At 50.7% G+C, this 134788-nt stretch overlaps 5 protein-coding genes, 1 long non-coding RNA gene, 3 other non-coding genes and 1 pseudogene across 15 annotated transcripts; 4 read left to right on the forward strand and 6 right to left on the reverse strand.

Moving 5' to 3' along the window:
* Window positions 1-5545: 5545 nt before the first annotated feature.
* DUOX2 (dual oxidase 2) lies at window positions 5546-24460 on the reverse strand. Its single transcript, XM_055436894.2, has 33 exons — window positions 24384-24460; window positions 24030-24119; window positions 23628-23792; window positions 22843-23030; window positions 22486-22687; window positions 22215-22381; window positions 21791-21851; window positions 21561-21657; window positions 21035-21125; window positions 20656-20758; window positions 20046-20209; window positions 19350-19525; window positions 19011-19129; window positions 18514-18651; window positions 18180-18293; window positions 17789-17991; window positions 17306-17491; window positions 16008-16233; window positions 15835-15928; window positions 13801-13988; window positions 13219-13288; window positions 12701-12784; window positions 11996-12174; window positions 11625-11855; window positions 11344-11443; window positions 10615-10664; window positions 10201-10328; window positions 9811-9964; window positions 8332-8564; window positions 7963-8121; window positions 7663-7818; window positions 7425-7553; window positions 5546-7139 (listed from the first exon to the last, which is right to left on the reverse strand). The coding sequence occupies exons 1-33, from the start codon at window positions 24451-24453 to the stop codon at window positions 7017-7019; spliced, it is 4638 nt and encodes a 1545-aa protein (XP_055292869.2). The 5' UTR covers window positions 24454-24460; the 3' UTR covers window positions 5546-7016.
* Window positions 24461-25329: 869 nt separating this feature from the next.
* DUOXA2 (dual oxidase maturation factor 2) lies at window positions 25330-28795 on the forward strand. Its single transcript, XM_055436896.2, has 6 exons — window positions 25330-25476; window positions 26559-26616; window positions 26894-27028; window positions 27274-27487; window positions 27850-28064; window positions 28452-28795. Exons 1-6 carry the CDS (start codon window positions 25330-25332, stop codon window positions 28643-28645), a joined length of 963 nt encoding a protein of 320 aa, XP_055292871.1. The 3' UTR covers window positions 28646-28795.
* Window positions 28796-29149: 354 nt separating this feature from the next.
* On the reverse strand, window positions 29150-40268 carry DUOXA1 (dual oxidase maturation factor 1). Of its 4 annotated transcripts, XM_055435944.2 has the most exons (9): window positions 40129-40268; window positions 39697-39813; window positions 38874-39096; window positions 33309-33483; window positions 32929-32986; window positions 31831-31965; window positions 31368-31581; window positions 30881-31098; window positions 29150-30209 (listed from the first exon to the last, which is right to left on the reverse strand). In XM_055435944.2, exons 3-9 carry the CDS (start codon window positions 38981-38983, stop codon window positions 29968-29970), a joined length of 1152 nt encoding a protein of 383 aa, XP_055291919.2. In that variant the 5' UTR covers window positions 38984-39096; window positions 39697-39813; window positions 40129-40268; the 3' UTR covers window positions 29150-29967. The 4 variants fall into 4 exon arrangements, with proteins under 4 accessions (XP_055291919.2, XP_055291918.2, XP_055291920.2 ...); XM_055435943.2 differs by lacking the exon at window positions 40129-40268 and having other exon boundaries at window positions 39697-39908; XM_055435945.2 differs by lacking the exon at window positions 40129-40268 and having other exon boundaries at window positions 30881-31123; window positions 39697-39908.
* On the forward strand, window positions 40055-74941 carry DUOX1 (dual oxidase 1). Its single transcript, XM_055435939.2, has 34 exons — window positions 40055-40728; window positions 42473-42581; window positions 44652-44735; window positions 44931-45095; window positions 45844-46031; window positions 46187-46388; window positions 46493-46659; window positions 47023-47083; window positions 47205-47301; window positions 48927-49017; window positions 49974-50076; window positions 50332-50504; window positions 52055-52230; window positions 52441-52559; window positions 54553-54690; window positions 55363-55476; window positions 56802-57001; window positions 57663-57848; window positions 60063-60288; window positions 60561-60654; window positions 60921-61096; window positions 63213-63282; window positions 63495-63626; window positions 64164-64342; window positions 64576-64806; window positions 65354-65453; window positions 65730-65779; window positions 67224-67351; window positions 71279-71432; window positions 71833-72065; window positions 72306-72464; window positions 73775-73930; window positions 74076-74204; window positions 74765-74941. The coding sequence occupies exons 2-34, from the start codon at window positions 42524-42526 to the stop codon at window positions 74885-74887; spliced, it is 4662 nt and encodes a 1553-aa protein (XP_055291914.2). The 5' UTR covers window positions 40055-40728; window positions 42473-42523; the 3' UTR covers window positions 74888-74941.
* A 1624-nt stretch (window positions 74942-76565) lies between these two features.
* On the reverse strand, window positions 76566-97496 carry SHF (Src homology 2 domain containing F). Of its 4 annotated transcripts, XR_016038186.1 has the most exons (8): window positions 96704-97496; window positions 87569-87710; window positions 85084-85290; window positions 83674-83808; window positions 82253-82422; window positions 81989-82108; window positions 78777-78820; window positions 77232-77326 (listed from the first exon to the last, which is right to left on the reverse strand). XR_016038186.1 is itself a non-coding variant. In XM_055435940.2 (7 exons), the coding sequence occupies exons 1-7, from the start codon at window positions 97205-97207 to the stop codon at window positions 77140-77142; spliced, it is 1467 nt and encodes a 488-aa protein (XP_055291915.2). In that variant the 5' UTR covers window positions 97208-97261; the 3' UTR covers window positions 76566-77139. The 4 variants fall into 4 exon arrangements, 3 of the variants coding, with proteins under 3 accessions (XP_055291915.2, XP_088695709.1, XP_055291917.2); XM_055435940.2 differs by lacking the exon at window positions 78777-78820 and having other exon boundaries at window positions 76566-77326; window positions 82251-82422; window positions 96704-97261; XM_088839583.1 differs by lacking the exons at window positions 78777-78820; window positions 96704-97496 and adding an exon at window positions 89560-90146 and having other exon boundaries at window positions 76568-77326; window positions 82251-82422.
* LOC129562624 (uncharacterized) lies at window positions 91963-96217 on the forward strand. Its single transcript, XR_008687234.2, has 3 exons — window positions 91963-92262; window positions 95328-95471; window positions 95914-96217. It is a non-coding gene; the product is annotated as an uncharacterized LOC129562624 (long non-coding RNA).
* Window positions 97497-104803: 7307 nt separating the features above from the next.
* On the reverse strand, window positions 104804-104875 carry TRNAH-GUG (transfer RNA histidin (anticodon GUG)). Its single transcript has one exon. It is a non-coding gene; the product is annotated as a tRNA-His (tRNA).
* A 1484-nt stretch (window positions 104876-106359) lies between these two features.
* Window positions 106360-106431, reverse strand: TRNAH-GUG (transfer RNA histidin (anticodon GUG)). Its single transcript has one exon. It is a non-coding gene; the product is annotated as a tRNA-His (tRNA).
* Window positions 106432-107058: 627 nt separating this feature from the next.
* Window positions 107059-107130, forward strand: TRNAH-GUG (transfer RNA histidin (anticodon GUG)). The gene has a single exon. It is a non-coding gene; the product is annotated as a tRNA-His (tRNA).
* A 9308-nt stretch (window positions 107131-116438) lies between these two features.
* On the reverse strand, window positions 116439-117073 carry LOC129562684 (large ribosomal subunit protein uL6 pseudogene; annotated as a pseudogene).
* Between the last annotated feature and the right edge of the window lie 17715 nt (window positions 117074-134788).

The raw sequence follows: 134788 nt of genomic DNA on the forward strand, positions 1-134788 counted from the left end.
ATTCTTTACCACTGAGCTACCAGGGAAGCCCCTGATTGTTTCTTGATCGCCTTCTCTTTCTATACCATTAGATGCACCAAGATGGAAAAGAGCAGAAATTCTGAGATTTCATGGGACCTGGGTTCAAATCCTCATTTTACTTGTTCCTTCTTGGATGTTTGTGGGCAATTAATTACTCTCTGAGCCTCAGGTGCCTTCTCTGTAAAATGAGAGCAACAATACCTTCTCCAAAGAGTTAATGTGAAGATTAAATGAGGTAATTTGTATAAATGTGTTATAGAGTCTAGAACACACACCTTTAAATGTTTGTTTCCTTCTCCTGGCCAATTGAACATTGGATGGAAGGTCAAAGAAGGGCTTCTATTTCCTAATACAGGGTTTCTATTCAGTTAGGATAATGAGCACAGAGGGAAATGGTAAACTTTTAGGTCTGGAAGCAGTCTTAGCCTACTCCCTTCGTTTTCTCGATGAGGAAATTGAAGCCCAGAGGACTCTGGTGATTTCCCTAAGGTCACACAATGATTTTAGTAGTAGGGCTGGAAACAGAACCCAGGTGCCGACCTAACATCCAGTGCACTTGGGGCAACTTCTACAACTTTATAATTTTATTGCCAGCCTCTCATTCTCAGAAAAGGGAGTGTCTCTATATTACAGTTTATCTGAAATCTCTGCAGGAGGAAGATAATTCCTGAGAAGATGGCTGGAGAGATTCCCAGTCCTTTACAACTTCCTGGAGACTGGGCAGGGAGGTTAGCTCTCCTTGTCATATTCCAGGAAATACCAGGATGGAGTGACTTCCACATGATCTGAGGGCCTGATGTCCCTAGAGGGTAGGGCAGGCCTCCTCCTCCCCCTTCCTAGAGAGATGGGAAGGGGAGAGAGCAGTCAGCACGGGACAGACCTGGACTCAGAACAAGTCACTTGGACTTCCCTGGTGGCCTAATGGTTAGGAACCTGCACAGGTTTGATCTTGATCCCTGGTCCAGGAAGATCCCACATGCCACAGGGCAACTAAACCTATGGGCCATAACTACTGAACCTGAGCTCTAGAGCCCGTGCTCTGCAACAAGAGAAACCAGGAAAACAAGAAGCCCATGCGCTGCAACTAGAGAGTAACCCCAGCTTGAGGCAATTAAAGAAAGCCCACATGCAGCAAGGAAAACCCACAGCCAAAAATAAATAAGTAAACAAATTTTTTTAAAAAAAGGACAAGTCACTTCGCATCACTCAAGCCCCAAATACTCCAAACTCCTCAGAATATGGAGCTCTGATTCCTAGAGCTTCAACCTCTCTTAACAATAACAGTGACAACAACAATAATATTACTAAGTGCCAGGCACAGTTAAAGGCTATCATACATTATCTTTGCCTGAACACTTTCAACCTGCTTTTGAGAGGCAAAATAAAGTGGTAGTTAAGGGCCTGGTGTCTGGTTAAAACTCCCTGGGCTCAAATCCAGATCTCTCACTTACATACAGGGCAATACAGGTAAAAGTCAAGTGAATTAATATGTATAAAGCATTCACCATAGCACTGGGCACACAGCAAGCTCTGTGTGCTTTAATTGTTAAAATCTTATAGTCACCTCAGGGGCCTTTCCTTAATCATCTTATCTAAAGGGCTCCCTTTAATGATTCACTTTCAGATTATTGTTATATTATTTTTGAATCTCTTTATCATGATCTAGGATTGTCTTCCTTTTCTTTCTTTCCTTGTTTCTTGTCCATTTGCTCCCATTAACAGAGAAGTTCCATGGGAGCTGAATCTTACCTGGGACCTAATAAAAGCTCAGCACATATATGTTGAATTGAATTGAATTTTATCACTGGATTTTCCCCCTTTTATGAAGAGGCAAAATGCACTGAGGGTTCCTTTGTTTGCTCAGGGTCACCCAGCTGGTGACCCTGTTTGACTCAAAATCCCTCACTCTTAACGACTATGCTAAATTGGCTCCTCTTACTAAAAAATTCTTGGGGCTTCCCAGGTGGTGCTAGTGGTAAAGAATCTGCCTACTAATGCAGGAGACATAAGAGACATGGGTTCAATCCCTAGGTTGGGAAGATTCCCTGGAGGAGGGCATGACAACTCACTCCAGTATTCTTGCCTAGAGAATCCCATGGACAGAGGAGCCTGACAGGTTACAGCCCATACAGTTGCAGAGAGCTGGACACGACTGAAGCGACTTACCACTCACGCAGGCACTCAAAAATGCTTGTGAGTAAGTGGATGGGAACTGGATGGGAAGGTTGCCACATCTTATCAACTTTCTCCCCTCTCAAATGGTGCTGGGTCTGGAAATTTGGGGGGAAAGGCAAAGAGCTAGCCTTCATCTCTTTCTCAAGCTCAGCCTCAGCACCTCCCTACATCTTCATGTACCCCTTTCCCACCTGACCCTGAAGCCCTTTCACCCAGTCTCATCCTCATCCTCATCCTCTCCATCCCAGCCCCACTTCCCTCCAATCCCACCCTATTCCTTCTCTACCCTTGTTCCATTCTCAACCCCATTCCCATGCCCAAGGCAGGACTTGGGCTGGGCTCTGTCCTAGGACCTGAGACCTATATCTGTGACCTGAGGTAGAAAAGATTTGCTTTCTTTCTCGGAGTTGATATAAGATATAAACATGTCTGTTAAATTTTCATGAGTCACCCCTCCCTAGTCCTCTTTCTCTGGATGTTTTGGTGGCCTCCTATGTTTACATATTTTCCAGTGTCTAACCTCTCCCCTACACTCATGATCTCATTTGTGCCGTCCATGTTCTCATTATCTCAATCCAAAGGCACATTGCCTGCTTGCTGCCTGATCCTGCCTTTCAATTTATTTCCCAAGACTTGGCCTCAAAGTTCAAGGAAGGGTGGGGCCAGTTGAAGTTCTGGTGAATAACCACACTGAAAACACTTCTATCCTCTCCAGAGTCCTTGACTTCTATCACGCAACACATGACTTTTTGGAAATTGGGCAAGGTTAGACAGTAGCCAGATCATATGAATACATGCTTCAGTCTGACATCTGGAACTTGGCTAGGGTGTGGTGTCAGGACTAATGCCAGGCAGGCTGGATGTCACCTGAGGCTACCTAAGATCTTGGTGGCACAGATGTCCCTCTGTCCAGCTGGACAGGCAGTTGCCATTGTCTCAATCCTGGGCAAGAGTGATCACGGAGTCTTCAGGAGACCTTCAGTCAGACCTGAGCATGAGGGAGGATAAGGCTGAGTAGAGATTATGGACAATCATGACAGCCATGTCAACAACATATGCTAGCCTCACAAGGATAGGTGCAGTTAGGATGAGACAGATAGATATTTTGTTTTTGTTTTTTTTTGTAATTAATTTATTTTTTATTGGAGGCAAATTATTTTACAATATTATATTGGTTGGTTTTGCCATACATTGATATGAATTTGCCCCGGGTTTACATAAGTTCCCCCTCCTGAACCCCCCTCCCACCTCCCTCCTCCCTTTATCCTCCCTCTGGGTCATCCCCGCATGCCAGCCCTGAGCATCCTATAACATGCATTGACCCTGAACTAGTGATTCGTTTCACATATGACAACATACGTGTTTCAATGCCATTCTCCCAAATCATCCCACCCTCACCCTCTCCCATAGAGTCCCAAAGACTGTTCTATACATCTGTGTCTCTTTTGCTGTCTCGTATACAGGGTTATCATTTGCATCTTTCTAAATTCCATATATATGTGTTAGTATACTGTATTGGTGTTTTTCTTTCTGGCTTACTTCACTCTGTATAATAGGCTCCAGTTTCATCCACCTCATTAGAACTGATTCAAATGTATTCTTTTTAATGGCTGAATAATACTCCATTGTGTATATGTACCAAAGCTTTCTTATCCAATCGTCTGCAGATGGACATCTAGGTTGCTTCCATGTCCTGGCTATTATAAACAGTGCTGCAGTGAACATTGGAGTACACGTGTCTCTTTCAATTCTGGTTTCCTCGGTGTGTATGCCCAGGAGTGCGATTGCTGGATCATATGGCAGTTCTATTTCCAATTTTTTGAGGAATCTCCACACTGTTCTCCATAGTGGCTGTACTAGTTTGCATTCCCACCAACAGTGTAAGAGGGTTCCTTTCTCTCCACATCCTCTCCAGCATTTATTGCATGTAGACTTTTGGATAGCAGCCATTCTGACTGGTGTGAAATGGTATCTCATTGTGGTTTTGATTTGCATCTCTCTGATTATGAGGGATGTTGAGCATTTTTTCATGTGTTTGTTAGCCAGAGACAGATAGATATTTTGAATGGTCTTTAGAAAGGAATAAGGAAGGCACCAATGGTCCACATTTGGGAATACAGCTAAGGCTGAGACTTAAGAGGCTGGAGTTTGGAATTAATGACTGGTTGTCTACCCGGCGAGGGGCAGGAGGGCTGGAGGCCTATAGGTCTGATGCTGTTAGGAGATAGGTAGGTTAATAATCATCATCCACTGCAATTGTACAATATATTCTCATACATTTCCTCATCTGTATGATTTTCTGGGCCAGTATCACTATCTGTCTTCCTAATATCCACACAGACATTTTAATACATGAGTGAACAGGCTCAGAGAAGTTATGGGATTTTCTTCTGTAGCTACTTATAGGCAGAGTCAGCAGTAGTGTCCAGGTCTCTTGGCCCCTGATCTGGTGCCCTTCCAGTTCACTCAGAGATTTCTTCAGTACAGAGGGTAGGGGGCTCAAGGCATTTGACCTGTCAGAAGAGGTAGAATAGAACCAACGGGGAGAGAAGCCTGGTACGGGAATGTGGAGATGGCCTGAAACTCTCCCTGCCACAGGTCCCACTGGCTGGATGACTCTCAGTTCAGTTCAGTCACTCAGTCGTGTCCGACTCTTTGTGACCCCATGAGTCACAGCATGCCAGGCCTCCCTGTCCATCACCAACTCCCGGAGTTCACTCAAACTCATGTCCATCGAGTTGGTGATGCCATCCAGCCATCTCATTCTCTGTTGTCCCCTTCTCCTCCTGCCCCGAATCCCTCCCAGCATCAGAGTCTTTTCCAGTGAGTCAACTCTTCACATGAGGTGGCCAAAGTATTGGAGTTTCAGCTTTAGCATCAGTCCTTCCAATGAACACCCAGAACTGATCTCCTTTAGAATGGACTGGTTGGATCTCCTTGCAGCCCAAGACTCAAGAGTCTTCTCCAACACCACAGTTCAAAAGCATCAATTTTTCGGCACTCAGCTTTCTTCACAGTCCAACTCTCACATCCATACATGACCACTGGAAAAACCATAGCCTTGACTAGACGGACCTTGGTTGGCAAAGTAATGTCTCTGCTTTTTAATATGCTATCTAGGTTGGTCATAACTTTCCTTCCAAGGAGTAAGCGTCTTTTAATTTCATGGCTGCGATCAGCATCCGCAGTGATTTTATGACCCAGCAATTCCATTCCGAGATACATATCCTCTTGGGAATGAATGCATTATGTACACCAAACAATAAGTCATAAGGAAGTTCATAGTAGTTTTATTCATAATTATCAGAAACTAGAAACAATCTAAATGTCTATCGACAAAAGACTCCATAAACAAACTGTGGTTCATCTCTATGATGGAGCTTGACACAGTGTGAAAAAATGAACTACTGATATACACAGTAACATGGGTGACTAACAGAGACGTTGTGTTGAGTGAAAGACGCCAGTTTCAGAAGAATACATTCAATGTGAACAAACGAATCTGGGGTGATAAAATAATTCACATCAGTGGCTGCTACTAAGGGTTGGGGACTGACAGGGGTACAAGGGAAGTTTCTGGGGTGATGCAAATGTCCTAGATCTTTATCTGGATAGTAGTAGTAACATGTGTTGTACCTGGTAGCTTTAAGATTTGTGCACTTTACTATATGTAAATTATACTAGATTTTTTTTTTAATTAAAGCTTTGCTTTTGAGGAAGGAGCCATTTGAAGAAGGAAAAGGAAGGGTCAAGAGTATGGAGGGGATGTCTCAGGTTGGGTCCTGTGGAAGGTGACTGACTGTCCTGATTTGCCTGGAACTGAGGGGTTTCCTCGGAGAAGGCAATGGCACCCCACTCCAGTACTCTTGCCTGGAAAATCCCATGGACAGAGGAGCCTGGTAGGCTGCAGTCCATGGGGTTGCGAAGAGTCAGACATGACTGAGCGCCTTCACTTTCACTTTTCACTTTCATGCGTTGGAGAAGGAAATGGCAACCCAATCCAGTGTTCTTGCCTGGAGAATCCCAGGGACGGGGGGTGCCTGTTGGGGATGGACATGACTGAAGCGACTTAGCAGCAGCAGCAGTAGCAGAGGGGTTTCCTAGGACAAGAGACTTGCAGTGCTAAGACTGGGAGAGTCCTGGGCAAACTGGGACAGCTGGTCATCCAACTCCTGTGAAGGTGGGGAGCCAAGAATGGACTCTGGATGATGAGCAGAGAGGCTGGGCTCCCATGGTACCGGAGCTGAGGGGCTGCTCCAGCAGGGAGAGATGGGTCTGCCAAGAGGTGAGGGCAGCGGGTGGCACTGGTGGTTCCTCAGCGTTCCTGAGCCCCTAGGAGCAGGAAGGGCTTTGGGGTAGAGCTGGAGGGCAAAGCCCTCAGAGACTGAACTGAGACAGTTGGGCTGCCAGGTTTAACACTGCAGCTTCTGAGCTGGGCTCTGAGGAGATTTTCCCTCGAGCCCTCTCTTCACACCAGGTACCCCGACCCATCCTCCCTCAAATGCCTAGGCCAAGAAAACACCAACACTGGACACTGATTTTGTGGAAGGGAAAAAGACCTGGGGATCTAGCAGAGAAAAATGCGGCTGTCTCTTCCCCTCAGGTATCACAAGGCGGAGACTGTCCGCTCCCCACTTTATCTGCCACAGCCTGCTGTGGTGTGAGTTGCAAGTGTCTCTGCTAACTTCTCAGAGCCTGGGATAGATCGGGCGATAAGGGAGAGGCCCTTCCAGCTCTCTGGCTGAGGCCTGAGGTGAATTCTGACAGAAACTGTTGGCAGGGCTGCTCCATGGAGGGACCGGGAACCAGGGAAGGTGGGCTCAGAAGTTCTCATAATGATGCACGAAGTGGGCCTGGTCCTGCTGGTTGATGAGCTGACAAGCCTTCTCTACATTCTTGGTCATTCCTGGAGGGCCGCAGCTGAACACCCCGATCTTCCGCACCTATCAAGTATTGGGGAGGAGGGGGCAGCGGTTGCAGAGGAGAGGCCTGTGGCCTTGAGATACTCGCTCCCCAGGAGTTGCTTCCCAAGCCTGACTGGAGTGACCAGGGCATTGACCCCAGGCGCTGAGGAGGAGGAACCTTGAACTGGGGAGGCAGGGGTGGGGTTTAAAGCCCTCCTCCAACCCTGGACCCCATCCTGAGGTCCTCTGCTCAGGACACAGCTGCAGACTCTTCAAGGGCCAGGAAGTCCTGGCAGGGGAGGGATGGTTGGGGGTGGGACTGACCTTTGGGTGGACCTCCTGCAGAGAACTGAAGAAGCGTTCAAAGGGGGGACGGCCAAAGTGGGTGATGGAGCGCAAGCCCGTGAACAGACTCCGGTTCAGCACCTTCTGGAAGTGCCGTTCACAGATGTACTGGGGGAGGAAGCAGAGGAGGAAGGTCACGGCCAGCGCCTTGGCCATCCTGCCTTGCCCTGCCCACCCACACACCCACAGAGTCACCCCCTGGCTGGCCCTGACTCACCAGCATGGTGGTCCTGAGGTCGAACTTCTCAGCCAGCTGGGTGATATAGATATGCACAGACACCAGGTCCTGGTGGTCATTCTCCTCCACCTCCCGGATGATGTCAGCCAGCCACTCAAACTGCCGCTGGGTCCGCGTCACCCAGATGAAGTAGATCTGGGGACACATGACTAGGGCTCTGACTCAGCTCAGCTCAAGGAGCCACGGGCTTTTTAATCATGCTGCTTTGCTGTGATGTGGGGACACAATCAGGCTGTCTGTCCCTATTTCTTTGAAGAATGGAAGAGAATAAACACTCACCTTTTTACAGAGCATTTGGCTCCCCAAGGATGACTTGAAGACCAGGTCTTTGAGGATGGAGGCAAAGGGGGTGACCCCAATGCCCCCTCCCACTAGCACTGACACCTCAAACTTATGCCACTCCTGATGGCCCTCTCCAAATGGCCCATCGAGGTACAGCTGCCAACGGAAGAGGAAGATGAGACGAGCCTGGCCCTTCCCCAGCTCTGAGGTTAGATATAGGGACAGGGAGAACCAGTTTCTTTGAGGCACCCCAGCCCTCTCCCAGTCTGGCTTTGGGGTAGCTGAAGCATCTTATCCTGGGGTCGGGAAGGGTGGGGACCTTCTGTCAATGCTAGAACCCCCAAAAGTGGTCTCAATGATGGGCACCTTTGGATATTTGTCACAGCTGTCACCCGTCGGAAGTGAGTAGGTCTCCCTGAGGCGGGTGGTCCACGGCCCCGCTACCCGGATGTGCAGGCTAAGCGTCTCCTCGTGGGGCGCTGACGTGAGCGTGAAGGGGTGGTACTCGTTGGTCCCCAGAGCCAGGCAGGCGATCCGCACCCACTGTCCTGACTTGTACTCAAAGCCTTGGGGCCGCTGGAACTCCAGGTGGGTCACTCCTGAGGGTCGTGGGCAGGGAGGGGCAGGGTTCAGAGGGCTTGTTCCTGGTACCTGAGAACCAGCAGGTGCCCTGTCCTCCCGACACACCTCAGGCACAGGGAGCAGTCACGTGATCTGAGCTAGTAGGGCTTCTGGGTTGGGGGTTGGAGGACCCTTTTCTCTGTTTCCTGGGTAATTCAAGAGCTGGGCTTCTCTGCTCCCCTGTTCCAGCCCCTCCCCTTTTCTGCTTCCTCCCACTAAGGGCCCAGGCTGACGCCACTGTCCTGGATACCACTGTACTACTCAGGGGACCTCAGGCTCCCCAAGTACCGCCTCAGTGTTTACCAAATTTCCACCGTGTGAACGTTACCTTTGTGGTGGGACTTACGTGCTCACCCTCCCACATTATCATTTATCTGATGTTTTTCTTTAAATTGACTTATTTTTTCAACTCAGTTTACCTTGAGAAGAACAATTACGTCACTGAGGCAGGTGGAAAAACCAGTGTCACGTGCTCTATCTAGCTCTAGAGGCCAAGCTCTTAACCACCACCCTACATGTCTAAGTGTTATGTGCTCTAAATAGAAAGTACCATATTTTATCACGTTTTAGCTGGATCCTGTTTGTTGCCTGACAAACTGAGGATCAAGCCTGACAGCTGAGCCTCAGGCTTGTTCTTTCTTTGTGGAAAAAGGAGATTCGCAAGTACTGGAGGGTGCAAAAGGCATGCGAAGACCATGCTGAGATTTTGCTCTTAAGTAATCTTGATTGATATAAAGTTGAATGCGGTTAACTTTCTTACTGTGTGAGTTCTGAGGGTCGGCGAGCCCCACAACCCTTAAATATCTTCCACCACCCTCTATGGTGATGTGAATCCCCACTCTGGCCAGCACTGACTCTCAACAGACTCTCGTGGTCTGGGCCATTTGACTGTCTCTGAAGAGGGGTTTTTCCGAGTGAAGAAATGGGAGAGGGATGTTCGGTTCCCTTCCCTGTTCCCAGGCCACACAAGTAGTGGTCTTTCGCATCCTTAAACCCCTCTGAATGCCTTTCAGCTGGCTCTTCTCATAGTCACCTCTCATTGTGTGCAAATCCTGGAAACTAAGTGCAGACCTTCTGGGGGCTGTAGTTCCATCAGGAAAGCCTTAGGGCTCCCCAGAGGGTCTCAGAAACAACAATGGGGTGAGGAGGCCTGGGGAGCTGTCTCCCCACATCCCATGAGTTGACTTCCTGTGCTCCCCACCCTAGGTAAGGCCAGCTTGGTACCTGAAGGCAGCAGCTGCGCCTTCACCACGCTGATCTCCACCTTCTTCCGGCTCAGGCTCACCAGCTTGTCCCCCAAGTAGATAAGTGCTGGGACCAGGAAGTAGATGTGGAAACGGGGCAGCTGGATCAGAGCGAAGCTGCCGTGGATGATGAGCTGGAGACATGGCCAGTTAGTATAGCTCCGGCCCAGCCGGCCAGCCCCCTTTCTGTGCCCACCTTACCCAGACGAATCCTGCCTGGGCCCTGGGCCTGGGCTGAGTGCGTGAGGCTGGCACAGCTCCACAGACTGTGGCCTCAGTCTAAGCTCTTGAGTCCAATTCAGCCTGCTCCCCCCACATCATGATGTCGCCTCCACCCTGTGGCCGAGCCCTGCCCAGAGGAGCCCCTCACCAGCACGTAAAGCAGGATGTAGAGGTGGTGGGTCAACCAGAAGCCCCGGAAGCTGCGGCGCCGGAAGTGGTGGGAAGCGAAGACGTACATGATGGCAAGAACCAGGAGCAGGAGCACCCCTGTCATACCTGGGGACAGCGGGGACGGCGTCAGACAGTCCTGGTCTCAGGGCCTCAACCTGGGCTGAGAGTAGCAGAGAGCATGCCCCCATTCTGCCCTCCTTCCTTGGCCTCCTTCATTCCTCCCTGGCTCCCAGAACAGCTTGACCAAAGAAACTGGAACTAAGGCTTGTCCTGGAGCCTTCAAAGGGAAACTGTCAACACTGCAGACAAGTGCATATTCATGGGAAGATGAGGACAACATCAGAAGTTCTCAGACAGAGCCCCCAGACTCCACATACCATCTACTTTTTACCTGGGACTGTCTGGAAGAACCACCAGTAGAACTTCTGGGGAAGCTTGGACCTGTAGGGCAAAGACAACCAGAACCTCAGGCTGGGGCAGGAAGAGCTCCACCTTGATGGCCTTGAATACAGAGGTTCCTGGGCTTCTACCCAGACGACCTGGGATCCCTCCAAAGAACATGGACCCCAGCCTCCTGTGTTCTACTCTCTGATCTCAAAGCAGTTCTTCTTCCTGTGTAATCTTGAATTCTCTTACTGAAGTTAACCTTTGCTTTCTTGAGTGCCTGGTTCATATTCTGTAAGCTCCATGAGGGCAGGGAGCTTACCTCTATGCTCTATCACTATGCTCAAACAATGCCAGGCACAGAGTCAGTGCTCAAGAAATACTTGTTGAACGACTGCATGTATCTTGGCATTCTTACTCTCTGGCTCCGGGATGGACACATAGACATATTCTATAAATGTTTGCCCAGTGAATGGATGGCAGGCTGAGAAAGCAAGCTGTGTGTCAGGGACACATGGGAAAGAGTATCCAATTTCATCTCCCAAAGTCCTTTCCTGGCCAGTCATGGCCAGCTTCCTTCCTGAGGGCAAGGAAGTCATCTCTCGGCTTCCTCAGGATGCTAACTTCTCACTCTTACTCAGTGAAAGAGTGGAGAGTCTAGGGCCATCTACCACTTTTCTGTTGTACCCTTAGGCCTGTCCCAGAATTCCCAAGGGGGGCCCTCCCCAGAACTGACCCATCATTCACAAAGACGCTGGGAAAGATGCAGGCCAGCAGACTGAGGGGGCTGACTGAGAAGATGTAGACATTCACCACATGGCCAGCGCTGTGCAAAACTGAAAGAGACAGATCCCGTTAGAGATGCCTCCCAGGGCCAACCCTAACTCCAGCCCGGAGGAGACAGGAGGCACCGGGAGGAGAGAAGGAAGTACAAGTAGCTCCAGTCTCCCCACTGTCTCCGCCACAGCTAGACGCAGGGGCCTGCAGCCATGGCAAGTATGCCCAGGTGCCACATACTGGCCAGGACCACGGCGGCCATGGCGATCCAGCGATGGAAGTCCACGGCGGCGTCGAAGGGCACGTAGCGGTTGAGGAAGGTCTCTCGCAGGAAGGTGATGAGGTTGCGGCACATGGTGAGCAGGATGTAAGAGAACATGAAGGAGACGCTGGCCGCCGTGCCCCGCGACAGGATGATGCCCACAAAGGTGGTCTGTGCAATGCCCGAGGGTGGTGAGGCAAAGGCGTAGTCTGGGGGTAGAGTTGGGGTGGATCAGCACAGCACAGAGGCCCGAGTCAGGACACCTGGGCCTCCCAGGCCAGATGCTGAGGTTCGGGGAAAACAACCAGAAGGCTCTCACACCTCCCCTCCTGCAACTTGAAACTCTTACAGTAAGCGCGCTCCACAAACAGTCCAGCACAGATGGCTGAGAAGACAGCCACGCACACGATGTGCCGCCGGTAGTTCTCCACAAAGCGCTTGTACTGCTGCAGCTTCTGAGCCAGGAAGCCCCTCTGCATCTTCTCCTGCAGCGCCTCCGTGTACAGCCGGGGAGGGGGCACCCCTGCCCTGCAGCAATGGGAGGCACGTGGCCTGAGGTCAGGGCATCCTGGCCTCCTCTCAGTGCCACCCTATGAAGGAGAACTGGTGCTCTGGCAGCGGTCAGGATGGGCCGCAATAGATGCAAGAAAAAGCTTCTTCCCATTCTCCCAAGCCGTTACCACTCATCTTGACTTGCTCTGTCCACCCACTCTTCCATCTCCCCACTACTCCATCTCCACTTTCTCCTATCTGTCCTGTCCATCACTCTTCCTGCTCCCTGCCCAGGCTTCACTGCTGCGCCCAAAGCAGGCAGGAGCCAGGGGACCCCTCCCTGCCATCTTGGTATTGCATAGAGTGCCAGGCCCCAGGCCTGAAGAGTAGGGTGCAGAAGTTGGAAGAGGTTGAAGAGTCATTCGACTCAACAGCCTGCCAGCCAGGTCGGGGACATGTGGAATGAGTCTTAGGACAGTCTCTTGTGGGTGGAGGTGGGCAGGCCAAGACTCCGAGACTCCTCCCCGTGTCTTCGTGGATCAAGGTTCTGGAAAACACTCACTTTTTGCCAAACCTCTTCTTCAGTCCAGGGCCTCCCAGCTCCGGGACTTTCGAGGCAGGGAGCTCCACTCCATGAGGGCAACAGCTGAGGAAAGAAAAATGGGGCTCATGCTCCCCTTGTCTTTGCAGGCAGAAGAAGAACTGCCACATCAGAGTTGGGGGTGGGCTGGGAGGGGGTAGATCCTGGGATTCATTTCTGTCCACAGAACCTGCCCATAAAACTGATCAGAGAGGAGTCTGGCAGAAGGCAGGACCGAAGGAATGGATATGGTCAGGTCATCTGTTCTGTGTGATGATTGTGTCCTGGAGGGGCAGAGAGAGAGCCAGGCTCCTGAACAGTAGTGGGTATGTGGATATGTGTGTGATGCACCAGAATACAGACTTGGAACAACCGTGCGTTAAGAGCTACTTTCAGAGCGCAAATGTCTGGCCCAGGGGCTGATCTCACCAGCCCTACTTGCTTCATTTCTCTGCAGGGGACCCAGTCAGGACACCTCCCCACGCCCCATTCCCACTCACCGTTCCTCAGAAGTCCGAGTGATGAATGACACTCGAGAGCTGATGTTTGGTTTAAAAATGTCTCCAACACCTGGAGAGGAGAATAAGAAGCTGGATAGGTGTCCCCAAGAGTGTGGGGAGGTGACCGTCCTAGGATGGCTGCAGGGCAGTGACTTGGTCACATCCCCATATCCTCTCCAGCCTTGCTCCCCTCACTGCCCACACGGAGCACCCACACAGGGTGGCCGCTGCTAGACAATGTGGCAACTTCGTGCAATTAGGAAAACGGTCCTCCTCCAGATGGATGCAGCCCTGCAGATCCTTTGTATACAGAAAACGGGGGCTCATCCTCTGGCCAGACTCACCCCAGATCAATGTGCGTGGCTGGTATGCAGCATGTAGGCTAGATTTCTGCCTGCCCTGACCCCTCCGTGGGCACCTTTGTGTACAAATTGCACAACTGTAGGTGACACCCTTGATTACACATGCCTGGCTCTGTACTAGGCACCAAAGACTAAGAGAGAAGTAAGATCTGAGTGCTATGCACCAGGAACTCACATTTCGAAGATGTGCCCATCCCTGACACCTTCCAAACTCACACACCTCCTCCTCCACCTCTGACGCAGAGCTGCGTTCGGCGGAGCTCGCTGTCGTGATCCCGCAGCATGAAGTGGAAGTCCTCCCATGTCAGCTCCTGCTTGTCCTGGAAGCCTGACTCCCGGAACATGGACTCCACCACCTCGGCCAGCTGGGCCTTGGTCAGGCAGTTGTTGGAGATCTCAATGAAGGACCTGGGTCGGGGCGTGAGGGGGACCCAAGAAGAAAGCAGCCTGTCACCCAACCAGGTCAGGTTTAGGCAGGCAGGTGCTGGGTGGGGCAGGCCCCAGACTATCTAGTGTGGTTACCAGTGACCCAGGAAGTGGCACCAAGAAGGTGTTCATCCAGCCTGCTTCTGACGCTAAGCTGGGTGGGGTGGCCACAGCCCGAAAGGCAGAACAAAACTGAAAGTGACCTTGACCAGTTAGAGAAAGCAGCCCTCAAACAGGGGGCATCTACAGCTGGGTTAAATGTCCACCGAGTGTAGGGATGTGTCCAGGTGTGCCACGGCCCACTCAAGTGGCAGGCTCTCTCGTATTGATACCTCCCACACCCCCGCTGGGCACCCCATTCATGGTCGAGTGGGGGCACAGACAGTCGGGAGTTGAGGGAGGAGATGTAGCCACAGTGGCTTCTGCTTCCCTGGGCCAACACCCCGGGGCGCAGGCAGAAGTGTCTCTACACCCAATGTGACAGCACCTACAGTGGCCATACTTTTTTCTTAGGTGTGCTTTGGGATAAAAGCAAACACACACACACACATTTGTGTTGAGTCCAACAGGAAAAAAGCTTTGCCTGCATGGCACAGCAAACAACTGCCATCACATTTTTAAAAATACATCATCCCACTTGCTCAGGGTGAGACTGAGCCAGAGCCACACTGAGTATATGATGAGGAGGTGGGAGCTTAGCCCCCAGGGGCAGAAACCCTCTCCCAGAGGGTCCTGCAGCAGCACACCCAGTGAGGGACAACTGCAATCTGCTTCACTCTAGCCCTTTCAGAAGCCCACTTCCAGTTGTTGTATCTGTCCTGCAAAAGAGGTGTCAGTGAAGGGGATCACGGAAAGCAATGAGTAAGGTTTGCAGGGATAGAAGAGTTAAAAGGATCTGAGCTGTTTTGTGCATTCTGTTTATTCATTTGCTCATTTGTCTCATCTGATTCAGTTGCCTATGCATCAAATGCCTGCTATGTGCCAATTACAGTGCAAAGGAGGTGGATGAGATATGAACCCTGTCCTTGTAGAGCTGCAGGAAGCTGTGTTACTGGAGCACTGTCTTCAGGAATAAGAAGTCTGAGAGCCCAAAACTGGTCTTTATTGGCACACCACAACCAGAAATGGTTTAAGAAGCAGGAAGAGAGAAGGGTTGAAATATAGAACAACATTCCGTTTTTCTCCTCCTGCCTGTCCTGGTGATTAACATCGGCAGTGACCAAGGGCATCTGTCCTCCAGGATTCATGATCTTACTGTGTAAAGCACAGCCTTAGAAGAGTCAGTCAAGACCTGACTTCCCTGGTGGTCCAGTGCCAGTGCAGGGGACACGGGTTCAATCCCTGGTCCAGGAATGCCCCACATGACTTGGGGCAACTAAAGCCGGTGAGCCACAACTACTCTAGAGCCTGCACTCCACAACAAGAGTGCAGCCCCTGCTCGCCACAACCAGAGAAAGCCCACATAGCAATGAAACCCAGCGCAACCAAAATAAGAAAAAATTTTAAAAAGAAGAAGAGTTAGCAAAGACCTGACAGCATCCAAAAGAGGTTGGTTGGCTTTGTTACTGGTCATCTTGATATTGCTTGTGTTTTTTCACTTGGGAGAATTTCCTGGCTAGTGTTGACTGAAGAAACAGACCCTTCTGGAGGCAGGGACCTGGCCAGATAGACTTTGAAGCTGAATGCTCTGGGCATCTAGGATGCAATATCTAGGCCACCTCTCAATGCAGATGGCCACATAACCTCCTCACCTACCCTCCTCTGACCTGACCTGTTTTCCTGTTTAAAACACCAAGACTTCTCAGGACTGGAGGGGCCCACCCTATACCTCATCATGGTGAAGAACTCGTCCTTGGAGAGGAAGCCATTGCCATCAAGGTCATACATGGTGAACATCAGGCGGGACTTCTCCTCCGGGGAGCCTGGGAAGAGACAGGGGGATCCCTGTCACCTCTCTGCTGAAAGACACCTGGTGCCTTGGATGGTCCACCATCCCCTCACCTTTCATGAAGACCACCAGGACGTCCAGGAACTCGCGGAAGGACAGGTACCCATTGCCATCCTTGTCAGCCAGAGAAAACATGGACTCCACAAACATGTCCTGGGGCTTCAGGCCCAGGGACTCAGCAAATTCAGCCCGGCTCAGCTCACACATCAAGGCCTCCCGCACCTTTTGCGATGAGTCCAGGAGTAGGGTCCCTGCATCCACCTTGTTGATGTCTAGCACCTGTACTTGGACAGCAGCAGAGGGAGGGAGAGGAAGAGTTGAGGCCTGGGCTGGAAGCAGTTCAGTGACCCTTCTCATCTCCCAAAGTCTGGATCAGGTGAACCCTGGTGGTTGTTCGTGGTCATTAGACAAACTTCTGACTTGGGCTTCTGCTCTCCTGCAGAGGGGAGACTGTAGCAGGGGATGGGGTGGGAACAAGGAGGGACAGTGTTTGGGAATGCAAAGTGAAAGAGCCTACACCAGTGACAGAAACTGCAGCAGACATGAACAGATAGGCAGAAAGGGGCTAAAGATATGCTCTTTTGTCAGTTCAGACAGGGTTGCCATGTGCCTGATTTTAAAAGTCACGTAACTTGTTATTGTTGTTTAGTGGCTAAGTCATGTCTAACTCTTTTGCGACCCCATGGACTGTAGCCCACCAGGCTCCTCTGTCCTTGGGATTTCCCAGGCAAGAATACTGGAGTGGGTTGTCATTTCCTTCTCCAGTGGATTTTCCTGATCCAGGGACTGAACCTGCATCTCCTGCATTGGCAGGTAGATTCTTTACCTTTGAGCCACCAAGGAAGCCCATATATGTTACTTCCATGCATTAACTGCAATCATGTACCAAGCACTTGGGCTAAATGCATTGTACATAGAACAGTGTTTATCAAACTTTAGAGTGAATCAGAATCCTTTGGAGGGCTTGTGGGTCCCAGCTTCAGAGTTCCTGATTTCCTAGGTCTAGGGGAAGGGCCTGAGGACTTGAATTTCTAACGAATTCCCAGATGAGGCTGTTATTGCTGGTCCAGGGATCACACTTTGAAGACCACAAACGTAGACTATCTCCCTGCATCCTCATAACCCAAGGGGATGGATCCTATTTTAATCACTCTTTTATAGATGAGGAAACTGAAACCAGAACAGAGGTGATATGATGCCCTAATGAGCAGCAAAACCTGGGTTCCACCGGGGCTGTCTGTTTCCAGCCCACAGGACAGAAGCTCAGTTCACCCTAGACAGGGTACTGTCCGGCCCAGGTTCTCTCCTATCCCTGGGCCCCTTCTGGCTCCAAAAGGCCTGGTCACAGCACCTGGGCAAAAAGGTGTCTGAAGAAAACCTCCAGGATGCGTTCCCGCTGCTCTTTGGTCACAGCTTTCCTGAACAGCTCATACTCGCTCATCTCAGCCACGTCCAGGCCCAGAGCCCAGTTCTCACAGAAGCCCCGAAGGTGCTGCACAAAGGCGCCCCGCTCCTCCTGGGAGTTAAACAGCAGCACCTGGCAGAAGGAAGGCCGTGCCAATGCTCAGGCTTCTGGCTCAGCCTCCCCTCAGAGGTCCTTGGGTTGGGGGAAGGAAACTAAAAGGCCCCCATTTCAACCTGGCTAGGCCCAGGCAAGTGGCCCAAGGTGGTAAGAGGGAGAGTTGGGTGGGGACCTTGGAAAGCAGTGCCTCCTCCCAGTGTCAGCCCTCACAGATGAGCCCTGCTGCTGAGGACGGGGTGACCTGAGAGGACTTGCCGTGAGAAGGGAAAAGGGCGAGGGCAGCCCAGACTGGGGAGGCTGGCTGGGCCATACCAGATCATACTCCTTGGGGATCTTGAGCAGCAGGGCGCGGCATCCGCGGTTGCTGGACAGGATGAGGTTGACCTGTTGTGGGGGCTGCAGCTGGATGGTGCGGAGCACAGAGAGCCGCTGGTCCATAACCTGTAGCCGCCGGTCTGGGAGCAGCTGGATGGTGACTGGATAGCCCCTCTCCCGGGGGCCAGGCCACTCCATCGCTAGGGAAGGGACGAGGGCAGGGCAGAGCATTTCAGCAGAGCTTCCCAGGCCCCGGCCCTCAGGCCAGTTCCAGTCTGAGCCAGCACCCCGAAGCCTGGCTTTCTCCCCACATCCGCAAACTGGTTCTTTCACAGCACCCTGCACCTTCGGTTCTCTTCCCCCTTCCCTCCCCTTGGCCCCATCTCACCTGACACTCCATCACTGGCTGGTTCCTTCTTCACACTCTCTTTGCCTCTCCTTTGGAGCTTCTTGCGCTCTCGGCCCCGGAAATAGGCCACCAGCCCGGAGATAAGCAGGCTCACTGAAGTGGGTCAGAAGGAGCCAGTGGGGAAAGGAGCCCCTCACCGGTGGGTTCACCAAGGCCCTGGATGCTGCCCCTCCCTTCCTAAGGCCCCCTGAGGCTGGTTTCAAATGAACTCAGGACTGAACCCTACAGGTCAGTCAGTAACAAGGGGCGGGGACAGTCCGTGGAGAGGAGGGGAACTGAGAGAAGAGACATGGCGAGGGGCTGACGGCCTTACCTAGGGGAAGACAGCACAAAGCCACGATGGTGATGCCAAAACCAGGACCACTGCCCTCGAAGTAGTGAATCTCGGTCAGGGGCACACAGGGGGGCAGGTCTTTGACTGTGAGCTGTCGGGGCTGAGGACAGGGTTCACCTGAGGGAAAGGCACAGAAGGTCTCAAGGCCTGAGTGTCCCACTCCTTGGCCAGGCATCCTTCCTCTCTTCTGTAAAGGGCCAGGTACCGCTCCCTCCCAGACCCACCTCCCTGGAACTTGTTCCCCTCAAAAATTCCTCTTCCACATTCCACCTCTCAGCATCCACCCAACCCGACCACAAGGTGCAGCCTGCAAACCAGTCTAGTCTCTACTGGGGGAGGAACCTAAAGCAGGCCTCCCCGACCAACACAGAGGGAACTGCCTGGTGCCTAGCCCCTGAGACAGCACCAAGTGACCCCACACACTCACACACACACAATCTCTGCCACCATTGCTTGTGCTCTCCCAGGCCACCCACCGTTCTGCCAAATAAAGACATTGGGCTGCAGGGTGTCAGGGTCCACATTGGTGACAGCCACCAGCACGTCCCGAAGAGTGGTGCTTCTAATTTCTGCAATTTCTTCTGGCGAGAAGAGCCTAAGTTGGGGAAAGCCAGGAATTGTTTGGGATGAGAAGGGATCACAGGTCTCCAGCAAACTCGGGCCTGGGGACCCAGATGAGAAAAATAGACCCAGAGGGGTTGGGGAGGGAGTTGTGGGCCAGCTGGGAGTCAAGGACCCATGGAGGCCATTCACAGGCAGAGGGTCTGGGGTCCAGGCCGAGACAGAGTCTGAGGTGGGAGCCAGGCAGGCCTTACCCATTCCTGCTGTTCTCAAACCAGTAGCGGTCGCCATCCCTCAGTCGCACAAACTGATCAAGGACGATGGTCCTGAAGAGGGGTCCAGGGTCCCCGTGGCTCTCCAGGAGCCCCCCGGGGAGTAGCTCCAGCCGGGACAGGTCCTGGTTGTACAGGGCCGCCGTGGCCTCCAGCACCTGGGGCACCACGGGAGGTGAGGAGTGTGTGAGCATACTGTGTGGTTTTGTGTTGGGAGGGCGGCCACTACTGCCCCATCCCTCAAACATGGGACCCCGTCCGCGGCCTGCTTGCTGCTCAGCCCTGAGGGAGTCTCCTCTTTCTAGGCAGCCCCCTCAGGTGGTGACAAGTCTGGTGCGAGGACCAGTGTGTCACCACCCAGACTGCCTGTCTCCAGTGACCAGCAGCTTCAGGGTCACCCATCTCATGGGGCAAGACCCTGCAGGAATAAGAGGCTCCCCACCCAGGGGTCACTCTGCAGAAATGTTACAGAGTAGCAGTGAGGATACTCTGCAATCAGATGCCTGAATTTGAATCCTGTCTCCAAGATGGACTTAACAATTATGTCATCGGTAAAATGGGGACAATGATGGTGTCTACTCTATAATGTCACACAGATTAAATGTGTTACACATGTAAAGGACTTAGCATCACCTCAAGAAAGCTTTAGTTGCCATTATTATCATCACTATTTCTGACCTGAGGGTCCACCTTCGGGTTGAGGTCACTCCAGTTCCTCGGGGTCTTCAGCCCCAAGGCCTGCAGGGCTTGGCTATAGCTGGGCAGCCCCATGTCTCGGCCACGCTGGATGCTGCTGGCCACGTAGTCAGTGCGAGAGAACTTGCCAGGGCCAGGCCAGTAATCTAAGGAGGAGAGAGAACCTGGCTCTAGGCTTAGTCCCCCTAACCTTCTTTACCCAGAAGCCTTGAATTGGGCTATTGGCATTACCCATATTCAGCACATGTCAATGTCACCATGGGTGACCAGGGGCAATTTTTCTGACAAAACTCTTCCCCTAAGACTCAGGATGGTTCTAGTCACCAAATTCCCCGTCCCACCTCCTTAACTTCAAGATGGAGCTGGACAAAAACCTTTAGAGACCTAAGTGCCAGAGATTGTGGTACCCTCCACGTACTCAGATATAGGTAATTTAGACTATAGTTATTTTCGTCTAATTTTTTCGAATGGCTGTTTGCTGTGTGTGTGTTCTTACATTGTAGGTACCCTAGGCCTACCTGGTGACTAACCCAGAAGGGTCCCCAGGCTCACGGGCCTCTGGGCCCTCATCCCATCTACTTCCAGGGCTTACCCCTCAGATCTTCTACCACAGTACTGTCCTCCAGCTCTGAGATCTGGGAGGCCATTCCCAGCAGCAGCTGATTCACTGCCTGAGCGCTGTTCAGATTGGGATTCTGGAAAGAAACAGCACACCCAAGGTAGGTCCTCAGGCTCCTCTCCAGAGCGGGGTCCCTATCACCCAGACCACTGCAGCACCCCAGGACAAAGGGCCCTTGGCCAGTCCTAGACCCTGTTGAGCTGCTGTCCTCAGATAATTTTCTGATCACTCTACCTTCATCTCCCACCACCCTGAGGCAGCAACACCTATGAACTGGAATTGTTGCTTTTCCCGGCCTGTGTGACAAGACTGACCTTGACCTACCTTCCCTTGTCCCTGACCCCAGACTGACCTCCCGAATCCAATAGCTGTTGCAGACTCTGAGAGCTGGGGAGCTGCCAAAACCCTCATTCAGGACCATCTGGAAATGACAGCTGGCATTTCTGAAATGGGGAATCAAGGATGCGGTAAAAGAATTCAAGGAGGCTGGGGTGGGGCTGATGTGGGGTGAGGCATTCAGGGGGCATTTGGTGAGTTCTAAGGGGTGTCCTCTGAACTTCCTTGATTGCGGCAGGGATTTGGCAATCAGTGTGGACTGAAGGTAGACGTTGCTCTTTGTCTACACAGGGTAGGAAGGGAAGGAGGGAAGAGAGTAACACAGCTGCTGGACAAATCCTGCTCTCAGCAACTGAAGTTCAGCTGTTAGGAGGAAATGGAGAAATCTCCCTGTTAAGACTGGACTCCTACCCAGGGTTCTGTTTCAGGGACCAAATTCTGCTTCTCTTTCCCCATGAAACTGTGGGGATGGGGTGTATGAAAGGTCCGGGGCGGGGGGCCCAAGGCCACTGAATCTTCACCTCTGCCAGACCCTCCCTCACCTCATGTAGACGCCAGGGGGCACCATGGTGGAGAAGAACTGCTCAGAGGCAGCCAGGAACTCCGGGGAGATGCTGGGGTCCAGGAAAGGGCGATACTCTGTCCACAGGGGTAATAAGAAAAACAGGCTCCTTACCCTCACATACTCTCATCACATGAACCCACCAGTCTTCTTTGTCCTATGGATCTTAATCACCTCCCTCCCCAAACCCCCTCAACCCGCGTTCCTCACCTGTGTAATTTGGAGTTGTTTGCTGCAGGAAGCTGGGCAGCCACTCATACATGGCGATGTTCTGAGGGTCAAGAGAGGGGAAAGGGAAGGCCAGAGCTGGAGCAGCCAGGCCACGAGGGATCTGAGCTCAAGGAAGGCTTAAGTGGGAGATGAGGACCAGGCAGGGGCAGTCACGGGCGAGACTCTCAGACAGGAGAGGTGCGGAGGTTCCTGTTCCCCACAACCAACCAGGGCAGGCGGGTGGGGAGCGGGCTGAGAAGTAATTATCACTAGAAAACCTCCTGCGTGAGTAGCGCTTTGCCTATCACCCCCAGGGGCTTTTCCTAGACGGCAGCTCTCCGGAGAAAGGGGCGTTTCTGGCGTCCTGGTCGTCCAGGACCAAGGGCTCTGGAGCCTCCCGGGAACCAGGCCCTGGGGGACCCACCTGGTAGGTGGCGATGACCCTCTTGCGCGCGTGCTGGAACAGCTCCTCGTCCCCCCAGAGCGGGTGCCGGAGGGCCAGCCTCTGAGCCCACAGGTTGTGATAGCGGAACCAGAGCAGACCCAGCGCCTGCAGGAAGGGCTCGCGGTTCCCTCGCTCGGCCCCGAAGGCTGCACGCGCCGCGGGAACGCAGGGAGGAGATGAGCGCGGGCTGGACCGCGGGGCGCCCCTCGCCGTCCCCCGCCCGCGCCCCGCCGGGCCCCCGCCGCCTCACCGTACAGCCCCCGCGGCCCGCGGCGGCCCGTGGTGGGGTCCGGCGGCGCCCACATGAGCAGCGGGGCCTGAGCCGCCCGCGGGAAGGCGGGGTCGGGCCCCGACGCCAGCTGGCCCCCGGAGAAGCTCCGCAGCTCGTCGCTCCAGGAGTGCGAGGAGCCATAGATGGCGCTGCCGTCCAGCCAGCCGGTCACCTCGTTGGTCTGCGGGGACGACGGGAGGCTGAGCCGGGGGTCGGGCGGCCAGGCGGGTCCGGGAGGGGTGAGGGCCCGCGGGTGTCGTGGGTGCGGCGGGATGGGATCCTCTCCGCGGCTGCCTCGGGACCCGCCAGCCCCCCACCCCAGCCTGCCGCGCTCACCAGGTCCCGGGGGTTGCTGGGGCTCTGTCCGGTCTCGGGGTCCCAGCGACTCCTCTGGAAGGGCAGGACCACGTCCCCGCTCCGGTCGCGGTCGAACACGGGGTCTCCGGGTGGGATGTGGATGTTGAGGAACTCGGCTGGGCAGCCGGACTGTTCCACGCTGACCAGGTCCGACAGCACGTGGTACCCTGCGGGCATGGGGTTCAACCTGGTAAGAATCGCTATTCCCCACAGCCAGGGAGCCTAAAGACAGCTGTTCCAATTCAAGCGCCGCGCCAGCTCTAAAACTTTCTTCTACTCTGTAAAGTGGGGTTATAGTACCCTCCTCGCCCACCCCCATCACGTCGTGGTGGGAATCAAAAGAATACAATAAATGTAAGGGCTCCCCGGAGCCAGTCCCCATCTCCTAACAGATCGTACCTCCCCCTACCTCTCCGGGGATAAAGAAGTTAATCCTCACAATGGGAGGAGAGGGGCGGCAGGGGACCTAGCTCCAAGGAGCTTCAGGGAAGGCTAGTGGCACTCCTGGGTTTGGAGTAAGGGGGAAGAGAAAGATTAGGAGAGCAAAATACCCGCTGGTCAACACCCTCAAATCCGTCCAAGACGAAGAAAGAAAGGCTCAAGTGTAGCCTGAGGGGATGGGCTGGGGGGCGGTGAGGACGTGGTTCGAAGTCTTGGATCGGTGTCCTGTGGACTTGCAGAGCAGCCTCAGGGCCCCTCTCCCAAGGCACTGAGCTAAGCGCCAGGTCAACCCTCACCGGAACTGTTCTCCCATTTGCCCTCACCGAAGAAGAGTCCCAGGACCGTGCGATTGCGGCCGGACGGCCTCCCGGCGCTGCCCCGCATGGCGGCGTTACTGAGTCGGCGCGGGTTGGGCAGCAGCGGCTCCCCGAGAGCCTGATACACGCCGTCCGCGTAGTTGGCCGGTACAAGGCGCTGCAGTCGGGAGCCTGTGCGAAGCCGGGAGCCGGGCTCTGTCAGAGCACGCCGTTCCCAATTGAACCTCGCCCTACGCCTCCGTCCAACCCCACTCCCACGGACGAGACCTCTTCTTCTGTCCTCAGGTGTGTATAGGAGCTGGCCGCGCAGGCAGCGGGGCGCGCTCCCTCCCCGCCGGCTTCTCCGAGCCGGTTCTCCCGCACCCCTGCCTTCTACTAGCCTTCCCCACCCCAGGCCGCAGGACGCACCCGCAGCGCCACGCTCGTGGTGCCTCAGGTTGTTGAACCAGCCGTCATAGCGCTGCACTTCCCAGGTCAGTGAGAGTGAGTCCTGGCCACCTGTGGGTCAGAGAGTGGTCCGCTCACTGCTCGCTTCCCTGAGACCCCTGGGGGACCCGAAGGCCTCTGTGCGCGTCTCCAACCAGCCGAGGGCCCCCAACCCGACCCAAGTGGCGATGCTCGCGCGGCCTCTAGGCTGGGCCAGGAAGTTTCCCATCTCGCTGAGCCGCGCAGCGATCTCACCCCATCTTCCAGCCCTAGGAAGCCTCTTGCCTGCAACAAACCCTTCCCCAACTCCCAAGGGAACTAGCGCTTGGTACTTACCCGTTGGATCCAGGAGTAAAGTCAGCAGAACTCCCACGAGCACCAGGACCTCTGGCCTTGCGCGGAGCATGTTGACCCTGCGACCAGCGGGGTAGGAGATGGTACATGAGGAACACAGAGCCAGCCTTCCCCACCGCCGACAGTTGGCGCGAGCTGTGTCCACCCCCATTTCTGGAGCGAAGCTTTTAGAAGTATCGCCAAGGACCCACACCAACAGGGCACTTTTTTAAGGGCACAAGCCTCTCATATCCCTCAGTGAATACCTGTCCATGGACACTGAGGGATGGAAAGATCAAGTCCCAAGTACCGGTTCAACCTCTGGCTTAGGGACCCCGTGCGGGTCAGAAATCTTTTTCTTGGAATCTTTGCCTCTCTGCTCTGCTCCCTGCCTCTCCCCACTTCCTCCCTCCCCAGCTCGGCAGATCCTCATCCTCCCCCGGCTTCACTCTCACCCTCCTCTCTGGATCCTCTGAGGCCAGCTGTGCAGGTGTTTCACTTAGGCTAGACCAGCGCCAGATGTGAGCATCTGGACCGGCCCGCTCTCTCTTGCTAGGCGGGTGGGGCTCCTCTCATTTGCATAGTGACCTCCGCCTCTTATTTGCATGATCTTTTCCCTCTGGGACCCAGCTGCAAAGTCCCGACAGCACTCAGCGCGTGGCCCACGCTGCTATAAAAGGGGTTTCAGGTCCCATGCCACTTTCAAACGCAGAGCGAACCCTCAGAGCCCGCTCTCCCACTCACCTAACTCGGTCTCGGCCAATCCAGAGGGCCTGAGGGCAGTTAGCTGCTGGCTTCCTTAAAGGTGAGCCGTGCTGCTCAGACTTGACTTGTCCACTGGGTCCAGTGCTCGCACGCAGGGGACAGAGTAAAGGGAAGTGGGACCTGGACTCGGAGGCCAGTGGTCGCTCTCCCGGCTGGAACACACCCAGCTCAACCAGGCTGCAGCATGACGCTGTGGGATGGTGTGCTGCCCTTCTACCCTCAGCCCCGGCATGCCGCTGGCCTCAGCGTCCCACTACTCATCGTCATTCTCGTGTTCTTGGTCTTGGCCGCCAGCTTCCTGCTCATCTTACCCGGGATTCGTGGCCACTCGGTAAGGGGGTAGTAGAAGCTCTGGTCTGGGGGATGGAGGGCGTCATGGACAGCTTGTGTCTGGAGAACCCAGGACAGGTAGCAGGGTGGCAGGGTCTTTCATGAAGAGTCAGACTGAAGCACACTGAACCAGACAAACACAGGGGGAGCACATCAGTAGTCTGGTCCAGTACGCACCCCTTCCCAAGAATAGGGAGAGAGCCTCTGCAGGACATTCAGAGAGGACCCCCAACTGGAACATTCAGGAGGCTGCTGCAGAGAGTGGGTGTCCAGTCTGGTAATCCTGGGGTCAGTTCAAGGCTTCACCTGCTGCAGGGACCTCCTCCTCTCTCCAGGCTGCACCTCCACTCCCTTTCCACCCCCTTCCTGACCTCTGGGTGATGACCTTCTGGCTAAGAGGGCAGAAAACAGCAACTCAGACTGCTGTTTCACCTCTGCACTTGGTTGTCATGTGCCCCCATCCTAAAGACTTCCGCACAGCACTTTCTTCACAGTTGTGGTAAACTGGGCACTTTTTCTTAGATTCCCCCCTCTCCCAGAACCTAAGTTGTCTGTTTCTCAAGGCTCCTCAGGTCTTGTGTTGGTTTTCTGGGAAACTGGCACGCCGAGTAATTATCTGAGATGTAGTGTCCCACCTCCTCTTCCTGGTGACCAGACCCTGAGGCCTCCCTCTCCTGAGGGAGGTGACCCCTGCCTGCCTAGCACTTCTGAACTCACTGAGCCTCACCATGGCAGTGAGCCGAGCAGCAGGCAGCACAAGGAGTAGGAACCAGATAGCCAGAGGAGAAAGGGGATGGGGGTGGTGGGGAGCATGAGGTAGAGACAGCCCAGTGGCAGGGTGAACTGGGAAATGGGGCTAGGGAGGTAGAAACACGCAGCCAGAAAACATCAGACATGCCAATGGCTCAGAGGGACTTGCATGACTTGACTTCAGCCTTTAAAGGTCAAGAATGTAACTGGGAAAGGTGGGCAAGAGAGGGAAGTTGCAGAGGCACTAAAGGCCAGGGCAGCGTGGGGTCAAGGGAGGTCTGCGGGAATCTGGTCAGGCAGTACCCAGACCTGACCCTGTGTGTGTTCCTGCAGCGATGGTTCTGGTTGGTGAGAATTCTGCTCAGCCTGTTCATAGGAGCAGAAATTGTGGGTAAGTGTGTCTGCAGTGGATGGGGAGAGGACCTTGGGTGAGGGAGGGGGTGGCCAGAGGACAGTTGGGCAGGTGGAGAACTTGGATTGAGTCCCCACTCCCTCTTCCCATTCTCTTTCTAGTGCCCATGCTTCCACCCTTACCGTGTATATGGATTGGGTTCTAGACGCCCCCCCCAACTCTGTGCACCGTTTCCCACCTCCCATCACCACTCTCAATTTCACGTCCCCAGTCTTCTCCCTGACCTTTCCCCACCCCCCTGTGCGTCTTCCCACAGCGGCGCACTTCAGCGCAGAATGGTCAGTCGGCAGCGTTAGCACCAAAACATCCTACAAGGCCTTCAGTGTGGAACGCGTCCGAGCCCACGTCGGTCTGCACGTGGGCCTGGAGGGCGTTAATATCACACTCACAGGTGAGGGGGCTGCAGCTATGTGAGCTCCTGGGGTTGGCAGACAAGACACCATGGGTGGGGGAGAGGCAGCTGGGGGACCTGTGAGGACAGATCCCATAAGTTCAAATAGCTTCTGGCTCTCACTGATTTGTGTTCCTCAACCGTTGCCGAACCCATATCTCTTGGATTCTCACTTTCCCAACCGAGTCCGCTTAGTCGCCGGGTCCTAGCTGTACGCAGCCCGGTGACCTCGCCGCCATCCGCAGGGACCCCAGTGCAGCAGCTGAACGAGACCATCGACTACAACGAGCAGTTCATCTGGCGGGTGGGCCAGAACTATGCCGAGGCGTACGCGGAGGCCCTGGAGAAGGGGCTGCCGTACCCTGTTCTCTATCTGGCGGAGAAGTTCACTCCGGGCAGCCCCTGCGGGGTTTACCGGCAATACCGCTTGGCGGGACACTACGCCTCGGCCACTCTATGGTGAGAAGACACTCTGCGTACCTGCGCGCGCCCGCTATCGCGCGCGTGCGTGTGTGTGTGTGTATGCGGAGGTGGGGGTGGGGTGGGGGCGCGTGAGCCGGAGGATGCGAGTTCCCGCTGCAGCTCAACGTGCTTGAGGGTGAGAATTGCATCCTCCGGGGCAGATGGTCGGTACCGGCCGCGGGAAACCGAAGAGAACCAGAAACGGCTGGGCGTCGGCTACTCTCCATCCGGTGTTTCCCTGCGCCTCTGCCATCCCAGCACCAGACTTGGTTCTGGGTTGGGATGTAGAGCCAGCGAGCCCGTGGGAAGCCGGGCGTGCTGGGGGACCCGGCTCACAGCCCACCGCCCCCTCCCTGCAGGGTGGCCTTCTGCTTCTGGCTCCTCTCCAACTTGCTGCTGTCCATGCCGGTTCCGCACTACGGAGGCCTGGCTCTCCTCATCACCGGCGCCTTCGCGCTCTTCTCGGTGTTCGCCTTCGCCTCTATCTCCAGCGTGCCTCTCTGCCAGCTCCGCCTCGGCTCCTCCGAGCTCACCACTCACTATGGCGCAGCCTTTTGGATCACGCTGGCCACTGGTGAGGACCGAGGGAACACGCCCCCGGTGGCTGGGAGCGGGGACGGGATTTATACCAGTGTGGGCTTTCCAGTTTGCATAGTGAGTTCACATAAATTATCTGATCTGTCTCGCTCAATAATTCGTAGACGCTGGCACTGTTACACCTATTTTGCAGATGAGGGGACGGAGTTTGGAAGGGTTCCTTCGGTATCTTACCCTACTGAGCATGCTAACCTGCGTATCATGTATTCCATACTAGAGATCTTTCTGCGAGGTGTGTGTGTGTGTGCGTGTCTGGGGAGCAAATGCAGATACGTCTAATAGATGGAGATTGGGAGGCCGGGCTCTGAAACCCTGACAGCCCCCTTTACCCACCCCCAACCCCGCCCCGACTGCGCTATCACAGGCGTCCTTTGCCTCCTCCTCGGAGCCGCGGTGTTGAGTCTGCACTACGCTCGGCCCAACGCTCTTCGCCTCTTCTTGGAAGGAAGCGTCAAGGACCTCGAAAGTCCGGCGAAGGGGAGCTCGCCTCTCATCCTCAGCAACCCACTGCATAAGCAGTTCAGGGCCTCGGACTTAACCATCAGTACTAACCTGTGAAAGGACTCAACGTCGGACTCCTACTCTGCCTTGGTCCCCGCAGGCCGGGGTGCGGTGCCCGCTGACCGGAGGAGCTCCGGGAGCGCGGTGGGAGAGGCCGGTGGCCTCAGATGTGACCCCCCTCTCCGGGGAAATAGTCTCCCAGGGTGAACTGGAAATAAATTCTTTTTTTGTTTTCTAGAAACTTTCCCTCATTATCTTCCCCGGCTTTTCAAGGCTTTCCGGGCATATGAGACTTCCCTAGGTTGAAGGTAGTCTAGTACACTTTCTCTGCATTGCCACTCATGCCGGGTTCTGTCTGTCTGAAAAATGCGGAGTAACCCAGGAGAGGGTGCCCTCTAGTGAGTCCAGGGAAGAACCAACCAAAGCCAGTATCCTCCTGAGCTGCCCCAAGGGGATGGTAGCAGTGACCAGACAGGTCTTCCCAGCTCCCCACCCCTGCCACTGCCCTCCGGGATCCCTTCTTGCTGAGTGGGCTCGGAAGAAATATTATTTTGGAGTTTATTCACTACTTTAGTTTATTCATCAAAGGAGTGGTGTCTGAGGGCCAAGTTATGTCAGCAAGGCATAAAGATGTAAGTGAAGTGAAGTCACTTAGTCGTGTCCGACTCTTTGCGACCCCGTGGACTGTAGCCTACCAGGCTCCTCCATCCATGGAATTCTCCAGGCAAGAATACTGGAGTGGGTTGCCATTTCCTTCTCCAGTAAAGATGTAAACCCTGGGAATTTTTTAAGGTCCTTGGCAAATCCTACAATCTTACTTGGCCAGTTTAGAAGAGAGGCTCAGAGAGAATGCAGCATACTCAGTTAATATTAGATCTAAGACAAGAAGCTTGGTCTCTTCTCCCTTGCAGTACATTCATTGTATTAATGAAATCACACCAGCTAGGGCAGTAAAAGAAGAACAAAAGGGACCCAGGAAAAAGGAAATCAAAAGACATGCAGAAGGATAAGAGGGACCATAAGAGAATCACATTGTAACCCCGCACACACATATGTCATTATGTGGGTGAAGCTGGGTCTCAGTAAATGCCACCTTGAGGCAAAGCACCAGGGGAGAGCAGGGTTGCTGGGCAGAAACAGGTAACCTCTGCTTGGTCTGGTTTCTGGGCAGCCTCAGTCTCTGCCTTAGGGCTTTTTGTTTTGTTCCATTTTTAACATCAATAGATAGAGCTTCTTTCCCTATTCCACTTTCAGATTGGGGCTGGGAACTGATACAACCCAGCCTGTTGGCAGTTCTGGTCGTTTGGTGGGGGTGGTTCCAGAAAAGTCTGGAGCCATGTTGGAAGTCCAGATGCCACCAGGGAAAGGAATGGTTACGGTTACAGGGCACAGTCAGGCTCCTCGCAGGGGGCCTCGGAGGAAGCCTCTGACAGAGGGATGTCTTGGGGCTCAGGACTCTCAGTGATGGACCGGTAGCGAGGGCTCAGGAGTCCCCCTTCCTCGGGATTCAACTCCAGCACAGGGTCCTCCCCGACACTCTGGCTGAAGAAAGCCTTCAGCCTGTGGGGCTGCATCCTGTGAGCCACCACCATGGCCAGACCCAGCAGAACACACAGCAGTCCTGGTGATGGAGCAACAAGTATCCCACTTCAGTGATAGGAACACCCTCCCAAGGACATCTTTTCCCTAAGAGCATTAGGCCCCTCCTGAGGGAGGCCTAGTGTCCCTGCTTCAGGGCAACTTGTGCTCCAAGAGATGATCAGTATCAAGTCATATGGCTGTTATAGGTCTGTTGTCCTGAGTTTTTGGACTCTAAACCCAGTGTTCCTTCAGTTACATCCCAGGGTAGAGAGAGAAAACTCTGAAAACCAAGAAGCCCTGGGAGGAGGGTAGGACACACAGGAGGAGGCATAGGAAATGGTTTAAGGGGGCAGACACAGTAGGACAGGAGAAGAGAAGAAAACTGTGGGGCAGTTTAAGACTGTGAGGCAGGGACAGAGAAGTGTTCTAGGAATGGGGGACACAGGGGAAAGTGTTTTGGGGAAGAGGGAGGGGTCATGAGGTCAGAAGATTTAGGGAAGAGCTGGATGAAGAGAGAGTTAGGGGATAAGGGATATGACAAAGACAGATACATACAAATAAAAGGAAGGGAAGCCTGGGGATAAGGAATCTAAGAGGGAGGGGGCTCTAAAGAGGGGAAAGGCATCCTTGGTCCCCAGAGGCAGACCCTCAGCCCCACGGACCTTCTGGGCCCTGGCCCTGAGCCCCCCACTACCTGTCCCAGGGCCTCACCTGTGGTCAACGTGATCCAGTAGGCAGGCCCACGGTGAGTGTGCAGCATGGCGGCACCCAGGCGCAAGGGACAGGGCGGGGTGAGGGATGTGGCCGTGGAGAAGAAGAGCAGTCCCAACAGCTGGAAGAGGCCCGTGGCCAGCAGCATGTGGCCACCGTAGACCAGCACAGGCATGGACAGCATCACATTGGCCAGCAGCCAGCAGAGGAATGCCACCCTGGAGAGCCAGGACCTGTTGAAGGCTGGCCCCAGTACCTCTGCCTCATTTGGGGCAAACTTCTACCTGGAGGGGCTGAGGTGGAGACTTGGGGACCCAAGGACACCCCAAAGAGGTGAGGTGGGGCTTCCTGCCTGTGGATTTCCCAACCAAGTACTGCGGTCACCGGCACCAAACTGTCTCACTAGGGATCACCACGTGAGTGGAGGAGAGATGGGTGGAAGCCCCATTCCTGAGTTTAAGCCAGCAGGGCCTCTGGCCATGCTCACCACAGCATAGCCGAGGTGTAGTGTCCCGCCAGGCGGTACTGGCCATGCAGGCCACAGGGGCTGTGTGGGGTGAACTTCTCGGCCAGGTAGAGCACAGGGTCTGGCAGCCCCTTCTCCAGTGCGTTGGCATACTCCTCAGCGTAGTTCTCCCCCATGCGCCAGGTGAACTCCTCGTTGTAATCAATGGTCTCATTCAGCTGCCGCACTGGGGTCCCTGGGGAAGAGGGCACCTATGCTCAGCACGGACCCAAGGGCCAGAGTGGAGATGTACCTGGGCAGCAGCTTATCATGCTGGACAGAGGGCCAGGCTCTGGTCTCCAGTGAGAGAAGGCAGTTTCCAAGGCCTGAGAATTTCCCTTCCTTCCAACCCGCATCCTATTGCTCTTTAGACCACTCTGAGCATAGCTCCCAAAGACAAAGAGCCGCACCTTGCCCTCCCTCACAGGTAAGAGCCCTCCCTCACCTGTGAGTGTGATGTTGACGCCTCCTAGCCCAATCTGCAGCCCAACGTTGGCGCTGATCCACTGGGAACTGAAGGCCTTGTAGGACGTGTTGGTGCTCACCTGGCCCACAGACCACTCAGAACTGAAATTCACGGCTGGGTTGGGGAGTTGGATATACAAGAACTCAGAGAGGCCTGGGCATTGCTGGGTTGGAGCCAGGGGGAAAGCACCAAGGGGACCGACCATGTCTGTTTTGCTCATAATTGTGTGTCCATTAACCAGCGTAAGGCCTGGCTAATAGTAAATATGCCAATGACATGTATGAGATGAATAAATGGGGGTTGGGTGGGATTTCTCTGGTGGCACAGTGGTAAAGAAGCTGCCTGCCAATGCAGGAGATACAAGTTCAATCCCTGGTCCAGGAAGATTCCCACGTGCCTCAGAGCAACTCAGCTCACGCGCTACAGCTATTGAGCCTATGCTACAGAGCCTGAGCTCTGCAACAAGAGAAGCCACTGCAATAAGAAGCCCATGCACTGCAACTAGAGTGTAGCCCCTGCTCGCCGCAACTAAAGAAAAAGTCCGTGCAGCAATGAAGACCCAGACAGCCCAAAATAAAATTTTTTAAAAGTGAATAAATGTGTCAGAATCCAATATCTTCCTCCCCTGGTTATACTTCTCTTACCCCTTCCCTCTCTTCCCCCATTTAGGGAGCGCTACTCAAGCAGCTGGGGAAGGAAACACTAACATAATAAACGGTTCTGGGCAAACACAGGGAGCTTCAACACAGAGGCTTTCTATGTTTCCCATTGCCTAATCCCCAAAGTGAAGCAAGCCCTCCACCATTCTTTCCCTCCAGCCTCCAGAGACCCTCTCCCCACAGGCATTCATTTGACCTGCTTTCCGCTGAATAAAAGTGTTCAGAAGGTTAGAGAGACACATGGTGGAGGCTTGCACCTCTCAGGGAAAGGGTAGACATGAGGGAATAAGTCCAGGGTGAGGGAGATGGGGGAAGGGAGGTCTAGAAGTCCACCCTGAAGCGAAGGCTGCTGTGGGGACACCCCGATGGGAGAAACAGGACGGAGGAGCTGCCCAAGTCAGCTGCCCTTCACACTCACCGAGGATCACAGCTCCAATGAATAAGCTGGTCACTACCCGCAGCATCCAGAACAGCCTCTGTGTCACAGGGCGGGAGTGATGGCTCAAGATGCCTCACCCTCCTTCCAAATCCACCCCTTCTCTTTCCAGACTTGGGGAGGGTGCTTGCTCTAAAGCTGAGGTCACTCAGTCAACTGAGATCAAAGTGCCTGGCCCAGAACAGATACTCAGTAATTATCTGCCAGGGAGTGGGGAGCTCTCTGCTGGGAGGGTGGCTGATGTTTTCTCAGGACTAGACTCTCTCTCCTGAGTCTGATTGTAACCAGAGAGTCTGGACCGCTCCTTTCAAGGTCAAGGTCTCTCTGGGGCTGGGGTCTGCAGGGTTTGTTTTGTTTCTCACCATCTTGCCCCGAATGCCTGGCAGGATGATGATGAAGGTGACCAGTGAAGTCAGAAAGATGGCGACAATGACGGCCAACGTGGTGTCCGTTGGGAAGGTCGGCTTGGGCCCAGCGTAGAAGGGGAATGTGTGTCCAAAAGCAGCCATTTGGGCTTGTTCAGTGGAGGCGGAGGCTCTACAACAACAATAGATGCTCACTGAGTGCCCTCTTTGTGCCAGGCACTGTTCCTGGTGCTGGGGATGCAGCAGAGAGCACACCAGACCCCTCTTCTCTGGAGCTCAGCAGATGCCGCTGTTACCACCATTCCACTCTCCCTCAGCCATCCTTAGCTGTGAGAGAATAAAGGTCTTGGCAATCAGTCTCTGTCAAACCATGCTCCCTTCCTAATCCCCAGGTCCCCTAAATCAGTGCCACCGTTACCCTCAAGGCTTCTCTGCTTCCTCTGGGACTGTCTCAAGAAATATAATTCTCTTTTATCTCCCTCAGGCCTCCAGCACAAGCAGACAGATCACAGAACATAAAAAGAGCTGTATTTACTGTCAAGGTAAGGCATAAGGCTGAAAGATGGTACAGATTACAAAAAGGTTGGCTTTCCTCCTCAGTCCCCAAAGGAACAAAGGCCAGAGAGCTCTGCTAAGTGTATGTAATCCAGCTACATCACCAGAGGGCTGATTCCCAGACCCGGACTGGCCCTCCGGTCTGACCAGCTCTCTGGAGCACCGTGGGTCCTGCACTGGTAACTGGAGAAGAACCGAGCTGAATGAGCACACCTCAGTGAGCACTGAAGGAGCCCGCCCTCCACTGGGAACAGTGCCGGGACCAGACGTCCTTCCACCCACACATCATCAACAGCGGCTCTCCTCCTTGATTTAAATTCCCAGGCTTCCTTTCAGCTCAAGCCCTGGCTTAGCTCTTTTCTGTCTGTTCCCTGATCTCAGAGCTATTTGGCTCTAGTTTGTCCATTTGCAGACAAAATACTGGGAAAATGGTACCTGAATCAACCGTGTCTTGTGAAATCCAGATGGAATGGATGCTGTTATTTTATGTATCACAAAGAAAGAAAGAGAAAAAAACCACTGCCAATTAAGTCATGACAGCCAGGACATCCCTGGTGATCCAGTGGTTAAGACTCTGTGCTTGAACTACAAGCGGCACATGTTCAATCCCTGGTTGGGGAACTAAGATCCTATATGCTGTGCAGTGCAGCAAAACAAACAAACGAACAAACTATAATAGCCATTGTTGGTAAGACACATCTCAATTTCAGACATGCCAAAATGTGGAAAAAAAAATTCCTCTTATGATCAACGAACCCAGCTCTGCTCATTTCCCTGTCTGATTTGTACTGGGGCCTTGGTACCCAGGAAGCTCCAAAATTTAACCAGGCAGTGTCTTGTTAAGTGATACAATGGAAGGATAAGTTTAAGAGTTTAGAAGCTTTGTATTTGAATTCTGCCTTTGCCTCTTGTAAGTTACTTGACCTCAACAGAAACTTGATGTTATTTAAAAAATTAGGATGATGGTAATGTTAACTTCATAGGGTCATTGTGAATATGAAAGTAGATTGTGTCTATAAAGTGTTAAGAATAGTACCTGGAACAGAATAATACTAATAAATAGAAGCTAGTAGATTGGGAAGGAGCGGGGGCATTTCATTACTCCCCGTTTGTCTCTTTCAACAATCCTTACAGGGAACCCTGGGCTGGAATCAGTTCTGGGTTCCAGCTCTTTACTGACTGATTTTATAACTAGACAGACAAATGAAAACCTCCTCTGTTTCTTAGCTTCCTCATCTGCAACTGGATATGGTGATCTCCATGACCCATTCTAGTTCTAAATTTTGTGGCTCCCAGACTCTCCCTCTCCTTCTAGGTTGGCCACCTTCTGGTGCTATCTATGGGAGGAAGCGTGGTATCAGGCAAACAGATCATTTAAACATTCAGTCCTCTCTTTGGGGCAAGTCGAATAACCTCTGCCTCAGTTTTAACATGAAGTTTTGCTTTTTCTCTTAACTCTTCAACTCTCCCTTCCCAGAGGAATGGAATCTTTTCTTCTTAGGCTCTGACCCCAATCCTGCCCACCTTGACCACCACCTATCTCATCAGTTATCCCCCTTTCTCTTGGTGATTTTGCAGCTCCTCTTTCTCTGCCAGCTCTTTCGCCCAAGAACATGCTTCAATTTCTCCCATTTTAAGAACACAAAGAGAAAGAGATCTTTCTATTGAACTTTTGGGTCCCTTCCAGCTACTACCTTGTCCCATGTTCTTCCTTTCACAGCCAGGCTTTTGGGAAGAACAGTCTGTGTGTGTGTCCACTGCCTTACCTCCTCAGTCCAGTGAATCTGGCTTCTCTCTAACCCCAGCTTCTCCATTAGGTTGTGTGCATGTGTGCTCAGAGCTCAGACACTCAGTCATGTCTAACTCTTTGTGACCCCAGGGACTGTAGCCCACCAGGCTCCTCTGCCCATGGAATTTCCCAGGCAAGAATACAGAAACAGGTTGTCATTCCCTTCTCCAGGGGATCTTCCCTACCCAGGGACTGAACCTGAGTCTTGTGTCTCCTGCACTAGCAGGTGTATTCTTTACCACTGAGCCACCTGGGAATCCTTCCCTATTAGGTCACCAAGTGCTAAATTTAAAGGGAAACTTTCACTTTTCACCCTTCTTGCCCTCCCCGTGGTAATTTCTCTTTCTTCTAACTTCCTGCCTGAGCCTCCATGACACCACGTTCTCCTAGGTCTCCTGCCTCTGGCCATCCCTTTCATGGCCACTTTGCTAGTTCTTTCTCCCCTCTTAAACAGTCATGCTCTCCAGGATTCTGCCTTGGCTTTCTTCTTCTAGTAAGTCTTCATGATTTTCTAGGTAAGTTCATCCCTTCATGGCTGATGCTTCTCAGATCTGTCTCCACACAGACTTCCTCCCTGGGCTCTAAACACAAAAGGGCCAGCTATCCTGTGTATGTTTTCACTTGGCTGTTCCATGGATGCCTCAGATTTAACAGGTCCCAAACTGAATTCAGTGTCTCCACTCTGCTTTTTATTCTGTTCTCTTTGTCTCTTCAGTGGCGTCACCACCTCATCAATCAAATAAGCCAGATACCTGGACCATTTTACCTCTTAACTATTTCTTGAAACCATCCATGTATTTCCTTCCCTACTACTGCCTCTGCCCTAATTCCGCCTCATCCTATCTGGCCTGGTGCCAGGACAATCTTTCTAACAAGCAAATATAATCATTTTATTTCTTTGCTCTGCGTTAAATCTAATCTTCTCACCATCATATGCAAAGTCCTTTGTGACCCAGTCCCACCTATACTTCCACCTCCATCTTTTGTGCAGCCTAACCTCTAGCCATTGTAAACTACTGGCATCTCCCTGAATCTGACATGCTCTTTCAAGCCTTCATGCCTTTGCACATACTGTTTCCTATGTCTGGAATGTTCTTGCTCTTTTGGCAAACTCTTCTTCACTTTTCAAGTCTCAGCTCGTGTTCCCTCCTCTGCGAAGTTTCCTGACGTCATCAGGCCAGTGTAGATGTTCCCACCCCTAATGTTCTGATTGCATTTTGAACATACCTCCACAGTCACAGTAATTACACTGCACTCTGTTTGAACATCTAGAACCCATTAGCTTCTAATCTCCTAAAGGGCATGGGCTTTGTCTTTCCATCTTTGCATCAGGGGATAAACTTACTAGTGCAGCATGTACTTGCTAGTCAGTCTGTGGATGGAATGAATGAATGTATGAAAGTATCCCTCTCCCTGAAGGTGGCATCTTCTGTTTCACACACAAGAGGGAGCTATGCTTCCTCACTGTCCCCTACTGTACTCTGTCAACAGTATCACCTACATTGAGGCTAAAGATTGGACAGGAATGGATTTGACCCATGCTGTCAATTTATGGTGCTTCACAAAATTTTTAGAAAGCCTCTTCCAATAGTTGGAGTCTCCAAGGCATGAATGTTCATGTTTAATTGAATCTGAAACATACATTTCAACTCCAGCTAAAGGTAAGTAAGAATTTGAGGATTATTTTGTAAAATATGTGATGGTGATACTTTATTAATATTTTATAACAGATATTTATTGGTATAAGACTTTTTTAACTTATGACACCTCGACTGAAGCTGTTACAGTTTTGATGGAAGACTGTACTTTTAAGGAAATGCCATAAAATGTAGACTATCTTCATTAATAAGATAGGAAGATAAAGCAAGTTTGAATACATAGTAGTCAAATAAGAGTACATGTTATATGTTGGAATTTCAAAACCAAATATTTGCAATATAAAGAAATAATGATGATGCAGTGTATTTTGATTAGGGTCATGTATTAGCATTATTCCTGCATTTATTTCAAAGTGAAGTGAAAGTGAAGTCGCTCAGTCATGTCCGATTCTTTGCAACCCCATGGATTGTAGCCAGGCAGGCTCCTCCATCCACAGGATTTTCCAGGCAAGAGTCCTGGAGTGGGTTGCCATTTCCTTCTCCAGTTTATTTCAAAGGGAGGTTATAAGGGAGGTTATAAAATATTTTATAAGAATGGCTCATCCCTATTAACATTGTACTTCAAAGGAACACTAACAAAAGGGTTTCTGGATCAAGTATAGAAGAACAACACTAATTTATTTCCAGTTCTCCAAAATACTTATTAAAGATGACTAAAACAAAAAGACATTTGGTGAATAAAACTTGCCTTGTTTAGTTCCTTCTAGTTCAGTTTAGTGAATTAGGTCTTCTTTAATCTACATCACCCAATTTAAAGTTAATTTTTGATAACCCTGATCCTAATTTGGCTTTACTCATTAACTTAATAGGCCTCCTGCATGAAAAGGTGGGACTGAAATGAAAAGTCCTCACACCCAACAATCCTGCTTTTTCCTACGAAGTTTGTGGTTCCCTTGGGGACATCCTTCCTGGCTTGCCAAGGATGATCTGACAGTAGAATTTTTTCTAGAAAAATCTCATGTCCATCTTTAATCCGCCACTTCTCCCCTAGCCAACTGCCAGATTGTTATACTGATATAAATATATATTAATATAAATAAGCACAAGAAAGACACAGTCTGATATAGGCTTTCCAGGTGGCTCAGTGGTAAAGAATCTGCTTGCCAATTCAAGAGACACAGTAGACTCAGTTTCCATCTCTGGGACGGGAAGATCCCCTGGAGGAGAAAATGACAACCCACTCCAGTATTCTTGCCTGGAAAATTTCATGGACAGAGGAGCCTGGCGGGCTATAGTCCATTGGGTCACAAAGAGTTGGACACGACTGAGCGACTAAGTATGCATGCACGCATGGTCAGATATACATACCTACAGGTTCATAGAAATACAGACGAAGGAAGGAGTTCCCAGTACCATAAACATCTAGACACATCCTGCATCAGAGGCCCCTGTGACAACGTTGAGGTGCTTTCTCACTGGGTGGGCCAATTTCCACATTCTGGGGTCGTCCTTTTCTCCTTTGCCACCTGGCCTGAGAGGTAAGGGACACCTTTCCTCTTGGAATACTAAAGTATTTCTCATGCTCAGTTGCAATTCAGATACAGATTACCCATTCCTTACCTATCACAGGATAGAGTGGGGTTCCTTTGTGTGTGTATTAGGGGTGGCCAAGAAATAAAGCTACAGTCTTCAAGGAAATACAGCCTAGTGCAAGCTCCAGACTTCTGCATTCAACATTCTTCTGAACATTCTTAATGTTCTGTGGCCTTTCAGGGATTTCTTCCTGAAGTCTTTCTCTGATTGCCTCCTGCTTCTTCTGGAACCGGTAAAGATGACCAATTCTCTGCAAAGGGAGTGTGGGTGACTTGCCTGGAGTTGTCAAGAACTCTGACTAGTGATACCAACTGCTAAAATGTGATGGTTTGTTTCTCTGGGGTGGACCCCACTCAAAGTTCACAGCTCTGGGTGGCTAAAAGGACCCTATCCAGAATTCCTGTCCCAGTCTCTTTCTTCAAGAAGGTGTGTGGGCACGTGTTCGTGTGCTTTTGCACCAAAGAAGGCCGTTAAGTGGAGAAATAGAACAAGATCTGAAAAGTGGGTTGGGGCAGGAATCCTTAACAAGGGCTGAGGTGGTTAAGGAGCCCAGGGGTGCTGAATGTTGCCAGCCGAATTACCTAGACTCCAGTTAAGCCGAGGTAAGCAATCTACATCTGTAAACCTCGTGGCCTTAGTAAGTTTCTTGTTGTTTTGTTTGTTCTTTGCCTCATCTCAATTTCTCACAATACTTTCAACTCTCACTTGATCGGAACCTGGGCGGATGTGGGAAGTGCGCCTCTAGGGGACGGGGCGGGGACAGCACTTCAAGGGCCTCTTCGACACCCACCCGGGCCGCACAGACCGCAGCAGTATACCCGCCACTCAAACCCGGACTGCTGTTTCCTACCTTTGCCTCTTCGAAACAGTGCGTGCCTGGCAGCCGGCGCCGCTCGCCTCTTCGCGGTGGAAGCTCACACGAAGCGCTCCCAGGGATGGGATAAAGAAGGAACCAGGTCCGGACACCCTGTCACCAAAAGCGCACGCCCTCTCTCTTGGCGGGGCTCTCTTGCAACCCCTACTCTTCTCCTACTGCACTTAAGCAGACTATGTGTGACCGGACAAACCAGGTCGGGGATGCTTTCCCGCCCTCCCGCCCCGCTCCAAGTCGCTCTCCACCTTCTCAGACCGCACCCGAGTCTCCGCGACGCTGCGCCCGCCCCCACCCAGCCTGGGACGGAAAAGGGACGGGCGCGCGAGAACGGTCCACTCCGCAGCCAGCCCTCCGACTCCTCCTTCCCCTCGCCCCTGACACACAACGCCGGGCAGTTCTGGCACACACCTAGCGATGCCATCCGGGGTCCAGAGGGGCGCGGACGGGGCTCGAGGGCAGTGAGACCCCCGAAATCTCGCGACGAACTCCGGGTGGTGGATGTTACCACGGACTCTTGAAAGGTCTTAGGACGGATGCCTTGCTCAATCGCCTAGCCTGGTTCTGCGGGCGTTGACCGGTCCTCTTGGTCTCAGAGCCCATATCCGCCCGCGTGGAGAGAATTGGGCAGCGTCTCCCCTGTCCCTTCGCACCCTGTCCCCTCTTCGTCCCCCTCCCATCCCCAGCAGACCTTTCAGAAGCAGGCTCGCTCTTTTCTCCGCTCACGTGGCTTCGCCACTGACCGAACGTCTACCCCGTCGGAGCTGGGCGAGCCCGTGCAGTCTCAGCTTGCGCGCCCGGGTCTCCTCGGAGCACCTCGGCGGGTCCTGGCACTCCACTCCGCCCCGCCCCGCCCCAGAACTGAGACGCGTAGTCCCCTCTTCACCCCGCAGCCCTGCCGTCCCTGCGCACAGAGGGAGAAGGCGCAGGCCCCAGCGCGCGTCGCCGGCCCAGCGCGAGCCCGGCGGGAGCCAAGCAGCAGTCAGCGCTCGAGAGACGCCGCGGCCGCAGGTCAGACCCAGGAGGGCTCGCGCGTGCACGGGCGCTCAGGGGAGGGAAGGTGACTGTGGTGACACCGCCACGCTTCTCTGAGGGAAGGGGAATTCCAGCTTTGGCCCCCGCTGCGCCTCCATTCTTAACCCGAAGCTAAAATGCGCCTGTGAAGACCTAGCCTCCACGGCTTGGGGAGACTGGGTTTTTCGGGAACTGGGAACGTTGGGTGGCCTAGTTCGCTTGGACGTAGGGGCTGTCTTTGGAGCGCCTCCTGGTGCCACTGCATCATGTCAGGGAGGGAACTTCGGGCTTTTAGATTCCAGATTTTCCCCTTTCTCCCACCCTTGGGACCAAGATGGAATACCTGTGGCCTTGACTCATCTTTCCCCTACCCCAGGGAACTCACCACTCTGGTACTTTGGGTCTGAAAAGCAGCCATGTGGGGAAAGAACCAGGCACCTGTGTTCTCTCTAGGTTCTACCACTGCCTGGGGCTTCACTGCCTTGTCATGAGGCTCTGCTTTCCTTTCAAGGTTGTTGGGAAGTAAGTGGTTGTGGTGACCCACCCAGAAGGAGTGGTTATGAAGCATGTCCACTTTGCCCTTCAGGTGTTTCCTAGACTGGCCTGAAAGCTCACTGCATGCTTTTTTTTTTTTTTACTGGTTGAGTGGTACACTGGTGACTGAGGAAAAGGGACAAGACATCCTAGATCAGGGAAGGGGCACTGTGGCCACTTCAGCGGGTCCAGCCTTTTGGCTTTAACTAGTCAAAGCCCTTCATTGGGGGTGGAGAGAGTGGCATGCTGAGCTTTTGAATTATGCCTGGGCCTAGGTTTTGTTTGTTTGTTTGTTTAATCTCCAGATTGCCTTTAGGAGGTCTTTACTGGCCTTGCACCTCTCAAGGGACTCAGCAGCCTGAGTCCCATGCTGCCTCAGTTTCCCCATCATTCCCAGGTGATGTGCTGCCCTGAAAGAGAGAGAGCAGGAAGCCAGCACCAAACACGCGAGCACCTGGGGCTACATCCCTTCTGAGTCTGCCAAGAGAAGCCAAGCGCCAGCCTACCCTCTCTCTGTCACATTTACATAACACTTGTCAATGTTCTTGCCTTGAATTCAACCTCATTCTCACATTTGATTCTGGTGACCAGGCTAAGAGGTAGACAGTTTAGGCTTGTATATTCTCAAAGCCAGAAGAGGAAACCGAGGTCCAGAGCAGATAAGTGACCTGCCTAACATCATACTACTGGACTGGCCGCTGCACAGCATCCTGGCCTCAACCCAGTGTTCTGGCTGTCAAGCAAGACTGTGTCCAGGGAACACATACTGTGGGAAGATGAGTCAAAGCAAGGTTTCCCAGGACTTCCCAGGTGGTCCAGTGGTTAAGACCCTGCACTTTCACTGCAAGGGGCATCAGTTCTATCCCTGGTCAGGAAGCTAGAATTCCAAGTGCTGTGTAGCATGGACAAAAAAAAAAAAGGCAAGGTTTCCAATTAATCTTAGAAAGTAAATTCCAGGAAGGCAGAGGTTTCTGTCTGCTGTATTACTTACTCTCCAGTGCCTAGGTCAGTGCCCACCATGTAGTGGGTGCTTATCACGTGTTTGTTGAATGAATGAAAGATTCTTGGGAGACAGTGAGTCTCCTGCCATTTGCTATATACCCTGGCCTTGGCCCACTCCCATGCCTTGATTTCAAGGGGCTTCCAGAGACGCCGACTCTCCTGAACTGCTGGAGCTCATTTTCTCCATCCTTTGTCTTTTTCCTAGGGTCTCTGTTTTAGGGTGTTCTAACACCTGAGCCCTATTAACATTTTCATCATGAACTTCCACTTTGCTCTGGCATGGACACTCCTGGTTGGACCATGGATGCCCATGGGTGAGTACAGACTAGAGAAGTGTGGCTAGGAGCAGAGGAACCCAGGATTCTCCAGGATCCTCCAAGGACAGAAGCTGTGTCATTTTCACCTTTGTATCCCTAGTCCCTAACTAACACAGCACCCTGCACATGGTGAGTGCTCATTTCAAGCCTCTTGATTAGATGAATGGTAATGGAATGAAAAATTTCCCAAACACACAGAACTAGAGAGCCTTCAACTGCTGTTGTCAGTACTTCCTATTGTATTCCTTACAATCTGGGGGCCCTTTCTCTCTCCTCTATTTTCTCTTGTTCTTCATAAAGTCACCTCATAGAGGAAATGACTGATTAGACGCACAAAACAAAAAAGAATCTTAGATTCAGATTGGACCCAAAGCTGAAGCGAAGTCACCAGTGTCTTAAAACAATATGATAAAAACAAAACCCAATAAGATCTGGGAGTTCCCTGGTGGCCTAGTGGTTAGGATTCCTGGCTTTCACTGCCATGGCCTGGGTTCAGTCCCTGGTCAGGAAATTGAGATCCTGCAAGTTTTGGTGTGCAGCCAAAAAAAAAAAAGAAAAAAGACACCAGCCCAATAAGTTCCATAAGAGTTTCATCTTGTTACTTCAGCTTTGGATAGCCTGTTACTAGAATCTGAGGCCATTCTCTGTAGTCTGGGCCCCTGCAGAGAAAAGTGACCTTAAGGTGCCACAAATTAGGTGTAAAAGAGCAAGTCCCTGATCATCAGGGGTGGGAGATGCAAGAAGAGAAAGCAGAGAAAGTCTATGGAATGATGGGTCTTGGCTGGAGACCATAGGATGGTGAGACAGCCCCTGCAGCTTCTCCCTTGCCAAAGCTGCTCACAGTCCTGTTCCTCCCAGTCCCTTGCATTTTCCATTTTTTCCCCCAGCTCTTGCCTCTTATTCCCAGAGGCATTCTCCCCCATGCCCTACCCCTTGTTCTGCCATTGGCTCATCACATTTTAGAAATCATATGTGTGTGGCCGCCCTAATTCCTGCCCCAAGTCCTGGATCCTTGGTTGAATTCTTTGCTCAAACATCACGGCCTGAGTCATCTTCCATCTCAGATCCCCTGGTGAGTTTATGTGTATAAGCGTGCCGATGCGCAAGCTCTGCGGTCATGGGGCAGGAAGGTAGCTCTGAGACCCTATCCTTGGTCTGCGTGGAACGACAACTAGAGGAATGGGTCTCTCTCTGGCTGATGAGAGTCCTTTTCTTTGCTCTGTTCTCTGAGGTGAGCTGAGAGGGAGCCTAAGCCCTGTAACCTCCAAGTCTAAGGAAAGGAATCTGGCTGGCCGTCTGATCTACTGACCAGAAGCATCCTTGCTCCCCATCTACACTCTTCCTTCCGCCCCCACTGCCTGAGTTCTTCCCTCAACAGCTGAGTGCTTCCTCCTAGATCCTAGTTTTTGGAGAATAAAATAGAATCAGTAGGAGGAATTATGTGGGGAACATAATGCCCCAGAAGAGGAAGCACAAGGTTATCCACATGACCAGTCAGTCCCTGATCCCACCCAAGAAACTGGGAAAAAGACCTGAGTAGCAATAGGCCCCAAAGTCATGGCTCACACCCTTGCTCTGAGCTCTGCTCAACGGGACAGGGCCAAGCCCCTCTCCATTCTGCCCCTGCCCACAGGTGAGTCACAGAATGACGTTCTTCCCTGGGTGGAAGAGTGGCTGACTCTTGCACTGTGTGATGTTTTAGGGCTGGGAAGAGTTTCTGTTCCCAGGGAGCTGAGGTGTGAGGGCAGTAGAAGTTTCCTGCCTCCCTTGCCCCATCGCCACTGCTCTCCTCCACCCTCCTCTTCCTCTCTGAGGCCATTTATCGGTAGACACCAGTTACACAACTTTAGTGCTCCCTGCCATATTTTCCCACTGAGCTGCTTAAAGATTGGGCTTGAATTTGGACATCACTTTGTCCTGGGTGATCTCCCTCTGCACCCTTCCTCTTGCACTGTGTTGGGTGTCCACTTTCTGCTGCTCCAAGTGCCAGGCCCCCTGGACCCATACCCAGCCTGTCCTCTCGTGCACTGACTTGCTCAGCTGCCCCTCCCCTCTGTTCTCACACAGGATCTCAGAACTCCATTTCATGGGAGGTGCAGCGATTTGATGGGTGGTACAACAACCTCATGGAGCACAGATGGGGCAGCAAAGGTAGGTGAGAGCCAAGTGGAGACCAGAGCTGCAGGGTCAGGATAATAGTCATCACTAAGGGGCAAGGGCTGGTTGGTACCCAGAAAAGCTCCTTCATTCCTAAGGTTTTAGAATCTGTGGTTTGGAGAGGAGCCTGGGAGAGGGGCCCGGGAGCCCCCTGAGAATTCATCCTTGTGTCTTCCTCTCCTCCACTAGGCTCTCGGCTGCAGCGTCTGGTTCCAGCCAGCTATGCAGATGGTGTGTACCAGCCCCTGGGAGAGCCTCACCTGCCCAACCCCCGGGCCCTGAGCAACACCGCCATGAGGGGCCCCGCGGGGCTGGCCTCACTGCGAAACCGCACAGTGCTGGGGGTCTTCTTTGGTGAGGGCCTCAACCTCTGGGGAAGGGAGGTCTGCGGGGTCAGCTGGACACCTCTGTGTCATCAAGGAGTGACAGAGAGAAGTGACGCAGGGTCTGAGAGAGGGGTGTGAGAGATGGAAGAGGAGTCAGTGGGGTGGTGGGGTAGGCGTGGGAGCAGAGGGAGAAGGGAGAGGCATAAATCTGCACCACCTCAAGCTGTTGATGGGAGTGGGGAAGAGGACCATGGGCATAATCCTGAAAAGGCTCATGGTGGGACTCTGTTCTCACTCTGCCCCTGTGGCTCCTAGGACAGCTTCAGGGCAGGGTGCTGATTCTGGTACGAAGGCTGAGGATGGGCTAGCAAAATGGGGGTGCTAGGTGAGCCTGACCCCACTGGCTGGGGGTTGTTGGCTCTGAGCAGGAATGCTCAGCTCCTGTTGGCCATCCTGGTGCCACCAGTATGCAGCATCCCACTGAGGCCAGCAGGCCCTCTGGGCAGGCTGCTCCCAGCTGCATGTTGCAGCCAGTGCTGCCAGCCCTTCTGCCTAAGCACACTCACGGGCACCTCCCAGTTACCAAGGAGAAGTCCAAACTTGACAATGAAAACAGTTTGGACAAAGGATTGGTAAGGGGTGGGGAGGTCAAGTATTAGACTTGCCCATGATGGCTTCTGAGTGTTTTAAAGCTTGAAGGGAAGGGGTTGGAGGTCTAGATACACGGCTCAGGGGCCCTCTGCTGGCCCTACTAAGCCCTCCCCAATTACTGGCAGGCTACCACGTGCTGTCGGACCTGGTCAGCGTGGAACAGTCCGGCTGCCCAGCCGAGTTCCTCAACATCCACATCCCGCCCGGAGACCCCGTGTTCGACCGCGACCGGAGCGGGGACGTGGTCCTGCCCTTCCAGAGGAGTCGCTGGGACCCCGAGACTGGACAGAGCCCCAGCAACCCCCGGGACCTGGTGAGCGCGGCAGGCTGGGGTGGGGGGCTGGCGGGTCCCGAGGCAGCCGCGGAGAGGATCCCATCCCGCCGCACCCACGACACCCGCGGGCCCTCACCCCTCCCGGACCCGCCTGGCCGCCCGTCCCCCGGCTCAGCCTCCCGTCGTCCCCGCAGACCAACGAGGTGACCGGCTGGCTGGACGGCAGCGCCATCTATGGCTCCTCGCACTCCTGGAGCGACGAGCTGCGGAGCTTCTCCGGGGGCCAGCTGGCGTCGGGGCCCGACCCCGCCTTCCCGCGGGCGGCTCAGGCCCCGCTGCTCATGTGGGCGCCGCCCGACCCCACCACGGGCCGCCGCAGGCCGCGGGGGCTGTACGGTGAGGCGGCGGGGGCCCGGCGGGGCGCGGGCGGGGGACGGCGAGGGGCGCCCCGCGGTCCAGCCCGCGCTCATCTCCTCCCTGCGTTCCCGCGGCGCGTGCAGCCTTCGGGGCCGAGCGAGGGAACCGCGAGCCCTTCCTGCAGGCGCTGGGTCTGCTCTGGTTCCGCTATCACAACCTGTGGGCTCAGAGGCTGGCCCTCCGGCACCCGCTCTGGGGGGACGAGGAGCTGTTCCAGCACGCGCGCAAGAGGGTCATCGCCACCTACCAGGTGGGTCCCCCAGGGCCTGATCCCCTGGAGGCTCCAGAGCCCTTGGTCCTGGACGACCAGGACGCCAGAAACGCCCCTTTCTCCGGAGAGCTGCCGTCTAGGAAAAGCCCCTGGGGGTGATAAGCAGGCAAAGCGCTACTCACGCAGGAGGTTTTCTAGTGATAATTACTTCTCAGCCCGCTCCCCACCCGCCTGCCCTGGTTGGTTGTGGGGAACAGGAACCTCCGCACCTCTCCTGAGAGTCTCTCCCATGACTGCCCCTGCCTGGTCCTCATCTCCCTCCTAAACCTTCCTTGAGCTCAGATCCCTCGTGGCCTGGCTGCTCCAGCGCTGGCCTCCCCTTTCCACACTCTTGACCCTCAGAACATCGCCATGTATGAGTGGCTGCCCAGCTTCCTGCGGAAAATGCCCCCGGAATATGCAGGTGAGGGGATGGGGAGGGAGGAAGGGAGAGCTTGCTGGAACTTTTTTTGGTGGGGGCGGGGGGTAGTTGGGTGATTTAAGGGCTAAACTTGCCAATCATATCTCCTCTTCGCTCCGGCCAGGATACCGCCCTTTCCTGGACCCCAGCATCTCCCCGGAGTTCCTGGCTGCCTCTGAGCAGTTCTTCTCCACCATGGTGCCCCCTGGCGTCTACATGAGGTGAGAGAGGGGCTCAGGTGTTAGTGTGTGGAGGGGTGGAGGTACATATTGAGAAAAATCTGCCCTCAGGACAGGTTTATCAATCTGAAGTATGCCCATTCCCCAGAGAACAGTGACTGGGGAAGGAAAGAAGGACACCAATTGTTTTAAAAAAAATACATCACTGTGCTTGTGTGTGTGTGTTTAATATTTATTTATTTGGCCGAGCCAGGTCATAGTTGCGGCAGGTGGGATCTTCAGTCTTCATTGCAGCATACAGGATATTTTAGTTGCAGCACATGGGATCTAGTTCCCAGACCAGAGCTCAAATCCGAGCCCCCTGCATTATGAACGCAGAGTCTTAGCCACTGGACCACCAGGGAAGTCCCCATCAGTGGTTTTTAAGCACCTTAATGTCCACTTTTTTTGCAACCGGTGTAGATATTAATCCCCCCAATTAAAGACCAGTTAACTGAGGTTCCGAGGGTGAATCACAAAGCCCCCAGGTCTGCACCTCAGGTGTCGACACTACACTGGGGGCATTTTTAGCTATAAGAACAGAACATGGGGCTTATAAGCCTTTGCAGGGCATTACAATAAAAATGTGTGAGAGCTGAAGAAAAGTGTTGGCTCCAAAATAATGAAAGGGAAACTTTAAAAACATACATATTAAGTCAAAAGTATATAAAACAAAGCATGGCAGTCTATTTTTTTTCCAGCTGCATTATAATTTAAAACAATTCATGGATTAGATTTTTTTACTCTAGAACAATTTCTGGATATGGCTGATGATGGCTAAGAAATTGTAGTACTTGAGTTATCAATAGACAATTAATTTCAAAAAAATGACTAATAATCCTTTTTATATATTTTAATTTACATACATAAATATATATATAAAGAATGTTTCCCACCATCCAGTTCCACAAGGAACCACTTGTGGAATTAACCACTGCAGCTATCTTCCAACAGTATACCCTGAAAAAGAATTTGGGACAAAATAAGAAGGATAAGGCACTCTGTGCTTTGGAAAAACAGACTCCTTAGATAGCTAGAGTTATCTCAGAAAAAAAAATTTTTAATGAACCCATATTCTTTTATCTCCCCAAACATAGAAAAACACAAAAACCATTAACCAAGATAACTGATCCTCATGACTAGCAGTAACCTTCTACAGAGATGAGTGTTTGCACCCATTCTCTAGCCAAAATCATATATATACACTAGCTTCTCTCCCAGCCTTTTTGGAGCAGTCCTCTCAGAGCTACTCAGAGACTGTTTCCTGGACTATAGTCCTCAGTAAGTTCCCTGAATAAAACTGGAACTCACAACTCTTATGTTGTGCATTTTTTTCAGTTGACAGATTATTTATAACTGTATCTATATCCATATCCATATCTTTATCTGTCGAGAGAGAGCAAGAGAGAATGAAACATAGCAAAATATGGGATACAGTTTTAGAAATTTGGCCTAATGTGGGGAGAGGGACCTTCCAAAAATCAGATTGTTCAAGACCTGACCACACACCACCTTAAGGAAGCAATGACCTGGGTCCTTGGCTCTAGCTTTGGAGACCAGAGCTGATGCATGCCTGACATTAGGACTTCATAGCCTCAGTCACCACTAACCTGCCCCTTTCATTTCAGAAATGCCAGCTGCCACTTCCAGGGGATCATCAATAGGAACTCAAGTGTCCCCAGAGCTCTCCGGGTCTGCAACAGCTACTGGAGCCGAGAGGTCAGGATTGAGGGCATGTGTGTGTGTGTCTGAGGGCGTGTGGTAAAGGTGGGCAGTGGACTGAGGCAGCCAGCTTGGATGGGCTGGGGTGGAGGAGGCAGCCCTACCAGTGTCTCCCCTACCAGTGTCTGAGATGACCAGGTAGCTGTGCACCGTCAAACGTCAGTCCTCCTCCCCCATCTCAGGGCAGTGTGAGGCATGGGGGTGGGGGCTGTGCAGATGTGGCTCTACATGTGCTAGGTTTTCCTTCTCCCCTGTAGGCCCTGGAGTACCCCAGCCATCCTTTCCCTCAAGGAAACTTCCCAGTTAGGCACACCTGGGCAGCGTGTGAATGTGTATGTGTGAGGAGGGCAAGGTGGAGGGAGGAATTCTGAGAGATTAACAGGAACCATCTGTCCAGGCCACTAGGGGTAAGGAGCGTTAACCGTTCGTTTAAAGCAACATCAGATACTCCATGTAGTGTGTTCATAGAGGGCAGGTAAGAGGAAAGAGGGAAGAGGAAAGCAGAGTCATAGATCTGGGCTGAAAGAGACGTCAGTGTCCTGCTAATACTTTTGTATTATTTTGCTTATTTTGTTTTATTAATAAGTCCCTTTTATTAAGGGCAGGACACTGAGTTCAGAGAGGTCCTGTCACACAAGTGGTTGCTAACAGAGCAAGGGCCAAGGCCTAGACCTGGAGCCTTCGGCAACTGTACCAAGTTTCCTAAGACAGAAGTCAAGTTTAGGTGCCCTGTGCTTGTGGAGACCTGTGTCCAGCAGCATGCGCTCTGGATGCATGGAGACATTGTTCATCCTGAGTGGGGGATCAAGCTGTAGAGGAGGAATGACTCCCCAGTTTGGGAGCAAACAGCAGGACTGGATGGGCCCAGGACCCAAAGTGTGCGGTTGAGGGAGCCTGACTGCCCAACCTCTGGCCCCTTTAGCCACACCTCTCCCCTCTCCCCACCCCTAAAGCACCCCAACCTACAAAGAGCTGAAGATGTGGATGCGCTGCTGCTGGGCATGGCCTCCCAGATCGCTGAGCGAGAAGACCATGTGGTGGTGGAGGACGTGCGCGGTGAGGCTGTCCCTGCAGGCTATGCAGCCCTGGCCCCTGGGAAGAAGTTCAGTGGGAGCTCCAGAACCGGGCAGGGAGGCATACCGGGTGGTGGGGACTGGGGGTGGGAAACCTGCACTCTCTTATTGCTGACGGAGCTTCTGACCTGCTGACCACAGCTCACTCTGTGTGGGTATGGCTGGGGTCCTAGGGCTGGTGGGAACCTGGGCATGAGGTCCAGGAGCTCCCTCAGACTCTTTGGTATCTCATCCCCAGATTTCTGGCCTGGGCCACTGAAGTTTTCCCGCACAGACCACCTGGCCAGTTGCCTGCTCCGGGGCCGGGATCTGGGCCTGCCCTCTTACACCAAGGCCAGGGCAACCTTGGGCCTGCCTCCAGTTACCAGATGGCAGGACATCAACCCAGCCCTCTCCCGAAGTGATGGCACTGTGAGGAGGGGTTGGGCTCCTGGTGGTGGGGCCGCTGGGGGAGGTCCAGGGCACACTGAGTTGAGACACAGAAGACAGACAGCAAGACATAGGCACCAGAGACAAGCACCTGATGAGAGGGGCAGAGCTCATCCAGGTCGATTTTCCCAGGATCACACACCAGGATGGAAGTTACCAGACCAGCAGGATCAAGTTTGGATTCTGTGATTGTGCAGATCCAGCAAATGTTTAGAGAGCATCTGTTGCACTTGATAGGGTTCATCTCATTTACTCTTCCCAACAAGCCCCTGAATGAGCTTAGCAGGTCCTTAACCCAGGAACAAACTGTACTTTCGTGCACCAATACTCAAGCTGCTTTTGGAGAGTTAGCTGCCACACTCTGAGCTATCACCTGGGTAAATGGCCTGGCCTGCCAGCCAGCAGACCAATTCTGGCTGCCTTACCTTTGGGGCACAGCATTGCTCAGTCACTTCAGTCGTGTCTGACTCTTTGCAACCCCATGGACCGCAGCCAGTCAGGCTCCTCTGTCCATGAGGTCTTTCCAACAAGAATACTGGTGTGGGTTTCCATATCTCTTCCAGGGGATCTTCCTGACCCAGGGATTGAATCCTCATCTCCTGCCTCTCCTGCATTGGAAGTGGACTCTTTACCTCTGAGCCACTGGGGAAGCTAGCTGTAAATAATTATTTTATTGCTTTTGCCCTCACTATTTTATAAAATTATTGGAAAGTGAAGAATTGAAAGGTTATAAAGAAGTGATATGTCCATGAGTCTTGAAACCTTTATAAAATCAACATGTAGATAGGAATCACCAGCTATGCCAAAGGCAGCAAATCCTTAACTTCAGTTGGGCCTCATTGGAATTAAGCTGGTCCAGTGCTCAGATGATAAAGAATCTGTCTGCAATGCAGGAGACCTGGGTTCAATCCCTGGGTTGGGAAGATCCTTCTGGAAGAGAACATGACAACCCACTCTAGTATTCTTGCCTGGAGAACCCCATGGACAGAGAAGCCGGGCAGGCTACAGTCCATGGGGTCTCAAAGGGTCAGACCCGACTTGGAGACTAAGCACAGCAGAGCACACAGTGCTTATTTACATTGTGGAGAAAAGAATTACAGTAAAGGTCAGGTGGACGACACTGTTCGTGTACTGTCTCTAAAAGGCAATAGATATGAAGGGATTCGATTTTCCAGACTTTTTTTTTAACCTGTAAAGATTAGAAGTTTTTTCTGACTCATCATTCAACCATTCAACTTCCGTGCTGATTTTGACCCTTCAACTGTCATACCTTTTCAAGAACAAGTCACCTAGGGGACTTCCTGCCTGTTTTGTTTTAACTTGATAAAATAAGCAGCTGAGTCTGTGAGAGAATTCTCATAAATGAGTCAACTTATAGAAAGCATTCAGAGCAGTGCCCAGGGCATAATGAGTGACTTACTGTCACTGTCACTTTTTATGATGATCCCTGGAGCTGATCTCTGGGAGCCAGCTCCTGGCTGGAGGGCGGGTACTTGATCTCTGCACTTACTCCTCTCCCTTCTTGGCTCCAGGTGCTGGAGGCCACGGCAGCCCTGTACAACCAGGACCTGTCCCGGCTGGAGCTACTCCCCGGGGGGCTCCTGGAGAGCCACGGGGACCCTGGGCCCCTCTTCAGCACCATCGTCCTTGATCAGTTTGTGCGACTGCGGGATGGCGACCGCTACTGGTTTGAGAACAGCAGGAATGGGTAAGGCCTGCCTGGCTCCCGCCTCAGACTCTACCTCAGCCTGGGTCTCAGACCCTCTGCCCATGAATGGCCTCCATGGGCCCTTGACTCCCAGCTGACCCTCCTCTCCCACCCCAACGTTCTGTTGTCTTTTCCTTCATCTGGGTTCCTGGGCCTAGGGGCCTGCCTCTGTCACCCATCTCAACGACTTCCCACCTCTCCCACTCCCAGGCTGTTCTCTGAAAAAGAGATTGAAGAGATCAGAAACACTTCCTTACGGGATGTCCTAGTAGCTGTCACCAAGGTGGCCCCTGGCGCCCTGCAGCCCAGTGTCTTCTTCTGGCATGCTGGTGAGTGACCCAGGCGCTTGGTGGGGTTTGGGATCTGGTGCCTCAGCCCTCCCCAGCTGGGGGCTTGGTTCAGGGTGGCTGGATAGTAGACTCCATGTGGGGAGTGACCCTGATTCTGCCCCTGATGACTTGGGTTCTGGGGCCCCAGGTGGCCACATACAGCCATGTAGGGCCCCTTCTGCAAAACCCCTGCAGGTACCCAAGCGAGGGTAGTACTGAGATGCAGAGAGACCTGGTGAGGAGGCTCACATTTGGCCAGGATGGTTATAGCATAATGGAGGCCAAGCTATTCTTTGTTGTTGTTGTTGCGTTGCTAAGTTGTGTCCGACTCTTTGCAACCCCATGGAGACTGCAGCACACCAGGCCCCTCTGCCCTTCATTACCTGCTGGGGTTTGCTCAAATTCACATCCATTGAGTCAGTGATGCCATCCAAGCATCTCATCCTCTGCTATCGGGGTCCAGCCCCGATATGACCCAGGGTATCCTCGGGATGAACGGCGTCGGCGTTAGAGAGAGAGAAAGAGAGAGAGAGAGACAGGGGCTGATGATTCCTTGGTTTACGCTGGAAACCAATAAAACCCCAGCACGGGGCTTGCTCTGTTTACGTAGGCCGCAGGCGCCCTCTCGAATCACTTGAGGCACCCCACCAGGGCACCCCCTCGAGTGGGTCTTAGAAGCCCAGGCAGATAAGTAAACTCAGAGGGCCCAGCGCTCCAAGGATCTCAACCAGAAAAAGGAGAACAGAGAAAAGGATGGAAAAAGAGAAAGAACGACACGGGGAGACCAAGCTTCAGTGAGCAAGGCCCAAAACTTTATTTTCCAGTGCTGCTTTTATACCCTAAGTTATGCGCATAAGAAACAGAGAAAGGGAGGTATAGATTCACACCAAAATCACGTGGGGTCAGCAGTCTTGACCCTTATCAGGATCAGGGCTTCTTTTTGTGTGATAAAAGTTTTAGGTGATTTACATCATCTTCTGGCCAGGGGGCCTGCTAACAGTTTTATGGCCCTCTCTCCTGACAATAGGTTAGTTAGCAAGTAAAAGACTTTTCTTTTAAGGTGACTTTCCTAAAGTTAGGTGGTAGACACATAACAAAGTTATATTCCTATAAGGCACCGGTGTAGTGAGCTGCAAGAAAGGAACTTATTAACTTAAGATCTGATGTGGTTAAGTCAAAGGATTAATATATTTCCAAGGATACAATAGATAGAGGAAACTGCAGCAAGCATTGATTCAACAATGAAATCTTTTCTAGTACTATTCTAGTGATTTTAACTTCTTCAACAGATTCCTGCATTTTAGGAGCCCGGACAAACTTGTCATGCAAGTTAGAAAGCTATCAGAGGGGCTTGGATTGGAATACTCCTATTAAGCCGAGGAGAACTTTTAAACTACAGCTCTGAATTAATGTTTTCAGAGAAAGGTGGTTGGGGGGAAACCCCCGTAAGTATTAGAGGACTTGGTAAGAGGCGTAAGATAGTAAATCAGTCAGATTCCGGTTTTCTTTGGGGTAGATGCTCAGGTAAGTCCAGGGGGCTCCTCGAGCCCTGATTAGCCTTTGCCCGTCAGGCCTCTTCCCCAATTGACCTTTGCCATGGGTAGGATTTCCCTCGCTGGCTCCCGGCACTCTGCCACCCGCTTCTCCTTTTGCCGTCAATCTTTGCCAGCATCAGGGTCTTTTCCAATGAGTTGGCTCTTCGCATCAGGTGGCCAAGGATATTCTAATCCCACTGCAGTGACGAGGGAAGGACTCTGTGTGTGTGTGTGTGTGTATTATGTGCATGTTGGGGAGAGACAGGTTGAGGTTCATTTTTTATCCCACATGTTACCCAAGTCGGCAGATGCCACATTCTTGTTACAATGGCAGGGGTAAGAAGCCCCCTCTCCTCTGCTCCCCAGAACTCTTTCGGCCACCCTAACCTCCTCAGTGACCCTGTCCTAGAGCTTGTGGCCCAGCACCCCCAAGCCTGTACATTCCTCTGTCTCCCCAGGAGACCCCTGCCCACAGCCAGGACAGCTCAGCACCGAAGGCCTGCCAGCCTGTGCTCCCCCCATCATGCGGGACTATTTTGAAGGCAGTGGATTTGGCTTCGGCGTCACCATCGGGACTCTGTGCTGCTTCCCCTTGGGTAAAAGTGATGGGCAGGGTGGGGCTGGGTGAGAGGTGTCAGCTGGGCGTGGGCTCAGCTGGATCTATGACAACCAACCAATGCAGAGTATTGTTCTCCGAGGAGATGAAAACATCAGAGCAGGAGGGACGTGAGAAGTGTTAAAGCTACACATAAGTCAGCTCCTGGGGGAATTGTCTTCCTGTTCTTCTGGAGTCCCTCGCAGGGCCCAGATTGGTTCAGGAGCCATGGGCAACCCACAATCCACAGCAATTTGCAGGAGCCTGGGCGTGGGAAACTGTCAGAAGCAAACGCCTGCCTGAGGAGCAGGGCTGGGATATAGCTGCTAGGACAATGGCTTGGGACTTAGTCTTTGACAAAGTGTGTGGATTGATCAGCAGCCTGGTAGAGTAGGTCCAGTCTCTGGCACAAGGACGAGTTTCTAGCTGGGAAGGGACCCAAGTGGTAGAAGCAGGCAAGGGTAGGCAGGCACCTTAGATGCTCCACAAAGCTTCCCATGGGATGCAGAGCACCTCCCTCCCAGGGCACTTTATAATTTGAGACAACTGAATGGGTAACCTAGGAGGTGAGGACAGCAGGGGTTCTTCGCAAGGAAAGAAACCTGGGAAAGAAGCTGCTGATCTCCCCAGACCTCTACCTTCCTCTGAGCATCCTACTGCCTCTGCCTCTCAGTGAGCCTGCTCAGCGCCTGGATCGTTGCCCAGCTCCGGAGGAGAAATTTAAAGAGGCTCCAGGGCCAAGACCGCCAGAGCATCATGTGTGAGAAGCTCATGGAGGGCATAAAAGGTAGGGCTAGGGCTGGCCAGGGTCCGGGAGGGGAGGTCATGACTCCAGGCTACAGCCCCTGCATCCCTCAGCAGCCTAGGGCAAAGACTTTCCTTTTCTAGGCCTCTGGACAGGATGGGTCAGGCAGGAAGAGTCACTGGGGCATTAAGCAGGAGTCAGATCAAGAGTCCTCCATCCTTCTTAGCTCCTCCCAATGGTCCCCCCAAAAAACATAATGTGATAGACTCGCAGGGAGGAGTCACGGGACCCTGCCTACATTTCACAGGCTCATTGTGACGCACAAATTCCAAGAACTGCTGCTTTGCAGTGTCTCACACTGGAATTTCAGGCAACAGGGATGTCATTAAGGAAGATCTAGAGTCACATTCTGGAGAAGGCAATGGCACCCCACTCCAGTACTCTTGCCTGGAAAATCCCATGGATGGAGGAGCCTGGAAGGTTGCAGTCCAAGGGGTTGCTGAGGGTCGGACACGACTGAGTGACACTTTCACGAATTGGAGAAGGAAATGGCAACCCACTCCAGTGTTCTTGCCTGGAGAATCCCAGGGATAGGGGAGCCTGGTGGGCTGCCGTCTATGGGGTTGCACAGAGTCGGACACGACTGAAGTGACTTAGCAGCAGCATCAGCAGAGTCACAGTCACTGAGGATTGGAATCTTGGTTCCACCCCTATGGGTTATTGGACTTCAGGCAAATTTTAATCTGTCTAAACCTATTTTTTTCTCTTCGATAACATGATAACAACAATAGCACTAACCTCATAGATTTGTGAAGATTAAATAAAGTAGTTCATGCAAAGTACTTGGTACAGTGTTGGACACATAGTCAACACTTCAGTTCAGTTCAGTCGCTCAGTCGTGTCCGACTCTTTGCGACCCCATGAATCACAGCACGCCAGGCCTCCCTGTCCATCACCAACTCCCGGAGATCACTCAAACTCATGTCCATCGAGCTGGTGATGCCATCCAGCCCTCTCATTCTCTGTTGTCCCCTTCTCCTGCCGCCCTCAATCCGTCTCAGCATCAGAGTCTTTTCCAGTGAGTCAACTCGTCGCATGAGGTGGCCAAAGTATTGGAGTTTCAGTATATTGGACTTTAGCATCAGTCCTTCCCAGTCAACACTTGGGATATGGTAGTTATGCTGCTCATGAACTAGAGGCGCGACTGTCAGGAGGGGATGACCGCCAGTACCCAGGACAGGACATGGTGCTCAGAGGCCTTGATCTAACTCCAGTCCTGAGCCGGCCCTCTTCCTCCCCGAGGCGGCGGGGGTGGGGGTGGGGGTGGGGAGGAAGCCCCCAGCTGACCCAGCCTCATCTCTCTCCAGCAATGGAGTGGCAGGGCCACAAGGAGCCCTGCCGGCCTGTGCTGGTGCACCTGCAGCCTGGGCAGATCCATGTGGTGGATGGCAGGCTCTCCGTGCTCCGCACCATCCAGCTGCGGCCCCCACAGCAGGTCAACCTCATCCTGTCCAGCAACCGCGGACGCCGTGCCCTTCTGCTCAAGATCCCCAAGGAGTATGACCTGGTATGGCCCAGCCGGTCCCTGGCTCTTTGTCTGCAGCCACAGCCATGGGGGCAGCCAGGTGGAGGGGCGGGGCCCCGGGCCAGGCCCCTGACTCCTAGTCCCTGGGTGGAGTGCTGGATAGTGAGATAAACTGGAATGTGTCTGTGCTGCTCCAAGTCTGCTGAATGCCACAGTCTTAACTGTCCTTTTTGCTCCTGCAGCCTCAGTCTGCCCCCTTCCTTTCTACGAATGTCCTGGCAGTCCCTAGCTGAGTGTCCTTAGAAGAAGCTGGGCCCTCTTTCCTGTTCTTGGCTGCAGGATCTGGTGAATTAGAGATTTGGAGGGGAGCTCAGTCAGGTGCTGGTCTTGGCTCTGACTCTGTCGAGCTCCTGGGCCTCTCCATCCTCTGCCCTTCCCACTTTCCCATCCCTTCCCCAGTATGGAGTAGAGAGGAAGAATAGCTTTGCACATGTGCCTTTGTGTGCTACCTCTGCACCTGCAAGCAAGCCACCTAATTCCATGGAGCCCAGGAATAACAATATCTGTTTGGCTGGGGTGCTTTTTCCAGTGCTCCCTGCCCACCCACCATCCCCCCGAAAAAAAAAAAAAACAAGGTTCACGTAAACCTTCTGGCCTTACAAGGCCTTGACATGTGGTTGCTCTCCCGATGGCTCCTCCATAGGTGCTGCTATTTGACCTGGAGGAAGAAAGGCAGGTGATGGTGGAGAGCCTGCGGGGCGCTCTGAAGGAGAGCGGGCTGAGCTTCCAGGAGTGGGAGCTGCGAGAGCAGGAGTTGATGAGGGCTGCAGTGACACGGGAGCAGCGGAGCCACCTCCTGGAGACGTTTTTCAGGCACCTTTTCTCCCAGGTGTGTATGTGGATCGGTTCTGTCCATGTGCGTCTGCCTGTAGTGGTGTATCTGTGTGAGGCCAGGGGGTGACACCGAGGAAGGTTAGAAGCCCCGAGTTCTTAGTTAACAATCAACTCTGCTGTGATTTTGGCCAAGTTACCTGACCTTGCTGTAAGGAGATGTTCCTGCCCCCTTCCCAAGCCCACCCTCGTCTGTAAGACTCCAGGGAGGCAATGCCCAGGAAGGGGGTTATCTGAATGTGTCACTTCTTATTTCACTCCTCACAGTTAACCACTTTTCTGCTCTCATGCAGCTCATCCTGCCCCAGTGGCTGCAGGAACTTAGGGTGAGATGAGCAGTATGGGGGCGGTGAGGGCCCTTGGTCACGTGTCCTTGGGGGAGCACAGCTGTTGGAGTCCTCAATGGGACATTAGTGTCCACCTTGCAGATTTTTGAGTCTATTAGGAGGATGTGGGTAAACAAGATAGGAAGAGAATTGCAAGGACTTGAGTCCCTATCTGGTATGGAAATGCAGGCAGCCTGGGAGCAGAATAGTGGAGAGGAGAAGCTTGGGAGATGAAGGATAAATACAGCATGGGCCCCCACTTGTGGAGTTTATCATCCCACCAGGAAGATGGTGTGAGCACAGGAAGAAAGATAACTGGGAAGAATGACAGCTACAGAAGAGATCCAGGAAGTAAGTGGTCTAGGAGTTCAGAAAAGTTAGCAAGGCTTCAGACCTACATAAGGTAGTTGGTGGAGGTGAGATTTGGCAAGCACTCAAAAAATTTGGAAAAATTTTGACTCAGAAGAAAGCAGTGTGAAGGGCTGAGCAGAGATGCCTACTAGTAGAGGGGCAGAAAATGACTGTTTGAGGTGAAGGAGCAGGGCTGGCTGACTGGGGAAAGGATTTATGAAGGCAGGTACCATTTAATGGTCATTCATTACATGCCAGGCACATGGCATGTCATTGACTCCTCCAACAAGCTGAACCTGAATGTGCAGGAGAGTGGAGGGACCCCCACTGGGATGACTCATTGCCAGGACCTAGGCACCTCCTCTCAGCTTAAGACCCAAAGTGTTCTGGGAACTCCCTGTGCTGGGTACTGTCAAGGGTGTGTTACTGTATTCTGGGGGTAGCTGCCAACTCTTTCTCTCTGCTCAGTGCTTTCAAAACATTTTCCACACAGCCTCTCATTGATTCTTCCTGTGAGATAAGAAAGACAGGTGAGGAATGCCAGACAGCTGAATAGACTTACCTGAGGTCTTGCAGTGTGAGTGGGTGGCAGAGCTGGGACATGAACCCTGGTCTCTTGCCTCCAGCCCCAGGCTCTTTCTATTACTCACCTTGCTTGAAGCAATGAGGTTTAGCTCATGAAATCACAGCCGGCCCTGGACCTGGAGGCCCCCAGTTGACAGGCAGGGAGGACAGGTGCAGTAGCCTGCTTCCCTCATTGTCTGTCCTTATGATCAGGCAGCCCCCGGGAGGGTGGGCTGAAGATGGCCTGCCATGTGAATTCCCCTTGCCCCAGCCACCGTGTTCTCAGCCCAGCTGAGGATGTTCTCAGTCAAAACTCCTTTGGAGATAAGAGACACCTGCTCAAGCTAGCACTGACCAAGGGTCAGTGACTCTGAGAACATAGTGGTGTCTCAGAAAGTCCAAAGGGAAGACTGTGATCTGGCCTGAAAGGGACCAGGAAAGGAAAGCTCTCATCAAACAAGGCCACTTCTGTCTCAGGCTGCCTCCATTTTCTCCATGCCCCTGCTTCCTTTTATTTATTTATTTGGCTGTGCCAGATCTTAGTTGCAACGTGCTGGAACTTTACTTATGGCATGTGGGATCTATTTCTCTGACCATGGATCGAACCCAGGCCCCCTGCACAGAGTCTTAACCACTGGACCACCAGAGAAATCCACCCCCCGCCCCCCACTTCCTCCTGTCTCTGTGTCTCTGAGCACATGAAGGAGCAATGTGGTTGTTTTCTTACACTCAGGTCAAGACTGTTCTGGGACCTCCCAGTCTCAATTCCAGACCTTCTGCTTGGGTCAAGTGTGCATCCCTGGTCCAATTAGCTAATACAGAGGCCCAGGGACCACTCACAGGGCCGATGGGCTTAGCGGTGGGGGTGCTGAGCAGTCACCTTAAAAGGTGGAACCAAAAGCCTTCACTGGCCTTCAAGTCAAGGAAGCCTTGTCTTTTTCTCTCCCCTCTCTGCTGCTGCCCAAGAACAGGTGCTGGACATCGACCAGGCAGACGCAGGGACCCTGCCCCTGGATTCATCACAGAAGGTGCGGGAGGCCCTGACGTGTGAGCTGAGCCGGGCCGAGTTTGCTGAGTCCCTGGGCCTCAAGCCCCAGGACATGTTTGTGGAGTCCATGTTTTCTCTGGCTGACAAAGACGGCAATGGCTACCTGTCCTTCCGGGAGTTCCTCGACATCCTGGTGGTCTTCATGAAAGGTGAGGGAGGAGGGAGTGATTACCTAGACAGGAGGAGATGAGAAGAGCTGGAGACTGAGGCCGGACTGCAGCTGACCTGTTAAGAAATGGGGAAGCACTGGGGCCAGGTCTCCAGTCGTGGCAGACATCTGGGAATGCCCATGTAGGGGTCAGGAAGCAGAGCAAACCCTGGCTGCATCCAGCAGTGGGCCGATCCAGTGTGAGGCTCCTCCTGGCCAGCCTGGGGTATAGGCAGGTGGGCCGAGGCTCTCACAGTGTCCTTCTTCTCCCAGGCTCCCCCGAGGAGAAGTCTCGCCTTATGTTCCGCATGTATGACTTTGATGGGAATGGCCTCATTTCCAAGGATGAGTTCATCAGAATGCTGAGGTTGGTGCTGAAGGAGAGCCGGGAGAGTGGGCCAGAGCAGGGACTGTGGGGGAGAGAGGGGGGACGTGAAGGAGGGAGCAGGAGGAAAAGAGCAGATATAGAGTCCATATAGCCAGAGACTGCTGTAACTAGGAGAGGGCTTGGGATTTAGTCAGTTGGGGACCTTACAAGTTGACTCAGCTCTGAAGGTCTGTTGGGATGGCCTTGCATCTAAGCTGCAGGCTGCTTATTAGGGCTTGATGGCTTCCTTCCCCCCCCGGCCCCAGGTCCTTCATCGAGATCTCCAACAACTGCCTGACCAAGACCCAGCTGGCCGAGGTGGTGGAATCCATGTTCCGGGAGTCAGGCTTCCAGGACAAGCAAGAGCTGACGTGGGAGGACTTCCACTTTATGCTGCGGGACCACGACAGCGAGCTCCGCTTCACGCAGCTCTGTGTCAAAGGTGGGGCAGCTAGCTGGGCACGGCTGACTCAGTTAGTAGGCACAGCAGTCACCTGCCTAGGGCCCATGTGCTTTGAGATGCCATGGAAATGTTTATGTTTCTTTTAAAGTCAGAAGAATTAGTATAATAATGACGATAAACATGTACCCAGCCTGGATTATATTCTTCTTTATACCAACATAATTATTAAAATATAATTTTTTAATGCAGAAAGGCAAGGCCCAAAAAAGTCATAGTGAAGCCCTGCTGGTGGGGTGGGCAGGGTCAGAATAGGGTGGGGGGTGGCAGCTGGAATTCTGCTTCCCTGTCAAAGGCCCCAGTGCCTGGTGCCCACGTCAGGAAGGAAGACGTGTCTCCTCGTACCTGGCCATACCCATCTCAGCTGGGGTGTCTGATGGTGGCAGTGGGCTGCTCTGGTTTTGTTTCCCACCTAACCCCTTGGACGAGTACTCGTTAAATGTTTGCTGAGTATATGGAGTCCCACTCTTATTTTTTTTCCCTCCCCCTGACTACCTGCCCCACCCATGTCTGACTCAGGTGAGTAGGGGCTAGAGTCAGGGTGAGGAGGGGCCAGGTAGCAGGCAGAGGGACTGCCTGTGGCCTGCTCTGGGCTATTTCAGAGTCTTCACAGCCTGGAATTCTCACTGGGACATGTTGAGACCAAACCCAGTCCCTCCCCGTATTATGAGAATTTGGGGGACTGAGCAGCCCAGATGGGGTGACGGGTGAATTGTATAAGACACAGCTGGGCCTCTGGTCAGGGCTTCTGGTGTCCAGGCCAAGAGGGGGGTTGGTAGAACAGACACAGCACTCCTGATACTGCAATTTCCCACCTTTCCCAGACAGGCACCTGGGGCTGAGGGGAAAGCAGGGACAGGTGCCAGAAAGTGAGCCTAGACCAGAGTCCTGGGGACATCCATGCCCTGGTGTGGAGGGGAGGACCAAGCTTGAGGATTAAGTCGAGTGTTAGCATTGAGTACTATTTTGCTTGGTTTTTAATTGTTGTTGTGTTTTGCTATTTCCTCTGTATTTCACTTGGAAACATCATGAACCTGCAGGAAAGGTGTAAGAATGGTACAAGGAGCATCCCTTTGCCCTTCACCTACATTTGCCATTTGTTACCATTTTCCCACATTTGTTGCTTGCTGAACCGTTTGAGAGGACAGACATCTATACTTTGTTTTAAAACATTCATTTCATTAAATTCAGTTTAATCACTTTGGTCTCTGGGCTGTAGATCAGGGTAATCTTCAAGACTGGTTTTGCTCTTGAAAGTGACCTGGACATTCCCAGGCCTCCTGTGAGAACCTAGATTTGCAGCTCGGTCCTGCCCTGCCCCTCAGCACTGGCGGCTTCTGGGAGGGTTCCTCCCAACCCCTAACATTTTATTACAAGCACTTTCAAACACAGAAAAGGGGAAAGAATTTTATAGTCATCTCCCATATATTTACTACCTAGAGTCTACACTTAACTCCTGGGAGTTTTTAAGCCAGAGGGTCTTTAGCAGGATTTTGTGGCTAAGTAGTCTTAGCAGGCAATGGCAAGCCACTCCAGTACTCTTGCCTAGAAAATCCCATGGATGGAGGAGCCTGGTAGGCTGCAGTCCATGGGTTCGCTAAGGGTCGGACACGACTGAGCGACTTCACTTTCACTTTTCACTTTCACACATTGGAGAAGGAAATGGCAATTCACTCCAGTGTTCTTGCCTGGAGAATCCCAGGGATGGGGGAGCCTGGTGGGCTTCCGTCTATGGGGTCACACAGAGTCGGACACGACTGAAGTGACTTAGCAGCAGCAGCAGTCTTAGCAGGCAGGTTGTGTATAGTTCCTGAACCCTAGCCTAGAAGCCTGATACCAGTCTTAGGTGTGGGACTGAAACTGGACACATACTCAGGGGAGCCTGCCTGGCCACCTTGGTTTCAAACCCTCTCCCTAACCCCTCATGGCTGAGTCTAGCTCCCACTGGGATCACAGGCTGAGGCTGGCTCACCCAGAGGCAGAGTAATGGCCAGGGACCCTCTACAGTGTCCGGACATGGGGTGAGTGGTGTGCATTTGAGATAGGTCCTCTGGGCCCTAGACCCTGAGCTTCTAGCTAGCCCAGCTCTGCATTGCAGGGGTGGAGGTACCTGAAGTTATCAAGGACCTCTGCCGGCGAGCCTCCTACATCAGCCAGGAGAAGCTCTGGTAAGCTCTCATCTGGGGATGTTGGAGGGAGAGCTGGGGTCAGGGAGGTGCTTTTTATTTCCTCAGAATGTCTGGGATCAGGACCTTCACTAGCCCAAGTAGTCCTTTCATGCAAATTAGAAAAGGGCAGAGAAAGCCCTGTGGGAGGGGCAGCAGAGAACCAGGTGGCTCAGGTGGCCAAGGTCCCATCCTAATCTGCATTCCTGTCCTAGTCCCTCTCCCAGAGTGAGTGCTCGCTGTCCCCGAAAGGACGCTGACATCGAGGTGGAGCTGACCCCACGGAGACTGCAGTGCCCCAGCGACACAGACCCTCCCCAGGAGATTCGCCGGAGGTTTGGCAAGAAGTATGCTTGCACCTTCCCTTTAGCCCAAATAATTCACCCATCCCTTTGGCAAGCACACATTGATTATTTAAGGCCAGGCACTGTGCTGGCATTGGGGGTATGGGCAAGATGAACAGTCCTTGCCCAAGAATGTCACAGTCTGCTGAGATAGTCTGGTACCGTGATAGTTACAGTGTCCCACTGATGAATGCTATAGTAGTGGTAAGAACAGGAGGCTTCAGAGCTCAAGGAAGTGGTCACTTATGCCTGGGAGGTAGGGAAGGCTTCCTGGAGGAAGAGTCCATTGAGCCTCTAGTAAAGGATGAGAATGGAGCTGGTGGAATTGAGAGCTACGGACTGGAAGAAGAGTGACCGAGTGACCATTTGCAAGGGCGTCCCCTCACTGACAGCCCACTTGAGGAGGGTGGTATTAAGGAGACTCTGAGGTCTACACCCTACTTTGTCTTGAATAACTTGATGCTCCTGTCTCCCCTCTGGAGAGCCGGTCCATATTAGCATCGGGTCCTTAGCCGAGAACCAAGACTTCCTGTCTTCCAGGGTAACATCGTTCCAGCCCCTGCTGTTCACCGAGGCTCACCGAGAGAAGTTTCAACGCAGCCGTCGTCACCAGACGGTGCAGCAGTTCAAGCGCTTCGTTGAGAACTACCGGCGCCACATCGGCTGCCTGGCGGTGTTCTACGCGATTGCCGGGGGTCTCTTCCTGGAGAGAGCCTACTGTGAGTGACAGCCGTGGAGGGACCGGGCTTACAATAAGCCACAGCCCTGGGAGTGGGGCCTAAGCGAGTGACTGACAGCCCCGGGGCGGGGCGGCAATGAGTGACAGCCCTGGGGGCGGGGCTTCAGGGGAGCGACGTGCCGGCTAGAATAGAGCTTGCGTGAGGCTTGTGGCCGGCAGCGGTGGCCGCGGGCCGGGGCCTGCGCTGAGCTCACCCGCCAGGGCCCTCTGCAGACTACGCCTTTGCGGCTCACCACAAGGGCATCACGGACACCACCCGTGTGGGCATCATCCTGTCGCGCGGCACAGCGGCCAGCATCTCCTTCATGTTCTCCTACATCCTACTCACCATGTGCCGCAACCTCATCACCTTCCTGCGAGAGACCTTCCTCAACCGCTACGTGCCCTTCGACGCCGCCGTGGACTTCCATCGCCTCATTGCCTCTACCGCCGTCGTCCTCACAGGCAGGGCCTGGGATTCTCAGGGATCCTTTCCACCTCCTTCGCCCCTTGCAGCCTCCCCCTCCTCTGAGAGACCCCTCTTCTCCACCCGCGTGTAATATGAGCGTGAGTCTTAGACGTCCTTCTCATAGGATGACGGTGGCTCCCGCGGTGGTGTGAAGTAAGCCCAGGAGTCCCTCACTGCCCCAGGCTATCAAGTCCACTTCACCAATTCCCACTGACAAGTAACTCACACCCCAAAATGAGTGCACATAATAGTGTGTGATCTCCCCCGACTATATGTTTTAAAACATAATTCTGCGAGAGAAACCAAAGGAATGAATTTCTAATAGTATAATTTCAGACCTGTGGGGTTGTTTTCACGGATAATGTGTATGTGAGGCAGGGGAGGAACAGGAGGCTGATTAGAAAACAGAAGTCTAGATCCCCAGGGTCCTTCTTCAGGCCCCCAACTCTGGCTGGCTGGAGTCCTCCTGCTGGGGTTGAATGCACTGAGCACCTGCAGTGGGCTGGCCCCAGGCTCATCCCTACCGTGTCTGGTCTTCCTCAGTCTTACACAGTGCAGGCCACGTGGTGAATGTGTACCTCTTCTCCATCAGCCCGCTCAGCGTCCTCTCCTGCCTCTTTCCGGGCCTCTTCCATGACAATGGGTGAGAGAGAGAGAGTGTGTGTGTGTGTGTGTGGCCTGACCTGGGGGTGAAGAGGGTGAAATTCTTTGCAGAAATTCTCTTGGCTTAAAAAAAAAAAGAAATTTTCTTGGCTCAGGAGTGGGTCCCCCTCCAGGTTATAGCACAGACAATGATCATCCTGAGCCCCAAATCCCAAGTTGCAGAAAGGAAGACTGGTGGCTGGTTTGGGGTGCCTTCTCTGGAGGGTACTTTCTGGAAGTCCCAGACATCTCCTCACTTGCTTTCCCTTCCCCACAGATCTGAGTTCCCCCAGAAGTATTACTGGTGGTTCTTCCAGACTGTGCCAGGTGAGAGTCGTCTCTGCTGCGTGTGTTTCTGGGCCTGGCTCTGAGTGCCAGGCTCTGGGTTCTGCCTGCCACAGGCAGCCCAGACACTCTGGCTGGGTGCTTCTGGCCTTGACCGTGAGTGAGCCAGGCTCTGCCCTTGCCCTGAGTGCTTTCTTGGGCTGTAGGGGACTGCATTCCAGGCCTTTTCTCAAGAGCTTAGCTGGGCTCCTCCCCAAGTTCTGAGCTAGTTACTCCCTCTGAGGAACAGCAGTGTATCCCCTCCACCCGAACACACACACCTACCATGACAGTGACTTTGAGGAATGCTGTGCCCCAGCTACATGGGGGAGGGGCTGGGCTCTTCATGGAGCCTGGCAAATACCCCTCCCCTTCCTGGCAAATACCCTTCCCCCTCCATTCTGTAGTCTTGACAAGAGCTGTTTAGGGCATATTCCCCACTCCTCATAATCACCCATTTTAGAGCTATTAGCTGTGAAGCTATTCAAATGCTTCTTGAAGCTATTTATATTTTAAGTCTGTTCCCTCCTTAGGGTAACACATCCTCTACATTCCTTTCTGTAAAACACAGCATGTTGTTTTTTTATTTTTCTTTAAACCCTAAAATGATCTGCTTTGAACTTCAGAGAGTGCTCGCTGATCCTGCACACTGGGGTTTAGTGGATCAAGCCGTGTTTATGCTCTCCTCTCCATTCAGGACTTACAGGCTTTGGCTAGATCCCTTCTTAACCTCTGCTTTTCCACACTACAGGGCTCTAATCTTCCTCACTTCTGCCTCCTCCTCCTTGATCACTTGAGGGACCATTCTCTGGAATGGCTCCAGTGTTGCCTAGGATCCTCTGTGGGAGGAGGGGTCTCCCACCAGGTCTGGGTGTGGGTGGGACTCAGGGGGGCTCTGGTGATGAGCAGTGATGGTGTGGTCCCACTCACTCACTGTGTCAGCATTCATGCTCTGTGATGTGGCTGCCAGGTAGAGTGCTACCTGGACCCTGACCAAGCCTCGACTCCCCGAGGGTAGGGCCTACAACATCTGGAGTTCTACTCAGAGGACTCAGCATAGCTGCCCTGTCCATTCATTCACTCAGCACACATTTCCCTAAGGCCTGTGGTGTGCCAGGCCTTACACTAGGCACCCAAGTGCAGTGGCGAACTAGCTTAGCCTGGGCCCTGTTCTTGTGGACCTGAGAATCAAGAAAATGCCAGATATGAAACAAATAATGACACGGGTGCTTGAGACATAACAATCGTGACAGGGTCTATGAAGGACAAGCAGGGTCTGGTGAAGTGAAACGCACCTGTTATCAGTGGTGTTGGGAGAGGCGGAGGGAAGGATGGTAGGTTTCTATCACTCACCTGGAGTTGTGGAGTGGAAAGGGGACCCGAGTAACCTCACAGCCCACTCTGTGCGGCCCTGCTCCTCTGCCCTCACCCCGTGTTCATTTTGCAGGTCTCACGGGAGTCATGCTGCTCCTGGTTCTCGCCATCATGTACGTCTTCGCCTCCCACCACTTCCGGCGCTGCAGCTTCCGGGGCTTCTGGCTGACCCACCACCTCTACATCCTGCTCTACACGCTGGTGAGGGGCTTTGGGTGTGAGCCAGGCCAGCGGAGTCTGGGTGGATTTTCCCAGGGAGGCAGCGATGGTTGAGACGTCCACCTTAAAAGATGGAGATTGTAGTCTGGGGCGCTCAGGTAGACTGACCCAACGTGCAGCACTTGGAAAGCTGACTCCCTGGTGTGTGTTTTGCAGTTGCAGCCTTACCAGGCTGATCTACATTCCTTCCAGACACCCCCACATCATTTCTGCCCAGCCAGGCTTTCCCCTCTTTGGGTGGTGGTTTGGGCTCTTGGGTAGACTCACTCAAGGGAACATTGTCTTTTTAAAGAGAAACTCACCCTTAAGTAGCTTTTGCCATTTTGTTTCTGGGGTGTTAGCTACCCCATCCAGCTAGCTAAGTGCCACCTGTAAAGTTAATGAACTTGCTCAAAATGTCTTCTTTGGATTGCTGATAAAATGGATGTTGAGACTCCACCTGTCCCCTTTCCTTCTTATCCTGGGCTCCTGCCTCCCTTCCTTCAGATTCCCTACCTCCCTCCTTCCTATTCCCTTTCCCTCTTCCCCTGGGTTGGCTGGCTGTTACTTCAGTGGCTGTTTCCAGAGATGACTGATCTGTGCCCCTGTGGCATGGCTCTGCTTGGCCTGCCTTCCTCACAGACACAGGCATTTCCCCAAAGGGCACCCTGAGGGCCTTGCTGAGAAGGTAAACCAAGTCCCAAAGCTCTGACGTCCCCACTGGTGATAGCCTGGCTGCCAGGATTCAAGAAGTGCAGAGCTTACACATGGCTGCCCTCTCTGTCACCTGGCTCCAGACACAACTGCACACAGGGGTCTTCTTTGTCCTAATACAAAGGGAGAAAGGTCTTCGTTGCCTGGGTCCCAGTGGCACTGGTTGTCTGCCCTGCCCCCTCCCAGGTGTAGCTCTGTCTTCACCGGGAAGTAAGAATGTCTGGTTCCATCTTGCCTGAGGCTTAGCACTTCATGATTCTGGAGATAACTACCCAGCCTCAGCTTAGATGTTTCTGAGAACTCATGGAGCTTGTTTCTTTGGAAGCTGTGGCTAATTTATGCCTCCCTCACCAATTTCTTGATAATGGGTAGAGCCCTAGAATCTAGGTTATTGTTACTATTAGAGGTGGAGATGATAGTTTTGTTCCTGTTGATAAAGCAACTTTTTTAAAAAACTAGATCCAGAAGAGTGGCCAGCCTTGTTCTCTGAGAGCAAGACTGGTTTCTGATTTATCCCTGGGTTCTGGGGATCACTGGGGAAGCCAACAGGGAAGTCAGCAGCTAAGCAAGATGCAGGACCCTCAGCTGGGAAGTCTTAGCACTGGCAGCCTGGGAGCATCGCAGGGTTCCCCAGGTGGCACTAGTGGTAAAGAACCTGCCTGCCAACTCAGGAGACATAAGAGACCTGGGTTTGATCCCTGGGTCATGGAAGATCCCCTAGAGGAGGGCATGGCAACGCACTCCAGTATTCTTGCCTGGAGAATCCCACGGACAGAGGAGCCTGGTGGGCTATGGTCCATAGGGTCGAAAGAGTTGGATGCAAATGAAGCAATTTAGCATGCAGACGCAAAGCACCAGCTGCCTTCCCGTTTATCTCAGATGTGGCCACTTGCCCTCAGACAAAAAAAAGTGAAGTTACAAGTAAATGATTCCAGTGTGGAGCAGACCCTGGGCAAAGGTGTCTAGGCTCCTGATTCAGGCTGTAGAGGCTGGAGCTAGTGCAGCAGAAGCTGAGCTGGCAGGCTGTTCCCCAGGCTCCTTGATCAACCATGACTCTGCAGCAGCTTTGCGGTTTCAAGGTAGAGCCAACACCAAGCAAGGCGTATAAACAGAGGAGTATGAAGTCATCCAGACATTGTTCTCAGCCGGTGGATGCTCAGAAAGCCTCAGGGGTGGGCGTGGGCTCTGTAAAGAAAGAGGATCTTGGGAAAACTGGAGCCAGTTCACAGTCCAAAAAGGTTCAAGTTAGCTCTGTGCACAGAGGTTCAAGAATTTAGGAACATTCAGCTGGAGGAGTGGAGAGCTGAATGAGGGACTGAGTTTCATTTGAACAGTTATCTGTTGAGGAGGCTATACTTGCTCCGTAAACTCTCTGCCTGCAATGCAGAAGACCCGGGTTCGATCCCTGAGTCAGGAAGATCCCCTGGAAAAGGAAATGGCAACCCACTTCAGTATTCTTGCCTGGAGAATTCCATGGACAGAGGAGGCTACAGTCTATGGGATCGCAAAGAGTCAGACACAACTGAGTGACTAACACACACATAGGCCCAGCAGAGGAGGGGGAGACTCTAAGCTCTGTCCTCGGAAACTGAGGATTAGCTGCAGAGATTAGTGCCATGCACGTGCGGTGATCACAATGGCCAGATAATATGGGATTAATTGCTGAGCTGAATGTGCCAGTCAGTCAGTAACAAGAGCTCATTGAAGGGAGCCTCATTTGGGCCAAACTGGTTACGGAAGAGTTCACAGAGAAGATGGAACTTGGGCTAAGCCTGAAGGAGAGATAAGCTAAGGTTTAACAGGGTAGAGTGGGAACTGAAGGAAGGGCACCTGTGAGGGAGTGCCCAGCAGTCCAGGGCTTAGGACTCTGCACTTTCACTGCCAAGGGTCCGAGGTCTGGGTTCAATCCCTAATCGAGAAAAAAAAAAAGAAGAAAGGCAGGAGCACTGGTGGAGAGGTGGCAATGACAATAGAATATTCAAGGCTGAAAGGCTGTGGCTCAGCTGAGAGAACACGCTATGTGGGAGATTGTAGCAGAGGGTGAAGAAATTGGGCTTGGGCAACACACAGGATTAGGAGTTGGGAGGAGCAGAGTCAGTGCAGGAGACAGAAAGTGAACAGTCAGAGAGGGGAAGAGGGAAAACCAGCAGGGCATTGTTGCTAAAGAGGCAAGGCAGGGATGCTCACTAGAGCCATAGGCTGCGGAGGGTGGGAGGCAGTCTAAAGGGACCGGCCACTGTGAGTCTGCTGTGAGCAGGTCCTGAGAAGAGATGGAGGCAGGAGCCAGACTGCCCAGACTCAAACAAGCAAGCAGAAAGAATGGGGCAAGTCGTGTCTGACCACGTTAGACTAGCTGGTTGGGGAAAGAACCAGAGCTGGACAATACCTATTAGTTACTTCATGGAAAAAGAGGACTGATTAGATGTCTTAGTCCCCAAAGGAATTGGGTAAATTGGGGAAACCCCTTCCACCGACTCACTAGTTATTGAGTGCCTACCATGTGCCAGGCAGAAACTGCTGGGAGCTGAGAGCATGGAAAATGGATGCAGTCCCTACTCCTCCAGTCCAGTGGGGAGAACAGTGAACATGTCCATGGAAGAAGGAACACAAATATTGCAGATGACGACAGTGCTCTGAACGGAGTTAACAGGGAGATGGCACAGAGAGTGTGCTGGGGGCAGGGAGAAGGCCTGAGGAGGTGGCGTTTCTGCTGAGACCCGAAAAATGAGGTGGTGGGAGGAACTAGGGGAAAGGCCTTCCCACTAGAGGGAGCAACAGGTGGAAAGTCCAGAAATAGAAAGGACTTGTCGTGTTTGAAAAACAGGGAGCGGGGAATGCTGTCAGGCAGAAAACAGAGCATCACAAGGCCTTGTGGTGAAGTGGGAAATCCTCTAAGGTTTTCTGAGCTAGGATGACATGATAAAAGGAACTTTAAAAAATCATACTGACCGTCTTGGAAAGAACGCATCACGGCAGGGCAACCTGCGTAAAGTTAGGAGGCTACCACATGAGTGCAGGTGACTTAGTCTAGGATGGTGTCAGGAAGATGCAGATGGATGCTATGGAGGATGGGTTGGGAGTGGTTAGGTTTTGGAGCCTGGAAGGACCATTGCACCTGATGAGGTAGGGATTGGATAGGCCAACCGGGGAAGGATGCAGGGGTCAGACCCTGTTGTGGGTGTGGCATTGATCTCAGCTGTACTCTGCTCTCTCCAGCTCATAATCCACGGCAGCTTCGCTCTGATCCAGCTGCCCCGTTTCCACATCTTCTTCCTGGTCCCAGCACTTATCTATGTGGGGGACAAGCTGGTGAGCCTGAGCCGGAAGAAGGTGGAGATCAGCGTAGTGAAGGCGGAGCTGCTGCCTTCAGGTACCAGCCTAGAGGCTGTCGGGGGAGCAGGCTGGTGGTTCTGTGGTTGCTGACAGGGCAGGACAGAGCCTGGCCCAGTGGAGTTAGCAGGGCCCTTGAGGTAGTAGGGATGAGGGAGTGAGTACAAGAGGCTCTTTGCCAGGGGATCTGAGCCGCTCTCACACCAAAGAGGAGGAGCCTGGGCCAGGCCGCTTCTTGTCCGGCTACCCACCAGCCCCAGTGCTGCCCAAACCCTGCTCAAGGTAGACACGGCCTGGGGGTGTCGTGACTTCTGATGAGGGGAGGCTTCCTTTGTCATATTCTAAAAGCAGAGCTGAAGTTGCAGGTGAGGGAACTCTCGGGGGGGCCCCACTGTTGCCGGATTTAGAACAGCGGGCTACTGCCCACCTCCCCTACTCAGGAGTGACCCACCTGGAGTTCCAGCGGCCCCAAGGCTTTGAGTACAAGTCAGGACAGTGGGTGCGGATCGCCTGCCTGGCTCTGGGGACCACCGAGTACCACCCCTTCACGCTGACATCAGCACCCCACGAGGAGACGCTTAGCCTGCACATCCGGGCAGCAGGGCCCTGGACCACCCGCGTCAGGGAGATCTACTCACCCCCGACGGGTGACAGCTGTGCCAAATATCCAAAGGTGACCAGACCCAGGCCAGGCGTACCACATGCTCCTGCATCCCCTTAGCAGGCGTTGGTCCTGTGGTACCAGACTCCCCACTGTGTTCCTCCTTGAGAGACTGATCCTTTCAGAAGATGCTTCAAGGCTTCCACTTCTCCCTCACTCTATAAACCTACCTGCATTTCCCTGCCTCCCATTTCTGGCTTCAGAACTGTGGTGGTAGCCGAACTCAACTCTAACCCACTCCCTTTCCTGCAGCTGTACCTCGATGGGCCATTTGGAGAGGGCCACCAGGAATGGCATAAGTTTGAGGTGTCAGTGCTGGTGGGAGGGGGCATTGGGGTCACCCCCTTTGCCTCCATCCTCAAAGACCTGGTCTTCAAGTCATCAGTCAGCTGCCAAGTGTTCTGTAAGAAGGTGAGTGTCCCCTCCTCCCACTAGCTGTGGTCCCCTGCTCCCTGTCACTGTGTCCATCCATGCCTGTCTCCTGCCTCTGTTCTTGGCCTCCCTGTTCTAGGCAAGGCTGAACTGGCCTGACCCAAGGGAGTCAGGATATTGTTGTTCAGTAGCTCAGTCATGTCCGACTCTTTGTGACCCCATGGACTGCAGCACACAGCACAGTCGGGCTATTCCTGGACCCTAAAGGACAGAGTGGTTTTGCTGATGCCTGCAGGCTCTACCCTCAGTTATGGGGTGCCCCACATAGAATCTGCTTCTGAGAGTCCCTCCAGCCCAGGTTGGAGAGGGGGCCCACCCCTCAAGCACTGTCAGCTTGGGAGAGGGAAGGGTGCACTTGGGGTGGGGCACCGGTGAAACCAGCCTGGTTCTCAAGAGGAAGAGGAGAGGCTGCAAGGCAGGGCTGGTGGGCCTGGTTGGCTCCAGGAACACAGCCCAGGCCCTCAGGCCCCTCCACACCAGGCCCCTTCACCTGAGCCTAGCCCTGGTGGCAGGCCCCTACTTGTCTCTCTGGGCCCGGTGGGTGAGTCAGGGGTGCAAGAATGCAGCGGGCAGAGGCCCAGCCCGTATGCTGTCAGCACTCAGAGGGTGACAGACAGCTACCTGACTCCCCTGTTTGTGCCAGCTTTTTCTCTGCTCCTTAACTCACACAATCCCATTTCTCCCCATCAGAAGCTGGAGACGGGTCCCCCAGGGACCCATTTATTTATTTGGCTTCATCAAGTCTTAGTTGCAGCTTGAGAACTCAGTTGCAGCATGTGGGAGCCAGTTCCCTGATCAGCGATCAAAGCCAGGCCCCCTGTATTAGGAGCATGGTGTCTTAACCACTGGACCACCAGGAAGTCCCCCCTGGTCTCTCTTCGAGCCCATGCCCAAACACTCCAGACAGCCCACTCATCTTCCCAGAGGCCGTTCTGTGACGCACCCCTTAGCAGGTCCCTCTCCCCTCAGGCAGCCTGTAGGTTGGGAGCCTAGCAGCTTGAACACAGCCCACTGCATGGAGTGGAACGGCGGGCTGCCTCCCACCCCACCAGACCTTCAGCTCACTTGACGGGGTCCTTTCTCACAGCCCCAGGCTATTCCTCACTTCCACTTCTCCCGTACCCTGGGGCAACTCCATCTCCCACCTCAAAGCATGGCCCCAAACTCTCACCTCCCCTGGCTGCCTGGGGAGAGGCACAAGCTGCTCTGAGACCAGAAGGAGTGATGATTCCTGGGAGGTAGGGACTCTGACATGAGCTGGGTCCCAAGCTCCAGCCCCGTTTCCCCAGATCTACTTCATCTGGGTGACGCGGACCCAGCGGCAGTTTGAGTGGCTGGCTGACATCATCCGGGAGGTGGAGGAGAATGACCGCCAGGACCTGGTGTCCGTGCATATCTACATCACTCAGCTGGCTGAGAAGTTCGACCTCAGGACCACCATGCTGGTGAGTCAGGGCCAACCAAGGAGTGGCTCTGTGGGTGGGCAGGGCAAGCCAGGATGACCAAGGTGGGTGGGCGGACCAGCCTCTGGACGAGGAGCTGACCCTGAGTCTGCTGGCCGTGACCTTCCTCCTCTGCTTCCTCCCCCAGTACATCTGTGAGCGGCACTTCCAGAAGGTGCTGAACCGGAGTCTGTTCACGGGCTTGCGCTCCGTCACCCACTTTGGCCGCCCCCCCTTCGAGGCATTCTTCAACTCTCTGCAGAAGGTCCATCCACAGGTCAGTTCCCACCCCACGTTCAGGTTTTCTTCACCTTTATCATTTGAGGTCTGAACAAAGCTCCCAAACCTGCTCCATAAAGGGAGGAGGACCCATCCCTGAGGAGTCTGGTGGGCTGATGGAATGGAAAGGGAGAGGTGCAGGTCACTCAGGGGCCAAGGGAGGAAGCAGGCAGCAGGGACTTGCTACTTCTGAAGCCACGATGCCTTGTCCCGAAGGAAGGGCTCAGTGGTGGAGCTGGTCCTCACCATCAACTCAGAGCTACCTTTACCATTAATACTATCCAGACAAACACTGGGCTTACACTTGGAAAAGAGTAAAGGCTGGCCCCACAGAGAACAAGTCTTCCAAAACTCAGCGAGATTTATCAACCCTGAGCCAGCCCTCACCATGCACAGTATGGAGTAAACCTTCACAGGATCATGGAATGAGTCCTCACCAAGGCCTCCTGCTGGTCTTTCACATGAACGTGGAGTTAGACGCTGAGCGGGACAGTGACACTGAGCTAGACACTCCCTCTAAACAAACACTGAGCTGGCCTTCACTTCTTTCTCCAACAGGTCCGGAAGATTGGGGTGTTCAGCTGCGGCCCCCCTGGCATGACCAAGAATGTAGAAAAGGCTTGTCAGCTCATCAACAGGCAGGACGGGACTCATTTCTCCCACCATTATGAGAACTTCTAGGCTTCCTGCCCAGGGGCTCTGCCCACTGTCTAGCTGAGCAGAGGTTCGGCCTAACACCTCACCTCCAGATTTCCTTTCTGGCTTCCTCAGCCATCTCCCCATTTCTGCCTCCCAACCTTGGTCCAGGTGGCCATGGTCAGTCACCCCATGTGGATTCAGGGACTCGCAGGCCCAGAATGTCTCAGCCTGGAGAAATGCAAGGCACTGTGTAGGGACTAAAGGTTGGGAGCTAGGAGATCTATTACTGTTTTGCGGTGAAGTGACACCTCTTCTTCCAAAATCAGGAAAAAAAATCAAAAGGCTTGAGCAGACAAATTGTGTGTGTGTGTAGGGGGCTGTGAGCTTAGGGATGAAGTGGGAGCACAGATAGATTCTGGCATTCTAAAACCCCTCCCCACCCCCTCAAATCTCATCTCCTCTGAGCGCTCCACTGTCAAAGGGCTGGCAAATGCCTCAGAAAGGGTAGAGCCACAGAGCAATTTACAGGAACGCCCCCTGAGGACCCCATTCCAACAGTACAACTGATCTTTTCCCCGAGTTTTTAAACGTGTATTGTTGTCAGGACCTGGCCCAACATGTCTTGGTTGCTCCTTCGCTCTCCTCCCCTCTTCCTGCTCTAAAAGTCTCTTTTATAAATAAACCACTTTTCTGCCCTAAGGGTTTCTTTATTCTGCTCCAGGATGGGGTAGGTAGTGGCAGAAGAGCCACTCATGCGGCTAGTTCACCATTGCTGGCCCAGACATTGTCTCTGAGCTTGCCAGCACCCACTGAATAAGGGAACCCCTCCAAGGCCACCTGCCGCGGCTAGAGACCCCTTTCCCCACTCAGCGGCACCTTTCCTGACAGGCCTCTCAGGGCAGGTGGTATGGGGCGGGTGGGGGTGGGTTCTCAGGCTGCCCCCTCAGGGCAGCCATCCCCACGGTGTTAGTTCGGCCGGTCCTCAGGAGTTTCTGCCCAGCTGGCCCACGGGAGCGGGAGGGCGGGCCTGCAGTGGTTTGACAGCAGCTCCGCCTGGCGGCGCAGTGGTATCCTGGGGCGGGTTGCCGCTGCGGGGCCGTGGGAGGTTCGGCCCGGCTCGTGGAGGTGCGGCCAGCAGGGGGCGCGCGCGGACGACCCCGCCGGGCGCCGCAGCCGCGAGGGCGATCCCGCCTGGGACCGGCCGCCTGCAGGTCTCGGGACCCGACCCGGCGACCCGCGGCCGGGTGAGGCGCGGCAGGCCCCCGCTTCCTCTGGAAAGGAAACGCGGTCGGCCGCGCCAGCTTTCCCGCCTCCGCCGGCGCGCGGCTTCCGCGTGGCAGGGCCGCCCCGCTCCCTCCCGCCTGGCGCGCTGCCTCTTTGTCTCTCCGCGGCTCCCCTCCTCCCAGACAAATGGCTGTTGGCAGGAAATTAGACGCGCTCTCAGGGAGCCGCGCTCGTCCGGGCGGCGGGGAGGGGGCGCCGCGCCGCCGGCGGGATCCGGGTGCCCACCCCGCAAGGCGGGGCGGGGAGCGGGGGCCCCGGGGGATGTTTTGACATCTCGTCAAAGGAAGGAACTTGATGCTTCGAAACTGCTTTTCACAGACGCCCCGTGCATGCTGCTCCAGAGCTGATTTATAAACAGAATCTGTGCTCGCTCTGCTCCCTCCCCCGTCGGCCCGGAGGGCGGCGGCGCTGGAAGCGCGGACGCGGCTGTGCCTGGCAGGACCGAGTTTATTTATTGCCTCTGGCCCAGAGCCGGGGCGGCCCGGGGCCTGCACAAGTTCCCGGCGGCCGAGCCCTTCCCCTCCTTCCCCACCCCCAATGCCGTCTCCATCCCAGGGTCTGTCTACCCGAAGCCCTGCACCAGACTCTGGGTGAGTCCCTGCCGGCGGTTTGGGAGTGGAAGCGGAGAGATGGCCAGGGCGCCCCGTTGGCCCGCGTCCAGCTCCATCCCGCATTCACCCTTCCACCCCAGGAGGAAGAGGATGGTGGAGAAAGGGGTCACCACCTCTGCCCGAGGGGAAGAAAGGGGCAGGAGCTGTCGATCTTAAACCCCTAGGAAGACCAGTGATTCTGAAGTCTCCTTCCTCCAGGGGCTATCCTTTCTCCCCAGGGAGTCTTCAATCCTCAGCTCCTCCCGATCACCTCTAACTCCAAGGTCCCTGTAGCCCTTCCCCTTTAGAATAAATTAAGGAATATCACAGCTTCCACTCGATTCCTGGAAGAGGGGAAGAAAGGTTGGAGAGGTCGCCCAGGGCTGGGTCCAGATATGTCACAAGGCCCGGGCCTCACCCCTACAAAGTCCGGATGGCCACGGGGTAGAGCAGGGACATGTGCTCCGCGCCCTTGATGGGCAGCTTGCGGCTGGCGTAGTGATGCACGATTTCAGGGACGCTGCTGAAGGGCGGGCTGTTCTGGCCCAGCACGTACTTGTGCTCCTTGGTCCGGGACAGCTTCATGTGCATGAAACCCTGACTGCTCCTGGGAAGAGAAGAGGAGACCCTATTGAGCCAGGGCCCTCTTCAGTCCCCGTACCCACCCGTTCCACCCCGCTCCCCCAACCCTGGCAGTGGTTCTTCCAAGGCCGCTGAGATGGAGGGCAGTCCAGAAAGCGGGGAGGAGATGGAGAGGATTTTGTGAGTAGGCGGCAGCAGGCATTGGCTTTGTGGTGAGGGCACTGGGTGTGCCAAGAATGTGTGTGTGGTGAGTGTACAGGGTGTGTGCAGGTGGAAACAAGCTATCAGCACCACCCCCAACCCTGGGATCCAGTCTCTACCGCCCCCCACCCCCACCCAGCTAGGGCCAGTTTATCCTCCGCCTCCTTGAGCTGTGGGGGAGAAAACCTGTGTAGGGGGAGCTCCTGATGACTCATGAACAGACACCCTTGGCAGGACAGTGGGTGTCCAGACTGGACAACCAAGTGAATCTTGGTTGGGATTCTCTCTTGCAATGATTTGGGGAGGGGGTGAGCTGCTCTGGACATCCCTCCAAATCTGGGAACACCCAGCTGCCAGGTCCTGAGGACATCCCTTCACCCTCCTGCACACCGGGCCTTAGGCCAATCTCCCAACAACCCCCCCCCCGCCCCCCGCCGCCATCTATCCAGCTCTTCTGCCTGGGATGACATCATCACCAGGCTGCCGCTCCATTCCCTCCCTCCGAGAGGACATGCTCCACTGCCTCTCCCATCTCTCCCCACCACAATCCAGGAAATCAGCATTAGTGCCCAGCCCTGCCCACAAGATGAGGACCATGCTGCTGAGCTCTGGCCAGCTCCCAGCAAGAACGTCTACCACCAGCCTGCTCAGCCAGGCCCCAGGTCTAAAATGCACACATAAGCAACAGAGAAACGATTAATCCTTAGGACCAAGAGCCCTGAAGCCTGAGGACTTGCTTCTGCTGGTCTGAGTCCCTGGAGGGACACAGGCAGGGCTGGCAAGGGGGCTGCTCTTCATGAGGTCCCACCCTTGAGTTGAGGCTGGCAAACCACTTGTTTCCTGTCTGTGTACAAACAAGGCTTTGCCTGCACCCATTGCACTATGCCCACAGTGAGAAAGCACAGAGAATGGGGAAACTAAAGAGGAAAGGGATGGGAAGAAAAAGACAGGTCCTTAACTCCATCCTTCCCTTCCCCCTTAGGGTGGAGTGCCCTCAAGCCTGGGTGTGTGTCAGGGTGTAGGGCCATCTTTCATCTGCAGGTTTGAGATAAGGCTGAATTGACAGTGAGCATGCAGGCCCCAGAGAATAGAGCAAAGGGCCTGAGGAAAAGTTACAGCCCCTGGGGCAATGGAGAGGGGAAGCAATGAGTAGTCACCCTCCCCTGTCCTTCCTGTGCCCAAAGCCCAGCCCATGGCTGTGGGCAGCAGCGTGGGCCCTGTGCTCTCACCAGTAGGGGACAGCCCCCTCCCCATAGTGCACTTGGGGGGATTACCTCTCCTGAAGACTGTACTTATATCTTCTCCTTGAGGGACAGGTCTGGCCAAAAAGAGCAACAAGTGGTCAAAGAACTGAGTTGGCAGCTGAGAGCTCAGCCTCCGTGTGGGTAACTGACCTCCTGGGACAAAGTCCCAAGCGTCCATTAGGACACAGCAGAGCCTTTGCCTGACCCTCTGGGAACCAGGGTGGGACTAGCTGGCCCTCAGCGTGAGGGCTGGCAGGCTTTTGGAGGAAGCTGTTTAATTACCAGTGAAAGCCCTTCCATTACAGAGAGAAGAGAAACTATAATTGTATTTCAGAGAAGCCATTTATATGCAAACGAGACTCTGGCAGACAGATGCTGGCAGGCCCAGATCAGCCTGGGCTGGAGCAGTGTCCAGGCCACCCTCCTCCTTCACTCCTCTAGGCAAGGCCCAGACTCTACTCTGTTTGGGAGCCAGACCCCGATATCTCTCCTTGCTTTGGACCATACCAGCCTTGACGGGGGTGGAACTGTGCAGTGGAACAGTGAGGTTCATGGAGTCAGCCTGAGTGGGGTTCAGAGCCTGCTTTGGGCACTTTATTTGTTGTTGGCCTTGAGCAAATCACATACCTCTTTGAATGTGTTTTCTTTCTATAAAAAAAGAGATTGATCTTGCAGATGGTAGTTGGTTTGGAGATGGTGTAATGCTGCTTGGCACCTAGTAGATGCTCTAGGAATCATGACTACAATTGTTAAAGCAACATACATTTCCAAAGTTATGTAGATCAAATTTTTGACAAATGAATTTTTCCTGAATGTTCCTTTGTTTTTATAACTTGCACACCCCTTGAGCATAAAAGCTGGAAGAAACCTAAGAGATATCCATTGGACATATTTTGCAAATGTAGAAAGTCCAGAGAGGTTAAGTGATTTGCTGAAGGTCACAAAGGTAGTTTTACTAGAAGAATGAAATTCATGTTATCTGACTTTAGTTTGGCATTTTTTTCCACTATCTTTTAGTGAAGTTGAATAATTATCCTCAAATGTGTGTTTAATACTCCCAAATTTCCATATATTGGATGTTTGAAGTGGGGTATGAAGTGAAGTGAAGTCGCTCAGTCGTGTCCGACTCTGTGATGCCATGGACTGTAGCCTACCAGGCTCCTCTGTCCATGGAATTTTCCAGGCAAGAATACTGGAGTGGGTTGCCACTTCCTTCTCTGGGGGATCTTCCCGACCCAGGGATTGAACCCAGGTCTCCTGCATTGCAGGCAGATGCTTTACCGTCTGAGCTACCAGGGAAGCGGGGTATACCTGTACTCTAATGCTATGTGGATCACAATAAACTGTGGAAAATTCTTCAAGAGATGGAAATACCAGACCACCTGACCTGCCTCTTGAGAAACCTGTAGGCAGGTCAGGAAGCAACAGTTAGAACTGGACATGGAACAACAGACTGGTTCCAAATAGGAAAAGGAGTACATCAAGGCTGTATATTGTCACCTTGCTTATTTAACTTATATGGAGAGTTCATCATGCGGAATGCTGGGCTGGAAGAAGCGCAAGCTGGAATCAAGATTGCCGGGAGAAATATCAATAACCTCAGATATGCAGATGACACCAGCCTTATGGCAGAAAGTGAAGAGGAACTCAAAGGCCTTTTGATGAAAGTGAAAGAGGAGAGTGAAAAGGTTGGCTTGAAGCTCAACATTCAGAAAACAAAGATCATGGCATCTGGTCCCATCACTTCATGGGAAATAGATGGAAAAACAGTGGAAACAGTGTCAGACTTTAGTTTTTTGGGCTCCAAAATCACTGCAGATGCTGATTGCAGCCATGAAATTAAAAGATGCTTACTCCTTGGAAGGAAAGTTATGACCAACCTTGATAGTATATTAAAAAGCAGAGACATTACTTTGCCAACAAAGGTCTGTCTAGTCAAGGCTATGGTTTTTCCCGTGGTCATGTATGGATGTGAGAGTTGGACTGTGAAGAAAGCTGATCGCCAAAGAATTGATGCTTTTGAACTGTGGTGTTGGAGAAGACTCTTGAGAGTCCCTTGGACTGCAAGGAGATCCAACCAGTCCATTCTAGAGGCCAATCCTGGGTGTTCATTGGAAGGACTGATGCTAAAGCTGAAACTGCAATCCTTTGGCCACCTCATGCGACGAGTTGACTCACTGGAAAAGACTCTGATGCTAGGAAAGGTTGGGGGCGGGAGGAGAAGGGGACGACGGAGAATGAGATGGCTGGATGGCATCACCGACTCTGTGGACATGAGTTTGAGTGTACTCCGGGAGTTGGTGATGGACAGGGAGGCCTGGCGTGCTGTGATTCATGGGGTCGCGGAGAGTCGGACACGACTGAGCGACTGAACTGAACTGAACTGAAAGCCCCCTAGGAAATATGGTAGGAAGTGGTATAGGTGGCCCAGTAACGATGGGAGATGTGAATGGACACAGCGCTCTGACAGGCTGCCATGTGTGGTTCTACTAGACAAAACTCCTGGGCGCAAGGAGACTAGCCACCCTGCCAGTAGAACCTGGGAGGCAGATGCTGGTCTATGTATAGTATCTGTGCCCAGAGTGAAAGGCTGAGGAGGAGGAGGTGCCCTGACTCCCCTGCCTCTTTCAGGACCCTTTAAAGCTCAGTTGTCAGCTGCCAGCTCTCAGACCTCTGCCCACCTCCTCAGAGTGAACAAGAATAGCTCTGTGTCCAACACTCCACCTTCTTCCCAGGACCCAGCCTCCATTTCACCCTGTTGAGTTCCACAGGCAAAGTTCCTATCTCCTCCCCTGTACTTCTAGAACATCTTGGACTTTCATTAATAATGATGACACTGATAATTTATTAAGCCCTCAGCACTATGCTAAGTGCTTATTTCATTTAATCCTTCCCTATAAGGCAGATATCGTTATTGCCCCTGAGGCCCAGAGAGGTTAAGGGGTTCCAGGTCACAGAAAGGGACAGAACCCTTCTAAGCTGGATTCAATACTTCAACTGTTTTCCCCAACGGACTCCGAGCTCCTCGAGAGCAGAGGCTGAGCCTCAGTCAAGCCTCAGGTGCCCGGGCTCGGCCCAGAGTCAGCACGCGTTCACAGGGGATGAAGTTCTCCCCAGCCTGGCTGGGCACAGGAGAGAGACTGGACTACCTGTCCTGCCGCTAGTCCTCGCACTGATTCCCCTTGGACTCATCCCGACAGGCTCATCTTGTCTAGAGCCCCCAGCCAGCAGGCCCCACTCACTTGAGGGACAGGGAGAAGTCGTTCTTGCTGGTCTCACTGTTGCGCACCAGATAGCTGGCCTCTTTGCACAGCCGGAGCAGGTTCTCGGCATCTGTTCGGCTGATGGCCCCGTGATACCAGCTGAGGACAAAAGAAATCAAGGGGGGCATCTCTGCTGGGTCCCTGGCTGTCCAGGCCCACCCGTTCTGAGCGTTCCCTGCAGGCAAGTCAGTGCCAGGAAGGGAAGGGAGGGGAGGGTCCCCAACTGGACACAGACACTCACACCTGGTTTTCCAGAGGCAGTGCTGGGTCTGTCCACTCCCCCAGGGGGCTGCTGGGCTCCGCGCTTAGGGGCTTGGCTGACTTGGGGTTCCCTGCAGAGAGTCGGGGAGGGAGGCGCCCCTTCTCCTCCCGGCCAGGTGACAGGCAGCTCTTCTCAGATCCTTCAAACTGGGCTGTGGGGAACATACCAGTCACAGACTCTGAGGACCCTAGAGGTTGAGCCCTATAGACTAGCCAGTGCTCCATCCCCATTTCCACCCAAAAGGGAACAAAGGAATGTTCTGCAAGGGTGGGGCCTGCTCATGAGCCTGACTAACTCCAGGGACAGGATCCATATCAGTCCTCGGTGGGGGTGGGGCTCAGCTCTCCTGGGCACACAGGGCCTTTCTGTCCCCATTCTGTGGCAGGAGAGGGGAGAGAAATGACATGAGAAACCACTTAAGCCTCTCCCTCTGGAGGAGATGACTGCCTCCCCTTATCCCATCCCCCTCAGGGTGGCTTCAGCGCTGATAATATTGTTTCTTTCTCCTCCTCAGAGTTCATTACCGTTCTCCAAATCACCCTGCCAAGCCATTCTGTAGAAATGACTTATTGATCTGAGAACAATTATCTGATTCCCCTTGGTGCCATCCTGACAGGCTAATCCTGCCCAAATCCCAAAGCCGCCAGCCTGCCCCCGTCCCCAAGGTCGCTGCCCATAGGCTCCCCCCACACACCCCTGACCCCGACAGAAGCCCAGCAGAGGCAGCGGTGCCCTCCCAGAGCCCTCCCAAGATCCTGGGCAGCCTGCCCAGGGAGGACTGAAGCCGGTGGCTCACACGGGTAAAGCCAGCATGCACAGGTGACAGAGACCCTCCCTCAGCCTGTATTTACAGAATGCCCACTCACACACAGGCACGGATATACAAACAAGTGCTCACGCCTGTGTGTGTACGCACAGACGCAAGCCCACCCCTGGCTGCCCACTGTGCTTAAAACTGAACATAAATGAAGGGTTCAGTGTCTTCTTTCTCCCCATTTGGGCTCTTTTCTCTCTGAGTAGCACTTTCAAGCCCTCCAGTCACCGGGTGCAAAATGAGATCTCTCCTTTAAGGAGTCAGGTACTTCCTGTGCTAGTACCACCTAGTCTCAGGGTTATTTGTGCGCTGAAGGATCCGGTCAGGCAGAGCTCTGTCCCAAAAGGTGAATTTAGAAGAGTGGATTTACCTGGCTTGGTGGGAAAGATATCTGGAAGGGGCCTCTCTTAGAAGGCACCTCCCCTGTACTTTAGGGGAGGGAGGACCGTGTCCTTTGTCCCTTTCCTCTCCCTCCAGGGCCAGAGGGATTCCTCCCGGGTTCTCTGAACTCCACCCCACCTCTCAGCTCCTCCAAACCAATCCCACGGGGCCTAAGGGACCCTAGCCAGAAGCCCCCACGGGACCCACCGCTGCCATCCTCGGGGTCGGGGACAGGTGAGGCTGGACCGGAGATGTCCCTGTCCCCGTCGGGCAGGGAGGGGCTGCTGTCCAGCTGTCCCACGGGTGGAGGCCAAGGTAGGTCTTTGATGACCTTAATGTCAACTGGAGCCAGGAGTAGCCGGGAGAAGAGAGACAGACAGAGACAGAGAGAGGCAGAGTTTGAGACACCGAAACCAGAGCCAGGACAGGGCAGCCTAGAGAGGAAAAGGAGCAGAGGCACAGGCGGCTTCTGGCGGAAGAACAGGACCCTCAGGGGACTGGGTGGAGCCACACTGACCGCTCCAGTGGGAGGCTCCAGTGATAAACAGAACACAGGGCCTTGCTCGGCCAGCCCCACAGGTCCCTTTTGACTCTCTCGAGCCTCCAGGGCCCAAAGGGAATGGGCAGGGAGGAAAAGTGGGACAAAGGGCTGTCCACACCACCCAGCACCATACCCAGGCGCCCCCGCAGCCTCCTGACACCTCCCACCTTGCCTCTCTTCTCCCTTTCACCTGAAGCCTGGGAACTCATGGGCAGCAAGACCCAGACGGTCTGGCCGCAGGGTGTCAGGAAAGCTCAGACACGGGGGCAGATGTTTTATTGAAATTTACCCCCCACACTCTCAATCCTGAGCCTTGACAATTAGCAGAGCCATGCCACTGGCGGCTGCAGGACTGCTAACGAGGTTTCCTAATGACGAGCATAGATTTTCCCATTAAGCAATCCAAACAGTATTGATTCTCCAAGGAGACTCCTGGAGATAAACGGCCCATCCTCAACGGTACATGCTTTACAGGAAACAAATGAGAAAGCTGTGGTTTCCCAGTCTGGTTGCCAGGGTTGGGGGGACAGAGTGGAAAGCCGAGTCCAGCTCCAGGACGAGCCCCTTGCCCAGCGGGGGTTGAGGAGGACCCAGGAGCAGGAATGAGGTCTAATGGCACCAAGTCCTTGGTGTTCTCACAGAATCAAGCATCCAGGCTCTTGCACCACCCACGCACACCCTCTCCATGTTGGACTCGGGCCTGGGATGGACCCTGGGGTGCTTGGTACAGGAGAAACCTGATCATTTCTCCCTCTCCCCCCGCGTTTCCGTGCCTGAGAAATCCCCTTGGGGTCAGGCCGTACACATAGGGGGTTTTTACTGTCTGGAGTATTAAGTGCTTTGTTTTGTTAAATGTAAGTCTTTAACACAGGCCACAAGTTTGAGCATTTTGTTTGGAATTTCTTTACTTTTAAGTCTTCCCTGCCTCCTAAAAGATGGGGGCCTGAGAGGTGGTGATGCAGGAAGTCATCCCCTGACGCTGCACACAGTTCGTGTTCCCAGGGCCCAGTCCTCCCATTCCCCTGAGCCTGGAAAGCTGCTCTTAGGCCCCAGCAAAGCTGCCACCCACGACTCACCTGCAAAGGCTTTGGAAATCCGCTCCTTCTTCCACTCCCAGGGCTGGTCATACTCCTCGGGGGGCCTCTCATCATCCTCTGGCAGGCGGGACTCCCGGGGCCAGGGGGCCCCCTCACCCTCTGGGGTGCCCCCCTCCTCCTCTGGCTCATAGGGTGTGTCATACAGAGGCAGGGGCTGAGCTGCTGTCTCCTTGGAGCCCCGGATCTCTGCCAGGGCAAGGCAGGAGGGGAGGTGTGAGCGGTCTTGGCTGCCTGGCTTAGCTCCCCTGGCAGGCAGCACCCTCCAGCTACAAAGACTTCAGAGGGGAAGCTGCTGACTCTGCGGGGAGACCAGAGGCCCCTCAAAACACCCCTGGGGTTCCAACAGCATGGGACCCCACGGAGGCAGGGGCAGAGAAGCACCAAAGGGAAAGACTGAAAAGAGATCCTGTGATGGCCAGCAAGGGGTGGGTTGCTGAGGCTTACTCATTTTGGAAACTTAGGCAGAGTCCATTTCCTCCTTGCTACCCAGATCCATTTATTTCTTTGCACCCCAAGTTTTGTCATCTCACAGTCAGAAAATCCTTCTTTGTTGTTCAGGCACTGCTGACCTCCTCCTCCTTGAAACTGTCCCTTGGATGAGTCAATTTCACGGACTGTCCGCCTCTCTGATCACCCCCGTTCGGTCTCTTTCCCTGGATCCCTCTCTCGGTCTCTGTTCATACGGCCAAGTCTTATCACTTATCCCTGCCCTCACTCTTCAGTCTCACGACACCCTTTGCATCTGCATGTTTCCAACAGCCATAAAGATATTTCTCTTTGATGTTTCAAACTCACTGCTTTCTTCCAAAGTTCTAGTCTCTTCTGTGATCCTCTTTTAGGGATCATTGACCCCAATGAAAATTTTATAAAAATTATGGCGCTACTCCCCCAGAAAAATGTGCAAATTTTCTCATACAATTCCAGGGCACTCCTAGACCCCCAGGTATCCACACCCCTCTGATCTAAATACAGTAGCCACCCTCTCATTTTCTCCACTGCTGGTGATTACACTGCTCTCCTTGGTCCTGGCCCCTTTTCATTCTCTGAATCCCACATGTTCAGTGCCAACACCTGCTGACTCTCTGCTCTCAACTCTCCACGACCCCTTTCCCTTTGACACTTTATCTTGACCTCCATTCCACAGGGCCAGGTCTCCTCATCTAGATTACTGCTAGGGTGAACCTCCATTCTACAGGCTCATGTTTCATGGTCTCAATGGAACAACACTCCCCACTGCTCTCTGCCCCTTCACCCACCTCACCCAGGGAGGGAGAGCAGCTTATCTGATCAGACAGTGGATGCTTCCTTTCTTTCCCACATCTGTCTACTTGCAGAGAGAGAACATTCTGGTTCTTTCTCCTCCTGCCCCCATGCAGGGGCCTACAGCTGTCCTGTGTTGCCCAAGTCTGAGTGGGCAAGTTTAATTCTGTGGTGAAGTATTAAGCCCACTGTAGTGACATAGCTAAGTAATATTCTCCAATTAACTTTATCAGTAATAAAGCTGACATTACTATCTCCATCTGTTTCATTAATCCTATTTCTCAGTTATTTCCAAGCCCAGAGGGGAAGAAAGGAGTGTTAATTATTGGTCTCTTAAAGCCTCAACAATTTCCACAATAGCCTACTAACTCATCTTCCTGATGCCCAGTTCTTCTAGCCTGTTCTGTACACCAAAGCCTCAGTAATCCTCTTAAAATGCCATGTTCATCCTGTTTCTCTTTTGCTCAAGAATACATAATGGTTCCCCTCCCCACTTTGGAGCAAGTCCAAATGCCTCATTCAAGCCTTTGAGACCCTTTACCGCCCCTCTTAGCTCTTAGCTAGGCTTAGCCGTATGCCGAGCACTAAGATTATTTGCCCCTGAACAAATCTTCCTTTCATCCTGCCCTGGGGCCTTGGCTTACACTGATTCACCACATCTTCCCCTGTTGGTCCCTTTTCCTGCATGCTTTCTTGACCTCTGTTCCCCAGGGCCAGGTCTCATTCATTTCTCCCTGCCCTCACTCCTTGAACTACATACCCACTCTCCTGGGCACTGCATCTGCATGTCTAGTTATGTGTTTCCAGTTGCCAGAAAGGTGTTCACTTCAACATCCCATCGTTTCGACCCCATCACCTTCCCTAAAGCTAGTGATTCTCTTCTTGGGATCCGTGACCCCCAACCCAGCCCATACCACTAGCCTGCCCTTCCTGACTGTCCCAAATGCTTCTACTGTCTGCCCTTTAGTTGTATGGCCTTCTCCAGTACCTTAGCTGTCTTAGGCTCCCTAAGTCCCAGCTCCTCCAAAATGACTATCTTGAAGGCAATGGCCACCACCCTCCCCAAGGACCCAGCAAAGGCTTTCTCCATATTTTCTCGGGACCAAGGAATCAGTCCGTAGACTTGTGGGTCCCAGAGCCTGTTCTGTGAATACTCAGGCCTCAGGGAGGCCCCGCCCGCTCCCACCCCGACTCCATCACGCACCGGCCATCATCTTCTGTGCCTCATAGGGCTCCATGTAGCCGTCATTTTCAGGGACCTTCTCCGCAGCTCCTGAAGCACCTATTGGGCCTTCGCCAGTCTCCTGAACATCAAAAGGGTCTGCATAGTCTTCCAGAATTGCTAACTGTGGAAAGAGAGTGAGGGGAGCAGGCTTCAGGCATCTGAGAGACAGCTCTGCTTCTCCCCGGTTGCTCTGCCCATGGGAGCAAGAGTCCTGGCTGCCCAGGAGCTTGGATAGGGACAAGCTCTAGCTCTTCCTTTGTGGGGTCCCCCACTAGGCTGCCCACAGAATGATCCATCTTCCTTTTCTCTTAATTGTGTGCCTCTGGGCCATCCCCTAAGCAAGATGGCCGGGATAAGGCTCTGGGCCTCAAGGTTTGCCTCAGAGTCCAGGCAGGACCAGATGACCTAACAGAGGGAATTAATTCAGAGACCTGCTTATAAAGGTGTTGGGAGCGTCCTAAGAATAAGCAGGGAACGGCAACTAGGTGATTAGCTTGGTTCATGTCTATCATTGCACTCCCAGATGCTGAAAATATTTGCTGACCATCAAGGAAGGAAGAGCTGAGCACTGACTGTGTGTCACAGTTTGCTGGTTTATCCTCACAACACCCTTCACAATGCCACATGGGAATTATTATCCCCACTTTTAGGAAATGGAGGCTCAGGACAGGTAGGGAACAACATACCAAGTCTCTTCCAGGTAAGCGGAGGAACCAGGATTGGAACCTGTGCCCTTTGTGCAAAACCATGCTGCCAACCTGCTACCATGGGTATCTTGGCTGTCCTGGGAGACAGACCACCTTAGGACAGCCCTGAGCAAACCAGGATTTGGGCTCTGCAGAACCCCTCTGGGCTCTTGGAGGTCAGGGACAGGACAGCCCTTGGCCGTCCATACTCAGGCTGCCCCCTTTCTCTCACACAAGTGGCTCATGGCCACACCTCTGTTCCTGCTTCCAGTCAAGGCAGAGTGAACCGCAAACCACACACCCTGCAGAAGAGCTTAAGGTGCTGGGGCGGGGCTCATTGAGGACAATAGAATCTTTCTCCAAGCTGGGCACAGGCTGGTGGGGGGACCCGCTGAGGCAGACACAGAGCCCAGTCCGCCCCTGCCAACAGCCCTGGAGGAGTGCTGCACACCGGGATGCCGGGCATTGACAAGAGGTCGCTGTAAGGCCTGCGGCCTAGGGGAGGGGCTGCCCCTGCCTCTCCCCTATTCTTCTAGACTTTCGTTCTGGTCCAAGTCAGAACTCTGGGAGTCAGCTGGGCAGGGAAGCTGTGGGGATGACCACCCTGGCCTGGGTAATAGGATCTGGGACCCCTAGCAAGGCGGAATGAAGAAAGAAAACTTCCCACCTCAGATACCCCTTTTTGCAGGTTCCTAGCACTCCTACAGGCCCCTCCAGGGGTCTTTGACATGCATCCCAACAGCTCCTAGCTGAACTCTCATCCTTCAGTTCTTCAGCTCCCACTTATTTCACCTCGTTCCAGTCAAGACCCCCAGCTCCTTTATCTCCATTGTATCTCTGCATGCCCCTAAGGCCCACATCTCAGATCATCCTATCACCTCCACCAGCTCATCCTGTAACCTGAGGTCTTTGTCATTTTTGTCTCTCCAGTTTCAATAAGCACCTGGTCCACAGTAGGCACTAAAAAAAATGTTTCCTCTAGGGACTCCCCTGGTGGTCCAGTGTTTAAGACTCTGAGCTTCCAATGCAGGGGACACAAGTTCGATCTGTGGTTGGGGAGCTAAGATCCTGCATATTGCATGGTGTGGCCAAAAAAAAAAAACATGTTTCTTCTCTATCACTGCCTAGCTCCCCTCCGAGCCTCTACTCCTAGTCTTCCTCCCTCCGGCAAGTTGAGAAAAGAAATCCACTCCCACCCCAAGCTGCTTCATCCCAGGTCAATAGGCACCCACAGTCCCACCCACTCAACCAAGGGGCTCTGAGGCCAGCCCACTGGGTACCCACCTGAGCTGGCACCTCATGTTCACACGTGGCAGCTGCTCAACGGTAACTGAATCAACAAACCTTGCAATGGCTCTCCAGTACCAAAAATAGAAGTCCAAAGTTAAAGAAATGTAAACATTCCACTTCTCTCTACGGGTTCTCTTTCTCTCCCTGAAGTTTCAGGTCACTTCATTACCTGAAAGCTCTATAATCTCTTTTTTATCTCTAAGGCTTTCCGATTACCTGGATCAGCTTATTTCTCTTTAGAAAGCCTTCCCGTCAGTCTCCCCCGAGGTCTGGTTAGGGCCTCTGTGCTGGGCTATCATCACCTTGTATAGTATATACTTGTCTTCTTATCTGTCTTCTTGCAGACTGTGAACTTCCTGAGGGCAGGAATCATGTTTACTGCTAAATTCTCAACCCTAAAGTGCTCAGTAATTATGTGTTGAATCAATTCATATAAACAGGAAAGAAGAAAGGACAAAGGAAGCACTTTTCCTTGTTCATTCAGAAGAGGAAGCATGAATCTGGGTGAGCAGTCAGACAGAAGGTATGAGTCCCCAGAAGCTGCTCCGGGATCAGAAGCACCTGGCCCAAGCCCCAGGCCCCTCCTCCCCAAATCCACGGAGCCCCCCATGCCCTGGCTTTCCAAGCCCAGTCAGAGTTGCAGGCCAGCCCTTCCCACCAGAACCTAGGCCAGGTGCTGTGACCCCTCCCAGGCTGGCGTGGGCCTCCATGGCACCAGCCCGCAGGGCCCACGGGCACCCAGGTGGCAGCTTTGTTGGCAGCTCAATGGCTCCTCTGTTCCATTCCTGGCTCTACACCTGCTCCAGGAAGCCCCGGCCCTCACCTGAGGCGGGGGCACCCAGAAAAGCCACCCACAGGACCGGGATCAGGAACAGAGCAGAGATACCTGCTGGGAGGCTGGCAGGACAAGCACCTGCCCTGGACATGGGGGACCCCCATCAGAGACCAGACCTGCTTTCCCAGTGGCTTCCAGGTCACATGAGGAGGCAGACCACTCACGGGTGCGGGAAAGCTGCCTCGGCCGGCTTCTGACCCCTTTGCTCCACCACGACTTACTTTATGGGCCCTCTAGCTGACTCCGGTATGCTCACTAGTATACAGAACCGGCCTGGCACACAGTAGCTGCTCATTGCGCATTCCGGATGCTCAAAAGGCCTCCTGCTCCTCAGACTCCATCTTCTGGAGAGACACCAAGTCTCAGACCCCCATTCATCCTAACTGACTGACCAGTAGGGGCTGTGGGAGCAGCCAGTCAAGAGAATGGATATTTGATGGGGATCAAAGCTTTTGGCTCAAGGGCAGAAGGAAGGAACTGACAGGGAAGGCACCTAAAACACGGGGCTGATATTTAGGCAAACCCTCTGGTAGTTGGAATGCTGCTGAAATGCTGAAATATTTCCAAACTAATAGGTGAGTAGCTGCTCCCCCCTGCCAACCAGGTCTCCTTCCCCTCCTGCCATCTTGCTCTTGCACCTATTCAGTTGGGCAGTGTCCCTCCCAAAGTAGCTGTTGGGCTCTGCCTTTCCTTCCTGCCCAGGCCTCTCCTGAGGGAACTGGCAGGCCCACCATCTGGTTCCACTCTCCCACTCTGCAGCTGGACCCTGCTAGGAGTTCCTGAGCCAATTCATGGGATTCTTAAGGCCAGGGGAGCAAGGGGGACACATGTCACAAGATATGGGCTCTGTAAGGTCTCCAAAGTCTCCACTGTCCCTTTCCTCTATTTGTTTCATTTACATTTAATGTCTGGAAGCCTCTTTTCATCTGTAGAATGGGGATAGTATTAGTATCTGTCTCACAGGATTAGGTGGAGGACAACGAATACAAAAAGTCTTTGGCCCAGAGGCTGGCATGGAGTCAGTGCTCCACCAGTCTTAGCCCTGATGATAATCTCTTGTATACAGGCTTTGGGGCCCCAGAGTCCAGGCTTGTCCAGGGTGCACAGTTTACAGCAGTGGAGACAAGAAAGTCAGAGACCCAGGTCTCCTGACTCTCAGTGCCTTGCCATAGATTTTCCAGAAGAATTGGGAAATGTAGCGTCTTCCTTCCTCTACTTGTAGATGTAAAATACACCTTAGCATGTTAAAGGCTATGAGAAGTCCTACAATCGAAAGAATAAACTAATTTTGTCTAATTCAGCATTTCTCCAAACTATTTTAACTATGAAATCCTTTTTCCACTGAAAATCTGTCAGTTTCGGAAATGGTGTACTACTGATATTTACCTTCCTCAAGATCAAACTTTTTGTACTTTCTGTTCCCACTTACCGGAATGCACTTCCTAATATTATCTGCCAGGGAAATGCCCTCACATGAAGCAAATTTGTTATTATCCTTTTCTAACCACAAAGCAATGCCATGCCTGTAAAACATTCAAACATCACAGACAAGTACTAACTAACCCTTGCTGCTAACCTTTGTAAGAATTTTAATAAGGTCTGTCTGAGGCCACTTTGGGATTCAGGGGCAAGTGCTGGCCTTCGGCATTCAGGAAATCGTGAATTCAGCATAGAATGCAATCCTCATTCCTTCTTTAAGAGTCTCCTTCCCCTTGTTCATTAGCAAATGCTTAGTGACACTTCCTCTCTCTGCAGGGGTCCTTGAGGCAGGTGCAAAGGTCCCATGCACGATGCTGGCAATCCGTCTGGAATCAGGCTGCCTCAGTGGGAACTTCAGCTTTCCTAACTAGCTGTGAAACCAAGTAAGCATGACTCAACATTCCTGGTCTCCCTATTTGTAATGCTGGAACAATAACAGACCAGACTTGTCCTTATAGGGTTGTTGTTAGGATCAACTGGTCTAATATACATGAGCTGCTTCAAACAGTGCTAGATACGAGGTAGAGGCTCAGTAAACGTCCATGATTACATTGTTAGATACGAAAAGAACAAATTTCGGGATCCTTCAGGAGCTCACAGTGACACATATACAAAACAAGCTCCAAAAGAGAGAAGAAGCGCCTTGAGGTGCTATGAAGCTACACCGCTGGGCCCGTCTCTGGAAGCATGAGAGGCTCACTGTAGGCAGATCTGGGCCCCTTCTCTGCTCTCCTATCATACCACACTGGTTTCTCCAGGGCAGCTGGTGTTGGCTGCAGGTACCCCTCCAAGGCTGGGACCCCAGCCAGCTGCTCCCATTCTGGTCACAGACTCCTGCCTGTTCCTGGCTCCCAAAGGGAAAGCACCAGGGCTGCGGTGTCACTGATTCACTGGCCAACAAGCCACAGATGTCTTCCAGAGAAGGGAGTGTCGCAGCGTGAGGAGGCGGAAGTGGAGAGAGTGGCCAGGCCTGCCACACCATCCCACAGTCGCCGCGGGCCTCGGCCCTCCTCGACGCACCAACAGCAGGGGGACCAACAGCAGCACAGATGACCAACCCGGGCCGCAGAGGGTTCAGAGGTCTAACCAGTCCACAGAGCTCCCTTGACCCAGACCTTTCTCTTTTCCTCCATCACTGGGGACACGAGGACAGGTGTAAGATAAACAGATCAGATCTTCGGATTCTGTGCAAGTCATAAGAAGGAAAATTAAAGCAAGCAAACCCAAAAGAGGCAAGACCTCAGCCTCCCAGGCGGTGCCTGGGCCAGTGTCATTTAATGATACTCAAACACTCCATAAACACTGGCCAAGGGAGGGCCCCTACCTGCCCTCCTAACCCCAGGGCAGGCATAGCTTGTTCATCTTCTGGCACCCGGACTGTATCCTTTACTTCCTTCCTCCTGCCTATCTGTTCACTCATTTCCAAATTGGGCCTGGAGGATCCAAGTCCACATGAAAACCATCTATGAGGTATAGCATCTGTTTTTTCAAAGTTCTTAATATTTTGGGCCCTGTGAACACCAATGAGAATCCAAGAGCTGTGAGCCTTTTCACAGAAAAACGCTAGCTCACCCGTCTATCTGCACACTATTTCTGGAGGTTCATGAATCCTAGAGGCCCCTCTGTGAGCTCGGGACCTTAGTTTCAGTTCACACACGGTGCCTGTCTTATTGCTCACATCACCCTCTGTTCTGCTTTCATTCTCACTCTTCTCTATCTCTGTCTATCTCACACATATCCTGGCATGATGGAGGCAAAGGACACACTGTACATATGGTCAGAGGCAACTCAAAGCTTCATCCAGTCAGGGCCCCTCTCCCATCCCCAGCCCCCTTGATAATTAGATCAGGTTTTTCCTGTTGAAGGTCTGAGAAAAGGGAGCAAAGCAAGGGAAGGCACAGCTCTCTAGCCCCTCTGCCAGAGCACAGCCTGATGGCCAGACAGGGCCCAGCACCAAGAGGGAGCCTTCCTGCAGCCAGATGGCGAGGCCCTGCCTGCCTGGTGCAGGGCGTGGCTCCTGCTGCTCCCACACCTGCCCTGCCAGGCCTGCCCAGATGGCCACCCGTGCACCCCTGCCAACTGCAGCCATGGGTCTCAGGGTGGGCCAGCAGCCACAGCCCTGCATGGGGAGAATGCTAATGGTCTGGAGCCCCCAGGCCTCTCAGGGTCCTGTCTGAAGGTCTAATCTCTCCTGACCCCACATCCACTGGGCTCATTTCCCTTCAATCTCTCTGGCTCATCACAGAAGCATTTCCACCCATTTCATCAAACCTCATGATCCAGCCTCTCTCAGAGGGTTCTGACCCACCCAGCACCAGCTGCTGGGCTGCAGGAGAGAAATAAGCCAGCCCTAGGCAAAACCTGGGGCCCAGCTTCATGATGCCTCAGGAAGTGACCCAAAAGCAACAAGCCAAGGGGACCTGCAGGAGAAGGGGAAACGGAGACTAAGGAGAAAGCAGCCATGTGGAACAGAAACACTGGCTGAGCAGGGGCTCAGGGGGCCAGGCCGGCTCACCATCTAGAAGCCACAACTCTGTTCGAGCTCTGCAGGCATAGGCGGACACCTGGGTTTAGGGTAAGGGGCTCAGGTGTGCAGTCTGGGCTCTTCCTAAGAAGATCCAAACTCTGTTCCTGAAGGGGTGGAGCTGCTCTCTCTGAATGGGGTCGGGGGGCCCGGCCCCAGGTCAGCATCCCTGCCCTGGAGCCAGCTCAGATAGCTTCCTGGGTCTTTCTCACACACCCACTAAACCACCAAGTGCTCCATTTCATTTCTGTCCCCACAGCTGACAAAGGAGTTAGACGCCGCTAAGCCCGTAAGGTCTGAGCAGCCCACAGATCACAGAGCCGACTGGGGGAAGGATGCCCTCGGTGAGAAGAGGCTGTGGGTTTCTACATGGTTGTGTGAGCACAGCCCCTTCCTTGGGGTCTCTGTGAGAATATGGACACGGGGAGCTTTAGTTAGGGGAATTGCTCACCCTCAGGTCACTATGGCAATGGACAATCACCATTCAGGACTTATTTATGCACCACCCCTCTTTATGTCAAATTCTGTGTCAGGCACTTGCAAGACATAATATGAGGACATGGTCCTTGTCCCAGAGGAGCCCATGGCTTGGTGGGCAGCCTGTTATGCCATTGCAAGAGGATGCAGAGAGGAGGAGGACCAGGGACAGTCTGGGCCCACATGCCCACAGGCAATGGTCAGGGAGGAGGAGACTAACTGGTCAATAGAAAGAACAAAGCCACTGCCACTACCACCATCATCAACAGGGAAAATTTGGAAGAAGAGGAGCCTAAGGACACGTGGAGACAGCACAACTGCCTTCTACAGGCGAAGGGTCTGCAGAATGGGCAGTATGGGCAGCTGTGCCCCATGGCAGGAACTCAGGGAAAAATAACTCACATTCCTGAGGCTTCTCTCTGACCCTGACACATCTCTCTTACCCAGGAAATTGGGCTGAACAGCATCACACTTTCAGCTGAAAACCTCAATACTGGAGCCAATGGATTCAGACAGCAACTTTGCTCTCCAATCAAAGAAAACAGTGTTTGCTGAGGAGAGGGGAGTAAGCCCCAGAGCAAGCTCCCAGAGGTCAGTGAAGAGGGAGAACAGAGCCAGGGCCACCCACAGAGTCATCTTCCTAGAATTTAGGGCCACAGGGGCCTGAGGATGACTTTCAGCTCTCAGGTCACACTGGGATTGGGCAGGGGGTGGTTTCTCTACATGGGGCTTTGAGCCACAATGGATATTCTCGAGAATGGCGCGAACCCTAAGCTTGAAGATCCATGAAAAGCTCTAGCCATCCTTAGAATAGACACCGGGAGGACAAGGCCAAGAAAAGAGAAGGAGTGGGCTCAGTTGTTTAGCTCCTTCTGGGCAACAGGTTCTGAGCACTGACTCTCTCCACGTTGTTGTTGTTTAGTCACTGAGTCGTGTCTGACTGTGACCCCATGGACTGCAGCCCGCCAGGCTCCTCTGTCCATGGGATTTCCCAGGCAAGAATACTGGAGTGGGTTGCCATTTCCTTCTCCAGGGGATGTTCCCGACCCAAGGATCAAACCCGAGTCTCCTGCATTAGCAGATGGATTCTTTACCACTGAGCCACCAGGAAAGCCCGACTGTACCCATACCTGGGGAGATAGGGAAGCAGAGCAGGAGTGGCCCTGCCTGTACCTCAGTGGTCAGTATCCTTGGTGAAGAGATGCATACTGCTGGTTCTGGCTTGCTAAGAACAACAGTCTACCCTGCTCAACAGTCCACCCGTCTCCAGTACCACGAGTTAAGGCAAAAAGCCAGCTCTTGCTGGGTCCACGGAAAGAAAACCAGCCTTTACCTCCTTCCGGGCGCTGCAGCACCTGCAAAGATGCTAACAGGAGGTGGGAAGGAGCTTTGTGCTCACTCTGCCCTGGTAGGGGGGAGGGGTCAGAGATCAAAGGGCAGTGAGCTGCTGCTCCGGGAGGGTTGAAAGGCCATAAACTGGGGAGAAGCGGGGCTGAAATCCCGTTAGAAAAAGGCTCCCTGATTAGGCTCCGGGGGCTGCGATGAGGAGAGCAGAGTCTGGGAGGGGGAGGGTCACTAGTTTCGGAGCGATAATAAGGGAAAGAGGCAGAGTTTGGGGCGCACGTCCCAAATTAGAAGGTCGAGAATCTGAACAAAGGTGGGTGAAGCCTCCGAGCCCCGGGGTCAGAGACGAAGATCGTATCCGCCAGGAACCGTGACACCGAGGGGCCCGGCCCCGGTCAGGCCACCTTTGTCCCTCTCGTAAGGCTCAGATCTCTGACCACCTCTCCTTCTGGCCGCCCCCTGCCCGGCGTGGCACTCACCCTGTCGCTGCTGGCGGGGTGTCCAGAGACTCGTTCCTCAGGCGGAGGAGCTGGGGGGCCAGGGGTCTCTACCCGAATAAGGCGGTGGGGGGGCGAGCCGTGGCGCGGGGGCGGCGTGGGGCCGGGGACGGCGGGGGTGGCGAGGGCAGCGGTGCCGGACGGCCCCCCGGAGTAGGGGTCTTCGAAGTCACGCTCCCTCTGCAGCCGGTAGGCAGCCAAAATGTCCGGGGGAGGTGCGGGGGGGGCGGCCGGGGAAGGTGCGGGGGGGCGGTAGTCCGGCTCGGGGGGCGCCGGCTTGCCCCCACCTCCGCCGCCGCCGCCGCTCCCCCCGCGGAAGCCCAGATGCTCCCGGAGCCACTTGGCCACTCCGCCGCTGCCGCCCCCTCCTGGGCCCGCTCCTGCACCGCCGGCGCCGCGGCGCGATCCTGCCGGGCCGCCCCCAGCGCTCCCCTGTGCCCGCGGCCCGGGGCCGGAGCCGGCCGGAGGAGCTCCGCTCAGTAACATGGGGCCGGCCAGACTGAGCCAGGGGAGAGTGGGGGCCGGGCGGGGGGCGGGGAGGGGGCGGGGCTCCGCCGGGCGGCGAGAGGGGGCGGGGCTCGTCCGTAACAAGGGAGAGGCGGGGTTCCGCTACCTAAAGGGGTCGACCTCCCCCCGCCCCACGGAGAGGAGGGGCACGGGCTTCCAGCCTGTGTGCTCGCTGAAGACGCGAAGTGGCGACCCCAGGGCAGGGCTTCCGACTCCTGAGGATGGACTGAGGATAAATCCTCCACGCGTCGCCACGCCTGTGCCTGCAGGAGCTCACCTGCCCAAGTCTGTTCCCCCCACTCCACCTCCCACCTAGCGCGACCCCAAGAGGGGAGTCCTTAGACTCCCGGATTCCTGGCCCTCCAGCGCCTTCTGCCCCTCCCCAAGGCCTCCCAACTGGGAAATATTATCCTAGGAGGAAAAGCTGGGGTTGGGGGCAGGCAGCGGGGCGGCGAGATGAGGGCTGCTCGGTAGGACCAGTCTGTAACCACCGGGTTTCGGCGTCCTGCTATGGGAGCCCCACCTACCTCCTCCCATCCAACCCCTCTCACTGCACAGACTCTAACCCACTCCAGGCGGACATCTCACATCACAATCAGCTCCCTAGAGGCACCCACTTCTCCCGAGTGGCTTCCACACACGCCCTCCTCACAGGCAAACAGCCCTTGCACAAACGCCTCCCACCCCTGAGCTCACCCACTCTGAGCAGGTCGACCCAGCCTTGATGGCAGAGCGTAAACACGCAGAAATCCTTTCATGTCCCGGGTTTCCTTGTCCGTCAGATTAGTGACAGAATAGAAACAGTCAAGTCAATAAATCAAGTCTAGAAACAGTTCCAGTGTTGTCTGTCACAAACCCCTTAATCCCCAGAGGCTCAGATGCTCAAGCGATAGGCATTTTTGTCTTGGAAATAAAGCCAATTTCTCCCCAGAAATATTGTAGCCCTGAGGCCCGACTCCAACTCTTGCTTTTGACTGTTGGATAGATAGCTGCTTCACTTCATCAGCATCCATCCCTCTGACACCACCTCAACGTCTCCCTCACTCTTAGGCTCATATCTGCTTTGTGAGGGAGCAAAGAACCACCTGAGGCCCCAAAGGGAAGGAGGCTGAAAACTGAAGTAGATTAAGATGTGACGGCAAAACAGAATCTCCTAGGATTCCCAGGGCCCCAGGTCTCAAAATATTTGCTGAGTTTCTGCTTTGTGCATATTCTAGTTGGTGTTACAGGACGGTGCTTCTCAAACTATAAAATGAATACAAATCTCCTGGGGGATTTGTTAAACTGAAGTTTCTGTAGGTCTAGCTGGGATGGAATTTCGGTGGAATTCTAACAGGCTTCCAAGTGATACAAATGGTCCTCCCACCACTCTTTGAGGGGCAGGACTGTAGGAGATATTGAAATGTCTGATATTGTGTCTGGTTTCATGAGGTATAATAGAGAAAATATCATGCACATCATAACAATATGCAGCTTCAAATATGACTAATGGACTTCCCAGGTGGTCCAGGGGCTAAGACTCTGTGCTTCCAAAGCAGGGGGTCTGGGTTCCATCCCTGGTCAGGACTAGATCCCTCATGTCACAATTAAAGATTCCACATGGAACAATTAAAGATTCCGTCTGCTGCAGCTGAAAGATCCTGCATGCCACAATGAAGACTGAAGATTCTGCAACTAAGACTCAGTGCAACCTAATAAATAAATAGATATTTGTTTGAAATTGACTAACAAAGCAAATATATAAATAAGTATCTTTCTTTATTATAAAGATAATAAATTCTAAAAGAATGATCAATAGATTCATTTTGGACGGTCTCCTCAATCACCAGGTGTTAGTAATTGTGGGCTCTAGACACATCTCAGGATCAACAGTAAGACCCTCCTCTTGCCACTGATTCTTACCTTCCTTATATCTGCAAAGGGCATGATGACTGTCATGTGAGGATTAAGGGAAATCATGGACATGGAATGATGGAAATGATGGAACAGGCTTTGAAAACTGTAAAGTGCTTACAATGGTAGGTGTCAAATGAAGCCACCTATGTTTAAGAAGGATTACAGGAGCAGGGCAAAGAGGCAGAGCCACTGCTATGGAAAGTGAAAGTCACTCAGTTGTGTCTGACTCTCTGCAACCTCCTGGACTAAACAGTCCATGGAATTCTCCAGGCCAGAAGTCATGCTCAAAATTCTCCAAGCTAGGCTTCAGCAATATGTGAATCGTGAACTTCCAGATGTTCAAGCAGGTTTTAGAAAAGGCAGAGGCACCAGAGATCAAATTGCCAACATCCGCTGGATCATGGAGAAAGCAAGAGAGTTCCAGAAAAACATCTATTTCTGCTTCAGTGACTATGCCAAAGCCTTTGACTGTGTGGATCACAATAAACTGTGGAACATTCTGAAAGAGATGGGAATCCCAGACCACCTGACCTGCCTCTTGAGAAACCTGTATGCAGGTCAGGAAGCAACAGTTAGAACTGGACATGGAACAACAGACTGGTTCCAAATAGGAAAAGGAGTACGTCAAGGTTGTATATTGTCACCTTGCTTATTTAACTTATATGCAGAGTACATCATGAGGAACGCTGGGCTGGAAGAAGCACAAGCTGGAATCAAGATTGCCAGAAGAAATATCAATAACCTCAGATATGCAGATGACACCACCCTTATGGCAGAAAGTGAAGAGGAACTCAAAGGCCTCTTGATGAAAGTGAAAGAGGAGAGTGAAAAGGTTGGCTTGAAGCTCAACATTCAGAAAACAAAGATCATGGCATCTGGTCCCATCACTTCATGGGAAATAGATGGAGAAACAGTGGAAACAGTGTCAGACTTTAGTTTTTTGGGCTCCAAAATCACTTCGGATGCTGATTTTAGCCATGAAATTAAAAGACGCTTGCTCCTTGGAAGGAAAGTTATGACCAGCCTAGATAGCATATTACAAAGCAGAGACATTACTTTGCCAACAAAGGTCCGTTTAGTCAAGGCTATGGTTTTTCCCGTGGTCATGTATGGATGTGAGAGTTGGACTGTGAAGAAAGCTGATCACCGAAGAATTGATGCTTTTGAACTGTGGTGGTGGAGAAGACTCTTGAGAGTCCCTTGGACTGCAAGGAAATTCAACCAGTCCATTCTAAAAGAGATCAATCCTGGGTGTTCATTGGAAGGACTGATGCTAAAGCTGAAACTGAAATCCTTTGGCCACCTCATGCGACGAGTTGACTCACTAGAAAAGAGTCTGATGCTAGGAGGGATTGGGGGTAGGAGGAGATGGGGACGACAGAGAATGAGATGGCTGGATGGCATCACCGACTCGATGGACATGAGTTTGAGTGAACTCCGGGAGTTGGTGATGGACAGGGAGGCCTGGCGTGCTGTGGTTCATGGGGTCGCAAAGAGTCGGACACAACTAAGCAACTGAACTGAACTGAACTGATGTTTAAGAAATATGGAGCTAAGCTGCTGACAACACAGAGGAATGGAATCAAATGAGGTCTGCACAAAAGTTGTCAGGCTTCACACAGGTGGTAGACCTGAACTGGGTAGGGTGTGGACAGATGAAGCAAAGGAGTAAATGGTCATTCCAAGCCAAGAGGTCAGCATGGGTTGAATGAACCAGCATACCATTAAGAAGGGGTGAATTCATAGTGAGGAAGATTAGGAAGTAAAGTCACATGAGGATGGGGGAGGATATCACAAGAATAGGTTAAATGATAATTAGAAAGCTCTAATACTTTATGTACCTTGTGAACTTACTTTTGTCTTAAACTTCTGTTTACGCACTTTCAGAATCAGGCATTGTTGAGCACCTCATGGGGCCAGGTAGCTTGCTAGGAACCAAGGATACAGAGGTGAGGCCCTCAAGACTTGGGTGGAGTTTGCCAGATCCAAAGTCTTGTACTTAAGCATGTTAAGCATTGCACCATAGACTCAGGGTTCTGAAGGTGATCTGGTTGTTCCCATCACTTAATGCAAAGCCTGTCATGTGGCAAGAGCTTAACAAATGTTGAAATGAATAAAGATCATTTCTCTTGTTCTTATTTTTATATAGCTATAATTGTGGTATACACAATTTGGTATCCTTATTTTTTTCACTGAACATTGCATAATTTCACCATTTGTATTATGAAAACTTTATTTAATTCCAGTTTTGTTTTTTTTTTTTAATTTCAAACTTACAGAAGAATTCAAAGAAAGTGCAGGGGAAATCTGTATACCCTTCACCTAGATTCACTACTTGTTAACATTTTGCCACGTTTGTTCTATCCTTTCAGCCTTTTTTCCCCCTTAATGATTTGATGCAAGTTTCAGTTGTCATGATGCTTCAGCTCTAAGTACTTCAGCAGCCATTCCCTAAGAATAAGGAATTCTTCTACGGGGCCACAAGCCATTATCATTAATAGCATTGTCTATTATACAGTCCATATTAATTTTTTTCCTTCCCCCCCACCCCCCCGCCAAATGTCATTTACTTGGGCTTCCCAGGTGGCTCAGTGGTAAAGAATCAGTCTGTCATTGCAGGAGATGCAAGAGATGTGGGTTTGATCCCTGGGTCAGGAAGATCCTCTGGAAGAGGATAGGGCAAGCACTCTAGTACTCTTGCCTGGAGAGTCCCATGGACAGAGGAGCCTGTCAGGCTACAGTCTATAGGATCACAAAGAGTCAGACTTGATTGAGCGACTGTGCACATACATACATATGTATATTTGGGATTTTTTCCATCCCGATTCAGGATTTACCAAGGTTCCCTTGTTGTACTGTTTGTTTCTTTACTCTCTTTAAAATCTTGAAATATTTTCCATTTTTTTCCTTGCCAGTTTGTTTTTCATGACATTGCTCATTTTGAAATGTCTGGGGCAGTTGTCATGTAGAATGTTGCACATTTTGGATTTTTCCATAGTTTCCTCATGATTAGATTCAGGCTTGACTTTTTTAAAAAAAAGACCACTACATTTGAGATGATAGGAGAAGGAAATGGCAACCCACTCCAGTATTCTTGCCTGGAAAATCCCATGGATGGAAGAGCCTGGTAGGCTACAGTCCATGGGGTCACAAAGAGTTGGACACGACTGAGTGACTTCACTTTCACTTTGAGATGATGTGGACTTTCCAGTGTGTTACACTGGCAGGCCAGTCAATAGTGCTCATTGTTTTTTATTGGCGATGCTAGACTTGATCACTTGGTTAAGCTAGAGTCCATCAGATCTCTCCATTTCACAATTTAGAGTAAGTTTTGGTGTGATAACCTAAGACTATTAGTTCCTAACATGTTTTACACAGTGGTCTTAGCTTCCATTGATGATCTATGCTTACAGTTGTTATTACACAAAAGGTGACTGTAATTCTGTCATTCTGCATTTGTTATCTGGCATTCTTCTGTAAAGAGAGAGTTTCTCCTCCCCCCACCCTCTGGCTAATCCCTGTGATCTCAAAAATTATTTTTTAAGAAAAATGGCTATTTAATATCTCATCAAATGAACATACCTTAGTTTAGTTTATCACTTTATTTGTTGAGCATTTAGGATATTTCCATTCTCCTCCCTTCTAAATAACTGTAACAAACATCTTTATGTGGATAACTTTTCCAAGTTTAGGATTATTTCCTTTGGCAAGATTCCCAAAAGTGGAGTTATTGGGGCACAGAGTGTATATTTTTTTCTGACTCTTGTTACATGTTATCTCACAGAGGTTTTAAAAGTCAATGACTTTTATGTGTTAAGATCAGTGAGGTCTCATTTCTCTTTCTCCTTTCTCCTGTCTGCTGACCTCCTCTATGCTTAAAACCCTCTTCTCCCAAACTTTTCTTGAAATGATACTGTTCTCTTTTCTCTCAAGGCAAATCCTCTCTTCCTCCCTTAACCTGCTAAATTTGCACATGTCCCAAAGCCTAGTCCTTAGTGCTCACTTCCCTTGCTGGGTACTGAGTGGGATGTCCTTACTTCTATTTGTTTGCCTTTGAATGCCCATTCCCATTCTGAGCTCTCATTCCTTCTGGTTTTGTCTTCTTCTAAGTCTGGCCCTTGCCTTTGGTCTCCAGCCTAACCTTGTGTTCATCTCTGTCCACAACCTTGAGAAGACAAACATATCCCAAATATATGAATTCTGTTCTTAGATATTCTGCGTGTAGATGAAGCTTTTGAGCCATGTTTTCTATTTGTCTGGTATAAAAATAACATGGTCTGTGTTGCAAGAATGCAACTTAAAATGCAGCCATACAGCAAACTGGGCCACTTATCTCATTTATGGACTCCATAAGATATCTCTGTTCAAATATTTATGGGGAGGCTGTATTCTTGGGACGCAAACATAGTAGGATTCAGTTCTAACTTCACTGAACTTGAACTTTCTAACTTGAGTGGTTTGTGATTTAAGTTGGATTCTGACAATAAGATAAGGAAGAAATAGAAATCCAGTTCAGTTCAGTCACACAGTCGTGTCTGACTCTGCGACCTCATGGACTGCAGCATGCCAGTCTTCCTTGTCCATCACCAACTCCTGGAGCTTGCTCAAACTCATGTACATGGAGTCGGTGATGCCATCCAACCCCTCCTCCTCCTGCTTTCAGAGGGTCTCCAAGTGAATTCTTCCAATCTGACCTTTCAACCTGAAATCAAAAGAGGACCAATTCCCAGCAGACCCCAGGCTCCCATCCAAACGTTTTCTATGGGCAAGGTAAGGAATTCCTTTCCCTTATCTTATCAACCCAGAGTTCCATCCTCCCCAACCAGGAGCCTGTGCCTGGGGAGAAAAAGGGCTGGATCAGGTGGGTGGAGATTCCCCCTGGGGTATGCATACTCTTCCTGTAGAGGGAGATAGGCTACCAATGCAAATCTAAGACTTCAAGTTTAGTCTGATTTCTGGGGATGAGGAGGAAGAAGAGAAGATGTCACCTGTATTACGCAAGAAGCAAGGGGGAATATATGTGCGTACATGTAGTAAAGAACCCGCCTGCCAATGCAGGAGCCATAAGAGAGGAGGTTTCAATCCCTAGGTCCGGAGGATCCCCTGGAGGAGGGCGTGGCAGCCCACTTCAGTATTCTTGTCTGGAGAATCCCATGAACAGAGGAGCCGGAGGGCTACAGTCCGTAGAGTCGCGAAGAACCGGACGCGACTGAGAGACTTAGGACTCACGCATACATATACAAATATTTATTTATACAAAGACTGCCACAGAAAAATACATTAGATACTGCCGATGATTGCTAGATAGGGTGAAGAATGAGAGGGAGAGTTTTCACTGGGCTTGTGCTTTGTATTCTCTATTTGAAAATGAGCACTTTTTTTTTAATGTATGAAAAGGAAAGAAATCGCGAGGCCACAGGGTCGCTGTTTTGTTGGTGTGGAAGAATGATTTTGACACTGATTTTCAATTTTTTCAGGAGGAAAAGGGTTACAATTTGTTTGCTCTAATGCTGTATTCAGAGGATTAAATGAGAATTATTGAAGGTGGCGATCAGAGCTGGCTCAATTTTCAAAGTAGAGAGATGCAGCGTTTCGTTTCAAAAAAGTGAAAAGCCGTAGACTAGGGTGGGAAAAGGAATTTAAAAGTACAGCCCCCTTGCCGTGCCATTGTTGCCACAATGCCGTGACTCGGATTCGAACCGAGGTTGCTGCGGCCACAACGCAGAGTACTAACCACTATACGATCACGGCGAGCTACCGGAGACCTGTCAGGAAAGGTTTCGGATTGTCTCCTTCAACAGTTATAGGCCTTCCCATTCTGCACGTCACCAAAGGGTCCACCTATGGGGCGGGTTCAGGCCTGAGACCGAGCCTGAGAATGCGCAGGCGCATTGCTCTTTTGCCAGTTGCTCCGGTTCTCTCCAGTTTGGGTCCATTAACTACCCGAGATGGTGGTGATGCAATAGGAAAGAGTGGGTTCCATGTAAGGGAGGTAGGAGTTTAGGGGGTACTACTTGGGCATCCAGGGACGGGACTGGCCGGAACTCAGAATGTTCACAAGCTGTGTAACTCGCCTTCCTTGGAGGAATCCCATCTCCTTCGAGAGCCTTCCAGCACCGCAGACCAGCAGAGGGGAGCTCCTCAGGGCTTCTCCTTGTTGATTTCCTGAGTGACCAAACGCTGTCTCTGAAAGAGAACACACCCAGAATTGCACTGGCCACTTAGAAGGGACTCCATGAATGTATCTCAACCTGCTGTTCTCCTTATCTGCAGCACCCCCTTCCTTGCTTCCCTTGCTCCCCGGACGGCATTGACTCGTCGGCTCACCAGTGCTTCCGCCGGACCCGGTGCCGTCCTCTGTTGTGTCCCTGAGCGCAGCAGGGAGAGAGCCTGATTTTTCCTTCTGGATACATCGGAGCTCTCGTCCGTAAGGCGCCTAGAACCAGGATGCCACAGTAGGCAGTGGCTTTTTGCTAAACTGAGAACGTGCCACTGGTTCTAATGAGTGAATCCAGAGGGACCACCCGTCTTCCTACAGTGTCGTCTGCTCTAATCACAACCCCTCTTCCCACCCTGCAGAGCAGTCGGAAGGATCCTGCTAAACCCGAATGGAATCTCACTCCTCTACCTCTCTTCCCAATCCCCCTCGACTGCGGAGCCTTTTCCAGCTCATCTTGTGGACTTCCCTCAGTGTCGTTTCCCATTTCTTAGTTACTTGCTTTCAACAGGTCCTTGAGAAGCGCTTAATACTACCTTTCAGACCAGGGCCTGTAAGCGTCGTGGGGATGAGATAAAGAGAAGACCTGCAAAGAGGAATTCTCTTCGTTCCATTTCAAGACCTTAGCTCACGAGATTATCCTGGCTGCTTGCTGCTTGATAAATTCCCTTTCTGCCTGTAAGAGCTACTTCCAAGGTTACTTCTGCGAAGACTTCTATTACCGGAGCCCATTTCCAGTGCTGCTATGGAAATTTGTACATTTGTCAATTTTAGCACTTTGCCTCTTGAGTGTTCTGTGCTTTGTTTGGGTTGTGCCGGATAACGTGCGTAGCCCAGTGTAAGCGGAAGCCTATATTCTTTCGAAATCCAGTGTAGCCAGACCTGGCATAAATATCGTTTCTGTCACAAGGGGATTGGGATCCATCTTTGAGGAAATTGTCACAAACTGAAGATTAAAAAAAAAAAAATGGAGAAGAACGCTAAAATGCAGCCCCTTGCCGTGCCACTGCTTTCGCAATGCCGTGACTCGGATTCGAACCGAGGTTGCTGCGGCCACAACGCAGAGTACTAACCACTATACGATCACGGCGAGCTACTGGGGACTGGTGTTTCTCGCGTCTCGCCTGAGCTCTTCTCTGTTTAAGGCCCCGCCCCCTGGCTGTGACATTGCTCGTCCCCGCCCATCTCAAACCTCGCCGCTCAGCCCGCGCTTACGCAGGCGCACTCTTTCAGCTGTCTCAATATCAGTCCGCACTCCCTGCGGGTCAGATCTCGCCGCCTCACTACCGCGCTCGAAGAGAGTGGTGCTGTGGGCCCGAACTGATTTTCCTTCTTGTGAGAGTTAAGAGACAGTCCCATTCCCAGCCAGAGCCTGTTCAGACAGCACGAGCGCCAGGGCACAATGGGTGTGAGAGGAGACCGGCGCCGCCATTCGGGCGACCAGCTGGCGCAGGCCTCACATCCCCTTCAGGCTGCGTGAGAGTCCGGTTCGCCGGCCCGGCGTCCCAGGGGTCCTTTAGTTTGCAAAGTACTTTAACGGTCCAGGCGGACGACCGACAGAGACTTCGGCCCGGAGTCTACGGCGCCTCTACTCTGCTTCAGGCTTTGTGCCAGAATCGGAGGGGCCGATAATGAGCGACTCGGGCAGGCGAGGGCGGCAGCCATCGAGACGAGGACGACACTGGGTGACGCGTCGCTCGCGGCGTCCCAGTAGCTCGCCGTGATCGTATAGTGGTTAGTACTCTGCGTTGTGGCCGCAGCAACCTCGGTTCGAATCCGAGTCACGGCATTGTGGCAACAATGGCACGGCAGGGACGTCTTTTTTAGACTTGGGAAGCCGTATTCTTCTGCGGTTGTTCCCTAACTGCTTCTTGACATTAGGTCAGGGCTGAAATTATATTAATAACTCGGCAAAAAGTGAACCCAGGGACTTCAGTGAGTCGGCCAGCCGTCGTCTTCTGTGTTCTGAGACTGTTTAATTCTGGGAGGTTGTTCCGTGTGGAACTCATTCCCTTTCCTCATTTGCTATCATTGGTGAAATCATATATTGGGTTCTCAAAAAAAGCCTCACATTTGCTAGTCAATACTTTGGAGTGCAGGGTTTATAGGAACACTGTGCAAACGTTTATTAAGAATTAGAAGAGTGCAGATTAGACAGTTCACTGTGACTAGCGAAAAATCTGACCGCTCTGGACAGATTGGTACTGGTAGCCACTATGAGGTTGCGGAAGAGAGTTTGTGGCCTCCGTCTCCTTAGCCTTCTGGGTGGGAGGGCTTTTTCTCCTTGAGGATTTTTTTTTTTTCCTAACCTACCTCAGGTTTAAAGCAAATATTATTCGTTACATTGTTTTGTGAGCAGTTTATCCAGGTTCAGCAAATTTATGTCTGTCATTTGGCAATAGGCAAACGGAAGTAAGTTTTGGAGTTGGCTTTCCGGTGGCTGGGCAGCGGCTGTATCACTGTCAAGGAAGGAATGAGATAGTATTCAGTGGACAATGAGTCCCTCCAGCTTCTCCCAGAGGACCTGGGGCGGGGGCGGGGAGTGGCAGAGTAAGTCAGGAAGAAGTGGGGTTGTGCTCCCTTTACTGACAGTCTGTCTACAAAGGCATACTGAACCCTGTAAAAGCAGGACACTGTGGAGTGCTGTAATTTTCCAGGTATCCTTACTGCCACGTCCCTAAATTTGATGAGTGTAAAGCCACACAACTGGACAACTCAGGCCACAAGAGAATGGAATGAGGAGAGGTGAGCCTGAGAAACTTGCCCAATTTTGGACACCGATTTAAGTGTCGTCCACATAGAAAATCAACATCACCAGCAGAAAAACAACCAGCCAACAGGAATGTGACAACCGCTGTTCCTCTGACCACTTAAATAACTACACAGGTTTTTAAATCTCCGACCTGGAATAAGGTGTTAGGGTAGGAAGCAATGAAAGGATCTGGCTTTTCCCCAGTGGCCCTCTCCAACCCCCTGTTCCTCTTCTGCTGGTGCTTCAGTGCTGGGCAATGAGCTGCTCTCAGAATCTGGAGAGAAGTTCTGGTGCAATCACTTTCTAAGAGCAAAAGGAGTCAACCAAGAAAATAAAACCCACAAACATACACCATTGGACGTAACCCATTCTAGCCATTTATGTCCAATCCAAGGCAACTAAAGTGTCTTCTGAGGTCAGGAATGTAGTAAAGAAAGCTGAACAGAAAGTTTCCAGGTGCAGGAAGATCAACAGAGGGGCAGTGTGTTCTCCTAGCTTCTGACTGCTGACCTTCTTGGCAGATACACAAATATCCTGGAGATGGGTGTATCCAGCTATCAAAATGGCATAATATCCCCTCACTCGATTCCTCTTGCTCTGATTTCAGGCCCATAAAGCAGACTGTTGGTAATGATATACCAGCCCACGTAGACATTCCTGCAGGAAAAAGCATTGCTCTGAACAAGTTTCTGATTCGTTAGTGTTTGTTCTTACTTTGCCATTTGGTTTAGACCCTTGAGTCTAGTTGGTATGATTCATTTCCCTTCAGTCTGCTTATCTCTGGGTGTGCTGACAAAATGTGGAGTTTCCAGGCTGGCAAAGCTGAAAGCTAGAGACACTGGCCTGGGATGACCTCATTGAGACTATTGTTCTGGGACTACCTCTCTGAGCCCTCAGCTCCCTCTCCTTGACTTCTTGATTTAAACCACATTTTTCTGTTTCTGATTCTGGGAATGTGGTCCCTTCCTCTACCCCTTCCAGCTGGAAGGCGGAGCTCTTCTCTAGGGTCTCAGTATCAGGAAAGAAGCAAGCAAACCTTCGAGGGGCAAAACTTGAAGGGAACATATGTTTATATGCTTCACAGTGTTTGCTTAAACAATCAACCCCCATGGCTTTCTGGTCAGGCTTGGTGCATCTGGAGTTGTGACTGCTGTTGCTGCCAGTCACCACACGGGTGCAGTACAAACTGGACCAGCATCCTTTGGTGTCACCTGGAAGGAAGCTAGTGCAGATTCAGAATCTTGGCCTACAAACTGGAAGTGCTGTATCAGAATCTTCATTTTAACAGGATTCTTCACAGATTATTCATTTGCACCATAGAGTTTGAAAAGTGCATGTATGGTTGAGAGAACCACCTGACTCTAATGGAGCCCTTCATTATTTATGGTGTGAATTTTTGGGGTTAGTAGAAGGGACCTGCCTGAGTCTGCTGGCCCTCATTGTCTACTGGGCTTCATTGATGGGGATGAAAGGGAGGTTTTGAGGAGAAGATGGATTTCTGGGAGGGAGTCACTGAGGGCCCATGTTTGGGGGCACTTCCATTCTAAAGGAGATCAGTCCTGGGTGTTCATTGGAAGGACTGATGCTAAAGCTGAAACTCCAATACTTTGGCCACCTCATGCAAAGTGCTGACTCACTGGAAAAGACTGATCCTGGGAGGGATTGGGGGCAGGAGGAGAAGGGAACGACAGAGAATGAGATAGCTGGATGGCTTCACCGACTTGATGGACATGAGTTTGAGTGTACTCTGGGAGTTGGTGATGGACAGGGAGGCCTGGCGTGCTGTGATTCATGGGGTTGCAAAGAGTCGGACACGACTGAGCGACTGAACTGAACTGAACTGAGGAAGGAGGTAGCAGCCCTGGGCTTCCACTGGGAGGTAGGTACTGCTCCCCAGGGAGTGGATATAGAATGCTGAGGCGGGATAAAACTTACCTTGAATATACCACTTTGACTTTAGCCCCTGTAACACTGAGCCCATTCCTCAGGGATTCTCTGGACATTCAGGACTCAAGCTTCAGTTATTCATTCATTCAGCAAACAAGCATAGTATAGCTAAAGTGCTGTACATCATGGGGGAACTGCAAAGCTGTATATGATACTTCTTGTCCCGGATAGTTATTTTCTAGCTGGGAGAAAATGCTAGCCTATAGCAACAGTCAGAAATGACACAAGAAATGCTGTAGAAGAAAGACATCTCTTGTGCAGTGGAAGAAAATTCTCCAAGGAAGAACTGACATAAAATTCCAGAATTGTAAAATTCAGGTTTATATCCAGCATTTACTTCCAGCACTTCCCTCATTCTGATCCCTTTCCACCTCTTTATGTTGTTCTTATCACATTAATTCTCATTCATTTGATCAACTATTTATTAATGGCCTACTATGTGCCAGGTAGTGTTATAGTTTCTGGGGTTATAGTAGTGAATAAGAGAGATACGTTGCTCTCATAGACCTATATTCTAGTGCAAGAATCAGAAAGGAAAGTTAAATCAAAAACAGAAGAAATTGTGCCAATGGGAAACAATGTGTTAATAGTGTCCTCTTGTTCCCTGCCTATTATCCCTTCAGCTCCTTTGCCTATGGAAAGTATGATGACTGGTAATAGTAAATTGCACACATTTGTACTTTTTGTCTAGTATACACAACTGTATAACCATCTCCACAATCAAGATCTAGAGCATCTGGGGACTTCCTTGGTGGTCTAGTGGTTAAGACTCCACCCTTCAGTGCAGGGGCCACACCCTCAATGATTTAACTAAAAGGTTGTTCAGAATAAAATTGGTTTTCATCTTACCTCTGATTTTTGCAGACCTCTGTTCTTGTAAATACGTATTGCCAGCGTCATCCTGTCACTGGATGGGACTCTTTCAACGGCCTGACAATGGGCTCTTGAAGGGGTCCCACTTCAGAATCTTTGGAAATGAATTGTCAAAGGAAACATACTGACAAAACAAAAGACACATTATTGAAAAGGGGCACTCAGGCAGAGAGCAACAGGGTAAAGGAACTGGGAAAAATTGCTCTGCCCCATGTATCTCACAGTTTCAGGTTTTAAGGTGGTGGGGTTAGCTCTCTGGGTTGTTTCTGGCCAATCATCTTGGTTGTGCCTTCATTTGATCTGACTCAGGCCCTTCCTGGTAGTGCGTGCATCTCTCAGTCATGATGGTTTTCAGCACAAGGATTTCTGAGAGGTTGGCGAGACATACTATCAACTGGTATCTCCTCCCCTTCTTGGCCCCTCTTAGGTTTTCTCTGGGTTGTTTTTGGGCCCCACACTGGTTTTGTGTCCTTTTGAGGCATCCTGAAGTGGGAGACGTACGCAAACCTGTTACTGGTTGTGCCTGGCCAGGGTAGGCAGTTTTGGTCAACAGTTCCCTGCTGCAGCTGCTGCTGCTGCTAAGTCAGTTCAGTCGTGTCCAACTCTGTGTGACCCCATGGACGGAAGCCCACCAGGCTCCCTCATCCCCCGGATTCTCCAGGCAAGAACACTGGAGTGGGTTGCCATTTCCTTCTCCAATGCATGAAAGTGAAAAGTGAAAGTGAAGTCGCTCAGTCGTGTCCGACCCTTAGCGACCCCACGGACTGCAGCCTACCAGGCTCCTCCATCCATGGGATTTTCCAGGCAAGAGTACTGGAGTGGGGTGCCATTGCCTTCTCCGCAACAGTTCCCTAACAATCCTATTATCTGTAATTTGCTTGGGTCTCAGAAGGCATAATACTGATTTTATGGTTCTTGAAAAGAAAATTTAATATAAATGCTTTATATTAAAAATATTCTTAAGTTATTTAGATATACGTGAATGGTTTTTTGACAGTGGAAACCCTGGAAATTTTTAGAAAAAATTGTTGGGTCAATTCTGAGTGATTTAGGGGTCTGCTTTCCTGGAAACCAGCAAGGCAATGAAAGCTCAGTCACTGGACAACAGAGTATCTTGAAATTGTACAGAACAACTGGTGACTTGCCGTAAGGTACTTTCAAAGGCCCAAAATTTTAATAAGGCAGAATGTTGGGATTGGAAAATATGCAGAAAATGAGTCTGGTAATACTTGATCACAGCTTTATAGAAAATCCCGTAGGTTTCCAATGATCTCTTTTTAGCCCCCCTCCTAGGCAGTTGGTTATGGATCTCTTTGAAAAAGGGCAATAGTCTTTGTGATATTGTCCAGCACTATGACTACCCCAAGACATGGCAGTGATACAGGTACGGTTGTAGTCAGCATAGTTCTCCCACTTCCTGTCTCTGACTACTGATCTGCACACTCCTCACTCCTCCCCTTCTCCTTCAGCCTGTTCTGATAGGGCTCCTTCCTGCCACCCTCTTCCTATTCTGGCCTCACCTCACATATATATGTATGACTTTATAATCAGGTCCCATACCCTGGGGTCCTGTTCTTTAATTTCCAAGATAATCAATTAATCATTTAAGGTCTTATCTTAAATACTTTATAATTGTTTATTAGCCTTTGCTGAGGTTTATGCTGTGCCAGCATCAAGGGCTTTATTAGTTTTCTGCCTCCTGGAATTCGGGAAACACTATCATGTCAGCAAGCCTGCTTTGCTGATTTTAGCTTCACTCTCTTTTAGACATAAGCTCTAGTTCCTAAGCTTTCCCTCTCAGGACTCTTGAACCTTCTTCCTACAATTATTTTAAGAGAACTTTATCCAGTTCCCTTCAGAGGGAGCCAGCTGACCTACTAAATGGTTGAAAAGTGTTAAAATTATTACCCTCCTACCCCAAAGTAGCATGAACATTTTAATGGAGACATCTTAAGCCCAATTTCTTGATGCTGAGATGGTGTGACCAAGACAGACCAAGGGAAAGAAGATTTTCTGTACCATTAGGGCCCCATGGTATGCCTGGATCTTCAAAGCATTCTTGTCCTGCAAAATCTGCCTCATTTGCAACTTAATATCTAAGATGTGGCAGGACTTCCCTGGTCATCTAGTGGTTAAGACTCCAGCTTCCCCTGCAGTGTCATGGGTTCCATCCCTGGTCAGGGAACTAAGATTCCACATGCCATACAGCGAGGCCAAAAAAAGAAAAGGCAAAACCCAAATGGAAAAACAAGCAGAAATCTGAAATTCAGTTAAAGTTGGAAAAACAAAATTGCCATTAAAAAAATATCTAAGATGTGGCAAGGGAGAAATGGAGCATAAGGAAAAGCAGTGTTGTGTTCATTTGTGAGGAAAAAAAGATATATAACAAGAAGGAATTTGGCTTGGGTAAGAGTGGGCCTAGAAGGTTTGTCTATGTTGGAACCCCTCTGAGCATAAATCTGAAGTATTATAGAGGAAGCAGGTGTCTTGTTCTGCTCAGGCTGTCATAACAAAATACCATAGACTGAGTGGCTTAAACTTAATGTATGTATGTATTTGTGCTGGCCAGTTTATTTTCTGATGAGGACTCCCTGACGCAGATGGCCATCTTTTTGCTTTGTCCTCACATGGTAGAAAGAGAGTGACTACTCTGGTGTATTATCTTATAAGAACAATTTTTTGTTTATTTATCAGTTGTTAAGTCATATCCTACTCTTTGCGATCCTATGGACTGCAACACACTAGGCTCTCCCATCCTTCTCTGTCTTTTGGGGTTTGTTCAGATTCACGTCCATTAAGTTGGTTACGCTATCTATCTATCTCATCCTCTGTTGTCGCCGTCTCCTCTTGTCCTCAATCTTTCCCAGCATCAGGTTCTTTTCCAATGAGTTGTCTTTTCACATCAGGTGGCCAAAGTATTCAACAGTAATAAGAATAGTCCTATTGGATTAGGGTCCTGCCCTTATGACCTCATTAAAACTTAATTACTTCCTTACTGTAAATATAGTCACATTAAGGTTTAATGGTTCATCATATGACTTGGGGATTAAGTAAGTAAGTGTTAGTCACTCAGTCATGCCCGACTCTTTGCGACCCCATGGACTGCAGTCCACCAGGCTCCTCTACCCGTGAGATTTTCCAGGCCAGAATACTGGAGTGGGTAGCCTTTCCTTTCTCTAGGGGACCTTCCAAACCCAGAGATCAAACCCAGGTCTCCCACATTGCAGGTGGATTCTTTACCAGCTGAGCCACAGGAGGAGCCTGAATTGGGGGGAGGGGGGCACAATTCAGCGCATTAACAGTGGGGAGGTTTTAATCCAGACCCCTTGCTCTGTGACCCAGAAAGGTAGGGGCATGTCCTCCAGTGGTAGAGCCGGCATTCTGAAATTTTAGAAGCAGGGATTGGAGGCTGGAGTGAGGCTTATAAATATCTGCTGGGAGCTGAAGGGCACCCTGGGTACATGTAGTGATATAGTATTTAGTGTTGGCTTCACACAGTGTGCTGCCCAGCACCCACATGGGCCTGGATCTCTTAGCATCTGAAGTTCCTCTGCTCAGAAGCTCTAACTTCTGTGGCCCGCAGTTCCACAGCCCAGGGCCAATAGGTGTTCAGTTTAAGGGTTGTGAAAAGGACTCCCTGGCCTCCAAAATTAGTTCAGTCAACAACTAAAGAGCCAGGCACTGATCTAGGCACAGGGAAAATAAACCTGACTATGACAAAGCCCACCTCCCTCTTTTGCTCACCAATTCTGCAAAGCCCTTTACAGGGCACAGAAACTACATGGTTACTTCCTGACTTTGGTTCCCAGGGAAGCAGCCAGTCTCTGATCTTTTCCTGAGGACAGATTTTGATCAGGCTGGAGAGGAAGAACACAGGATGGAGAAAAGGGAAAAGAGAGGGGCCTTTAGCGCTGAAGACTGGCTTACCAGTCATCCGTGCTGTCCTTTATTGCATGTCTCAGACATGGCCTCTCCTTTCCATGCCCCTATCTGACCCAGGCAGGGCCCCTTCTCCTACTCTTTGTGATGTGGTCAGTGGTTTCCTTGGAACGGCTTGCAGAGGTGGAGAGGATAGGAGGGAGATGAGGAGATGGTGGCCACCACTCTGTTCCATCTTTCTTGCAGGCAGGTTCTGCTGTTTTAGGCCATGGAGTCAACAGGCCTGGAAGAGTTCTTGAGAACTGACCTATGGACTGAATCACAGGCAGAGTTTACATACTTCAAAGCTAGTGCATCTGGGCTGCCCTTCCCTGCTATCAGAGTTGCCTTAATTCCTTTCTGGAGAATGCCATTATATCAAAACTTATCTTCATTGCAATATTTGCTTCTAGAAGGCTTTATCAGGAACTGAAACAGCTTCCTGGGGGAGATGTGAACTGAGGGTCTGAATCAGTGCCCCAGCTGCAATGCCCCTATCAGCACCCTCTGATTAGAGGAGACAAGGGGATTTGGGAACCTACAGATTGGGAGTTTTTGACTCTACTTGAGAAATTCCCAACTGTTTGGATTCAAAACTAAGATTTCCACTTACCAGCAGTTGGGCAAGTTGTTTAACCTCTTTAAGTATTTCATCTTTCTAAGCCTGAGTTTCCTTGTGTGGAAAACTGGGATAGTAATAGTACTTTCCTCAAAGGTGTGTGGATAGGATTACATGAGAAAATGAATGAAATACATGTCAGGCTTGGAGTAGTGCCTGAAATGTGATAAATGAATGATATAGCTTATTTTAAAAAAGCAAAAGGATCCATATTAGGATGTTTATACTTCAAGTACTAAAGTTTTGGGAGCATCTTACCATTTATACAGACATTTTTTCTCCTTTCCCTTTTGTTCTCATTTAGTAGGCAGACTCTCAAATCTTGTAGGCAGATTAACTTATCACTTCCATTTTGCAGAAGTGGGACTCGAGATTCAAGATAGTTAAAATACTTTCCCTAAAGGCACAAAGTCATTTCTCATGGAGTCTCTGACTCCAGATCTCTCCAATCCTGCCTTAAAAGTTAAAAAAAAAAAAGAGAGGTAGAGAGAAAAACCTTGAAATGCTTAATAACAAATATCTTGGCCAAGGATTAATTCCTTATAACTTGTTTTTTCAAACAAGAATAGACTTTCACCATAAGGTATACTTAAGAGCACCTAGGAGGAGGGTCAGAAGTGAGAAATGAACACCAACTTTCCTAGACTTTGTCCACCTCACAATTTAACCGTGGGAAATAATTAGCCAACTACAGATCAATAAGGAAAACTAGAGGTTAGGCTTTTCTAATCAGAATCCAAGGCAAAAGTCTCCCAAGAAGCTCAGCAAATAGAAAATAAAGATTCTAGTCAGAGTCCTATAAGAGTAATTGTGGGAGGTTGTTGTTAATGCCGAATCTCTAGACCACGTGACTGTACTCGCAGGGTCTCACTGAGTTCTTCACGAGCCTCATTCATTCCCCCATAAAACCTTTATTTATTTTTTTTCAAATCAAGTGTTTTTATTGTCTCTTTAAAATATCACAATTGAGTCCATAGACCCATCTGCTATCTTGTTGTTTCTGCAGCAGGATCACTGAGATCTTATTCATCAGCCTGCTGAACTGTTCCTTTTTCAGAAACATAGATACCATCCAAAAATTTTCTGATATCCTTGTTTTTAACTGTGGTGGCTTGCTGAATCAAAGCAGCTGAATTTGACACAAGTTCAATGTCATTTCCTTCAAGAATCAACTCATCTTTCTGGGCTTGAGATACTGAACAAGCAACCCCTGGCCTCATTCGAACCCTGCGTATGTATTTTTCACCTAAAAAATTTCGGATTTTCACGAGAGAACCATTCTCCTGAATAACAACGTTGATGGGGAAGTGGGCATACACCGACCTCATCTTGTAACGGAAGCCCAGTGTAACACCCTTGATCATATTCTGTACGTGACTACAGATTGTGCGAACAGTGGCCCGTTCCTTTCTGTTTCCCCACCATTTGTCAACACGGAGCCTCTTCTTTTTCTTTCCAAGGAGACTGAGTTCTACATTGATGTGATTGAAGTCCATCCGTAGGGTGCCTCTGGGGCCCTTCACAATAACTGTCCGTCCCTTCAAGGTAATGTCGACATTTTCTGGGATGTTGACAGTCTGATTGCTGAGAATGGTCTTCATTCTCGCAGTAGACGCGGCAAAGAGCCATAAAGCCTTTAAAAAATATTAAATAATTAATTAGTCAGGCTGTACTGGGTCTTAGTTGTGGCATATGGGATCTTTGATATTCATTGGAGCATGCGGGATCTCTTAGTTAGTTGCAGCATATGGGATCTAGTTACCCAAGGATCAAACACCCAGGCTCCCTGCGTTGGAAGCATAGAGTCTTAACCATGAGACCCCCAGGGAAGTCACTCCCAGGATAAAGCCTTGACTGCTCACCCATCTGCTCCCTGACACACACACCCTCATCTCTGTCTCAGTCACCAGGTCCGCTCTGCAGGGACTGAGGTGGTCCCTACAGGAGTTTGGGAAGCTGTTCCCCAGAGTTCCATGTATCATAGCTTTCTTAGGCAACGCACTGCGAGATGTAACAGAGGTGGGAAACAGAGAGGAAGGGGTATGAGAGGCAGACAAAGATGAAAGAAAGAGGGAAGTAGAGTCAAACAGATGGAGAAATTACAAACGGTATCGAGAATCATTAGGAATAAGATTTCTTAACACTGGAGCTGCTACTGCTGCTGCTGCTGCTGCTAAGTCACTTCAGTCGTGTCCGATTCTGTGTGACCCCATAGATGGAAGCCCACCAGGCTCCCCCATCCCTGGGACTCTCCAGGCAAGAACACTGGAGTGGGTTGCCATTTCCTTCTCCATCCGGGGCCACAACTCCCGCCAACTAGGTTCAAAGTGAGAACACTAGAGCAGAAAGGTTAATTCCTTAGGACTTAACCATAGTTTCACTCTGCTTTCTGTGGTAGGAACATTTGGTTGATCTTTCAATTAGGTATTTCTAGAAACTCTTTACTGAAAGAGCAGGTTATTTAGTGCTTGGTCTTTGACTTGGCCAAGACCAATGCTTGTGGTTTGGAAGGGTATTTATCATCTCCCTCCTCTATTTTCACACCCTTTACACTCAGCGTCTCATTACTCTGAAAGGAACCTGTGTGGGAGACAAAGCAAAAGACAAAAAGACCTTAAATTTCTCATAGGCAAAATTTAAAAAAACAGCAGAATTCCATAAGAAATGGCAAACATTTCAAAAAACAAATCACAGTTGAATATAGAAAACGTTAAAAAATAAAGGGGTCCTTGGAAAACACTTGTCATTACCACCCCTTTAAATCTGCCATTTAACTGTCCCCAGTAATTTGCATGGCCTGGTGTTTAGGATCTACCCTTTCCAAAATTGTGACATTGAAGAGATGGATCTTTAAATGCTTTCCTTTGCACCCTATTCCGTGTCTTTTTTTCTCCTTCACAAGGTCTTCTCTCAGGGAACTTCCCCTCAGATGAGAGGGAACAAAGGCCCTAGCTCTAGCCCAGACCCTGTACCTGGCTTGTACATATGCCTAGCTCTACACAAGGCCAAGTGAGGAAGTACCACTAGGGGGACAGAAGGAGAAAGTAAGGATAAGGAATGCTTTACCTAGAGGGTACTAGAGGGAATTTGGAAGGAGATGGCATCTGACAAGTGTAATTTCATGTTTAGAGACATCAGTGAATCATCTAATTGGAAAGGACCTTCAGGTTTTTGGGAAGACAGGAGAGTGAGGGGAGACTTCTCAAGGTCACAGTTAGAGAGAGGGACTGGATGTCATCTTCATGAAGTGGAAGGTGTGTAATAGACTGTCGGATTCACTGCAGGCCCAAGTGCACGACCAGCAGAGCACAGGGTCCTTACACCATGCCAACCTGGCAGTTGTTTGCAGCTTGATGCCCTGCACTGCCCACAGTCAGTTCAGTTGTGGTTAACAAGACAATCTTAAAGTCCATTTTGCTCTAAAAATCTATTAGATTCTACAAGATAACCTGCCTCACTCCTCCAGATAGCAGCGATTTTATGATCCTGGCTGGCGCAAGGCCAGATGGAATTAAGCATGGGAGGAATGTGAGGGCCACGAAGTTCTTTTCCTTGGAACTTGATTTTTTCAGTTACCTTTTTGGAAGCAGGATAATTTCTCAATCTGTTCTCTTCTTTAGCTGATAACAAGATAATGTAGATCTGTATCCACTTAACAGTAGCTCAGTTAATGATTGGAAAGTTGAAATTTTCAGTTTGCTGGTTCTCTGCCTTTCCTTTAAATATAATTCCTTCATTTTATTTATTTATTTAAGCCATGCTGCATGTGGGATCTTAGTTACCCGACCAGGGATCAAACCCACGCCCCTGCCAGTGGAAGCATGGAGTCTTAACCACTGGACCACCAGGGAGGTCCCAATTCCTTCATTTTAAACAGTTTTCCTCCAAAGATTGCTAAATGACATTAGCGTGGTATGAAAACTGGTAGACCTATCCTTAGAGTTCAAGAAGGGATCACCCGTGTGGGAAGATTCCATGTGTGCCAGAAAGGTCCTGATGATCAAAGCTATGCTAACTCCTTTTCTTAGGGCATGATTTCTTCATTATTTGTTATCCAACAAGTGTTTATCAAGTACCTGTTGTGTAACAATCCTAGGAGAAGCACTGCATTCGATCTGCGAATGATGCAAATGTTTTGACTGTTTGTTTGTGTGTTTGTGTTAACTGTGTTACCAGGCTGCTGGAGAGCCTTCCTGTTTGTCTGACGGATGGTTGAGGGCATCACAGAGGAGACTGGAATTTGTTTGGAGGTGAGATGGGAGCAGGAATGGTTTCATGGGTGTGCGACCTAGGCAGTCACACAAGGCCCACTCTCAGAGGGGTTCCATGCTTGCTTTAATGCTCTGCTGTCAACATCTGGTAATTCTTTTTTTGATCAAGGAGGGGCACATTTTAGTTTCACACTGGGCCCCACAAATTATGTAGGTGGTCTTGAATAAGAGAGATTCTTCTGGAGAGAATTCTGTATCTGGCGGCAGAAGACTATAAGAATAATAATACAAGTTGCATAGGAGTGGATGAAAAGGCACCATACACTACTCTGAGCTGTGAATTTGTCCATGATTTGTTGACTTAAAGTTAGGGAAAAAGCTGTCCCTATCAAGCATTGAGATAAGTAAATACTTCATATAAATCAACTCGATTTAGGATTCTGTTGAATGGACACTATAGTTACCCACATTTGTTCTTAAACTGATGCTGCTTTGTTACAGCCAACTACCATTCTGTTTACAAAATGGTAGTCAAAAAATAAAAAAAAAATACAAAACAACGATAATGAAAAAAATCACACAAAGAAAGAGAGCAAAAACAAATAAACAAGCAAAAAAATGATAGGCAAAGTTTTATAGAGATGTCTGCTTCCCCTCTTTGCCTATCCTCTGCCCTCCAGTGTAATCTGCTATTTTTTGAAGCTGTAGATCTGAAAGTCCTGAAAGGCAGAATGAAGACTTTTTAATTGTATCTATTCCTGCTGTAGAACCCAATACTGATCTTCACAGGCCTTTATTAAAAAGCTTCTTCCTGGAACTTCCCTGGTGGCACAGGGGATAACAATCCACCTGCCAATGCAAGGGACACAGGTTCGATCCCTGGTCTGGGAAATTTCCACATGCTATGAATCTAAGCCTACAAGCCACAACTGCTGAGCCCATGTGCTGCAACTACTGAAGCCCACGCACCTAGAGCCTGTGCTCCATAAAAAGAGAAGCTACCACAATGAGAAGGCCACTCCCTACAATAAAGAGTAATCCCTGATCATAACTAAAGAAAGCCAGTACAAAGCAACGAAGACCCACTGTAGCCAAAATAAATAAAATTAAAAAGATGCTATGGGGGCTTTCCTGGAGGTCCTTTTTTTTTTTTTCTTTTTTTAAAAAGCTTTTTTCCAGGAGGACAGGACCCTTGTCTGTCGTGTGGGTCACAACTGTGTCCTCAGCATCTAAGGCTGCATCCAGCACAATAGTAGGCACTCATAATTACTCATAGATTTCCACTTCTGGCCAAGATGGAGTGACAAGGTCCAGACTTACTCTCATCATAAACAACTGAAAAGGCTTTCAGATATTGGACAACAGGCAGCACAGGATGCACAAGGACACAGGATTGCCCTTGAAAGGGCAATAAGATGAACCCTATGATTGTCTTAGCCTACTGCCTGGAAAGAGTTTCCAGGCCCAGTGATCTCATGGAGTTCAGAGTTCAGTTCAGGTTGGCAGGACAGAGTACGGAGGAGGAGAGAGTAAGAGAGAGAAGGCTGATAAGGACATGCATGTGAAGAAACCACTGAGACCTGAGGAAAAACTGGAAAACAGCAATCAGGAAAATCCTTAGAGCTTGCACAGGACTGGGAAACTACTAACCCAAGTGGAAAGACCTAATTCTTGGGGCATTGAGTCAAGTTCTCAGGAAAGGATTGTTTCAGTAGTAGAGGCAAATTAGTCCTAGTTTAAAGGCTGTTTTGTTTTTCTTTGGCCTTGAGACAGGTGGGAACTTAGTTCCATGTAGGAAACCCACCCACCCTGCAGTGGTTCAGAGTTCAGAGTTGAGTCTTAAGTTCAGAGTCTTAACCACTGAACTGCCCAGGAAGTCCCTTTTAAGGCTGTTTTGGAACTCTGTAACAAAGCAGAAAAAAACAGGACTTGCTAGATTCAAACTGTTTCCAAGTAATAACTTAGCTGCGTTCTAGAATGAAGTCCAGAAGTATTTAAAGGAATGCAAAAAAATGCAGGACCCAACTGTGTAAAACTCGTTTTAACTGTCCTCTGACTTTAAATTACCATTTTTAAAAAATTTAAATTTACTTTATGTAATAATGTATAAAAATAGAACTTGTAACAAGAGGGAAAATCAGTCAATAGAAAAAACACAGAAATGACACATGATAGATATAGAGGACAAAACCTTTGAAGCAAGTATTTTAATATTTATTGTATATCCCATCCCATATGTATTAAACTATTGTTCAAGAAGATGGAGTAGGTAGGAGAGAAAGTAGGAGAGCTTAAGTAGGAGAGAAATAGGAGGTATAAAAAAAGAAGATATAAAAAAGATATGTTTGAAATTAAACTTCTAGAGATTAAAAAACACATCATCTGAAATGAAAAGTACACTGGATGGGGTTAGTAGCAACTAACACATTGCAGATGAAAAGATTAGTGAACTTGAAGACATAGCAATAGCAACTATTTAAAATAAGAGGAGAGAAACATGATACTGTATTAGAAATCTGTGGAATATCATCAAGGGCCTGCTTAAATCTGATTGGAGTCCCAGAAAGAACAGATGGGGGAGACAAAGAAGTATTTGAAGATTCTCTATTTAAAAAATTGTAAGGTATCTTTTGTTAAAATTCATTTTTTTAGTACATAGAAATATAGTTGATTTTTATAATTTGTTTTTGTATACTCTTGTAGAGATCATTCCCTCCATCAGTATGTGAGAATTCCAGTTGCTCTGCAAACTCATCTGTACTTAGTATTGTAATGTTTTTTCTTTTCTTTCTTTCTTTTCCTTTCCTTCCCTGCCCCACGCCGCCGTTTCAGTTTTAGCCATTCTAATGGGTATACAGTGCTATCTCATTGTGGTCTTAATTTGCCTTTTCCTGATGACTAATGAGGTAACATCTTTCCATATGCTTTTCTGCCACCTGATATTTTCTTTGATAAAATATCTAAATCTTTTGCCCATTTATCAAGTTGTTTTTTTCCTCAATATTCTGGTTATAAGCTTATTATCAGATTTGAAATTTGCAAATATTTTATACCTATTTGTGGTATATCTTTTCATTCCCTTTATGGTGTCTTTTGGAGAGCAGAAGTTCTTAATTTTGGGAAAATTCATTCTATTGTTTTTTCTTTTATGGATTGTGTTTTTGACATTATATCCAAGAAATTTTTGTATAGTCCAAGATAACAAAGATTTGCTGTTTTTTGTTTTTTATTTCTCTAGAAACTTTATACTTTCTGATTTGGGATTTCAGTCCTTGATCATTTTGAGTTGCTTTTAAAATAGGGCACAAATTATGAGCTGAAATTAATTTTTCTTTTTTGCATATGGATACCCAGTTGCTGTCGTGCCATTTGTTGAAAACATTATCCTTTTTACATTGAGTTGCTTTTATAACACGTGGAAAACCAGTTGACCATATATTTGTGGGTCTATTTCTGGACCCTATTCCATTGACTATGTGTCAGTGCTTTTTCTGACACCACACTGCCTTAATTACTGTCTCTTCATAATAAGCCTCAGTTTTAATCTGCTCAGGCTGCCATAACAAAATTCTATAGGCTGGGTGACTTGTAACCCAGGGTGCTGCTGCTGCTGCTAAGTCACTTCAGTCATGTCCGACTCTGTGTGACCCCATAGACGGAAGCCCACCAGGCTCCCCCATCCCTGGGATTCTCCAGGCAAGAACACTGGAGTGGTTTGCCATTTCCTTTTCCAATGTGTGAAAGTGAAGTCGCTCAGTCGTGTCCGACCCTTAGCAACCCCACGGACTGCAGCCTACCAGACTCCTCCATCCATGGGATTTTCTAGGCAAGAGTACTGGAGTGGCTTGCCATTGCCTTCTCCGTGTAACCCAGGTTACTGATTGGCTAAACAAAAATTGTAAAATTTCAGATTCTCTGAATTTTCAAATTCTTGTTTCAAAGCGGGGAGCAAGACTCTCCAGTGTTCTGCATACTTAATAGAAGATGGAAGTCTTATTCTCTTTTTTTTTTCCTTCAATTTTTTTCTCTGTGCTGTTCAGATGTTTTCTGTTAACCGCTTTTTGAGTTCATTCATCCTGTCTTTTGCTTTATGTAGTTCACGAAACCATTTCAGTTAGCCTTTAATTTCTAGAATATGCATTTATTTTTTAGAGATTTTAATTGTATTTTCTAAATCTCCCATCTTTTCATCTGTTTCTCCACCTTTCCCCTTATTTTCTTGAAAGTTTAATCATAGTTATTTTAAAGGCCCTATTTGATATTTCTAATATCTGGATCATTTATGGATTTGTTTCTATTATCTGTTTTTTTTTGGAGTGGGTTGGTCATTTTATCCTTTTTTTTTTTTTCTTTTTAGAATGTCTTATATGTTAAAATTAGGTGCTGGACATTGTAATTGAACATTTGTAGGGGCTCTGGACGGAGAAGGCAATGGCAAGCCTATTCTAGGCAGTACTATTGCCTAGAAAATCCCATGGATGGAGGAGCCTGGTAGGCTGCAGTCCGTGGGGTCGCTAAGGGTCGGACACGACTGAGCGACTTCACTTTCACTTTTCACTTTCACACATTGGAGAAGGAAATGGCAACCCACTCCAGTGTTCTTGCCTGGAGAATCCCAGGGACGGAAGAGCCTGGTGGGCTTCCGTCTATGGGGTCACACAGAGTTGGCACGACTGAAGTGACTTAGCAGCAGCAGCAGCAGGGGCTCTGGATGATATGTTATATGTACTTGAAGAGGGTTAGCATTTCTTTCCTCAATCAGATAAGGTAGAAGTGGATTGACTTGATTCTGTTGAGGCTTTGTCTTAAGCTTGCTATTTCAGCTTTGTCTTTCCCCTAGGGCATAGTATTTATTCTTTAGACATGTTTCTTATTACTAGGCTATGGTGCCATTAGGGTCTCAGTAGAAAACTTGATGTGTTTATCAAGATCCAAAACAAACATTTGTCTTTCTGGCAGCCCATAGTTACTGAAATCTCTGGTCTTTAACCACTCCAAATACTATTTTTCACTGAGTTTCTTGGTTTCTTGTTTTGAACATCTAAAATTCTTGAGTTGGCCAATGACTTTGAAATTTGGTTGCAGGTTTTTAGGCTCCTTCTTCATGGTTCTTTTTTTTTTCCTTTCAAAAAGACTGCTTGTGATTTGGAAAATAAAATGTCCTCAGAAAAAGAGCTAGGATGAATGTGGAACTCAACTGTTAAGCTTCTCTTCTCTCAAGGATCATAGACCTTCAAGTTCTGCCTCCATTGGTTGCTCTGCAATGTTCTCTCCTGTTGATTTAAATATTTGTCTAGCCTTTTTTGGCGTCTTCCCTAGTGACTCAGTTGGTAAAGAATCTGCTTGCAATGTAGGAGACCTGAGTTTGATTCCTCAGTTGGGAAGATCCCCTGGAGAAGGAAATGGCAACCTACTCCAGTATTCTTGCTTGGAGAATTCTGCAGACAGAGGAGCCTGGTGGGCTTCAGCCCATGGGGTCGTAAAGAGTTGGACACAACTATGGGACTAACTTTCACTTTCACTTTCTAGCCTTTTTAGTTGTTCTCAGCAGGAGGGTTAGTAGAATACAAGCTACTTCTTTAAGACCAAAACTGGAAATTTCAATATGCTCTCTAGTTCTGCTTGCTTCTACTAGTAATCAAGGGAGAGGTAAAAGCAGGGAGAATAAAATCATTAATTATTTATACCCTACTTATTTCTCAGATGGGTTTGTCTCAGACCATCTGGTTTTTTAGGAGCAACCGTTAGACTTTAACTACTGCACAATTGCACTCATCTCACACGCTAGTAAAGTCATGCTCAAAATTCTCCAAGCCAGGCTTCAGCAGTATGTAAACCGTGAACTCCCAGATGTTCAAGCAGGTTTTAGAAAAGGCAGAGGCACCAGAGATCAGATTGCCAACATCCGCTGGATCATGGAGAAAGCAAGAGAGTTCCAGAAAAACATCTATTTCTGCTTCATTGACTATGCCAAAGCCTTTGACTGTGTGGATCACAATAAACTGTGGAACATTCTGAAAGAGATGGGAATCCCAGACCACCTGACCTGCCTCTTGAGAAACCTGTATGCAGGTCAGGAAGCAACAGTTAGAACTGGACATGGAACAACAGACTGGTTCCAAATAGGAAAAGGAGTACGTCAAGGTTGTATATTGTCACCTTGCTTATTTAACTTATATGCAGAGTACATCATGAGGAACGCTGGGCTGGAAGAAGCACAAGCTGGAATCAAGATTGCTGGGAGAAATATCAATAACCTCAGATATGCAGATGACACCACCCTTATGGCAGAAAGTGAAGAGGAACTCAAAAGCCTCTTGATGAAAGTGAAAGAGGAGAGTGAAAAGGTTGGCTTGAAGCTCAACATTCAGAAAACAAAGATCATGGCATCTGGTCCCATCACTTCATGGGAAATAGATGGAAAAACAGTGGAAACAGTGTCAGAGTTTATTTTTTTGGGCTCCAAAATCACTGCAGATGCTGATTGCAGCCATGAAATTAAAAGATGCTTACTCCTTGGAAGGAAAGTTATGACCAACCTTGATAGTATATTAAAAAGCAGAGACATTACTTTGCCAACCAAGGTCCGTCTAGTCAAGGCAATGGTTTTTCCCATGGTCATGTATGGATGTGAGAGTTGGACTGTGAAGAAAGCTGATCGCCAAAGAATCGATGCTTTTGAACTGTGGTGTTGGAGAAGACTCTTGAGAGTCCCTTATACTGCAAGGAGATCCAACCAGTCCATTCTAAAGGAGATTAATCCTGGGTGTTCATTGGAGGGACTGATGCTAAAGCTGAAGCTGCAATACTTTGGCCACCTCATGCGACGAGTTGACTCACTGGAAAAGACTCTGATGCTGGGAGGGACTGGGGGTGGGAGGAGAGGGGGACTACAGAGAATGAGATGGCTGGATGGCATCACCGACTCTGTGGACATGAGTTTGAGTGTACTCCGGGAGTTGGTGATTGACAGGGAGGCCTGGCGTGCTGTGATTCATGGGGTCGCGGAGAGTCGGACACGACTGAGCAACTGAACTGAACTGATGAGGCTAAGCGTCCATGGTAATGACCATCGCAAACCTCCAGTCCTGGCTCTGCCCTAATCAGCTGTATGATTTTAGACAAATTGCTCATTTTTATTTTATTTTATTTATTTTTGGGTGTGCTTGGTCTTCATTGCTGCTCTTGGGCTTTCCCTAGCTGTGGCGAGTGGGGACTGCTCTGTAGTTGTGGTGCTTGGGTTTCTCATTGCGATGGCTTCTGTTGCAGAGCACAGGCTCTAGGGTGTGTGGGCTTCAGTAGTTGTGGTTCCTGGGCTCTAGAGCACAGGCTCAACAGTTGTGGCACACAGGGTTAGTTGCTCTGTGGCATGTGGGATCCTCCTGGACTAGGGATTGGAGCCATGTCTCCTGCATTGGTATGTGAATTCTTTACCACTGAGCCACCACAGAAACCCTGCTCATCTTCTTTGAATATAATTTTATTTGTACCCAAAACAGGATTAGTAATTGACTTGCTTATAGGAATGTTATAAGGATGAGCTGTGAAAGTACAGGGAAATCTTTGGAAAAAACTGCAGAAACAGAAACAGAAACGTCTCTTATCTTTTACCCAGCAGCCCATAAATAATACAGAAACAGAAGTGAGGAACTCAGGATATTGGTTTCAGCTTAGTCACTAACTAGCTGTTGACTCTGGGTAAATCATTTCATTCTTCCTCATCTGCACTTTGAGACAGCTTGTCAAACTCTAAGTGATAAGACAAGAAGAAAACATTTAAACAATGCAGCCCAAGTCTGTGAGCCCTTGGGGTAATTGAGAGGAAGTACCAGCCGGATTAATTCTCTTCCTCTTGGCAGTTGGGTGTTATCAGTTGTTCTCAGTCGCTCAGTCATGGTGGACTCTTCGCGATCCCATGGACTATAGCCCGCTAAACTCCTCTGTCCATGGAATTTTCCAGGCAAGCATACTGGAGTGGGTTGCCATTTTGAAATCTTCTCCAGTTATTAATTGTAAATGCATTTAAAGGAAATTTGTATCTGCTAGAAAAGTAAGATGAATGCTGTAGCCTGCATTTAGAAGATGAATATGGATTATTCTTTACACCTTTTAGTAGAAAAAGAAAGAGGGAAGAGGGACAGCAAGAGAAGACAGATATGATCACTGGCATCATCTTACCTGGACTGAAGGCTAGGATCTGTGCCTATAACTATGCCTGGGCTTGACTTCAGAAATGGCAGTTATCTAAAGTAAAAATGAAAACAGAGATAAAGTGTGAGCTAGGATGAGTTTAATTAATCCTAAATCAAATCCTTTACAATTATACAAGGGAAGTGGCAAACAGATTCAAGGGATTAGATCTCTAGACAGAGTGCCTGAAGAACTGTGGGTGAAGTTTGTAACATTGTACAGGAGGCAGTGCTCAAGACCCGAGAAAAAGAAATGCAAAAAAGCAAAATGGTTGTCTGAGGAGGCCTTACAAATAGCTGAGAAAAGAAGAGAAGCTAAAGGCAAAGGAAAAAACGAAGGACATACCCATCTGAATGCAGAGTTCCAAAGAATAGCAAAGAGAGATAAGAAAGCCTTCCTCAGTGATCACTGCAAAGAAATAGAGGAAAACAACAGAATGGGAAGGACTAGAGATCTCTTCAAGAAAGTTAGAGATACCAAGGGAGCATTTCATGCAAAGATGGCTCAATAAAGGACAGAAATGGTATGGACCTAACAGAAGCAGAAGATATTAAGAAGAGGGGGCAAGGATACTCAGAAGAGCTGTATAAAAAAGATCTTCATGACCCAGATAATCACGATGGTGTGATCACTCACCTAGAGCCAGACATCCTGGAATGCAAAGTCAAATGGGCCTTAGGAAGCATCACTACAAACAAAGCTAGTGGAGGTGATGGAATTCCTGCTGAGCTGTTTCAAATCCTAAAAGATGATGCTGTGAAAGTGCTGCACTCAATATGCCAGCAAATTTGGAAAACTCAGCAGTGGCCACAGGACTGGAAAGGTCAATTTTCATTCCAATCCCAAACAAAGGCAATGCCAAAAAATGTTCAAACTACCAAACAATTGCACTCATCTCACATGCTAGCAAAATAATGCTCAAAATTCTCCAAGCGAGGCTTCAACAGTACGTGAACTGAGAACTTCCAAATGTTCAAGCTGGATTTAGAAAAGGCAGAGGAACCAGAGATCAAATTGCCAACATCTTTTGGATCATCAAAAAGGCAAGAGAGTTCCAGAAAAACATCTATTTCTACTTTATTGACTACGCCAAAGCTTTTGACTATGTGGATCACAACAAACTGTGGAATATTCTTAAAGAGATGGGAATACCAGACCACCTGACCTGCCTCCTGAGAAATCTGTATGCAGATCAGGAAGCAACAGCTAGAACCAGATGTGGAACAATAGACTGGTTCCAAATAGGGAAAGGAGTACATCAAGGCTGTATATTGTCACCCTGCTTTTTTAACTTATATGCAGAGTACATCATACGAAATGCCAGCCTGGATGAAGCACAAGCTGGAAGCAAGATTACCAGAAGAAATATCAATAACCTCAAATATGCAGATGACATCACCCTTATGGCAGAAAGGGAGAAGGAACTGAGGAGCCTCTTGATGAAAGTGAAAGAGGAGAGTGAAAAAGCTGGCTTAAAACTGAACATTCAGAAAACGAAGATCATGGCATCTGGTCCCATCACTTCATGGCAAATAGATGAGGAAACAATGAACACAGTGACAGACTTTATTTTGGGGGCCTCCAAAATCACTGCAGATGGTGACTGCAGCCATGAAATTAAAAGACACTTACTCCTTGGAAGAAAAGCTATGACCAACCTAGACAGTATATTAAAAAGCAGAGACATTACTTCGCTGACAAAGGTCCATCTAGTCAAAGCTATGGGTTTCCCAGTAGTTATGTATGGATGTGAGAGCTGGACCATAAGGAAAGCTAAGCACAAAAGATTTGATACTTTTGATGTGTGGTGTTAGAGAAGACTCTTGAGAGTCCCTTGGATTACAAGGAGATGAAATCAGTCAATCCTAAAGAAAATCAACCCTGGATATTCATTGGAAGGTCTGATGCTGAAGCTGAAGCTCCAGTACTTTGGCCACCAGATGCAAAGAATGGACTCATTGGAAAAGACCCTGATGCTGGGAAAGATTAAAGGCGGGAGGAGAAGGGGACGACAGAGGATGAGATGGTTGGATGGCATCACGGACTCGATGGACATGAATTTGAGCAAGCTCCGACTGTTGGTGATGGATGGAGAGGCGTGACATGTTGCAGTCCATGGGGTCACAAAGAGTTGGACACGACTGAATGACTGAACTGACTGAGAATGAGTTTGAGAGATTTCATAATCATATTAAGATTGTTGTCAGATGCGACCTTGACAATATCTTTAATTTTCCTGAGTTTCTATAGGGACTTACAGTAATAGTCTACGACTCTAAGTTTTCCTACTGTTTTCAAATTATCTTTCCATTAGTATATCAAATTTTCCTAATAATCTTGTGAAATAGCATTGGACAGTTAGGCAGGGCAGGAATAACAGAAGGGGTTCAGAGAGGCAAAATGAGTTGCTCTAGGTTACAGAATATAACACACATTTACTCTGCTAGGCCATTTATGTGTGTGTGTGTGTCTGTGTGTGTGTGTGTACACAAATGCATGGAACTAAATAAATAGAGATATATCTTCCTGTTTTTGTGTTTGTTATCATCATCTTCACACCCAGTGTCAGAAATCTGTTTGTTTCACTTATTTTACAAATATTTATTTATTTATTAAAGATTCATGTATTTATTTTATTTTTTGGTTGTGGTGGGTTTTCATTGCTGCTCTGGGCTTTTCTCTAGTTGCAGCAAGAGAGGGGCTCCTCACTAGTTGCAGTACATGGACTCATTGTGGTGGCTTCTCTTGTGGAGCACAGGCTCAAGGTGCATGGGCTTAGTAGTTGTGGCACAAGGGGGCTTAGTTGCTTCTCAGCAAGTGGGATCTTCCTGGACCAGGGATTGAACTGGTGTCCCCTGCATTGCAAAGTGAATTCTTAACCACTGGACCACCAGGGAAGCCCCACAAATACTTATTGATTGCCTAATATTGTGGTGGGCTTCCTTCGTGGCTCTGCGGTAAAGAATCTGCCTGCCAATGCAGGAGATGTGTGTTCAATCCCTGAATTGGGAAGATCTCCTGGAGAAGGAAATGGTAACCTACTATGTGGGGAGCCTGTCAGGGTGTGATCCATGGGGTTGAAAAAGAGTTGGACACAACTTGGTGACTAAACAACAACAGCAACAACAGTATTGTGGCAGATCTTGAGTCTGGGGATCAGTTCAGTTCAGTTGCTCAGTTGTGTCCGACTCTTTGTGAACCTATGGACTGCAGCACGCCAGGCTTCCCTGTCTATCACCTATTCCCAGAACCTGCTCAAACTCAACGTCTATCGAGTTGGTGATGCCATCCAACCATCTCATCCTCTGTCTTCCCCTTCTCCTCCCACCTTCAATCTTTCCCAGCATCAGGGTCTTTTCCAATGAGTCCGTTCTTCGAATCTGGTGGCCAAAATATTAGAGCTTCCCACCCACCCTCTTGGCCCCCAGGGAAGGCACGGTTACCAGGGTTATAGTGGCAAATAAGGTAAAGAGCCTGTGCTTGATGAGATCATAGTCTAGTGGGAAACAAGTAGACATGTAGAGCACTAAATGCTCTGTCAGTTCAGTTCAGTTGCTCAGTCATGTCCGACTCTCCGCAACCCCATGAATTACAGCACACCAGGCCTCCCTGTCCATCACCAACTCCCAGAGTACACTCAAACTCATGTCCACAGAGTCGGTGATGCCATCCAGCCATCTCATTCTCCGTCGTCCCCTTCTCCTCCCGCCCCCAACCTTTCCCAGCATCAGAGTCTTTTCCAGTGAGTCAACTCATCGCATGAGGTGGCCAAAGTATTGCAGTTTCAGCTTTAGCATCAGTCCCTCCAATGAACATCCAGGATTGATCTCCTTTAGAATGGACTGGTTGGATCTCCTTGCAGTATAAGGGACTCTCAAGAGTCTTCTCCAACACCACAGTTCAAAAGCATCGATTCTTTGGCGATCAGCTTTCTTCACAGTCCAACTCTCACATCCATACATGACCACGGGAAAAACCATTGCCTTGACTAGACGGACCTTGGTTGGCAAAGTAATGTCTCTGCTTTTTAATATACTATCAAGGTTGGTCATAACTTTCCTTCCAAGGAGCAAGCGTCTTTTAATTTCATGGCTGCAATCAGCATCCACAGTGATTTTGGAGCCCCCAAAAATAAAGTCTGACACTGTTTCCACTGTTTTTCCATCTATTTCCCATGAAGTGATGGGACCAGATGCCATGATCTTTGTTTTCTGAAATGTTGAGCTTCAAGCCAACATTTTCACTCTCCTCTTTCACTTTCATCAAGAGGCTTTTGAGTTCCTCTTCACTTTCTGCCATAAGGGTAGTGTCATCTGCATAACTGAGGTTATTGATATTTCTCCCAGCAATCTTGATTCCAGCTTGTGCTTCTTCCAGCCCAGCGTTCCTCATGATGTACTCTGCATATAAGTTAAATAAGCAAGGTGACAATATACAACCTTGACGTACACCTTTTCCTATTTGCAGCAGCAGTGTGGGGAAAGGGGTCTGATGTCTGAACTGGAGGGAATTTGGAAAACTTCATTGAAAAGAGTGGCCTTGCAACAGACACTTGGTGATACAGGAATTTGCTAGGTAAATAAAAACCGGCTCAAAACTTAACGTTGGAAAAAACTAAGATCATGGCATCCGGTCCCATCACTTCATGGCAAATAGCAGGGGAAAAGGTGGAAGCAGTGAGATTTTATTTTTTGGGCTCCAAAATCACTGTGGACAGTGACTGCAGCCATGAAATGAAAAGACGCTTGCTCCTTGGAAGAAAAGCTATAACAAACCTAGACAGTATTAAAAAGCAGAGACATTACTTTGGCAACAAAGGTCCATATAGTCAAAGGTTTAGTTTTTCCACTAGTCATGTATGGATGTGACAGTTGGATCATGAAGAAGGCAGAGCACCGAAGACTTGATGCTTTTGAACTGTGTTGCTGGAGAAGATTCTTGAGAGTCACTTGGACTGCAAGGAGACCCAACCAGTCAATCCTAAAGGAAATCAACTCTGAATATTGATTGGAAGGACTGATGATGAAGCCGAAGCTCCAATACTTTGGCCACCTGATGCAAAGAGCTGACTCATTGGAAAAGACCCTGATGCTGGGAAGGATTAAAAGCAAAAGGAGAGGAAGGCTTCAGGATGAGATGGTTAGATAACATCACTGACTCAAGGGATATTCAGTTCAGTTCAGTTTAGTCGCTCAGTTGTGTCCGACTCTTTGTGACCCCATGAACCGCAGCATGGCAGGCCTCCCTGTCCATCACCAACTCCCAGAGTCCACCCACCCAAACCCATGTCCATCGAGTCAGTGATGCCATCCAACTATTTATCCTCTGTCGTCCCCTTCTCCTCCTGCCCTCAATCTTTCCCAGCATCAGGATCTTTTCAAATGAGTCAGCTCTTCACATCAGGTGGCCAAAGTATTTGAGTTTCAGCTTCAACATCAGTCCTTCCAATGAACACCCAGGACTGATCTCCTTTAGGAAGGACTGGTTGTATCTGCTTGCAGTCCAGGGGACTCACACGAGTCTTCTCCAACAATGCAGTTCAAAAGTATCAATTCTTTGGTGCTCAGCTTTCTTTATAGTCCAACTCTCACATCCATACATGACTACTGGAAAAACCATAGCCTTGACTAGACAGACCTTTGTTGGCAAAGTAACGTCTCTGCTTTTTAATATGCTACCTAGGTTGGTCATAACTTTCCTTCCAATGAGTAAGCGTCTTTTAATTTCATGGCTGCAATTACCATCTACAGTGATTTTGGAGCCCAGAAAAATAAAGTCAGCCACTGTTTCCCCATCTGTTTGCCATGAAGTGATGGGACCGGATGCCATGATCTTAGTTTTCTGATTGTTGAGCTTTAAGCCAACTTTTTAACTCTCCTCTTTCACTTTCATCAAGAGGCTGTTTAGTTCTTCTTCACTTTCTGCCATAAGGGTGGTGTCATTTGCATATCCGAGGTTATTGATATTTCTCCTGGCAATCTTGATTCCAGCTTGTGCTTCCTCCAGCCCAGCGTTTCTTATGATGTACTCAGTGGATCTAAATGTAAGCAAACTGCAGGAGATAGTGGAGGACAGAGGAGCCTGACTTGCCACAGTCCATGGAGTCACAAAGAGTCAGATAGTACTTAGCAACTGAAGAACAGCAACAGCAATAGATAGCGATAGCATGTCAGAGGCAGAAGGAACAGCATCTGCAAACATATGACTATACAGGCAGACGGAAGCATCAAGTGTTTCGGGAACAACGCGTAGCTCAGTATTACTGGCAGATAGGGGTAGGAAGAAATTAGATCATTTTGAACAATTTTGGAGTATTACTTCCTCCCTTTCATTTACTCCCTACATGCACCACCAGTCATCACTCCGTATAGATTTGTTTCTTCCTCTGCAGCCACTGCTTTGGTTAGAGCCTCTCCATGTCCGACCTGGACCAGCTTTTGTCTCCTGACTAGTCTTCCTGTCCCCAACAGGCATCCTTCCAGTCCCTACTCCTGCCTCCCCACTTGGCTCCAGATAAGCCCAAACATTCAGCCTGGCACTTGATTGCATCTCCAGACATCTCTTGATAAGCCATCACGATCTCTTTCATGTTTTCTCCTTTCATTCCTTAACTAATTTCTTACTTTATTTTGTCTCTCCTTCATTAGTTTCTCAAAAAATATCGCCTTATTCTTTAGCTGTATTTTTACAGCCTTGTTAGTATGTCAGGAAGGCTTCACGTCTGTGCCTTTTTTGTGTGTTTCTCCCTCTTCCCCGTTCTCTGTCAGTGATTCTCTACTTAACTTTCAAAGCTTTCCCGGCTCAGGACCAATGGAACCAGCTGTGTAAAGCCTTTTCTGACACATGTCTTTCCTCACTGATTTGTAATTACTTCACAGTAGAGACAATGTCCCTTTCATCTTTGTGTCCTTGGCACCCAGAGCCACACCAGGGTGAT

Source organism: Moschus berezovskii, chromosome 9 (assembly GCF_049115385.1).
Source record: "Moschus berezovskii isolate FMDL1 chromosome 9, NW_MosBer_1.0, whole genome shotgun sequence".
Classification (NCBI taxonomy): domain Eukaryota; kingdom Metazoa; phylum Chordata; class Mammalia; order Artiodactyla; family Moschidae; genus Moschus; species Moschus berezovskii.

Excerpts from the sequence above, each read along its gene's own strand:
- DUOXA1 (XM_055435944.2), bottom strand. The coding sequence starts at position 38,983 with ATGCAGAAGTCTGGAGCTTGCACTAGGCTGTATTTCCTTGAAGACTGT. Across the intron at positions 33,484-38,873 it reads CCCACTCTATCCTGTGATAG|AGCCTCCGCCTCCACTGAAC; the intron begins GTAAGGAATGGG and ends TTGTTGTTGTAG. Across the intron at positions 31,582-31,830 it reads CGTCAACATCACACTCACAG|GGACCCCAGTGCGGCAGCTG; the intron begins GTGAGGGAGGGC and ends CCTCTTCCCCAG.
- DUOX2 (XM_055436894.2), bottom strand. The coding sequence starts at position 24,453 with ATGCTCCGCGCAAGGCCAGAGGTCCTGGTGCTCGTGGGAGTTCTGCTG. Across the intron at positions 17,992-18,179 it reads AGCCAGTGATGGAGTGTCAG|CGATGGAGTGGCCTGGCCCC; the intron begins GTGAGATGGGGC and ends TCCCTTCCCTAG. Across the intron at positions 7,819-7,962 it reads GCCAAATGCTCTGTAAAAAG|ATCTACTTCATCTGGGTGAC; the intron begins GTGAGTGTTTAT and ends ATGTGTCCCCAG.
- DUOXA2 (XM_055436896.2), top strand. The coding sequence starts at position 25,330 with ATGACGCTGTGGGATGGTGTGCTGCCCTTCTACCCTCAGCCCCGGCAT. Across the intron at positions 25,477-26,558 it reads CCGGGATTCGTGGCCACTCG|CGATGGTTCTGGTTGGTGAG; the intron begins GTAAGGGGGTAG and ends GTGTTCCTGCAG. Across the intron at positions 27,029-27,273 it reads CGTTAATATCACACTCACAG|GGACCCCAGTGCAGCAGCTG; the intron begins GTGAGGGGGCTG and ends CGCCATCCGCAG.
- SHF (XM_055435940.2), bottom strand. The coding sequence starts at position 97,207 with ATGTTACTGAGCGGAGCTCCTCCGGCCGGCTCCGGCCCCGGGCCGCGG. Across the intron at positions 87,711-96,703 it reads ACCCCGCCAGCAGCGACAGG|TTAGCAATTCTGGAAGACTA; the intron begins GTGAGTGCCACG and ends CTCTTTCCACAG. Across the intron at positions 82,423-83,673 it reads CGACCCCGAGGATGGCAGCG|CCCAGTTTGAAGGATCTGAG; the intron begins GTGGGTCCCGTG and ends TGTTCCCCACAG.
- DUOX1 (XM_055435939.2), top strand. The coding sequence starts at position 42,524 with ATGAACTTCCACTTTGCTCTGGCATGGACACTCCTGGTTGGACCATGG. Across the intron at positions 42,582-44,651 it reads TGGACCATGGATGCCCATGG|GATCTCAGAACTCCATTTCA; the intron begins GTGAGTACAGAC and ends GTTCTCACACAG. Across the intron at positions 60,655-60,920 it reads GAGTTCATCAGAATGCTGAG|GTCCTTCATCGAGATCTCCA; the intron begins GTTGGTGCTGAA and ends CCCCGGCCCCAG.